This window comes from Nerophis lumbriciformis, linkage group LG06, assembly GCF_033978685.3.
Source record: "Nerophis lumbriciformis linkage group LG06, RoL_Nlum_v2.1, whole genome shotgun sequence".
Taxonomy (NCBI): domain Eukaryota; kingdom Metazoa; phylum Chordata; class Actinopteri; order Syngnathiformes; family Syngnathidae; genus Nerophis; species Nerophis lumbriciformis.
Genome location: NC_084553.2, coordinates 34987261 through 35131439, shown reverse-complemented (window position 1 = coordinate 35131439; position 144179 = coordinate 34987261). Strand labels below are relative to the sequence as shown.

The following is a 144179-nucleotide window of genomic DNA, read 5'->3' as shown; positions in this document are numbered from 1 at the left end:
GGACAAAGGACGCTCAGCCTGAAGCTTGTCCCTTTAGACCACCCACAAGCTCATCGATTGGCTTCCAAGGACTTCCTTCTTACAAACATGAAACGTTTTACAGCATGCATCAGCGGTCAGATGCCGAATAAGAGAGCGTTCTCCTCCACACGGCAACATGAATCATGAACAAGTAAAAGAAAACAATCAAAATAAGAGGAGTCTTGTGCTCCACTCAGAGGCAGTTTCAGTCTTTTGTTTCAACCAACATATAGTAGTTCGAATCACGGCACGACATAAAAGGTAAAGAATACAGTAAATCAGAGTGCAATCTTGAAAAATAAAAGTAAAGTTATTTATTTAATAATGTTAAGTTTGTTATTTCATGCAAGAAATAATTATTGAAAATTATTTTCCTATAAATATTATTCAAAAACACTTCCGATCATGCCCCATTAAAGCACATGAGCAAAAAAAAGCACTGCTTTTTACATTTTTACAATGAGTGCCCTTTTTTTCTGGCTTGAGCACCTGCCCCCCAACATGTCTTTGCATGTGCCGGAAGAATAAGATAGGTGTGTAGGCACCTACAGATAAAATAAAATAAATCAATACGGCTAGAATTGATACACTAAATCCATGCGTGTCCTCCGGTTTATTCTTTTTTCCGCTGCCTAAATCCTTTTGAAGAGCAATCTCCCGTGAGGCCCCAAGCAGGCTTCAGCACGTGTTAACCTTTTATCTGGAATGCTCCCACATGAGGTAAACTGTGTCTAACAGAGCAACACATCTCATTCCCCGAGTAGTTTGTAGTCTGCCAATCACACCGTCAACAAGCAGGCGGATTGAGATCCTTCAATCCCAAAGTCATGCGTTTTCCCCACAGTACCATAAAAATATCAGTGACACACACATGGAAAGGACTTTGACAGTTTTTTTTGGTTTTCTTTTTACGTGGAAATCAATTAAGTCGACCTTCAGAAATTAAAATCCTACAAAAGTCTTAAGGGTAGTGGAATAGTATACCCAGGACATTGTCTACTTTTTTGTCCTCAGATAGCTGGGAAAAGCAGGATAGGAGAATGATCGCTGTGAAAGTGTCCTCAAAAGATTAGACAAGTTAAATGGATAGAGAGAAATTGAATCTAGGGCAAGAGGCCAGACAAACTTGAACGGGTATTGAACAAATGTTCCATTTAAAGGGGCTGTTTGCAACATTTACACAGATGCCTAGAGGGCGCCAACTTTCCAATGTATTTTATACAATATATCCCCCCTCACGGCTTCTCAGAAATAATGATGTAATTAAGTACGCATGAAACATATTCACGCGCATTAAGTTTAGGTGTTGTTGGCTAATAAAAACAATTTGGATTGCTAGCATCAGCTGTCATTGAATGTATATTGTATCACAGGGGTCGGGAACCTTTTTGGCTGAGAGAGCCATGAAAGCCAAATATTAAAAATGTATTTCCATGAGAGCCATATAGTACTTTTTTAACACTGAATACAACTAAATGTGTGCATTTTTAAGTAAGACCAACATTTTTAGAGTATAATAAGTCACTTATTCTTTTTAATAACATTGTTATTCTGAAGTTAACCAATAATAAATAAAATACTTCTTACCATTAATGAACAGGTGCGGAAGAAAACGGATTGATGGATTAAAATGCATGAGAATGTTTTATATTCTGAACGTTATTTTTAACACTGATTACCAGCGGAATTATTCATTACTTATCGTGTTAAGCAATGTCAGCTAAGATGTATCTGAGAGTCAGATGCAGACATCAAAAGAGCCACATCTGGCTCTAGAGCCATAGGTTCCCTACCCCTGTTCTATCATAACAACAACATAACTGCAAATTGTTTGTTCCTTCTCTTGGACTACTTTTGTATGTGTTCTCGCGCTCCCTGCGAGTACGTTTTGACAAAACGTGTTTATTCGCCCGGTAAAATGTTTTATTACATAAACTTTGGAATTGTGAAAAATATAGACAATTGTGACAATTCTGTTTGTCACATCAGGGTCGCATGTTTATGCGGTGGTCGGTTGCCCAAACTGCAGATGGATGTCCGGAGGCAGTGTGCAGGTAAGAATGTGATTTATTTCAATAATAAAGGCAAACATGTGAAAACGGAAAACGTGCCGATGGCATGGGAAGCTACGGCAAAGCTTAACAAGGAGACTCAAAAACCAGGGAGCACGAAGCTAGTAGTTCAAAACTCACATGAAAATGAATCCCAACGTAAGTGTCGCTTATTGCGAATAAGACTGCCAGGTAGAGTATGGTGGGAGGCAGGAATAAATAGCTCTCTGATTAGTGACCGGGAGTAGGTGAGACTCCGGACCACTAATCAGAGGCAGGTGGAAAAAATCAGCACCCATGGCAACAAAGAAAACAAACAACATAACTAATCACCAGCTAAATAAATATCAAATGAAACAAAACATGACACTGTTAAACAATTAATGGTAACATGAGCTAGCTGGTGGTGTTCTTGTAATATATTTTATGCTTTGAAAAATTTTACTGTGAGGAAGTTGCAAACCATCAATCAATCAATCAAAGTTTACTTATACAGCCCTAAATCACGAGTGTCTCAAAGAGCTGCACAAGCCACAACAACATCAAAGGCTCAAATCCCACATCAGGGCAAGAAAAAACTCAACCCAATGGGATGACAAGGAGAAACCTTGGAGGGGACCGATGCAATAGACGTGAGAGTCCAGTCCATAGTGGGGCCAAGCAGGAGATCATCTTGAGTGAGCTCTGCCTACCCCTCCACGAAGGAGAGGGGGGCAGAGCAGAAAAGAAAGGGCAGATCAACTGGTCTAAAAGGGGGGTCTATTTAAAGGCTAGAGTATACAAATGAGTTTTAAGATGGGACTTAAATGCTTCTACTGAGCATTATCCAAACAGCACCATTAAGAACAAAACTAGATGTGCTAGTTTGACAAGAAGCTGGCGTTTCTTGCTTAAGTCGGTCGGGAGAAGAGTAAGAACATTCTTTAGAGAAGAAAAACATTCTGTGCAATTTCTGCTCATTTATGAGGCAATTTGTCCAGTTTGGATAAAAATGCTGCTATGGCCACATCCAAGCTGACCACTTTGGAATCTGTACATCTTGACCATAATGGCGAAATTCTGCAATTCAAAGGTTAGATGGATTTTGGCAGAGTGGGTAATCATTTACCATGGTTGTCATGCAGCAAGGGGGTCTCTGGCTCCAAAGTAAATTTAGCTTGAAGCTTTTTCCTCACAAAACTTCTGTCAATGAACGTTTATGTGAACGCCAAACCAGAACACTCAACTCTCATGGTGCCACTCCAATTGTTTATGTCATGTATTAGTTCCCAAAAGGGTTTTTTCCTTTATCTTCCCACTGAGTCTACTTTGAAGCACCTGTTTCCACTCACCAGCTGATTACCCCAGTGACCTGCTATCTTCCCGGCCAACTGTTGCTCACCGCTTTAGTGTGCTGCATTCAACTCAAGTGCGGTCAAATCTTTCCGTTGGGGCTTGTGACTGTGTCATGTTTTTTGTGTCAGCTTTTAATGAGGTCATCCGTGAACGCATAGACTGAGTTGCAAATTTACTGTAACCATGCCATGTTCTTATCATTGCAGTACGCCCTGTTGTAAAAGTATGCTGCGTCATGCAATGACCATGTAATGACTATGTATTAAATTCAATTAGATTGTTTATGTGTTCCTTATGAAGTGTCCAGAGCATGAATATAAATGTCCATCTAATTTCTTTAAGAGCTTTTCACAAGATGACTATGCAGTGCCTAGCAATATTATAGGCTCCCCTGTGGGCTTCTAAATGGTAAATCTAAGTGTTTTTCTACCTTCAAGGCACTCAAAGCATTTTTATACACTGCAACCAGATGCGTAAACACCAGCATTTTACAATGACGGCGGTGGAGGCGCCCATTGAAGGTATTTAACATGCTTATTCACTCACATTTATGCACCGGCTGTGTATAATTGGACAATAGCCCAAAACTAATGGCCATATTCATCATATGACCACATTTAGAATCTAATGTTAACATGAGTTGCTTGTAGAGTTAACTATACATGTTGTAACCAGACTGTGCCATAAGTAGTTTTACTGTATATGTGACACATTGTGTGGTCATTTTTGAAAATCAAATAATCAAAGTCATTTTATGAATGACAATAATATCAATGTATAATAAATGTCTGCCACAAAAAAAAAATGAAATCCTGGCATGGCTATTCAACATCTATGTTGACCAAGTGTATTTTTCTCTCTGACATCCACTTTTCCTTCTTTGCCCCTCCCCCCATACCAGTACTCTGCCTTATTCTGTTCTTGGTACGCACAGTGCAATCATTTCTGCAGCATCTCCATTACACACACCGTTGCTTCTGCGCACACACGCTGTTTTAAGACCCGTCACTCACACACAAAGCCTGTCTTTCAGAAGAAAAAATTAAGAAAAAAAACAATTTGAAAAAAAATAAAGACACTGCAAGAAAAAGGGGAGATAAGGAAAAAAATAATAATCCTCGCCTTCCTCCTCTGCTCTTTTACAAATGTCATTGTTTGAGTCAAAGAATGGTGAGCGGTTAAAAAAAAGCAGCTTGATTTTTAAGAGGCAGCAGTCATTGAATTGCACGTATGTGGTTGATGGTTCATTGATTTGTATGCACGACTGACACTTAACCGTTTTCCTGTTCTGTTGTTCCCTTTAAACAACAATCAATGGAAATGTTAGTGTGTTATACCACAATAATCCTGATTGATATCAAAATATGACTGTACAGTATGTACTGTATTTTTTAAATCCTTTCATTTTCTCCAAAATTGACAGTGACAGCCTTATAACCCCGTGCACATAATGTACGTATTAATTCTGGTTGTGCTTACTGACATTAAACCAATTTAATGTGGTACATTGTGTATTGATAAGTGTGACCAGTAGATGGCAGTCACACTTAAGAGATACGTGTGGACTGCAGGTTGACGCCTGTTAAATAAATGATGCTAGCAATGATGCTATTGACAATATAGAACATTGCACAAGGCGCTCAGTGCGACTTTGGTAAGCTACAAAGCCCCACGCTTGATGGAACGCAGAGCATTACAGCTACCATAGTCAGACGTACTATGCTTCAACGTACGGGTATTATTCTGGACCCCAAAATAGCACCTATTAGGAGATATTATCTGGCGTTGTGTTTTGCAATTGTATGCAAAACCAACTTTTCTTACCCGTTGGTCCCTGCTGTTGTGTATTTGGGATCTGCATGAGTCCCGAAAATGTGCCCGTGTCCGCCATTGTAGTCTGTGCCGTGATCAATAAGCTTCTTCTTTATCTCTATCCTCTTTTTGTGAGGCATTCATCTTGCACTTTTGACTAATACAAAGTAGTGTAAAGTTCAAACTCATTCTGTCAATAGACTCGCTATGGAAGCGCTAAAAACTACAACAAAAGATGACGGGGAGATGATGCTGTCGAAGTGGAGCCACGTAAATAAGACCCGCCCACAAAATGGCGCATCGTGAAGAGACGGTCAAAGAGCAGCTTGAAAACAATATGTAAAATATAATCAATGAACCACCATAACATGTTATGTATACCACAATTATAATATGACCCCTTTAATGTGCATTATAATCGGGTGCACCTTCTGTATAAAAACAGACTCGAATAGACCCGTTCATCGACAGTGTGTCATATAATGTGGTGCACCTTAGGGTCAGAAAATATATGGTATAAACTATATTCTTATAGAGGATTCGAACATTCTTGGGTAAGCATGCAAGTCCTGTCTTCCGGGGCTGAAAAGTTGGTGCCATTTTGAACATTTTTGCTCCTTTCCTGCAGGGCCATACTTTTATTTGAGCCAAGGTACTTCAGTGGTAATTTCCGTGACCACAGGAAAGTGGAGGGAAAGTAAACAGTGAGAAACACCAGAAAAGCTGAAAGTCAAATGGAACCGAGGCAAAGCAAAGTTATTTACGTGTGAGCAAACAGGAGCAGAGCAGCTCCCTAAATGAGAATGTGCTACATTGTCTTAAACGTTACTGTATGAGCTGCATGTTTCAATTTTATATTTACCTCCACGTATGTGATGAGGATGAACTCTTCTCTGTGAAACAACAAATAGTGGAGCTCTTGTACTTTGATTCTGACGCGCCAAACACTGCTTTTCATCGCTTTCTTGGCAATAAACCGAGCAGATTTCTCAGTAGCTCATGACAAGTGACACGATAAGAATCCTATCAATCTTAAACTGAATCCCGATGGATGATTTGCTCTGCTCGCTGTACAGAAGTCCTTATTTTCTCTTCGTTTTACCATGGATTTCCTCTAAAGTGGATTACACTAATTCCATCCATCCATTCATTTTCTATACAGCATTTACTGGTGCTGGAGTCAATCCCAGGGTGAGAGGCGGGGTATACCTCGGCGTCATCACCTTGCAATTTTAGGGCTGACACGCAGGGCCTGATCTACTAAAGGTTTCCAAAACACGTTCAAATTTGATAGCACATGCAAAGCTGATCTACTAAACGTCTGCGCAGAGTATTACGTCTCTTTAGTGAGCAGAATAAGGAGTGCACTCCATTTAGTGTGTCTGTTTTCATATACTGTACATGCAGAATACATGCTGATCATAAGAACACCCACAATACTGGGAGATGAAAATGCAAATATACTCATTCAGCACACACAATGTGATCTATCAAGAATAAAACTCAACTGTGGGCGCTATTTTGCGTCTTTATTTATCACATCTAAAAAGTATGTGCAAACTGACACAGTTACACACACGGATGTGAGAAAGAAGGCTATCACACTGCAGCGCCGTCCTACGTAGGCTTGTCAACATATATGGACTGTGAAAAATAAAAATATTACACACATTGTTTATTCAGCAATATCATTTCATAATTGTATAGCTGCTGGATGACTTAAATGTGAATTGCTTTTTTAATATTGCCTACTTTTCCCAATCATGAAAGATATGACGACGGATGGATTAAAAAAAAAAAAAAGCACTCTAAATATTAAGTAAACGTAAATAAAATTCCTCTTACAACAGAGTCAATGGGAGCTCCTCTATTTTGCCCATAAAATCCAATAAATAACCATTAAAAAATCGCCAACAACACTCCATTTACAAACCCCGTTTCCATATGAGTTGGGAAATTGTGTTAGATGTAAATTTGAACTGAATACAATGATTTGCAAATCCTTTTCAACCCATATTCAATTGAATACACTACAAAGACAACATATTTGATGTTCAAACTCATAAACTTTTTTTTTTTTTTACAAATAATAATTAACTTAGAATTTCATGGCTGCAACACGTGCCAAAATAGTTGGGAAAGGGCATGTTCACCACTGTCTTACATCACTTTTTCTTTTAACAAAACTCAATAAACGATTGGGAACTGAGGAAACTAATTGTTGAAGCTTTGAAAGTGGAATACTTTCCCATTCTTGTTTTATGTAGAGCTTCAGTCGTTCAACAGTCCGGGGTCTCCACTGTCGTATTTTACGCTTCATAATGCGCCACACATTTTCGATGGGAGACAGGTCTGGACTGCAGGCGGGCCAGGAAAGTACCCGCACTCTTTTTTCACGAAGCCACGCTGTTGGAACACGTGCTGAATGTGGCTTGGCATTGTCTTGCTGAAATAAGCAGGGGCGTCCATGAAAAAGACGGCGCTTAGATGGCAGCATATATTGTTCCAAAACCTGTATGTACCTTTCATCATTAATGGTACCTTCACAGATGTGTAAGTTACCCATGCCTTGGACACTAATGCACCCCCATACCATCACAGATGCTGTCTTTTGAACTTTGCGTCGATAACAGTCTGGATGGTTTGCTTCCCATTTGGTCCGGATGACACGATGTCGAATATTTCCAAAAACAATTTGAAATGTGGACTCGTCAGACCACAGAACACTTTTCCACTATGCATGAGTCCATCTTAGATGATCTCGGGCTCAGAGAAGCCGGCGGCGTTTCTGGATGTTGTTGATAAATGGCTTTCGCTTTGCATAGTAGAGCTTTAACTTGCACTTACAGATGTAGCAACAAACTGTATTTAGTGACAGTGGTTTTCCGAAGTGTTCCTGAGCCCATGTGGTGATATCCTTTAGAGATTGATGTCGGTTTTTGATACAGTGCCGTCTGAGGGATCGAAGGTCACGGTCATTCAATGTTGGTTTCCGGCCATGCCGCTTATGTGGAGTGATTTCTCCAGATTCTCTGAACCTTTTGATGATATTATGGACCGTAGATGTTGAAATCCCTAAATTTCTTGCAATTGCACTTTGAGAAAAGTTGTTCTTAAACTGTTTGAATATTTGCTCACGCAGTTGTGGACAAAGGGGTGTACCTCGCCCCATCCTTTCTTGTGAAAGACTGAGCATTTTTTGGGAAGCTGTTTTTATACCCAATCATGGCACCCACCTGTTCCCAATTAGCCTGCACACCTGTGGGATGTTCCAAATAAATGTTTGATGAGCATTCCTGTTAGAATAATTATGTATATATTATCATCATAACTTTATGCTTAAGGGCCATACTATAAAGTATTGTCAATTTGTGCAGAGCTAGCAATCCAAAAGATTGCTAGCCTCGTTATCAGTGTTGTGTGCAGACTCGGCCTGCTGGCAGCCAAGGCCGAATATTTGGTTCCAAGACCAGACAAAGCAGAGAAGAGACTGGGCGATATCACCAAGTGTCAACATATTTGCATTTTTGTATTATCATATATTGTGTCTTACTGGAGTTGTCGAGATTACCCCCTTCCCTCAGTCACCGTGATGTAATAGGGCCATTTCCTAATAAATGGAGGAGGCGCACGGGCTTTTCTTTAGAACGTAGTTTGGATCTGTAACTAGAGTACAGCCCAAAACACGTGTCTCCTCATGAGCTAAATTGAACTCTGTCTCTGATTCATTCCTTGCTTCTTGTCTGATTAGTAGATGTCAACAGTGTTTGCACCTGACATCTCCTTGGTCCTTCGAGCCGGATCCCAACACGTCTGACGATTCCAGCCTTTTGAGTAAAACCAGAAGACCATGGCACCCACATCTCCCATTGAGGAGCTGCTTTTTCTGCACCCTGGCTGGATCTGACGACTGACGGGGAACCGAGGACAAGAGGAAGGAACGCAGATTTCAGTAAGTACGTTTTGAATTACAAAGGAAAAATAGCGTGTGACTGAGGGTTACGACGCATAGAAGAAGAAAAAAAAGCGTGTAACTAAGGGTTACGACGCATACAAAAAGCGTGTGACTAAGGGTTACGACGCAAAAACAAACCCTGTAAATCCTAGGCTCTAACAGGTAAAAAGGCCTACAAATCAGAAGGACGTCGGAGTCCGCAAAGAATGAAACTTCCGTAAGATTCAACATTGAAAATAAACCAAATTAAGGACATCGGAGTCCACGTAAAAACCGACAATTCTAAAACAGAAGAGGCCATATAAGGAAGTCGGAGTCCACAAATACTGAAACCTCCGTAAAACAAGTGTGAAAGGTATGAACGTGAGAGTGTGTGGGAGTTATCGCCACTAGGCGATCACTCCATACTAAAGTTGTGAGAAGTAATAGTGGGTTTTTGTGGAGGCATCAGGCAAGACATCTCCACTGGGGGAAAAACCTCCAGTAGAAGTGACGTGTACCACAATAATAAATTGAACCACTATCTTACAACAAAGACAAAAGTAATCCTTATAAGTTCGGCTCTGTAGGGTACGACGGATTACTCCAAATTCTCAAAATGGAAAGAGGGACCCAAAGAAACGCAGATCTGATATGGTCTATTACAATCTATTATAACCAAAATAGGAGAAAACGGCAACGGCAGCGGTTACACCCTACTGCATATGTTGGCGTTGTGGCAGAGAAGGACATTTAGCACGAGACTGTCCTGAGAAAAAATAAAACAACGATCAAGGTTACTCAGCATTACTAGGTCAGGAGACATCCAAATCTCCAAAGACCACACCAAAAGACAAAGAAAATGATCAGAGTGAACATAAGACATACTAAGTTATGAGAACTTAAGTGAAAAAACAGCGAGTAAACCAGAAATAATAATTGAAATAAATTGCAAAGAAATCACATTTCTATGCAACACCGGCGCATGTAGAAGTACGTACATGTATAGAATAAAATAAAAAGCAACAATGAAAATGAAAATATAACAGTAAAATAAGAATATCACAAGAGAAACTAGGCATTAATGACCATGTTATGAAAAAGTATTGCACTGTTATTGTTTTGCATCCCCTGTCATCCTAGCTCCCCCAGAGAGGAGTTGTACAGTCTAATGGCGTGTGAGACAAAGGATTTTTTTTTTAGTCTAAATCATATCTAAAGTTTAAAATTCTAAAATTCAGGTTATGAAGGAGGAATGATTGTTAAGAGATAAATAAAGATGCATGACATTAAAAGGTTTTGGATTGCTGCTGACCCTGTTGTATTTTATAAGACTGATTTATTTTGGATTGTTGTGTTTGTATTGTGAAAAGAGAGAGAGGGAGAAAGAGAGAGAGAGAGCAGGTGAAGGAAGATTGAGGGTGAAGAGAATGGATTGAGAAAATATGGGAAAAGGATATTTATAACCTTACGTTACGTGAATGGTTTCTAGGAGAGGAGAACAGAAAATAGAAACATTGTATGAAGTGTAAGGAAGAGATGGATACAGGATGTTGTTTGTAAAGGAAAACGAAAGTGAAGAAAAGATGAGAAAGTGACAAATGAAGGTATTCACAAGTGGTAGGCTGTTGGTTGTGGTTCGCTGCAAGTTTGTGTATTTGTTTGTTTGGTAGTTTAAGTGAAATGGGAAGAAATCAATAGGAAGAATTAATGCAAAATGGAATAAACTAATGCGAACGAGAGATAATGGGGGATATTGAAATAAGATATGAAGAAAATGTAGATTGAAGATATACATGTATGTTTGGATATATAAATAGCGCTTTTATGTATACAAATATATATGTATATATATATATCTATAATTAAAATAATGGAACAAATAAAAACCTAGATTAATAACTATAATAAGAGTCGATATGTATAGCATGATAAAATGATATAAAATAAGTTACATGTTTAGAGGCTGAGGAAAAAAGAAAAGAAAAAGAAAAACGCTCTTCGAGTGTGTTCGCCTTATCTCTTAGAATGTGCACTCACGCACACACATAACCTTGTGTGTGTGTGTGTGTGTGTGTGTGTGTGTGTGTGTGTGTGTGTGTGTGTGTGTGTGTGTGTGTGTGTGTGTGTGTGCGTATGGCGCATCAGGAGTGCAAGTTTGAAAATAAATGTATTAACTGTAAGTTTTAAGTTGTTTAACTTTAAAGTGTAGTCTAACATTCTTAGGTTAGAATATTTTTTAGACATTTGCAGTACACCATACATCTGGGTGGTGAGCTACGATAAGATAATGACATAACATGAAATAAATAAAGAGGCATGGCAATCTCAACAGCTTTCAGTTAGCTATAGACTTTTGATAATATAATGCGAGTAACTATAACCATTACAACTGTTTGCTTTGAATATTGTTGAATAATAATTACAAATAAAACATATAAAGAATTGGAAGAATGTCTCTTCTGAGTTGTAAAATTACAGTTAATACACTTATAGACAGTTTTTAGTGGTTTTAAAATGTTACTTAAAATTACATGAAGTAATACGTATAATATTTGAATTAGGAATATTGATTTAGTGTTTATTAGGACAATAAATGCTGTAATTTTAAACATCATATGCAGGATTGGACACAATTCACAGTGATTGATATCAGTAATGCATTCTTCTCGATAACAATACATAAAGAAAGTCAATTTTGGTTTGCATTTACTTATAAAGGGAAAAGATACACCTATACAAGACTACCTCAAGGGTATGCGGAAAGTCAGACAATCTTTTCACAAGCAATGCATGCAAGCATGTCCAAATTCGACCCTCCAGGAGGAAGAAAAAGGTCTTGATATACATGGATGACATATTATTAGCATCACCGGATAAGGAAACCTATAGAAAAGATACATTAGCCTTATTAAATCATCTACACAGTGAAGGACACGAAGTAAGCAAAACAAAAGTCCAATTATGCAAAACAGAAGTAAAATATCTAGGACATTCTCTAAACAAAGATGGACGCACTATTGTGGGAAGCAGAAAAACAGCAGTGCTGCAAGCACCAAAACTACAAACAAAGAAGCAAATTGTCATTTCTAGGATTAACTAATTACTGTAGAAGTTGAATGCCAAATTACACAGAAATAGTAGCTCCTTTAAGTAAATTAATGTATGAAAAAGATCTAAAAATGTCAACAGCAATAGAGTGGAATTTAGAAGCTAAAGCAGCATTCAGTGAAATAAAAATAGAATAGGATATGTGCGGTTGTTACAGCAACTGAAGTTTTGAAAGCTATCAAATGAGCATCAAATGACTCAATGCAAGCGGCACAACTAGTAACACTAAAGCAAGTAAATTAATAAGATCAAAATGTTACAATACACACAGATAGTCAATATGCATTCTCAACAGTGCACACATTTGCACAACATTGGCAAAATAGAGGAATGATAACGTCAACGGGAAACCTTGTAACACATGGAGAACTATTAAAAGTAATATTAAAAGCGGTACAGTTAGCAGCTAAAATAGCAATGTGCAAATGTGTGGCACACACCAACGGAACGGACGCAATATCTGTCACACGTGGGTTATGCAGCTTGCTGCGGTTCGTTCTTTCAATGCAAAAAGACGGCTCTGGACGAAGGTGTAAAGGTAGGATGGGATTTATTAACATAAATCATCCAACTACCAAAAACACAAACAACATAAAAAGAAAGGCGTGCCTAAAACACGTCAAGCTAAGACTAAAACAGAAGCTATGGCATGGAACAAGAAACTTAATTGGTACAGGCGTGACACAAACAGTGCGACATAAATAATGAAGCCAGGCCCACTGACTGGCAGAGGTAACTTAAATAATGCCTCTGATTGGTGCTCGGGAAGCAGGTGAGCGGGCGAGCACTAATCAGAGACAGGTGAACAAAATAAGTCGCCATGGTGACAAAAACAAACAAGGAAGCCTAAACGGGAACTAAAGAAGTCCAAAACTAACAGAACATAACTAAACAAAACATGATCAGGACCACGGATCATGACAATATCACGTTTGCGGACAAAACAGCAAAACAAACAGCAGAAGAAGAAATACAAGGTTTTAAACTACAAACTAGTGAAATGAATAATGATATACTAAAAGATATGCAACAACAAAGTACTCCAAAAGAAAAAGATAAATGGAAAAATAAACCAAAAAAAAGAACAAAAACAAAAAACAGAGCCACGTTGAACAAAGACGACATCTATGTATGTCCAGACAATAAACGAATTTTACCAAAAAAATCTGTATAAGTGGGCAGCAGTATTGAGCCATGGTTGTACTCATGTCTCAACAGGAGGGATGGTGACCCTTATACAGAAGTACTATACTACCTACAGCTTTTATTCTTATTCAAAAAATAAATAAAAATAAAAATTTGTAGGTCATGCATGACCTGTGCGAGGCCAATTCCCCAAACCAAAACACCCGTTCCAGCATCTATGCATGGATTTTATTGAACAAAATAGGAGTGAAGGAAAACTGTATTGTCTGGTCATAGTAGATGCATTTTCAAAGTGGGTAGAAATATTTCCTAAAGGAAAAGCAGATGTGCTAACAGTAGTAAAAGCATTATGCAAAGATATAATACCAAGATAGGGTATAACTAAATCTATACATGACAATGGACCTCAATTTGTAAATCAATTAATCAAGAATAAGAAGCTATTTAACCAACAGGAAGCAATATGTGAAGATGGGTGAAAATATGTCAACACGGCTAGATATATCTTGTGGTGTACCCCAGGGATCAATACTGGGACCAAGATTGTTTAATATTTATATAAACCACATTTGTAAAGTTACAAAGGACTTAAAGTTAGTTTTATTTGCAGATGACACAGCTGCTTTCTGTTCAGGAGAGAACACACAGAAGATAATACAAATAACAGAATAAATGAACAAATTTAAAAAAATGGTTTGACTCTTTGAATCTCAGTAAAACTAAAATAATGCTATTTGGTAACAGTAGAAAAGAGCATCAAACACGAATACAAATAGACAGAGTAGATATTGAAAGGGTAAAAGAAACAAGATTTTGGAGAGTATAAATAGATGATCAAATGAACTGGAAATCTTATATACAAAACATACAACATAAGGTGGCAAAAAAAAAAAACATTTCAAAAATGAATAAAGCAAAATACGTCCTGGGCCAAAACTCACTTCATATTCTCTACTGCTCGCTCGTGTTAAACTTAAAAGGATTCCCACCACGGGAACAGACTGGCCAAATTACTGGTGGTACCTCACAGGACATCCAATACGGGGGAAGTGGACACTCTGGTCACTACATATATTATACTGTAGTATAGATTATATGTATTATTCTACTTATTTTGTGTCTGGTTTTGTATTTGTTTTGTATCATCCCGTGAGGTGTATATTATTTTTTGTTATATTTGGATGCATTTGTTTGGTTTGTAAGCTTGTGAATCTGGGCTATCCATTAAGTAAGACTACTTATTATGTTGAAGGGGGCAGGAAATATAAGATTCTCTTTATCCTGTTCCTTCTCAAGCATAGGTGTGTAAATATGTGTTCAGTTGCCAAAGTTTTGAATTGTCTATTGATAATGAATGAATGAATTACTGGCCCCGGGAGATAGTGAAGAAGCTAAATTCTTTAAAAGTCGAATAACTCTGAAACATTAAGGCCCAAATCTAGTGTTAACCATATCACTCCCTGATGGACAAAATAGACCACCCAATGCCACACTGTTCAACACGTCCAGATGGGGTTTCCAATTATGGGCATGGTCAAGTGGACTAGACCCATATTTCCTGGTGATTGTTTGCATAAATCAAACCATGCGCAACACCGAATAACCCAGAGTGTTCTAAACGCGCTGGAAGTCACAGTTGTAAGCGTACCATTTGATGATGTGGATAAATGTTCAAAGTAACAACTGGTGTGAAATAATTGGTTCCTCCTTTGGCTGTTGATTGGTTACTCATGGCAAAAAGGTTTAATTGAAGTAATCTGCGAAACAACTCCTGAATGGAATTGCACTACATGGGACAAAATCTAGCCTGTAACAAAAGAAACAAAGCAGAAACCAATATTTGATAAACATGTGACAAAAGCTAATTACACCTGCATTAACATACTAGGCTCTGGACAACAGTTAGGAAACTTATCGTCAGACAACTGCTTACACATAGTAAATGTATCAATATTTGTACAAAAATTGTTAACACGTCTGAACAGTTTGATATCCGAACATTGGAAAAGAACTACACGTGATGTAAACTGGCAAAGTGTTGGAGATCCAACTTATATCGATACAATAGGTGTCCCCAGAGGTGTACCTGACGAGTACAAAATTGGTAAATCAAGTTGCAGCTGGATTCGAATCATCCGTCTACTGGTGGTGTACGATTAACAAGAATGTTGACAGAATAAACTACGTCCACTACAACGTACAGAGATTAGGAAATTGGACAAAGGCCGGACTTGAAGTCGTCACTGATCAACTCGCCGCAACCTCCCTTAAGGCCTTTCAAAACCGTATGGCGCCAGACATGTTGTTAGCGGAAAAAGGAGATGTGTGCGCAATATTGGGTGAACAGTGTTGTACTTCATACCAAAATACACTGATGCAGAAGATAGCCTGACCAGAGCACTGGAAGGCCTTCGCACCCTCAACGGTAAAATGGAAGAGCACTCACCTATGTGGGATGGATGGTTGAATGTGTTCGGCAAATACAAGTCCTTGGTATCATCAATTCTAGTATCTATGGCTGTGTTTGCAGCAAAACTGACGTTGTGTGGATGTAGTTGTATTCCCTGTCTGGGTTCTCTGCTTAACCGTCTGAATACCACAGCGATTAGCCCAGCAGATGATAGAACTGTTCAGATGCACCTTCTGGCGGACGACAAGAAAGATGAATCTGATGACGAGGATACCTACCTGGACGGTGTTCCTGATCTGTTTCCAGACCCTGGTGACTATATATATATAAAAATATGATGATGTTGAACTCTGAGTGTAAACATAACTTGGCCCTAAAGAAATTAACAATTAACTGAAAATCGTAAGAAGAAGTTATTGGGGATAAGAAGATTCTGGGGAAGTTATGTGATAAACAGGAGGGAAATGTTAGAATAATTATGTATATATTATCATCATAACTTTATGCTTAAGGGCCATACTATAAAGTATTGTCAATTTGTGCAGAGCTAGCAATCCAAAAGATTGCTAGCCTCGTTATCAGTGTTGTGTGCAGACTCGGCCTGCTGGCAGCCAAGGCCGAATATTTGGTTCCAAGACCAGACAAAGCAGAGAAGAGACTGGGCGATATCACCAAGTGTCAACATATTTGCATTTTTGTATTATCATATATTGTGTCTTACTGGAGTTGTCGAGATTACCCCCTTCCCTCAGTCACCGTGATGTAATAGGGCCATTTCCTAATAAATGGAGGAGGCGCACGGGCTTTTCTTTAGAACGTAGTTTGGATCTGTAACTAGAGTACAGCCCAAAACACGTGTCTCCTCATGAGCTAAATTGAACTCTGTCTCTGATTCATTCCTTGCTTCTTGTCTGATTAGTAGATGTCAACAGTGTTTGCACCTGACAATTCCTCAACTTTATCAGTATTTATTGCCACCTTTCCCAACTTTTTTGTCATGTGTTGCTGGCATCAAATTCTAAAGTAAATGATTATTTGCAGAAAAAAAAAATGTTTATCAGTTTGAACATCAAATATGTTGTCTTTGTAGCATATTCAACTGAATATGGGTTGAAAATGATTTGCAAATCATTCCGTTTATATTTACATCTCACACAATTTCCCAACTCATATGGAAACGGGGTTTGTACACACCACAGTGAACCACTCAATAGCATTAACTTATAGTCCATTGTTTTCCAATAATAGAACAATGGGAAGGAAAAATGTGAGCATGGTCTAAACGTCAGACATTTATCCATGAAAATATGAAAAAGCTGCTGATGATGTGTTTGACGATGAAGCAGCTAAAAGGAGATACTGTAGAAGTCCACTCTCCAAGTAAATGCTGTACATTATTATTACATTACTTCATAAAACTAATGTAGTTGTTAGGAGTACATTCTTTTTTATTGTTTTTCATACAATATTTTCCTATTGAGAAGTTTTTTTTTTTTTAAATGCTGCAAGTTAAAATGGTGCTATTGAATTTGATTTTAATTAATTCCAATGAGCAACAATAATTTGCTATATGTTATGAATTAAGAGCTCTGTCAATGAACTCATGAATTGAGGTACTACTGTAGAGAATTTAATGTTTTTTTCACTTGTTTTAGAAACGTGCTAACCGTACAACCTTGGCAGATGTCTATGCTTTCCTGAAAGTTGTTTTAGTATAATAACTATTGCATTAATAGCACAACAAATTGATTGGTGGCCTAACACTTTTACACAGCACTGCAATAGCAGTAGTTTTATTGGAACTGTTAATGTCTTTGAAAGAAATGCAACGAAGATCACTGAAGGCTTGTAAGGGATGCTTTCATTCTTTTATAAACCTTAAATTGTGCATATTACTGTTTTTGTGCAATATGCAGTTTTATCAGAACTGTCTTCATTAAAGGCTTTTACTGGTGGAAAATATGTTGTTCAGTCTCCTCCAATTGTAACCTGAGCCAGCAATGGAGGTCTAAGACTTTTGCACAATATTCTGTTTTCTTTTTTGGATTGTGTGGGTAAGTCAGAGTACCCTGAACTCTTCTCACTATAAGGCAACATGACTAACCACTAGACCTATGCGCTGCTCTAGATTCTACTAACTGATAAACTTGCCTCCGGTTAGACATAAAATAGAAAGGGATTAAACTCTAATCCTGTGTAGAACAGTAAGAGCCAGTCGGAAAAGTGACGATTTTACGAGAGTGTCTGTAGGCATGTTTCACAATAGCCTTTTTATCAGCACTCCCTGTTGAACTCACCACATTATTTTACCTCCAAGACAACGAGTTAGGAGCTGGAACTCTTTACAGTCATTATGCCTTTTATGGCCCACTAAGCCACCTCACATATCCATGAGTGTCATTCTGCAAAAATGAATGTAATCTCTCGTGTGACGATAGTTTGCAGCACATTCATGAATACAGGGTGGAGAAGCACGACAGTTCACTTGTACAACATCAGAGCAACAAGACAAAAAGCGCACAGGGAACAGCCCATTAAACGTACTTATCTTTGATGGGAAGTTTTTTTGTTCTAGCTTGGAAATCTCGAGAACAGCTGCCCTATTTGTCTGTCTTTCGCACTCTTTTTTTCCTATGAGCAATACTCTTTCTGCTTTTTTTTTTTTAGCCATTCAAAGGGATGGATGATATAGTCAAGCTACAAGCTTATTTATTAATGGTATTTGTAATTGATGATTATACAGAAATGTTCATGAATAAAATGCATATGTTTTTAAAATACAAACAGGGGCCAAATGTGTCAAATAAAAAAGTAAAAATATATTTGAAAAAGAAAAATCTACCATCAAATACTAGTACTTCTGCGAGTAGGCCTACTCAACGATGCTTTACAGAACCATTAAAACGAACAATAGAAGCTAAAAAACACTAACTCAAATAAAATGAAAATAACAGCAAATAAAAATAATTTCAAACTTTTTTTAGAAATATCTAAAAACGTTATTGTATATAATTTTAAATATGACAGACGTTTATTTTTTTGCAAATTTGTATTTATCATCCCTGCCAAAAACCCAATCCCAGTGTATTTGTATTACTATAAAATGTTACTAAATTCTGTCATAATTATTGTTTTTTTATATTTTTTTCAGCTTTTGCAGGAGTCACTACAGCAAGTCAAATCCATAAATGGTTTTGGTATAGATTTTTTTTTTTTTTTTTTACAGTGGAAGTCGTTTGTAGCACAACCTTGGCTGGGAATCAAACTGATGTGCTGTGCCGTGAAAGGCTTAAATGTGTACAATTATACCACCAGGGATAATAAATACATAAATAGATAATCTGTCTTTAATATGTATATCAGAAACATCATATCCCACTACTTTAAAAAACTCACACTTCTCAGGCTGTTGTATTTTGTACTTATGCGCAATGATATGATTTGTATCCTGAGACAACATAACATGTATCATACAATTACCTTCAATTAATGATATGAATGTATATATTTATACATGATGAAGCTGAAAGTGCCCTTTTTGAAAGTATGCATTCTGATGAGCTGTGGTAGCGAACATTATCGACTGTGATTATTCTTAGGCCATTGATATTGATTAGTAACAAGCACACAAAACAAATAAAACTGACCCAGTAAGATTGATATGTAAACAACCTTCTTACCTTAAGCCTGTCTTTACATGTGTTCAGGTTCGTTCAATACGTCAAGCTGTCCTTTTGTTTCTTGGTGCAATATTGATTATGTAGTCGCATTTAATTGCACTCGTTTTAATTGTGCACTTATTCATTTAGTTCAAAAATAAACAACCCTTTGCCAACTGAACAGAGTGTTTTTCAAACACCAGTAACAACATTATCCAATACAATAATATATGATAATAAATAATAAAGTACCTTTACAAAGATAATAGTTTTAATTGGCACTGTCAAAAATGTATTCATCTATTGTTTATAGTTGTGATTGCAGTTTGCAGTGGTGCAGAAAATACAGCTGTCTATGTCAATATACCGTAACCCTTTATTATCTTGCTAAATGACATGTTTCTCTTAATGAAGTGCCAGCAGCACCCATGCAACCTCAGACCATGTGACTAGCACATGCTTGACCTCATCTTGGTTCTCACTTGTGTTGCCAGCAATGTAGACAGTAACGGCTGTGTGTTGACTAAGTTAGTGGATAGTGAATCCAAAAGTAAACGGAACGCATAAAAGCTGTAAAGTATATCCATGTTTCATTTCTGTAGTGTTGTCCATTTGTAAGATATACTCTAATAAAATCATTACTTTAGTGACTTTGGATGCACGCTGATCTAGGGATTTTCCCAGTAGCTTCAAAATCATCAGATTTGGGTCAGAATCTTCATTGGAACATCTAATAGACAGATACAAATATTATATATACACATATATACTTTTTTAACCCTCTTGGTCTTCAGGGTGCCCAAACCTCTCGAAGGCTCTGAGGGAGAGACCATTTTTGGTTGGTCTGGGAATGTGGTTACGATCTAGTGTTTCTGGATGTGGCAGGTGAACAGATAAAGTCAGGTATGAAGTCCTCTGTCGGGTACCCATGCCACACACCAGCATCTCTGAAGCCTACCCTTCAATCTTGACAAACTGTGAGGATTTCCTGTCAAATAGTCCAAAATCCAGGCGTTAATGTAGAGATCAACGCCAGTCTTTCCAAGCTTATTCTTGTGCAGCAAGGGCTGGATGATGTTAAAAGTTCATGTAAAATGTCAAAGGACACATCCTCACCTGGCTCATCTAGGTAGGAGTATGTTCAATGTAGGAGGTCGAGGATGGCAGCATCAACTCAACTCTGTTCCCAATATCCAAACTGCAAGACCGACAGTCAGTCATCTCAGGGGAGAGAAAATCAATTGTTCCTTTGTCTTCATGTGTGAACGCCACAAGTTTGTAGTTGTTGAGGTTGGCAGGTCGTCTAGTTTGGAGGAGCAGCACCGGACACTCAACCCGAAATTCCACTGAATGCGGACTGCCACTGCAATGTACACGTGCGCCACTGGCAGTACGGTTCAAATGTACAATCCTCTCCAACCGCAGCTTCATACTGAAGACAAGCGATGGGCAGGCCAGCCGCCCACAGCGCCTCAAAAATGGAGTCCCCCAAGGATCAGTACTGGCCCCATTGCTCTTCAACGATCTTCCCCCCACAACATCAAGGCAGTATGGATACGCGGATGACCTCGCCTTCTTACATTCAGACAGTACAGGAGACCCTAACCTCAGACATGTCACAAATAGTAGGGTACCTGAAAACGTGGAGACTTAAACTGAGTGTTGCGAAAACAACCTCCACAGCTTTCCATCTCAACACCAAGGAGGCCCCGACTCACAGTTAATGTCAACGGGTCACTCCTGGCGCACAACCCAACTCCCACATACCTCGGAGTGAAACTGGATAGGCAGTTTACGTACAAAAACACTTTGAATCGTTGCGTGCCAAAGTCTCCTCCAGGAATAACCTCCCACACCGACTAGCAGGCTCGCCTTAGGGTGCAAGCGCCTCCACCTTAAGAAACGGCGCCCTTGCCCTGGTGTACAGCGCGCAGGAATATGCCTCCCCTGCATGGTGCCACAGCGCACATGCCAAGAAACTCGACATCAGCATCAACGAAACCATGAGGATTGTCACCGGCTGCCTGAAACCCACCCCAAAGGAGTTCCTCCCGGTACTATCTGGCATCGCACCAGCCACCATACGCAGGGAAAATCACTCACACAGACTTGTGAGCAAGGCCTCGCAGGATCCAACCAATCTCCTGCACAAACTTGTAGCAGACTCCCAAGACCTTGGTCGACAATGCCTACCTTCCCGGCGCCCGTTCTCTTACCACACAGAAACTCTTGGTAGAACCTCATTCAACACACTTGAAGCATGGAGAACCAGCTGGCAGGAAACCACCCAAACCCCTCAACTTTCAGTCAACCCAAATACAAGCCTACCACCGGGCGCTGACCTTCCTCACAAGAACTGGTCAATACTAAACCGTACGCGGACAAATGTTGGCCGATTCAGCGGCAACCCCGCTGGGGTCTGCGCCCATCAGCAGCCTGCCCACGCGCAGCCGAGCAACAGACCATTTCGCATTCCAGCGCTAAATAAACGCAGAGCTTCTATTTCTGCCAGATTCCGCAACAAATCTGTTAATTTTCTCTAAAATCTGCTGGTGTCAGACAGGAAGTCATGCACAAACACAAAATAAAGTATTCGGTTTACTTTTTAAATAAAATTCAAGGCGGATTGTATTTTACAATTTGAAAGGTCCTAATGAGTGGCAACAGACATGAAGTCCCCTTGTAATAGGTTCCAGGCGGCAGATGGCGTCACCCTCTCACTGTGAAGCCGGTCCGCGGCCATTCCGCATTCAGTGGAAATCCGGGGTCACAGTCAGATGCACTCGCTCACTTGTGACTCACTTATTACAAGTGGATATACAATCACAAGTTGTGAGTTGCAACAGCAGACAGTGCTAAGCGAATCAGGCAAGCTGCACCGAAGCCACACCCGCCTAGCAGATATATCTGATACCTACACGCTTTTTTAACCCACAAGGAAGGAGATTAAAACGTTGATTAGGTTACAAGGCCATTTACAAAAGGCATTTTAAGAGAAGCAAGATTTCGTGAGACGAGGTCAGCCAATAATTTTTTTATCCAGACACACAACAACATTACAGCAAGCATAAATGTCAACATGCACATACTGTACACACACAAAAGTCTTGTTGGTGCGCTACAAAACGTTAACCACCAAAAACAAAAACAGGAAAATCATTTGTGGCATTGGTGAACACTCTGGGAGTTTTGGAGTGATGAATGAGTGTGTGGCTTCACGTAGCCACTGCTGGTGTTAGTACAAACTAAAAGGTTGAGGCTATCCTTCATCATTACTTTTTCACACACTCTTGGCATTCTCTCGATGAGCTTCAAGAGGTAGTCACCTGAAATGGTTTTCATTTCACAAGTGTGATTGAAGCTCATCGAGAGAATGCCAAGAGTGTGCAAAGCAGTAATCAGAGCAAAGGGTGGCTATTTTGAAGAAACTAGAATATAAAACTTGTTTTCAGTTATTTCCCTTTTTTTTGTTAAGTACATAACTCCACATGTGTTCATTCATAGTTTTGATGCCTTCAGTGACAATCTACAATGTAGATAGTCATGAAAATAAAGCAAATGCATTGAATGAGAAGGTGTGTCCAAACGTTAGGCCTGTACTGTATATTGATGCAGTTTTACATTTATTTTCGTTTCACCAAATAATTGTGTATCAATTGCAACTTAAAACAAAACAATTCATTTGGAATAAGAATGTTACGTACGGTGGGGGAAGGAGACGACACAACGGCAGGGATCAGTTCAATAGGTTTATTAAACCTGATAATGATGTATTGGGGTGTGTTTGCTACTCTAAGTGAATGGTCCAAGACGATGTGTAGAATTAATAATGTAAATGTTACCGGAGTTTGTTGTAAGTGTGTGTTGGATGAATCCTTTGTCAGACCAAAGGAGTAACGCGAGAAGGCAGTCTGTGGGCAAGCAAGCGGTCGGGGGCTGGAGAGAAGCAACGAGGTCCGTGTTAAAGCAGGGGTCAAGGATTGAGGGAGGCAGTCCGGAATCCAGAAGGAAGACGAGGCACACAACTCGATCACGGGAAACAGGGGAAGCACTGCGGGGAACACAAAGGACAAAAGACACGGGAACAGGGAAGTCAGAGAGAGAGCAAGTACGTAGGAGGGAAGCCAGAGACGGCATGCTTACTACGAGGAGTGAACTACGTTCCGGCGCTGGATCTTCGGTTCCGCATGTCTTCATGCTGTCTGTCCTCATTAGTTCCAGGTGCGCAGATTAGGGATTGCCTGCAGCTTTGCGGGCGCGTGACCGCGATGCGGCCAGAGCGAGCAGGGGCGTGTCCTGGCGCGCTTCTAGCGTAGGCGCCAGCCGAGCTTGCAGCAGAAGGCATGAGGAATTGCGCATGCGCCTTGACAAAGAAAGTCAAATGAATTTCCACTTTTATTAAATTAATGAAAATGTGTGCAATAGCTGGTCGGATTTCTTGATGAAGTGATTCGCTGCAGTCAGCTAAATTTTAGAACTGTCTGCATTACTTTATTTCCAATAAATAAATCGATTAACGACATCTACTAATCGATTATATAAGGGTCAATGTCAGAATTGCGATGCATCTAAAAATCGATTATTTCCCCCACTTCTAGTTGGCAGAGTGAAAAGATAGCTTTTTAAACAACATTATGCGGCTACAGAGTTAGTGAATTTGTTCCTATATTGCATGTGTTTTGGGGGTTGGCGTGTATTTTCGATGAAGGTTTGCGTTCTCTTACGTGTTGTGTTTAAAAAAATATAAATGTATTTGTTTGGCGGTTTGCGTGTGTTTTGGACGCGGCTGTGCGTTTCCCTCTGGCCACCGTACTTTTAGCATATTGCTGAAATAATATGTTCAGATAGTTTTAGAAAGGAGCATATATATTTGACCATGTTTGAAAGACCTAGAGCTCAGATAGTGTACCTAATGACGTGGCCACTGAGCGTATATTGCACAAAAAGGCATCTTAACGTCACATGACTCAAAAGAATCATATTCATATTACTCACTGCTCTAGTTTCCCGAACATGTGAACGCATCACACTGTTGCGTGGTGCAAGCTCGTCCGCGGAGGCGCGCGCACGTTCCAGCACCGTGGCCAGCGCTCCACGCCGCAGTGTCTGTGCGTGGATTCAACCGGTGGCTTTGTAGTGTGCAGCACGGCTACTTTAAAGAGCACACGTGAATGAAGCGCACACAGGACCGAGGTTTATTGCACATCCGGTACACGCTCATCGCTTTTGCGCTCACTTTTCTTTCTTCTTCCCATGTTGGGTTATTAAATGTGTGATCCTCCGTCGCGTGGGTAGGTGTGCCACCGGACGAGTGCTCGACTGGGCTGCGTGGAAAAGCGCGAGTCGCGGTGCCTCTAAGAGAGCCTCCGTGATTTAAGGATGCTGGTGGGAAATGCCTGGAGACAGAGATGACGAGATTTGTCAAAAGGCACTTGAACTCCTCACGGATCTTTGCTCCACGGGGGAAGTGAAAAGCGAAAACTGCCTGGATTTCATCTACTATTTCCGTGATTTGGCCAGGCCACGATATTCAGACTCAGGTGAGGAGAAAGCATTTTAAATGTTTAAAAAATTCACGTGATTTCTTTTAATCTACCTTAAACTTCAAATAGGCACAAATGAGCCCATTGTGCACTCAATTGTTACTATGGTGTTCTAATACATTACCATTGCAATCAAATGTTAATGCATTGTTCTCCTGCATGTTAAATACAACAGCAGCATGTATTATCATTATTGCATTGCATTGCATTGTATGTTTTTAAATGCAATGCAATTCTGACTTGTGCAGGGGTAGTCCAGTAGGATGACACAGGTGTGGATATAACTGACTCTGCACTACCTGCACTCTTACTGTGACATTATTCGCTAAAGCAGTGATGCCCAAGGGACAGATCTGGCCTACCAAATGATTTAGACTTAGACTTCCTTTTATTGTCATTCAAATTTGAACTTTACAGTAGAGATAAGAACGACATTCCGTTGCATTAGCTCATTGCAGTGCAGGATAAAAGAGCAATAAGGTGCAGATATAAATAAATAGATTATAAATATATTGCACTTTTTCATATGCATCCATGTTTATGGATGTATGTTATATTGTCTTTATATTCCAGCAAGTTATCCGTTTTTGGGGGAATTGAGGGAATTATTTTGATGCGTTCAAGAGTCTTATGCAGGCCTGAGGGAAGAAGCTGTTACAGAACCTGGAGTTTCTGCTACGGAGGCTGTGGAACCTCTTTCTAGAGTCCAGAAGTGAAAACAGTCCTTGTTGGGGGTGGGAGGAGTCTCTGCTGATTTTCTGAGCCCTGGTCAGGCAGCGGCTTTTTGCGATTTCCTGGATAGGAGGAAGAGGAGTCCATCCATCCATCCATTTTCTACCGCTTGTCCCTTTTGGGGTCGCGGGGGGTGCTGGAGCCTAACTCAGCTGCATTTGGGCGGAAGGCGGGGTACACCCTGGACAAGTCACCACCTCATCACAGGGCCAACACAGATAGACAGACAACATTCATACTTACATTCACACACTCGGGCCAATTTAGTGTTGCCAATCAACCTATCTCCATGTGCATGTTTTTAGCGGTGGGAGGAAGCCGGAGTACCCAGAGGGAACCCACGCAGCCACGGGGAGAACATGCAAACTCCACACAGAAAGATCCCTGAACCCAGAACTTTTCAGGACTTCCGTATTGTGAGGCACACGCACTAACCCCAGAGCCACCGTGCTGCCCGGAAGAGGAGTCCTGATGATCTTTTCCGCCGTCCTCACCACTCTCTGCAGAGACTTCCAGTCTGAGGCACTGCAGGCTGCAGTCCAGACAGAGATGCATGTTGGTCAGTAGGCTCTCTATAGTGCCTCTGTAGAATGTGGTGAGAATGGGGGGAGGGAGCTGTGCTCTTTTCATCCAACGCAAAAAGTGCATGCGCTGCTGAGCTCTTTTTACAAGAGCTCCGGTGTGTAGGGACCAGGTCATATTGTCAGTTATCTGCACCACCAGGAACTTGGTGCTGCTTACCATCTCCACTGTTTTGTCGTTGACGAAGAGTGGAGTGTGGCTGGACTGGTGCTTCCTAAAGTCGACGATGATCTCCTTGGTCTTGTCGACGTTCAGGACCAGGTTGTTGGTACTGCACCAGATGTTTCACCTCCTCCCTGTAGTCCATGTCGTTGTTTGTTTGGCCTGCCAATTTCATACATATTCATACTGACACTTTGAAGAGGAACTGCACTTTTTTAAAAATAATTCCCAGCAACGTTCCCTCTAAGGTGCATGCCTGTGCAATTGTGCACTGCTCACGCATCCTCTGCGCATGGCATATCTATGCCACGCACAAAATCATATTAAAACATAAGTGCATAACAATTTTCAATGTAACTGACGACATGCGGCCACAACAGAGAGAACATTTTTTGTCATCACTGTTCAATTATTGTAACGTCTGTCGAGGCTCTTTAGGAGGACATGAATTCCATCGACCACTTTATTGAGCAAAACTCTTTATTGTCAGCCATAAACACTAATGACCAAAACGTTGGTAAAAAAGTTTCTATCTCGCAAAACTGGTTATTTTCTGCCGTACAAACCAAACCAAAACCAACTCTGTCATCTGTCATATCAACAGCCACACAAAAAGTCAGACAACTCCAACATCACACATAAAGTGTAATTCCAGGTCGTTACACTATGATTTACCCATCAAATGTGTGCTTATTCTAGTGTCATTTATTAAGAATCTTAATTTATAAATATTAATCATGAAATGCTGTTATTATATTAAATAAATACTAATTTGAAATATATATCTTATAAACAGAAAGTTACAGGAATGGACCCATGATCGCATGCTTACATCTCTTTGTGCAACATGTGAATGTTTTAAAGGGAACTAAATGTGATATCTGAAAGGGGTACAAATTATTTCCAAAACAGGATCCACTCCCAGACAAACAATACAAGTACACAGCTCATGAAAAACAATATTTTGTGTTATTGTCATTGTAAGTGGGCCAAAACATTTATATTACAAAATAATCTCATGGAAATGATTGGTGTCATTTGATAATACTAATAAAACATTTAACTTGTTATTTAGTCAGGTCGGGACAGGTATGATGCTGGTGCGGCCACAGTGTGCACATCTGATGTTGCTCACGTGCTCCACTGAATGCTCAAGGAGTTTTTACGTTTGCTCACACACATGAAAAATTAGAGGCAACATTGATTCCCAGTCCTTATGAGAGACAAGCACACATATGTATTTTCTTTTTTGCATCCATTTTAATTGCAGACTTCATGAGAGCCAACAAATATATTAAAACATCACTTACTGTACACTGTCTGCTCTCACTGAAGAAAAAATCGGGGTGGAACAAAGCATCTTTTCTGGTCTTTTTCACCATTTCTAGATCTATGTTGGCTGTCAAAGTGTACCAACTTCTCAGTTTATTTCCACATCATTTTACTACCCAGGTGAGAGGCATGATTTATATAATCTAGAATAAACTTTCACAAGCTCCGAGACAAGAGCTCACCAGCTCATGATATCAATACAGCAGCATAAGGAAATTACCTCACTGTGACAATGTGCCAGCCAAAATAGATCCTTAACATTAGCGCTTTTAACAACATTATCAGTAATATTTGGTTAATATTCAGGTCATGAAATGTAAATGGAGTATTGTTGGTACTTTTTGGATGGTTATTTATTGGGTTTTATGGTCGGAATAGACGCAATACAATGGCTCCATTGTAAACACTGTTTTATTTACCTATACTTACGAGTTAGAATGCATTTTAAAATAAAAACACATATGTGGTCTTGTCTCTCATAAGGATTGGGAATTATAGGCAAATTCCAAAAAATGTGCAGTTCCCCTTTAAGCCCACACAATCATTGATCCATCCAGGGTCGCAGATCACATGCTGTGCATATGGCCTCACAATCCTTAGGGGCAAACCATTTTGCGTGAGTAGACATATGTAAAATGTCAGTTAATAAATGACAGGGTGCTTCATATTAAATTTTACCGCTGATCAATTCCAAGCCCCTTCCTGCTCCGCCATTGATAGAAATATTAACGTAAAATGTCCATTCCACATTGCTTCTGTCGTACGTGGTGGGCCGCATTAATTCACTTGTCTTGCAAGGGTAGAATCCCTGGAGGGAGTGGAGAAACATTTTTGAAATTTGAGTTATACATTTGTGAGATGTTGTTCTAAAAATAAATGTATTGTTTAATGTATTTTCCATAAATAATTTTAGTCCAAAACATGCCTCAAATTTAATTCAAGTTTGAATGAAGTAGTATAAAAATCCTTTCCCATAAGTGTGAAAAAATGTTATGGGCTGGCGGGGTGTTGCAGGGGCTCCAAATAATACCCCAACCTATAATGCCCCTTTAGTATTTAAAAGTAGAAGTTTTATGTTTCACACTTGAAATCATTGTGTTTGGCTAACAGCCCATTAGCACATTTTCATTTTGGTCCTTGAAGGCAAAACGTTTGGCCACCCCTGCTCTGAAGTGTCAGAGTGTGTATGAGTGTGTGTGTGTGTGTGTGCGTGTTTGTGTGCGATCCAAACGGGTTTAGCAGTGGACTTACTGAACTTGCTAAAATGTGTTGCGGGGGGAAAAAAAGGTGTATATTTTCTCAACTGCAGCTTGTACATTCAGTCACATGTGTGAAAATGTCACGTTTAATCATTGCGAGCACCCAGGCTCTCATCTGTGTGTGTGCGCATGTGTGTGTGTGTTTGTGTGTTTTTTTGTGTGTGTGTGCGTGTGTGTTTGTGTGTGTGTTGTAGAGAGCAAGTGCACATTTACTGTACAACAAGTCTATCTACTCATTAATCTTTTGTTTGAACCATTAGACTGATCAACCATTCTTCATCATGTATTGACTCATTAGTGACTATTTGCATTCCCTCACTTGCACATCCTCCTCCTCAGAAGCATTAGGTAGCCATGAGGTGGGATTAGAGATTTGGAAAGCATCTGACAGCTACAACGATGACACATTAAAATGACTAAGAAAGGAAGAGAAGCAATTATAAGTCTGATTTCAGGATTCATTTGTACATGATTACACACAGTATCCGTGTAAGGATGAGGATATAAATTGGAAGTAATTTTGGGGAAATAAGAACACACTTCAACCTACAGGTATGTGCTGGCTTCAGATTGGGAAAGTACCTTACATATTGCTTTGGTACTACAGTGGTTGACATATTAGCAACATTAATGGCATGGATGGCAAATAAGTGGACTTGATGGTTGATAAATTGTGATTTGAGCCAGAATGAAATGCATTACTTGGCTGCAACCAGCAGAGGCGCGGTTGATTCTCTGGCAAGTTGAGCTACGAGTATGTTCAATACAACACTGGCCCGTGGGATAGAAACAGGAGTTGAGAACATTGTTCTATCCCATGAAAGTATGTTTCAAAACATGACATACTTAGTCAAGGAAATTAAACTACATCTGTCTTGATATGTGTCACGACTTGGTCTTGGGAGTTTGCTTTTCCGGGATGCAGCGGAAAGTTGGCACGGGCGAGACGGGAACCAAGGTACATGATTTATTATCAAAAAAAAGGGATAAATGAAAGTGCGCACAGTGGCGGAGAATAAACTATGAAAAACAAAAAGACTATAAACATGGAACCAAAACTTACTGTGACAAAGGACATGAAGCAGGATCATAGAGGAATGGACAGAGCATAAATGTGTTGTGAGGTCGTCAGGCCGAACAACAGAAAATGAATTAACTCAAATACTATGGACATGATTAGTGAAAGCAGGTGCGTGACTCAAAACGTGAAACAGGTGCGTGACGTGACAGGTGAAAACTAATGGTTGCTATGGTGACCAGACAAGGGAGTGAAAAGGCAGAAACTAAACAAAACATGACTTAAAACAAAACATGATAATACAGACATGACAAAGCCCCTCCCTTAAGGACAGATACCAGATGTCCAAGAAAAAAAAAACTTAACAAAAGTCATGGGAGGGCGGGAGGGGGACATGGCGGTGGGTCGCCAGACCACGTGTCCCCGTATCCACCGGGGCAGAGTTAGGTGGCGACGGCGAGTGGAACGCCGCTGCAGCAGGCGAGGCGGGCGCCCAGGGAATGGCCACATTCGTGGCCGACTAGGAGGTGGGCGCACTTGGCGTGGCGGACGACCAGGTAGCGGCCATATCCGTGGCCGACGAGGAGACAGGCGCGTCGTCAACTTGGCAGGCGTGGCAGCTCGGCGTGGCAAGTCAGGCGGCGAAGCTCGGCGTGGCGTGTCCGGCGGCGAAGCTCAGCGTGGGTCTTGGTCTTGGTCTAGGCGTGGGTCTTGGTCTTGGCATGGCGGGTCTTGGTCTTGGCATGGCGGGTCTTGGTCTTGGTCTTGGTCTTGGCATGACGGGTCTTGGTCTTGGCATGACGGGTCTTGGTCTTGGTCTTGGCATGGCGGGTCTTGGTCTTGGTCTTGGCATGGCGGGTCTTGGTCTTGGCATGGCGGGTCTTGGTCTTGACATGGCGTGTCTTGGTCTTGGCATGGCGTGTCTTGGTCTTGGCATGGTGTGTCTTGGTCTTGTGGAGCTGGTACCGGAGCTTGGCGTCGTGGAGCTGGTACCGGAGCTTGGCGTCGTGGAGCTGGTACCGGAGCTTGGCGTCGTGGAGCTGGTACCGGAGCTTGACGTGGTGGAGCTGGTACCGGAGCTTGGCGTCGTGGGGCTTGTACCGGAGCTGGTACCGGAGCTTGGCGTCGTGGAGCTGGTACCGGAGCTTGGCGTCGTGGAGCTGGTACCGGAGCTTGGCGTCGTGGAGCTGGTACCGGAGCTTGGCGAGGAACTTGGCATGGTGGAGCTGGTGCGGCAACAGGTGCTAGCCTTGGTGCAGGTGGAGGTGGCCTAGCTGGGGGTTGCGGCTTGGCAGGTCGGAAGACTGGTGAGGGCGGTCGTGCTGGAGGCTGTGGCTTGACAGGTCGGTAGACTGGTGGTGGCGGCCGTGAGGGAGGCTGTGGCTTGGCATGGTGATGCCGAGCCACCCCACCAACACAGCTCCCGACCCCAGCCCCCCCCCTCAAGGGGCGGATACCAGACGCGCTCCCTGCGGTCTGGAACTCTCTGTAGGGGTGGGCGGGGGAGGGCAGAAATTTCCCCTTTATTTTGGCCAAATTGTTTTGTTTTTTTATCCCCCACCTGGGGTTGTGTGGGCGGAAAAAAGAAAAAAATTGTGACGGGGGCGGGACTTGAGTCTTGGGGGGCGGGGCATGAGTCTTGGGGGGCGGGGCATGCGTCTTGGGGGGCGGGGCATGAAATTGGGATGGCTGTGACTGACTAGACCTGATTTCTAAAAACATGTTTTGATAATGCTTTATCAAAGACATGGCAGAGTTTTTAGCTGGAGGCGGGTGATTTAAAGAAAAAGTATTGAAACAAAAATCCTGGTCTGTGATGTCATCATGGGGAAGCCGGGCAGACTGCTGCTTGCTTCCGCCCGGAGGGGGCGGGGCTTGTGGGAGCGGCGTGTCCTGCTGGCTCGCGGAAGTCTTTCCTGGCGTCCCTCGCCTTTGGCGGCGCTTCCGTGGCTGAGGTGACGTACCGATCGGCACCAACTTGCCTCCATTCCCCCACATCATCCCCCTGCGCTCCCTGGGGGAAAAGCGCAGCGTCTCTGCCTCCATGGCGCGCAGCACCTCCCAAGAAGCCTCATCCAAATTGTCCAAATCGGCCAACTTACGTGCGGAAAAGCGGGTCTGCTGACGACCTACTGTCATGACTTGGTCTTGGGAGTTTGCTTTTCCGGGATGCAGCGGAAAGTTGGCACGGGCGAGACGGGAACCAAGGTACATGATTTATTATCAAAAAAAAGGGATAAATGAAAGCGCGCACAGTGGCGGAGAATAAACTATGAAAAACAAAAAGACTATAAACATGGAACCAAAACTTACTGTGACAAGGGACATGAAGCAGGATCATAGAGGAATGGACAGAGCATAAATGTGTTGTGAGGTAGTCAGGCCGAACAACAGAAAATGAATTAACTTAAATACTATGGACATGATTAGTGAAAGCAGGTGCGTGACTCAAAATGTGAAACAGGTGCGTGACGTGACAGGTGAAAACTAATGGTTGCTATGGTGACCAGACAAGGGAGTGAAAAGGCAGAAACTAAACAAAACATGACTTAAAACAAAACATGATAATACAGACATGACAATTTGATGCTCTTGGTTTTCGTTTTACAGCCTGGGGACGTACCTGGAGCATAGGGACACAAAATAATGTGCCTGTATTTTGAACAGTGCTGGAATATGTTGGAATAAGCTGTGAAGTGACAAACATTGGGACTTGTTGGGAAAATGCAATAGTCTGCTTCCTGAGCTATGTTGATACAGCAGTGTGGAAATCAGATCCCTTTTTCTGGGATTTAATCCATTGAAGTCATTGAAAACAGCTTCATGCTTTAACGAGAAAGATGCTTTCGGAAGCCAAATATTTCATTTTGATTTACAAATCATTCTGCCAAAGAGCTGTTTTTGGAAAAAGACATACACTTAAAAAATAACAAACTTGAAAGGTGGCTGTATCTTTCACATGTATTTGGGGACACTTTGTTCAAGGCAGGGCAAGGCAAGTTTATTTACAGAGCACAATTTGTACACAAGGCAATTAAAAGTGTGTTACAGAAAATAAAAAGAAAGCAAAATAAAAATATAAAATCATAATTTAAACTAAAATCAGAAAACACAATCATCATAAAAACAATTATAATGAATTAAAACCAATCAAATACTGTAGATAAAATACTGTCAGTTGTGATATGCACGATTAAATAAAAGTATTTTCAACCTGAATGTGAACGTCGCCAACGTTGAGGCCTGTCTCACATCTTTAGGAAGACTAATCCAAATTTTTGGATCATAAAACTGAAACATAGTTTCACCATGTTAGGTCCTGATTCTAGGCACCAGCAAGAAATCACTTCCTGAAGTTCTCAGAACTCGAAATGGTTGATTTGGCTCTAACATTTCAGAGATGTACTTTGGTACAAGACCATGAAAAGATTTGTACACAGGAAGAGCTGTTTCAAAGTCTATTTTCTGAGCAACAGGAAGCCAGTGCAGTGACCTAAGCACTGGACTAATATGGTCGTACTTACTGGTTCTAGTCAGGACTCGAGCGGCAGCATTTTGGATGTATTGCAGCTGCTTTCCAGCTTGTTTAGAGAGCCCAGTGTGAAGCCCATTACAGTTGTCTAATCTGCTGGAGACAAAGGCATGGATTAGTCTTTCTAAGTCTGATGTATTCCTTTTTTCTTCTGATTTTGGCAATGTTTTTCAGGTAGTAAAAAGCTGCTGATGGATGAGCTCTTCAACTGTTTTGTCAGTAACAGGAGATAAATGTGCCAGCTCTCGTTAACTAGCTGGCTGCAGAGTAGCTCTTTGTTTCCCAGGAATTATTGCATTTTAATGCCTTGAACTTTATCATGAAAGAATATTGCAAACTCATTACACTTTGATGTAGAAATTAGTTCTATTGGAAGTGAAATTTGACGGTTTGTTAATCTGTTTAGTGTAGCAAACAAGACGCAAGAGTTGTTACTGCAGCTGGTGATGATTTCAGAAAAAAAATATTTTCCCTTGTTCTACGCGAAGTCTCATTGAACATTAGCTTTTCTTTGTCAATCTCACAATAAGTTTGGAGCTTTTATTTGCACTTTTTCGTTCGGCTGTGCAGCACTATTTTCTGTGTCCAGACTGAGTCTTATTTTTCTATGGTGCCTTTAACCTACTTTTGACATTCTAAACTTGACAGGAGGAATGATGTCATAACATTTACAACACTTGATGTATATGAGTTCAACAGATCTTCAATATTAGCATACGGAGTGTTTTGAAACCTAATCTTTTTCACAAACTGTATCCGTATGCTATCATTTATGAGTCTCTTAACAGCCACAGACCCAACTGCTGGTTTTGGTTTAACAGACAATCCATCCATACATCCATTTTCTACTGCTTGTCCCTCTCGGGTCGCAAGGGTTATTAGTCTATTCAGCCTATCCCAGGTGAATTTGGGCGGAAGGCGTTTTACACCCTGAACAAGTCGCACCTCATCGCAGGACCAACCCAGACAGATAGACAGACAACATTCCCACTCACATTCATAAACTACGACCAATTTAGTATTGCCAATCAGCCTATCCCCAGGTACATGTCTTCGGAGGTGGGAGGAAGCCAGAGTACCCGCAGGGAACCCATGCAGTCACGGAGAGAACATGCAAACTCCACACAGACAAGTCAAAAAGAAAATACCAAAATTATCTGATAAAGCAGCATCGATAACATTCAATCAAAGTTTATTTATACAGCCCTTAATCACAGATGTATTAAAGGGATGCACAAGCCACAACAACATCCTCTGCTCAGATCCCACTCGTTAAGATCTCCCGTTTGGGAACACTTTGGCTGCGCGAAACAACAATGGAAGACGGAGGTTTGCCGACATTGTTCAGCAGCTGCTTCTGACAACACGTCAAACAAGTGTTGCACCTTTCCTGCTTCCGGCTCCTAGACCGTAGTCGAGGAGCGCAGGGGAGACACTGCTCCAGGGCCGATGTATTCTCGGGGGCCACTTCACTCCACCCGGAAGTGGGTCTCCACAGCTCCGGACTCCAGGGTAAATGACGAGTCCGGCGATTAGTTGCAAATCGTGGCTTTATTGAGGTCTTACACACAGCCAATCCAACAAAACACTAGCCCATACATCCTCTTACTGCCAAGTTAGCCAGGCTGGGGGGGGGGGGATAAAAGTTAATCTGAGGCTGAGTTGACTTGAAACTGTTTAATGTTGCACTTTTTATATGTAGAAGAAAAGTTTTGTCATTTTATTTAATCTGAGCAACAACTTGAGGCAGTTTAATGTTGATTAACGTGGACCCTGACTTAAACAAGTTGAACAACTTATTGGGGTGTTACCATTTAGTGGTCAATTGTATGGAATATGTACTGTACTATGCAATCTACTAATAAAAGTCTCAATCAATCAATCAAAAAAAACACTTTATATGTAGAAAGGTTTTGTTAAGAAACCATTCTGAGGCTTATCTTATTTAGTTTTTATTTTATATATGTTGACCACATTAACCCTGGCAATGGACCCTGCGTGCATGTGTATGTTATGCCATTGTTTACAAATTTGGTAAATAAATAACCAAAAAATGTATATTTTGTTGTTTTCTTTCTGTACCGAAAATTAAACGAACCGTGACCTCTAAACCGAGGTACGTACCGAACCCACATTTTTGTGTACCGTTACACCCCTATGTTAGGGTGAAGGCCATTTCTCCTCAGCAAGCCCGGGTTGCCCCAGAAAGAAGGCCAATTATCAAAAAACATTAGTCCCTTTTCCCTACAAAAACTAGCAAGCCACTTGTTAAGCGAGAATAATCTGCTATACCTCTCATCATTGCCTCTCGCCGGCAGGGTGCCAGAAACAAGTACTTGATGCCGAGACATCTTTTGAGCGAGATTAAAAGTCAGAACTATGTTCCTCTTGGTAACCTCTGACTGTCTCATCCTAGTGTCTTTGGAGCCGACATGTTCAACTATGTTTGTGTAGCTCAAGGTGTGATTAGCCAGTCATATGTGTTTACTAGGCCTGTTGAGAGTCAGCTCTCTAAGACTAGCATCAATGTCAGGTGCTCTGGCCCGGGGAATACAATTAATAATGACCGGTTTACTAAACTGTATGTTCCAGGTGATGGAGTCCCCCATGACTAAGGTGTGGTGTCCGGTAGAGTGGTGTGTAGAACTACCTAAAGGGCTATATCTATTATATCAACCGGTTCACCCTGGCTCATAGGCCGCTTAAGGCTGCTACAAGCTGGGCTAGTCAGCTCGCTACAGCTAATGCTAGCAAACGTGTCCGCGGCGTCTAAAGTTACAAAATGACTCTGCTCTAACTGGCGGACACAGTCAACCTATCCATGAGAACGGTGCACAAAGAGCAGGGAGCCGTACACACTTTGTTTTTCTTTCACCGAGTCGAGTTCTTGCTGTTTTCGGAGCAGTAGCAGCAGCGTGAGGGAGCAGACACCTTAGTAATGATCAAATTAGGAGTGTGGCCTCTGCTGTGGGTGGGCTTGTTTACATGCTGAGTTAGTCAAAACTTTTCAAGGACAGCACTGAGTTCTTTAGCATTCCTGCTATTGCCTACATCTACAAACGTTTGTACATGCACATTTAAGTCCCATGTGATGATCAAACACTCAAAGTCAGTGCACACAACTAAAAAAATTCCATACAATCATCAATAAATTAATTTCAATTATGTGGTGGTTTGTAGATAGTGATATACAGTATGGATGATTGTTTTATCTCCATTTTGAATGACACAAATGATGTAAAAAAAACCTCCAATGACAATTTGTGGGTGCAGATATTTTCCCTTAATATGAAACAAAAACACCCCCACCTCTCTGGTTTTGTCGTGTCTCAAACACATAGTTAAAGTGAGGTGGGTTAGTTTCAATTACAACTGCATGTTCTGTGTTTATGTGGAACCATGTCTCAGTTAAAAATATAAAGTCAAGATTGTAGGAGGAAATACAATTTTCAATAAAAAATGATTTATTACTTAAACATCTAATATACTGCGTGTTTGAGATTAGCTAGAGTTGCCCATAAACATTGTGTTCTTCAAAATAATGTGGATTACATTTCTCTGACCAGATAATCTAACTGACTGTCTCTTTACAAATCTATGTGATTTGATAGTAGTTACTGTTTTAGAGGAGAGCTCTTTCGTCTGGTTGATGTGTATATTATAAGCACTGAGGCCCTTAGCAACATTGACAGCAACATTGACGCTGGGGCAGCTTTGGTTATTAAATAGGCTAAGGAAGACGGGCGCAAAATTATTTTGATGACAGAATCCTTGATTGCGCCATATCTGGAGTGAGGGGAATCATTGTAATCCCTGGTTTCACCAAGCTTTCACGATGGTCATGAAGTCTCCATAGGTGATGGTGGAGAGGAGAAAGACAGTGAAGCATCTCTGGAGGGTGTAGATGCAGCAGGTGGGATCCAGGTTTGTGGTGAATGCTGTGATGAAGGTGATGATGATGATAGAGGAGTTGCTGCATCAGAATCCTGTATTCGGGATACTGGAGGTGCTGCTGTGGTTGCTGTGGCTGAGTCCTTTGCTGGGTTCCTAGATGACAGCGGAGGATCTGGTCCAGGCCTAATCTGATGCCTCAGAGCGTGGAGGAGGTTTTCCTTCAGTCGTTTCACTCCACCTCTGTTCATGTGTGGGCCGTTTCCTTGAAACAGATCTTCTCTTTGCCAGAAGAGATTGAAGTTGTTAATAATATGCAGTCCTCTGGACTCACAGACTTTGGACAGCCATGTAGTTATTCAGCTGAAGCAGTCGGCTGAACTAAGTTTGTATTTTATCCTCCTGTCGATGTTTGTGAGGGGTCCACTGATAAGTGTTACTATTTCCACTTTATCAATACTCTCAAAAAGTTTATTGAAGTCTTGCTTCAGGATTTTAGACTGTTGGTTTCTTACGCCCACGGCATTCACATGCACAATCAGTTGTTTAATCCCTTGGTATTTAGTCAGGACCTCAAGTAGATGCTTCGTGGCGTCTGAGACGGTGGCACTTGGAAAGCTGCATGTGACCATTTACAGTACGTTACAGTACGTTGGCTTAGCTTCATGTTTATTGCAGGTGTCTTTATAGAGTCTTGGAAAAGACATGTTATCATTTAGCTGTACGTAACAGTTTTTCACCCTTTGATTTAGAGGTAACACTTACCTGTCAAGTCCTTTTTTTACTTTCCAGGGAAAAAATATTTGCTTTTAGCGCACACATTTTTTGTTGATATATCCAACAGCTTTCACTGGGAGCCATTGTTTGGGTTACTCCTTAAAAGACTACTGACACCCACTACTACCGACCACGCAGTCTGATAGTTTATATATCAATGATGAAATCTTAACATTGCAACACATGCCAATACGGCCGGGTTAACTTATAAAGTGCAATTTTAAATTTCCTGCGAAACTTCCGGTTGAAAACGTCTAGGTATGATGACGTATGCGCGTGACGTCGATGGTTGAAACGGAAGTATTGGGACGCCATTGTATCCAATACAAAAAGCTCAGTTTTCATCGCAAAATTCCACAGTATTCTGGACATCTGTGTTGGTGAATCTTTTGCAATTTGTTTAATGAACAATGGAGACTGCAAAGAAGAAAGCTGTAGATGCGATCGGTGTATTAGCGTCTGGCTACAGCAACACAACCAGGAGGACTTTGACTTGGATAGCAGACGCGCTATCCGACGCTAGCCGCCGACCGCATCGATGATCGGGTGAAGTCCTTCGTTGCTCCGTCGATCGCTGGAACGCAGGTGAGCTTCGGTGTTGATGAGCAGATGAGGGTTGGCGTAGGTGGAGAGCTAATGTTTTTATCATAGCTCTGTCGAGGTCCGTAGCTAAGTTAGATTCAATGGCGTCGTTAGCAACAGCATTGTTAAGCTTCGCCAGGCTGGAAAGCATTAACCGGGTAGTTGCAGGTCCATTTTTTAATAGTATTGTTGATTTTCTGTCTATCCTTCCAGTCAGGGGTTTATTTCTTTTGTTTCTATCTGCAGTTAAGCCCGATGCTATCACGTTAGCTCCGTAGCTAAAGTGCTTCACCGATGTATTGTCGTGGAGATAAAAGTCACTGTGAATGTCCATTCCGCGTTCTCGACTCTCATTTTCAACAGGATATAGTATCCGAGGTGGTTTAAAATATAAATCCGTGATCCACAATAGAAAAAGGAGAGAGTGTGGAATCCAATGAGCCCTTGTACCTAAGTTACGGTCAGAGCGAAAAAAGATGCGTCCTGCACTGCACTCTAATACTTCACTCTCAAGTTCCTCATCCACAAATCTTTCATCCTGGCTCAAATTAACGGGGTAATTGTCACTTTCTCGGTCCCAATCGCTCTCGCTGCTGGTGTAAAATATGGGGAAATGTGAAGAGACTTTCAACTTGTGACGTCACGCTACTTCCAGTACAGGCAAGGCTTTTTTTTATCAGCGACCAAAAGTTGCGAACTTTATCGTCGTTGTTCTATACTAAATCCTTTCAGCAAAAATATGGCAATATCGCGAAATGATCAAGTATGACACATAGAATGGATCTGCTATCCCCGTTTAAATAAAAAAAAATCATTTCAGTAGGCCTTTAAGCCATGTTGAGAAGGTTGTTGTCGCTGACTCGTCAGATTGTAAAAAGCATAAGAAATAAACAAATAAATTAGAAGGATAAAAATTATTCAGTTTTTCTTCACTTAAAACAAATTTAATACAATTATATCCAAGACTTGTAGAATGACTTAAAAGCAAATAAAACAGCAATAAAGCAGGGGCAAACAGAGACACGTCTGCACTCCTTGGAAGCAGGATGCAATGTTCTCCAAGCAGTAGATAAAAGTACATTGGCTAATTTAACAGGGGTGTAAAAATATCCTTGTCACCAAGAAAAACACTGTAGGTTTTTGTGGTTCTAATAAAATTGCTTCCATTCAGAATATTCAGCAGTATGCAAAACTCAGACAATCACATATTTGATTTTTTAGCATGATGACGATATACAACTAGAAAACCAGACTTCTGCCAAAGTCCAACAGGCGTCAAAGGTAAAAACAAGGCAGGTTGTTATTTGTGAGTGTGTTTTTATTGGATGAAGTTTTGAGAACAGACAGTACCATTATTAGTCTGGCAGGTTGCCATTTACTGTGACCATGGGCCTGATCTACCAGGATCAAGTGCTAAATAATGTGTGTAAACTATACAATTGCACATACTAATAATGGGTGTGTTGCGGGTGATCTACTAAGACTGCGTGTAAATTGATAACAAGTGCAAAAGTGGTGCGGATTGGCCTATAAATTAGATATTTGTGTGTACTGCCGGCTGTCACCGTGCATACATTTTATTGCACATCCATGGTATCGGGCTACAACCTGTGGTGTTTTGCTATGTTGTGGAACATGTAACACACAGCTACAATCTGCACCACCTTTTCGGGCAATATACTGTAGAAGCTCCAGTAAGTGCGATACACACTGGAACTCACTTTTTAGCCTGCCAAAATATGTCCTCTGGGAGAATGTTGGCACTACCTCACATGACTAAATACTTCTGCAAAATCCTGTATAAGCTCAACAAAACCCTACATTTTTTAACAGACTTGCACTTCCAAGACTCTTAACAATGGCTGTAGATGTCACCTCTATCTACGTAAGATGATACTGATGTGTTTTACTGTACAGTACACGTACATCTGTTTATATTTTGGCGCCTCACAAGGTAAAGGCTTGATGCTTAGATAAGCAAACAGGAGGTCAAGTCACAGGTGAAGTATTGAAGGGAAGAACTGGATCTACCACCAATCCCATGTTCAGTTGTGTTGTCTGCATAGCTGGAAACATGAGCATATATCACTCAGAGGCAATTTTCAGACAAATGGTAAAATCTCAAGAGGGAGACGTTCTCATAGATTGCCTTTTCAGCACTAGGTTGCCTCCTACACTGCTGCATCTTTGAAGGCCCCATGCTCTAAAATTGCTTCACTCTCTTTGTTGTTACACACTCTCTGAATCTTTACAGATGTAGATGTTTCCCCCTCCCTGAATCCGCTCTTTGGCAGCCAGCCCACATGGCGTCCTCACATGGCAGGTTCCTCCATATCTCCACATTGCTCTTCCAAATCACACATACTCTGGTTGGTATTCACAGGATCTCTGAGCACAGAGAGAAGACGCTTTGTCAGCCCTCTGACGGTGCCCACACACACTAAGTCAGTCTTGCTCTGGTTACAAAACTCAAATGATCTTATCTTGTGCTATATTTGCATGTTAAATTGTTATTTTTAATTAAATAGCCTTATATCCACATTTCCTCCTTAAGGTTTTCGGGGCGGTTTTTTTTGTCAGAGACATCGAAGGTCCCATGTCATATCACTTTGAATTGTTTTAAATAAGTATAAGAGGTCCCACAATAGCGTTTAGAATCATGTTCCCCAAGTTTAGAATTCAGACGATTTAAAAGTATTTTAATCAGCACTACAGAGAACACGCCGTTTAGTGTGTCTGAAGCTTTAATGCTAATGAGCTATGTTCACCATCGTCTATCAGAGTTTGTGACTCTAAAAAGTGCTAACGTAATGGATGCCTTACTGTATATCAGATAAAAAATTTGTAAAATAAAGGAGTGTGAGTATGTGAGCTAAAGTCATATTTTAAGTCATGTGGCAGGACTACTATGCAAAAGAGATGTTTAATCTCTATTGGACTTTCCTGGGGAAATAAAGGTTAAAACAAAAAACAAAAAGATAACTAGCAATGCCTGTTTTTTTTTCTCTCTCAAAGCCCTACCTCGTGAAGTGAAGGGCGTTTACTCATTTCATTCATTTTGCTAGGGCCGAACAGAGGCATAACTCAGCGTTTTTCCCAGGATATCTATTTTTTTTAAATTTCATTTCCAGGTGTCTTCATGTTGTTTATTTTTTTCTTTGTCTTCCTACAATAATGATAATGGATTTTAATTATAAAGCACTTTATGTTTCTAAACTCTCAAAGTGCTACATAGTGGAGAGGACACAGGCAATATATAATTAAAATGTGATTAAAAACTAACAGGAACAAATATTGTAAAGCAAAATCAGTAACAGGAGCCTATCTATTTCTATAATAGCACTGTGGTTAGGACTCTTCCTCGAATGTTGAAGAGTCCATAATTTAATTACCTGATTATATATGTATATCTAATGATTATATATGTATATAATATATATATATATATATATATATATATATATATATATATATATATATGTATATAGGATTAGTGATTTAGAAGTAGCTAAAACACTGCCGACTGCGGATGGACGTTAGCCGCTAGCCATGTCGTAAATCACCTCTTCCTAAGGGCGTTTCCGTGTTATAGTTTCACCTTTATTGTTGGTTTTTAAGCCAAAATGCATCCACTCTCCCTTTTCTGTCTACACACCTTGTCTGCTTGTTAGTACTCCGTACTCTGTATGTGATTCATTAGTACCGCAGTACTTTACTAGTATCGGTATACCGCACAATCCTAGTATATGTATATATGTGCGTGTATATATATATATATATATGTATGTATGTGTGTGTGTATAGATATATGTGTGTATTTGTATTTTTATATATATATATATATATATATATATATATATATATATATATATATATATGTATGTGTGGGAAAAAAAATCACAAGACTATTTCATCTCTACAGGCCTGTATCATGAGGGGGGGTACCCTCAATCATCATGATGATTGAGGGTACCCCCCTCATGAAACAGGCCTGTAGAGATGAAATAGTCTTGTGATTTTTTTTCCCACACATACATATATTGCGCTCTACTACGGTATCGAGCACTATTTTTTGGATAACCTTATTAAGACATATATATATATATATATATATATATATATGTATTTATATATGTGTATATATATTAGGGATTGTACGGTATACCGGTACTAGTATAGTATCGCGGTACTTATGAATCAAAAGCGGTACTATACTCTGTTTGAAAAGTAACGGTTCCCCATTTTTTTCTTTTTAATGCGCATGACAGCGCGTCGTGACATTGCTGGTTTAACGAAAAGAGGAGCATGTTCGGCAGTGCATAGTCACAGAGTACTTACAAGCGGACACAATGTATAGACAGAAAAGGGAGAATGGACGCATTTTGTCCTAAAAAACTAACGATAAAGGTGAAGTTATAACACTGAAAACCCCCTCAGGAAGAGGTGCTTTAAGACATGGCTAACTTCCATCCGCAGTCAGCAGTGTTTTAGCTACTTCTAAATCACTAATCCTCGCCTCCATGGCGACAAATAAAGTACGTTTCTTACAAGTATCATCCCTGCAGGATGAGGAATAGCTAAACATGCTTCACTACACACCGCAGCTCACCGGCATCACCGCTAACAAAAGATAGTGCTCCTGAATGTAAACAAATGCCATGGATGGATCTACACCTGACATCCACCGTAATGATACCGAGTACATTAGTGTATCTAGTTGATACTACTATGATTACACGGATATTTTTTATCGTCACAAAATCTTTTTTTTTAATTCATATTTTGTTTATAAACTTAAGAAATACGCCCCTGGACACATGAGGACCTTGAACATGACCAATGTATGATCCTGTAACTACTTGGTATTTGTGGTATCATCCAAACTAATGTAAAGTATCTAAATAACAGAAGAATACGTGATTAATACATTTTAACAAAAGTGTAGATAGAACGGAAAATAACCAGATATTAACAGTAAATTAACAAGTGGATTGATAATCCATTTTACAGCTTGTCCTTCATAATTTTGACAAAATAATAGAATGAGCAGCCAAATTAGGAGCCTTTGTTTGCTTACTTACTACTAGAAAACAAGTTGTCTTTTATGTTCACTATTTTATTGAAGGCCAAAATTGTTCTTCGATTGCAATAAGAAACATATGTTTATTATACCGTAAGATTTTTTGTAAAAAAAAGAAATAAAGCCAATAATGCAATTTTTTGTGGTCCCCTTTACTTAGAAAAGTATCGATAGACCTTTTAACAGTATGGTAAAATATTAGTATCGAGACAACTCTCATATATATATATATACAAATGTAGTTTTATGTATATATATTAGGGGTGTAACGGTACGTGTATTTGTATTGAACCGTTTCGGTACGGGGGTTTCGGTTCCGTTCGGTTCGAGGTGTACGGAACGAGTTTCCACACGGACATATTAAGTAACAATGCACACCGAGGCATAACACATGGCATGCTAGCAACGCCCGGACAACTAGGACAACATGTAAAAGCCAGAGCTGGAAGACCCTCCTGCCTTGTTAAGATCTCCCGTTTGGGAACACTTTGGCTGCGCAAAACAAAAATGGAGGACGGAGGTTTGCCGACATTGTTCAGCAGCTGCTTCTGACAACACGTCAAACATGCTAACCCATTTGAAGCGTCACCACCGCATTCAAGCAGCCTCTCCTCGGTGAGTCAGGCAGGTGTTATGAGAGTAGCATATGTGTGTGTGCAGCCCTTTAATATGTGACAGCATGTGAGGTGAGTGACGTATGTGAGTGTGTGGGCGAGAGAGGTGAGGGAGCGGTAGCGTGAGTGCGGGGAGTGGCTAGTGTTTTGTTGGATTGGCTGTGTGCAAGACCTCAATAAAGCCACGATTTTCAACTAATCGCCGGACTCGTCATTTACCCTGGAGTCCGGAGCAGTGGAGACCCACTGCCGGGTAGAGTGAAGGGTGTTGCCCCCGAGAATACATCGGCCCTGGAGCAGTGTCTCCCCTGCGCTCCTCGACTACAGTCTGGGAGCCGGAAGCAGGAAAGGTGCAACACAGGGCTAAAGCTATAACAAATATTTTTATAGCAGCAGATTTAAGACCATATTGCATTAAAAACTAGATTTTGACCCACTTCTATGGTGGAAGAACAATAAGCCCATATATCCTCTTACTGCCAAGTTAGCCAGGCTGGGGGGAGGGGGAGAAAAGTTAATCTGAGGCTGAGTTGACTTGAAACTGTTTAATGTTGCACTTTTTATATGTAGAAGAAGTTTTGTCATTTTATTTAATGTAAGCAACAACTTGAGGCAGTTTAATGTTGATTAACGTGGACTTAAACAAGTTGAAAAACTTATTCGGGTGTTACCATTTAGTGGTCAATTGTACGGAATATGTACTGTACTGTGCAATCTACTAATAAAAGTATCAATCAATCAATCAATCAAAAAAAGCACTTTATATGTAGAAAGATTTTGCTCAGAAACCATTCTGAGCCTTATCTTATTTAGTTTTTATTTTATATATGTTGACCACATTAACCCTGGCAATGGACCCAGTGTGTACATGTATGGTATGCCATTGTTTACAAATTTGGTAAATAAATAACCCAACAATTTATATTTTGTTGTTTTCTTACTGTACCGAAAATTAAACGAACCGTGACCTCTAAACCGAGGTACGTACCGAACTGAAATTTTAATTTACACCCCTAATATATATATATATATATATATATATATATATATATATATACATATATATATATATATATATATATATATATATATATATATATATATATATATATATATATATATATATATATATATATATATATATATAAAACGATAACATATATGTGTGTATATTCACATATGTTTATATGTGAATATACGTATGTATATGACATATACAAAACTCAAAAACAACTCTCATATATATACAAATGTAGTTATGTATATATATATATATATATATATATATATATATAAAACGATAACATGTATGTGTGTATATTCACATATATATGTTATGTGTATATATGTATATATATGTACATATACAAAACTCAAAACCAGTGAAGTTGGCACGTTGAACATAATAAAACAGTCACTCACTTGCTGTACAATGTCTGCTCTCATTGGGATGCCAACTGATGGGATGTTCATATCTTCCTGTTTAGATGAAGAATTACTGTGATCAATCCTCACGCAGACAAAAAAAAAGGTGAACGCAAACGTTTTTTTTAGTTATTTTTTTGTTATTTCCAGGTCTAAGTTGAATGTCAAAGGTGACCAACTTCTCGGTTTATGGCTTCAACCTTCTACTGTACAAGTGAAAGGCATAATTTATAATCTAGAATTAACTTTTGATAATTTTTTTTAATTATTTTATTTTTAATCTTGAAAACTTTATACACTTGTTTTGTATATATTTTGGTTTCCAAAATTGTATTATAAAGCGTTAATCTGCCCCCAAAGTTGCACATTATGGAGTCTATCTCCAACGTCCCTCTGACTTTATGCTGAATGTTTGCAATTTCTACAGCGCCAACTCCAGATTGCTTGGCGGTGATCTAGTGTCCATGTGGGTTTATGGTGTTAAGCCTTTGACAAAATCGAACTGACCTTTATCTGTGCATTCAAAACAGTTTCAAAAGTCATGAATGGAGTGTAGCTGTGAATGAGTGTGCCCACACAGTAAACAAAGTAAGGGTCGATGAAAAATGTCTTTGCAGGTAATAATTTAAAAAAAAAAAAGTATTTTTTTCAATTATGCTTATTCATGTGTCACACAATGTAAAGAAAGTATGTATTGACTGCATTGTAACCTTACTCACTATGATTAGGTGAACTATAGTTGTTATGATTTCCTTTTGAGCTGATCTTTGCTACATTGAAAAATCCATACAAATGTGCATTAAATTTAAAGTACACTAAATGTACTGCCTTTATTAACCGCTAGCATGCGAAAGAGTCAAGACACGACCCGAGTCTAAGTATGGCTCACTGGCCTCCCACAGAACGAGGCGAATTGAGCCAATAATAAGCATTGTCAGAATGATACAGCAGAGTAACACTATTAAAATGCTGCTCTGGAGCATATGTGACTATCATAATCACAATAAACTGAGGTGTTTGCAAGCTATTATTGAAGCGGCAAGTATGAATATAATAACAAAAGACATGTATGATATTCTGCGTTAACACAATAGCACACCGCTGCAAGAGAGAGACTAAGGTCAATTACCAATCAATCACAATACACCGCATCTGCTGGCTGATTTGCCGTTAATTAGAAGAAAAAGCCACCTTCACTGTTTTCCAAGCTTCTTCCCAACACTTGTTGCCGGGCAACAGTTAAGTCCTGCACATGCTGATTAAAATTGCAATACAATGCAACACAGAGTTGTAGTTGTACCGCAATTGGTTTGAAGTAAAACTCATCAATCATCAATTCTAAAGCATACCACATCAAGTATTGGTGGCATTTGTTTTACAACATTATAAATATGTGCTAATTTAAAAAGCACCTGACTGTATTTGACCCTCCAGTGGATGTAATGTATGCAACAGGGACAATGACACAGCCAGTGAGCATCTTGTAAACGCCATCATCTGCAGACTTCTTGAATTCAGACAGGACACTACGTTGTCTTTATGGGAAAGTATTCACACACAGCGGTTTGATATGCATAGAAAGGCCACAGCACTCATGTTTCCAGAGAGGAGATGTATCCATTTGCAACTCATAATCACACTGTTGTACGTAAAAAGAAAAAAAAATGTGACAGATTGGATTTTAGACTGTTATGCTGTTTGGCAGTTATCTATTTTCTTCAAAAATATCTCACAGTGTAAGAGAAGAAATAATTCAGAGAACCTCTGATGACTATTGGTTCACACCTCACCAACCCTCTGCTGTTGGAAACAAATCTACCTTGTTACTCAGTGTGATCTTCTCAAAAAAAAAAAAATTCAGTTGAGATGCTCTTGTCAGTCCAAAACTAGAACATGTCTGGTTTGGTTGCACAAAACTGTAGGTTGTTATGACATACAGGGATAGGTACTCTTCACATTTGAATCAATACGTACCAACTCCCGGGACCTGGGAATCGAAACCGGTACTTCACTGTACCAATGTTTAGTACTTCCATGTGTCTTCATATGTTAATAAATGTTTATGTGTTAAAATGTTTTTTAATTTATTTTATGTTATCATTTAACAGAGAGACGATCAAAGGCATAAGCGAAGGCATAAACAAACCAAGCGGCTGCTTAGGGCCCCACGGCCACTAGGGGGCCCCAAGATTACATGTTTATTTCCATGATTTTAATGCTAGTTCATGGATAACGGCACTATGGCCGGCCGGAGTCTTCAGTGCGGCCTGTAGGACATCACAAGGTTAATGGCCTGCGGTGTGTTTTTTTTCTGCATTCCTACTGTTGCAATTTTCTCTGGTATGATATTGGACATGTTTTACTGCTCTCATGTGGACATCGATGGAATCATTACTTAACGACCTGAAGTTCATTTTCCAATATTTAGAGCTCAGCATCAATATACTGTATGACCCATTAACACATTAAAGCCTTCTACAGAAAGCTAGGAGTAATCAACAACAATTTCAAATTAGAAATGGTCTCAGCTGATGAGGTGCTTAATAAATTGAGCGCACTCCACCTAAACAAGGCCACCGGCCTTGACAATATTCCTTCCAGATTCCTCAGGCATTCTGCCACCACCATTGCTCCTATCATCACACACATAATTAACCTCTCAATTAAACAAGGCCAAGTACCCAAGGATTTCAAGATAGCAAGAGTAACCCCCCTTTTTAAAAAAGGTAGCAAATTAGAACCTGGTAACTACCGACCTGTTTCTATTAGCAGTTCCATTTCGAAAGTAATGGAAAAAATAGTTTATGAACAGACCGATAGATACCTTGCTACTACAAACCCCATTTCCATATGAGTTGGGAAATTGTGTTAGATGTAAATATAAACGGAATACAATGATTTGCAAAACATTTTCAACCCATATTCAGTTGAATATGCTACAAAGACAACATATTGATGTTCAAACGGATAAACGTTTTTTTTTTTTGCAAATAATCATTAACTTTAGAATTTGATGCCAGCAACACGTGACAAAGAAGTTGGGAAAGGTGGCAATAAATATCAATCAATCAATCAATCTTTATTTATATAGCCCTAAATCACAAGTGTCTCAAAGGGCTGCACAAGCCACAACGACATCCTCGGTACAAAGCCCACATACCGATAATGATAAACTTGAGGAATGTTCATCAAACACTTATTTGGAACATCCCACAGGTGTGCATGCTAATTGGAAACAGGTGGGTGCCATGATTGGGTATAAAAACAGCTTCCCAAAAAATGCTCAGTCTTTCACAAGAAAGGATGGGGCGAGGTACACCCCTTTGTCGACAACTGCGTGAGCAAATAGTCAAACAGTTCAAGAACAACGTTTCTCAAAGTGCAATTGCAAGAAATTTAGGGATTTCAAAATCTACGGTCCATAATATCATCAAAAGGTTCAGAGAATCTGGAGAAATCACTCCACGTAAGCGGCATGGCCGGAAACCAACATTGAATGACCGTGACCTTCTATCCTTCAGACGGCACTGTATCAAAAACCGACATGAATCTCTAAAAGATATCACCACATGGGCTCAGGAACACTTCAGAAAACCACTGTCACTGAATACAGTTTGTCGCTACATCTGTAAGTGCAAGTTAAAGCTCTACTATGCAAAGCAAAAGCCATTTATCAACAACATCCAGAAACGCCGCCGGCTTCTCTGGGCCCGAGATCATCTAAGATGGACTCATGCAAAGTGGAAAAGTGTTTTGTGGTCTGACGAGTCCACATTTCAAATTGTTTTTGGAAATATTCGACATCGTGTCATCTGGACCAAAGGGGAAGCGAACCATCCAGACTGTTATCGACGCAAAGTTCAAAAGCCAGCATCTGTGATGGTATGGGGGTGCATTAGTGCCCAAGGCATGGGTAACTTACACATCTGTGAAGGCAACATTAATGCTGAAAGGTACATACAGGTTTTGGAACAACATATGCTGCCATCTAAACGCGGTGTTTTTCACAGACGCCCCTGCTTATTTCAGCAAGAAAATGCCAAGCCACATTCAGCACGTGTTACAACAGCGTGGCTTTGTAAAAAAAAGAGTGTGGGTACTTTCCTGGCCCGCCTGCAGTCCAGACCTGTCTCCCATCGAAAATGTGTGGCGCATTATGAAGCGTAAAATACGACAGCCGAGACCCCGGACTGTTGAACGACTGAAGCTCTACATAAAACAAGAATGGGAAAGAATTCTACTTTCAAAGCTTCAACAATTAGTTTCCTCAGTTCCCAATCGTTTATTGAGTGTTGTTAAAAGAAAAGGTGATGTAACACAGTGGTGAACATGCCCTTTCCCAACTACTTTGGCACGTGTTGCAGCCATGAAATTCTATAAGTTATTTTTTATTTGCTTAAAAAATATAAAGTTTATGAGTTTGAAAATCAAATATCTTGTCTTTGTAGTGCAGGGCTGTCAAACTCAAACACAGAGTGGGCCAAAATTTAAAACCTGAACAAAGCCGCGGGCCAAGGTTGAACAAATTAACCTTTTAATAGGGACCCAAACAAGATTTGCATTGAATATTGAACAAGCAAGACTTATATAACTTTATAGTGACATGCAAAATCGAGTTTCAAATAATAATAATTAAAAATATCAATGGCATATCAAATACAATTTAAATAAAAATTGAATGCCTCTTTTCTATTTGCAGCCTTCTGAGGTAAATATCAACATTAACTTTTTCCACGGGCTAATACATTAGAAAATAAAATTACAATGAATAAACCAACCATTCAGGACTTTAAACTGCTCAGTTTGCAACACACTGATCTAATCTGATGTGCCCAAGCTAGATACCTGCCATCTTTTCTTGGATGCTAGTTCATTAATGTCGGGGCTCAGGCTTTGAGTTGAGGCATCTTTAATTATCGAACGAAGGTGTTCATCAGTCATTATACCTCGTAGCCCACCCGGACCACAATCTCGTAGTCCACCCGGACCACAGTCTTGGGGGTGTGCACGTCTACTTTTCATACATTCCAACAACGTGCCGGCCCAGTCACAAAGTGTGTGCGACCTCTGTACATACACATGCAAATGCAAATGCATACTTGGCCAAAAGCGATACAGGTTACACTGACGGTGCCCATATAAATAACTTAAACACTGTCAGAAATATGCGCCACACTGTGAATCCACACTAAACAAAAATGACAAACACATTTCGGGAGAACATCCGCACAGTAACACAACATAAACACAATAAAACAAATCCCATGCAGCCCTAACTCTTCCGGGCAATATACACCCCCCCCCCCCCCCCCCCCCCCCCCCCTCCGTGCGTCGGTTGAGGTGGACGGGGTTCGGGGGGGCGGGGTTTGGTGGTAGCGGGGGTGTATATTGCAGCCCGGAAGAGTTCGGGCTGCATGGGATTCTGGGTATTTGTTTTGTTGTGTTTATGTTGTGTTACGGTGTGGATGTTCTCCCGAAATGTGTTTGTCATTCTTGTTTGTTGTGGATTCACATTGTGGCGCATATTTCTTTTTTTTTTTTTTTTTTTTTTTTTTTTTTTTTTTTTTTTTTAATATGTCCTGTCCAGCTTCTCAGGCAAATCATATAGTTGATGTAGATGCCCATGTCGGCTGTTCAGATTTACTTTACAAAAGAGAAGTGTAGGATACTTCTCTTGTTGCCTTATTTGTATTTGACTTTATTAAATGTATTTATATTATCATTTAGTGCAGCCGGGCCGGAGCAGGAGGGGATAGAAAGAGAAAAAAAAAAGAAGACAGAGGGGGAAATTGTGGGGACAAGAGGGGGATTAGACAGAGAGACAAAAACAACAACAGCAAACAACAACAACAACAACAATAGAGCAACATCAGCAAATATGACATGTACAAATATGATGGTAAAAGTAATAGCAAATAAGCAGTTAGCGAAAAATAAAAAATAATACAGAAATGACAATGAGCATTATTACACTACAAATGGATCAATACAAATACCAATAGAAATAGCGCTATTGATAATGAACAATACCAATAATTTACCTTTATTATCAACAATACAGTTGTTTAAATGCAACAATACATATACGTAATGATAACTTGAGATACGAAAGAATGCAGAAAAATGGAGGGGGAGAAAGAGAAGCAACCTATTAACCTTGTAGATTGTTATAGTCACAATAGGTTAAGCTTTGTCAGTGTGCCATGTGTTACACCCAGTTTACCCTAGGGCAACAACGTTAATATATGTTTGATGAAACGTAATTATGTGCATGAGTGTAAGTATGCATATGTACTTGTATATGTACAGAATGTGTATATGTGTTTGTACAATGAATGTATATGTACAGAATGTGTATATGTGTTTGTACAGTGAATGTATATATGTGGCGCATATTTCTAACAGTGTTAAAATTATTTATACGGGCACCGCCAGTATAACCTGTATCACTGTTGGCCAAGTATGCATTGCATTTACGTGTGTGCGTGCAGAAGCCGCACATATTATGTGACTGGGTCAGCACTCGCTGGACTGGGTGAAAAGCGGAGGTGACGATGTTTGGGAGGGGCACTGAAATTTGAGAGTCTCCAGGGAGGTTTGGCAAGTATGAAAATTAGCGAATTGTAAATAATCCAATGTATATACTCTGATGATTAACTTGTGTGATGACTGTATTATGATGATAGTATATATTTGTACCATGAATTGATTTACGTGGACCCCGACTTAAACAAGTTGAAAAACGTATTCGGGTGATACCATTTAGTGTTCAATTTTACGGAATATGTACTGAACTGTGCAATCTACTAATAAAACTTGTCCAGGTACACCCTGGACAAGTCGCCACCTCATCGCAGACCTAAAATAATATCTCTCTGCTCCATAGAGTGGTACATAAAATAACTAAGATTGCAAAAATTATACCAATTATTCATGTCACACACAAATCCTTGAAGCCTTCAAACTATTGTCAACAGTAAATTAGTTAAAGTAGATAATTGGTTCAAATGTAATAAATTATCCTTAAATATAAATAAAACAAACTTTATTATATTTCGTTCAAATAGAAGCTGTAAAAACTTTGATAAGATACTGATCAAAATAAATGGTAAAGCAATTGAGAGAGTTGAGAGCACTAAATTCCTTGGTGTTGTAGCGGTTGCTTTAAGGACATAATTCATCACACCTGTTTACTTGACGTTGTCGTCATTATTCACTGCCATTGTTCTATTGTGCACATAACAATTTTGTTCTTGTTTACCATTCATCCGACCCCATAAGCGACACGCGGTAGAAAATGGATAGATTGATGGATATGCAGTTAAGAGTGAGTAATTCGGTACGGCCCCTTTAAGTGACCGTCAAGAGTTTTACCCAAAGGTGGGGGTTTGTTGTGACCGCCATTTTGAGTCGCTTTATGTAAAAATATATTTCTGCTCTTGGTTTGAATGAACAGTGCACACGTTTGTGTGTCAATGATATTTCAAGTTGTCTTGCTTTTGCGTTACAAGCGCAACAGTGTATACATAGATGGATTTTTCGAAAGCCATATTGAATATTTAATGATTACATTATCTAAATATTTCGGTCTACCCTCAAAATCGAAGTACTTTCTTCCTCTTAACTTAGACTTAGACTCAGACTTAGACAAACTTAAATGATCCACAAGGGAAATTGTTCTGATTGTTAAGACTCTCCTAATTCTGTGTCAGACTCTATTTGAACCACAAATAAACTATTGCAATGTCGTATGGTGTAACATGTATCCCAGTTATCTTTAAAAAATGGAGATTCTTCAGAAGAAAGTCATACGTGTTATATCGTGGGCAAACTTTAATGCTCCCTCAAATCCTCTTTTTTATGGGTACAATCTTCTGAGGCTTACTGAGTGCAACAGATTCCACAGTGCTTGTATTATATATAACGTAGTGTACGGATGAAATTCTAGACTCTGCCAGCTCATTCCAGTGACCACTCCTTCTCATAGACAAAACACCAAAAGTAAATCTTTATTAAGAGGGAAAAATCGCCTTTTAAAGTGTACAGGCTTTAGTATAGCCTGTAGAGGCCAGATGATCTGGAATGAGATTGATAGCTTTATTAAAGAATCGTATTCTTTAAACATTTTTAAAAAGCAATTTTAAGCAAAATGTATTGCTACGTTATGCTTAGTATATTTAACACACCCCACATGGCTGAGGAATTCATATTAGTCGCATAATTTTGGTCTTGACCTTTCTCTGTATGATGAGATTATCACAGATCTTCAAGATGCAACTTTTTAATCAAACTTGAATAATAGCATATCAAGACTGATTTGATGGATTTAAATATTTGTTCTTTATAAATGTCAACCTGTTGGTAGGTTGGTGTGGAATTGTAAATGGGTATTTGGTGGGTAGATTTTGAAATGAATTGTTTTGTACTGTATTTTGTATATTATATGACGATTATATTTTAACTGTGGGTCCCTGTCCATAAAGTGTGCGCTTCTGGGGATTACCTCTTTGCAGAACGGACTCTGATATTAACAAAAGAAAATATAATGTAATACAAAATGATCTCTGTCTGTAAATAAATAAAAATAAAAATAAATAAATAAATTAGGATTTGATGTTTCAATAATAATTACATCTTGGAAGGTGGGCACCCTGCTTTATCAAGCCCACAATGTCTCCAGAGGGCTCAACTGTGTACTCAGCATCCCAGGTACACCGCCCTCTTTGCCATACGCTCCATGTCCCTTAGTGGACTCTACATGGAATGGGTGTCCTAATCCCTGATCGAGGTGAATACCTGTCCCCATACATGTGCCTTTATTTTGTTGCCTGGTTGTAGTTGGTCCGGCAAGTGCTGCTTTTTTCAACAGCATTTGACAGTCTTAAATGTCTGTTGGAGGGAGTGGTCCCTATAAGGTAGTTACTGCTACAAATCCCCTGCATTCCACTTCTACTGAAAGATGGTGGTCTTCCAGTCATTCTGGACTGCTTCAGCAGCCAGGTCAGAACATTTTTTTTTTCTTTCTCGTAAACCTCTTTAACCCCATTTACCCATGGCACTGTCAGCTCCGCAATGTAAACCAGCTTTGGAGACCACAGGACCTCTTGCCGGAGTCTTGTTGTTTCCACTAATTCTGGGGGAAACAAGCTTGCACACATCCAAAAGTAGTCCAAGTGAAGCAACTTAACAATTTGCAGTCATGTTGTTGTTTTGATAGAATATACATTCAATGACAGCAGATGCAACCTATGCAAATTGCTATTAGCTAACAACACCTAAAGCTATTGCGCGTGCATGTGTTAAGGTTAGTACGTAATAACGCCATTACGTACGAGAAGCAGTAAGAGGGGGGGATATCTTGTGTAAAATACATTGGAAAGTTGGCGCCCTCCAGGCATCTGTGTAAATGTTGCAAACAGCCCCTTTAAGTGTTCCTTGTGCAGGGATGAGGAGGGAGGTGTTGTATGGGTGGGGGAGTACAGATTATTACATATATAATAAAAATACAGATAAAGAATGCACCCTGTTGGGTCTGTTTGAACACTGCTCCCTTTGCTCTCACATTGTGAGTACACATGATTGTCACAGAAAAAAAACAAAAGTGACGCTCTTCTTCTTCTACAGATGTGTCGGTGAGTCTCCTGTCTCTGGTTGTGACAGCCTGCGGCTTGGCTCTATTTGGAGTCTCCCTCTTCGTCTCCTGGAAGCTTTGTTGGATACCATGGAGGGAGCGTGGTCTATCCCCCACAACCAAGGAGCCCCACGGTGGGCACCTCAACCCGGCGATGAGCCCTCTGCCCTCCCAGCCTGCACCAAGGCAGCCAGTCTACACTGCCGTGGACCCCCCAGCACACAACCGCCGTGAGTCGTCACACTGCTCCATCGCCAAGGAGCCTGCTCCTATGGAGTCAGTTGTTTCTGTGGAGGCTCCAGTTACGCCTGTATCGCCTCCCCCTGTGGTCCTGGCCCCACCTGAGGCAGCCATGAAGATCAGTTACACTTCTCCAGACATTCCACTCGACGCCCAGCAGGAGACAAGTCGGGAAAACGGGGTTCACACCAACCCACGCATTCAGAGACAGACGACAGAACCTTCCTCGTCTGGGAACTCCATGTCAGAAATCGGGTCAGTTATTTGTTCACCATTATCATGGGATGTTCTTCATATATTCTTAGGGGAACTGCAATTTTTTTGGGTGGGGGGGATTTTGCTTATCGTTCACATTAATTAGGGTAGACAAGAAGACAAACATTTTTTTTTAATTTTTGCATTCTAATATGTAAAAATGCAGCTAATGGGAGCAATCAATTCTACCTCTAAATCACTGTAAAAATGTACTCAAAAATCGTCAACAATACTTGATTTACGTCTCCTAACATGTTTATTAACCACACTGTAGTGACATTGGTATTGTAAGAGCAAACACTGAGGAAATCTAGTTCTAACGTAGTAAGACATCGGCGTGCTACGGTATTAGCCGTAAGAGCTAACTACGGAAGCTAGCTTCTACATTAGCACAAAACACGTTTGAATTTGTAATGCACAACACTGCGATAGAACACCAATCTGTACTGACTGAGAAACATGAACAATCATATTACAGTATCTGTAAAATATTAGTCCACATTTCATGTTTTGTTTGTACACAGCTCGCCAGACAGCGTATGGTGTCTGTCATGATACACGCATGATGTTCTGTCTGTATCATGAACAATATGAAGTGTGACTTACTCGATGAACAGTGTATGGTTGGTCTAGCTGGCAGGTGACATTTTTTGTTTGGTTTATTTGGGTAAGCACTCTATTTATGTCGAAATAGCATTGCTTCAAATTCCACATTTGTACATTTGAGTCACTTTCACCTCATTCTCTCAGCTTCCGTTTGCTCCAACGTCCCACTCTTCCTTCGTATATATATATATATATATATATACCAACACTCAGAACTGCAATAAACAGAGCAATTGAGAGGAGACACAAACACGACACAGAACTATCCAAAAGTAGTGAAACAAAAATGCATATTATCAACAACAGTATCAATATTAGTTACAATTTCAACATAGTGATTAAAAATCCCTCATTGACATTATCATTAGACTTTTATAAAAAATAAAAAATGAACAATAGTGTCACAGTGGCTTACGATTGCATTGCATCTCATAAGCTTGACAACACACTGTGTCCAATATTTTCACAAAGATAAAATAAGTCATATTTTTGGTTCATTTAATAGTTAAAACAAATTTACATTACTGCAATCAGTTAATAAAACATTGTCCTTTACAATTATAAAAGCTTTTTACAAAAATCTACTACCCTGCTTGCATGTCAGCAGACTGGGGTAGATCCTGCTGAAATCCTATGTATTGAATGAATAGAGAATCGTTTTGAATCGGGAAAAAATAGTTTTTGAATTGAGAATCGTATTGAATTGAAAAAAAAAATTGATTTTGGATCGAATCGTGACCCCAAGAATCGCTATTGAATCGAATCGTGGGACACCCAAAAATTCACAGCCATAATTGTGAACGATAGGCAAAATTCCCCAAAAAAGAAGTTCCTTTTAACCCTAGCGTTTAACGCCATGAGTTGGAATCATCTGAAATTTCTCATACAATTTAAAATGCCCCCTAAAACACATGTTGTAACTTTACGGTTTTTAGCTGTATCACAACAAAATTGGGTACTCACCTTTAGGGGACTGACAAACACTTGTGTGTGAAACTGGTTGAAAAAAACATGTCCCCCATCAAGCAAAATGTCTTTACATGGGACACGGCAGCACTTAACAACTTAAGGCCTGATTTACGAAGAGTTTGCTTGGACTGAAACACGTGCAAACTTTATAGCTTACACAAAGTTGATCTACTTTACTAACCTCATGCGCTGAGGATTGTGTCCCTTAAATGAGCAAATAGGGGAGAAAAAGACATTCACCGTGTATGTCTTCATGAACGTGCAGACTATATGTGGATTTCCAGAACGCCCACAATACTGGGAGGAGGAGATGCAAATATATTCAATGCAATGTGATTCATCAATCCAGAAACTGTTTTGCGGCCGCTGTTTTGCGTCTATACTTATCACGTTATTCATGTAAGTGCAAACTTCCACAGTTACGCACAAATGGTTTTCCGCACATTTTTGGTTAATTAGACTTTTTATTTAAAGCTATTATCTATTATATTTCCCCTGTATTTTTTTTTTAATGTCTTTGAATACACATTATTATTATTATTAAAACCCACTGTAGTGAACAGATAAATGGGCCGTTAAGAGATTTGCTGCAGAACTCCAGAAACAGAGTCATGATCATTCGCGACAGAAGACTGCGTGCACCACATCGCTGTGTGTGAGTCGAGGCAGCCAGCAGGAGTCAGATAGCTCACAAAGTTGCTCGACTGAGGAGATCACACAGTAATGCCACTTTTTAGTAAGGGCTTCATTATGTCTCCCATGCAGCAGTGTGACACAGAAGTGAAAATGAAGAACAACAAAAAGATAAATGGCCACTGTAGGGGCCAAAATTAGGGTATTTTAGGAGTAATGTTTGTGGGGGGAGTGTCTGCTGGGTTGAGGGTGTTACTGGTCACATGGGCAGGGGTGTGGTTGTATTTTTCACTCGATAGGAAGTATTTAAGAATGAGCATTCACTCGTGTCAAATTCAGGAAAAAGGTAATAGGAAACAGGAGAGACGTTCTATATTTTTGTTTGCGCTTTTAAATTTTTGCCATAACTCTTTATTTTGTATAATTCATGCCACACTTCAAATATACTCCAGCATAAATGCGTAACTTCAAACTCAGAACCCACGTACGCCTTGAAGTATAATTCTGGTTTTGACGTCCCCTCCGAAGGAGGAAGCAGCTGCGTAGTTGGATCAAAAGAGACGTCGAAGACGTTTTGCTGAACCAAAAGTTGCTTTATTACAAGCGAGCGTCATTTAAACAGGTCTGCAGTACCCGGAGGAATCTTAGTCAAAAAATGGAGGATTCCCGCTTTGGAGAAGCCTAACCATCAGTTTATATATTCCTTCTTTGTCTGTTTGGGTGTACACTAAGTCTAAACAGTACCACCTGACTATAAAAGGATTGATTGATTAATTGAGACTTTTATTAGTATGTTGCACAGTGAAGTACATATTCCGTACAATTGACCACTAAATGGTAACACCCGAATAAGTTTTTCAACTTGTTTAAGTCGGGGTCCACTTAAATTGATTCATGATACAGATATATACTATCAGATATATACTATCATCATAATACAGTCATCACACAAGATAATCATCAGGGTATATACATTGAATTATTTATATTATATACAATCCGGGTGTGGAGGGGGGACGGGACGGGGGGGGGGGGGGGGGGGGTTTGGTTGTTATCATCAGTCATCAACAATTGAGAACAGAGAAATGGATATTGAAACAGTGTACGGTACGTCTGACTTGGTAGGATATGTACAGCAAGTAGTGGACATAGAGAGAGAGGGATCAGAAGGCATAAGTAAGTATCTATAAGTATCTACATTTGATTGTTTACATTTGATTATTAACAATCCGGAGATGTTTGTGTGTAAGTTTCTGGAAAACAACTGCTTTAAGTCATAACTTAAAGGTTGCCGTTTGAACTAAACAGGTAGTCTCCTCTCAAGGATATGGCTATCACTTTTGCATTCCGAAGTCCCAATTAGGGCCTCGTTCCTACAAGAAGTGATCCAATTCATCTGCGAATATCAAACTAAGTGGCCTTATTTTATCATGTGCTCAAACTGAAATACCACTCAAACTTTATCCAAGATGACTATGAACATTCACCGTATGTAGAACATAATATGAGTTAATTAATGCACTTCAGCCTCTCAACAACCACCAGGAAATGTGACCGCAACAGCCACCAATAGTTTGTGTGCATTTGTTCCCTATTTCCTTACTATCGCAACCAAATTACTTTAGAAAAATTATTAATTATAGTTACTTGTTACTTCACCAAAAAGTAATCGTGTTACTTACAGAAATACTCTTTAATTACTCGGGAAATTAATTAATACGTTACTTTTTTTTCAAAACTTCATATATCTGGCATATGCAGTTGAGAGACATTTTTAAAAGATGGGGCCTGTTGCCTAGTGACGTGTGACATCATCGAGGGTTTCAACGGAGCTGGGTTTGTTTGTTTTAGCAGTTAGCAGCGATAGTTTGTCCGCTCTGACGCCAGCTCTGTTAAATCCCCACCGTCATTCTGTTGCTGCTCCGCCATGCAGCGAAATAGCACAGACTTTTTTGAGATCTATTGATTCCGCTCCTAGTCATGTAATAAAGTAAACAATTAAGTAAACACTGTGGAATTTCTTGAGCTTTGCCTTCCATCAATACCCACAGATGCACACAAATCCCACAAACCTGGCCCCTGTTTCCCCTGCCCTCGAATCAGCTGGCATTTGACACAGAACCCCGTATAAGCACATGCACTATATTGCCAAAAGTATTTGGCCACCCATCCAAATGATCAGAATCAGGTGTTCTAATCACTTGGCCCGGCCACAGGTGTATAAAATCAAGCACTTTGGCATGGAGACTGTTTCTACAAACATTTGTGAAAGAATGGGCCACTCTCAAGAGCTCTGTGATTTCCAGTGTCTTCCAACATGACCGTGCACCAGTGCACAAAGCAAGGTCCATAAAGACATGGATGACAGAGTCTGGGGTGGATGAACTTGACTGGCCTGCACAGAGTCCTGACCTGAACCCGATAAAACACCTGTGGGATGAATCAGAACGCAGACTGAGAGCCAGGCCTTCTCGGCCAACATCAGTGTGTGACCTCACCAATGCGCTTTTGGAAGAATGGTGGAAAATTCCTATGAACACACTCCACAACCTTGTGGACAGCCTTCACAGAAGAGTTGAAGCTGTAATAGTTGCAAAAGGTGGACCGACATATTATATATTGAACCCTATGGGTTAGGAATGGGATGGCACTTCAAGTTCATATGTGAGTCAAGGCAGGTGGCCAAATCCTTTTGGCAATATAGTGTAGCTGCCCGGCATATGCTTGTATATGATTCTTGAATTTTGGACTTCCAGAATCAGCATTTGGGTCAACTAGGTAAAATTTTGTCTGGAAACCTTTGACAAGTTGACCTCATGTCCGTCTGCACCCATTAGGACGTTTCAAAGTATAAAATACAATCCGCCTTGAAGACGGACTATTTTATTTTGAAAGTAAACCGGATAATTAATTTTGTGTTGGTGCATGACTTCCTGTCCCACACAAGCAGATTTTTGCTGAATTTCTCTGCCGTGTTGCAGCAACCGGCAAAAATAGAAGCTCTGCGTATATTTAGCGCAGGGATCCAGAACGGCAACGCCATGACGGTACCGTACTGCAGGCATGACTCATCCTGTGGAAATCCGTGGTTAGGCCAGGGTGATTAGAAAATAAATACTAACTAAATATACTGCAAAAGAAGGCACTTATAAAAACTGATGAAAAATACATTTACATACAATTATGCAAGGCTCCAAAAGACAAATTCTAATGAAATAATATGTTTCTTTAATAAACTGTCAATAAAATTTAAATGCAAGTAAAAATACAGCTTTACCACTTTGGTCATAATTTTTGCGCCGTGAAACTTCTCTATGACTTTAGCGCTAGACTTTTTCGGTTTGTTTGGGATTGTCATTACTGCTACGAGTGGTGGAAAAGTGTATTAAACCTAAATAGCACTGCGGCCGACCACAGCTGAGAAAGAGATACTTTTTGGTGGCCCTCTACGAGGCGCTTGTGGCCCTATGGTTAAGAAACACTTGTGTGTGTGACTTAGGACCACTTGTATTCATCGTTCTGTCCAACGGGAGGTACAGGTGAATATTGAGCAAAAACAAGGTCCCTTTCAGACTACCGGTAGTTTAAAACTAAAACACAATTGTATACAAGATGCTTAAGTAGGGGGTCCCCACGCCATCTCTCTATCAGTTTGGGCGTCCCCTGATTTATTGACATAAATATGAAATCTCCATATATAACATTTTAGACAACGTCATTGACATGTGATCCAGTATTTAGAAATAATTCACAGCGTAGTAGAACCTTAGTAGCCTGCAGAGCTAAAGCATCTGAAAAGACCACATTCGACACATAGCGTATAGGGGCCACACAGCATTTTCCCAACGATTGGAATAGATATACGTGTAAACAGAGACTTCACATACACCCCTAAACATGGAAGAAACTGGTTCATTTGGGTAATCCATTTCATTAAGGGCCATACTCTCCAATTTGTGCTGAAATGTTTTTTTATACGCTTGAAGTTAGTCACATTTTTCATATTTAGATTTTCCCATCCAGGTTCCAGACATGCTGACTCCGCGTAAGTGAGGCACAAGTGCGTAAAGCTGTGAATGAATGCGGTTCCATTACTAATGTGGCTGAGTTTGCCCTGGCGCCTTTTTTGTGGGCTCTGTGAAAATCATGGGACATGGAGTTCTACTAACACTTGAAATTTGTGTAAAAGATAACACTTTACCTTTGTAAAGGCCGTATCAATCCGGGCAGTGCTTAATTGCCATGTGTACGTGTGTCGTCAATGTGATATAGTGTGTATGCAAGCGCAACAGCCTCTACTTCGGTCTGGATGGAACTCCGTAGAATAGGTGACATTTTGTTTCACTTGTTATTATAACCACCCTGATGTATGTGATGTTAATCCTTCTGTTTAGTACAAATGTTTCTGAAGCCCTTAAGAGTCAGGGTGGACTTAAAAAATGTTTGCGTGTGTTTGCGAGTTGACAGTTCGATATTAACTGTCAAAAAAAATCAATTAAATCAATTGATAGACACTACATCATGTATGTATTTTCGATTAAATTGTCACATCGTTTAATGATGGAATAACAGTTGAGATGAAATTGCTTTATTATTGAATATTCCGATACCAGTAATTTGGTACCGGTACCAAAATGTATATCAATACTTTGATACTTTTCCAAATAAAAGGAACGACGAAAAATGTCAATGTTGGCTATTGGCTATTGCACTCAAATAACAATTTTTGAAGGTTAAAATATAAATTAAAGGGCATTAAACACATTGGGCTTTTCTTGTTGCACTCAAAGAACAATTTACCATCTTGCATACAGTATAGTCTGCCATAATCAAGGATTAGATTAGAATAGAATAAAAAGCTTTATTGACATTATATTAAATGCTTTATGGTTTGTGGTTGTCACTCCGGGTCTGTGCTTTAAGGAAAATACAATTATTAGTTACTAATAAAAACAAAACTATGGATAAATGTACACAGATAAGCCATGTAGCTGGTACAACACATTTGTTAAAAATAAAACACAAATTGTAGCAATTTGTTCCAAAATTCTGTCATTTTACTTGCATTAGCTGACGCTAGATAGACGGTCTTAACTCCGCTAATATTTGGCATCAAACCAAGCAGCTGTGTGCGTGTCTATGTATCTACATGTGCACAGAAGGGGAGCTGGTTAACTCATGAGAGTAGCGTACGGTATATGTGTTTGCGAGAATGACAACGTGTTGTCTGAGTGACGTCAGTGAGTGAGGGGGCGAGTAAAAAGAGAAAGGTTGCGCGTGCACTGCGTAGTAGAGTGATGAACGGGTCCGGCTGTGTCCTGCAAAACTAATAATGAAGCAACCAGATTGTCAGGGATCAGCGGCCTCGTCATTCTGACCCGAAAGCGGAGCTTAGCAAAGTGAAGGGTGTTGCCCCCGACAAAAACATTGACCCTAGAAAGAACGTCTGCCCTGTGCTCCTCTACTACTGTCTGCACCGTAGCCGAACAGCAGGACAGGTGTACTAACTACATTATTACCTGTCACTCTCTAGAATTCCTTGTGCCGATCTGAATGCTTATTATTTCAATGTTTAGCTAAGTTTGAAGCAAAGGTGGTAATACTAATCGCCACATTTGACGGGGCGTGTTTTTAAGCAACACTTCCAGCGCGCCGCCTCCCTGTTTAAAGCGTCACCTTTATAGTTAGTTTTGAAGCCCAAATATCTCCATATGGCACTTCACGCACCCTCTTAATCAACCAGTAGAAATGTCGTTGTAAGCCATTCTCCCTCTCCAAGATGTTATAGCTTGTATGCACTTTGTGTGAGCGTTTTGACACACTCAACATTATGCGCCTCTGCTCTGTAGTCAATCGTCGCACAACAGTATTTAGATGAAAGAACGGTACCGGTATTTTTCAAAGGCAGTATAGTACCAATTTCAATTAATTCAAGGCGGTACTTTATTTGTACCGGTATACCGTACAGCCCTAGTCCAAGGATGTCCAAACTCGGCCGATATGTGCGGTCCCTTTCCGCTGTGGTCGCTCTCAATGTGCATTTAGTTTTTTGATAATTCATTCAGAGGGGTAATATGGGCTTTTACCCTCATCTCAATGAATGTTTCCAGGTCATTAATATATATTTGATAGCTTTCTGAAGGTCTCATTGTATTATGTGTGGTGTGCACCGCATTCAAACTTCAAGTGCAATATAATATTTCACCTTTCCGGGAGCACTGGGCTCAGTGCAGCCTTCGAAGGGCGTAGGAGCAAAGTACTTAAGTTGATAAGAGAATACGTGCAAACCAGGCTTTGACAGGGAATGTCCACATCAAAGGGTTGCTCCACTCAAAGTGAACATTTTGGATGAAGGCGCGCAGTGACACACTTAAGTCGAGAGGCAGAGTTATGTGATGCTAGACTTAAGGAGTGGAAGCGTACTGACTGTGTCTTGTTTTTAGATCACCTGATATTAGTTATGTTTTTGTTTTTTTTGCAAATATATTTTATTGAATTTTACAGTTAAAATCACATTTGACAGTCATTCTTTGCTCACGCAAACCCTTCATACAGGCACACATCCACTCATACACACTCACATGCACACTTGAGGAGAGAGGTGCATTTGAACTTTAACAACTCAATGTTTACAGTATAGACATTATTAGAAAAAAATACCCAGATATTGTGTATATATATCCATCCATCCCGCTCTGGCTCAGGATCACCAGGCTATCCAGACCATAGCAAGATGGATGAATATTCCTCGGCATCAAGGATCTTCTGGGAGTGATCACAAGATCACCTCCCGAGGACCTCTCCACCGTTCACACTTAAAGGGGAACATCATCACCAGACCTATGTAAGCGTCAATATATACCTTGATGTTGCAGAAAAAAGACCATATATTTTTTTAACCGATTTCCGAACTCTAAATGGGTGAATTTTGGCGAATTAAACGCCTTTCTATTATTCGCTCTCGGGAAGCAATCCGCCATTTTCTCACTTTCGTCGGTGTGTTGTCGGAGGGTGTAACAACACGAACAGGGACGGATTCAAGTTGCACCAGTGACCCAAAGATGCGAAAGTGGCAAGAAATTGGACGAAATTTGTTCAAAATACGAGGCTGTGGGGAAAGCCGACGAAATGCTCAGTCGTTTGTTTTGCACACTTTACCGACGAAAGCTATGCTACGACAGAGATGGCAAGAATGTGTGGAAATCCTGCGACACTCAAAGCAGATGCTGACATCAACTCCAAAACTGAACAGATCAGCTTTCAGGAAAAGAGAGCGGATGAGGGTATGTCTACAGAATATATTAATTGATGAAAACTTTATTCATTACTCGCGGTTTTACGTAAATTATTATACATAAACTGTGTTTACCAATAATTTAGCTTAAAAACATTTATTGTTTTCAATCATTCGAGTACATCCGGGTAGTCTTGTGTAATGCAGTATCTTGTGTCAATTTAGGTATGGTTAACCTGAGTGCTGAAATCGTGGAAAAATATATGTTCTTAGCGTGCCTGAAATGGGCTGTCTGCACTCTCAAAGTGCATGTTGTTGCCAAATGTATTTCATATGCTATAAACCTAGTTCATAGTTGTTAGTTTCCTTTAATGCCAAACAAACACATACCAATCGTTGGTTAGAAGGCGATCGCCGAATTTGTCCTCGCTTTCTCCCGTGTCGCAGGCTGTCGTGTCGTTTTCGTCGTTTTCGCTTGCATACGGTTCAAACCGATATCGCTCAATAGCTTCAGTTTCTTCTTCAATTTCGTTTTCGCCACCTGCCTCCACACTACAACCATCTGTTTCAATACATGCGTAATCTGTTGAATCGCTTAAGCCGCTGAAATCCGAGTCTGAATCCGAGCTAATGTCGCTATACCTTGCTGTTCTTTCCGCCATGTTTGTTTGTATTGGCATCACTGTGTGACGTCACAGGAAAATGGACGGGTGTATATAACGATGGTTAAAATCAGGCACTTTGAAGCTTTTTTTAGGGATATTGCGTGATGGGTAAAATTTTGAAGAAAACTTTGAAAAATAAAATAAGACACTGGGAACTGATTTTTATTGGTTTTAACCATTCTGAAATTGTGATAATGTTCCCCTTTAAAAAAGAAGAAAGTCACAGGGCTTGATCAGATGCAAAAAAAATACAAAATAAACAGTCACAAAAAAAAGCAAGTAAACAATGACAAAACCATATAAAAAGTGACACAAAAAAGCAATAGTAGTGTGGGATCAATAAAAAAATAATAACAATAATAAAAAAGGAATACAACTACAAAAAAGATATGGCAATTTTTTTTAAATTTTTTTTTTTTATGTCTATAAGTTATGATTCAATATATGTCAGTAAAGGTTTCCAGGTTAGGTCCCATTTATTCATATTTGTAGAGTTTATAAATCTTATTTTTTCAAGAGTCATTACATTCACAAGTTCATTTAACCAGTTCCTGAAGTTGGGTGCGGATGGGGTTTTCCACTCTTTGAGAATTAGTCTTTTGGCCAAGACCGTCCCGAGAAGCAACACAGCTGTAATATATTTTGGAAGCTTTTGTGTTTCTGAAGACCACCCAAACAAGATTATATCCCTGTCAGGGACAACCTTTCTCTGATATACCCCCGAGTAAAAGAAGAAAATGCTGGACCAAAATGATTGAATAATTGGACTTTCCCAAAACGAATGAGACAGTGATCCTTCAGCAGATATGTATCAGGATAAAATTTGTGTAATAAGACTTTGGAGTAATAAAAACGATGAATCACTTTAAACTGCATGAGCCTATGTTTGCTGTTAATTGAGCAATTGTGAATTTGAGAAAGTGTCCATTCCCATTGCTGTTTGGGTATTGTTGTTCTTAGTTCCTGTTCCCATGCTCTTTTAACACCGTCTGCTAATGTCATGGGCATAATGAAGCAGCTGGCAAATTTGGTGATAAGCTTTTTACTTGTGGGTGATAAATTAGTAATTCTAAGAGAGAGTGTTTTTCATTTACCAGCTGAGACTTTGAAATGTTTTCTTGAATAAATGTTCTTACCTGCAAATAGCGAAACCAACTGGATTGGGACAAAATGAATTTGATTCGCAATTACTCAAATGACGCAAGACTGTCCTCGAAGTAAATGTCTTTTATGCATTTAATTCCATTTGAGTACCAGTTAAAAAATAATCTGTCTGTTATCGATGGAATAAATGCATGATTGGGACACATTGGTGAATACATAGTTACATTGGCAATATTCAATTGTTTTTTAATTTGAGAAATAATGTTGATAGAATTTCTTACTACTACACTATGGCTTGTTGATTTGATAGAAGTGACTGGTTTAGTAAAAAGTAGAGATAGCAATGATGTGTAAGGTTTAACTAATGACTGCAGTTCCAATTTAAACCACAAGGAAGCATAATTAAGTGATTCATTATTTGGGAACCCCATCTTCCAATAGGTCAATTCGTTCAGATTTGATGCCCAGTAATAATTTTTGAACATTGGAACACCCAGTCCCCCTTCCTTTGTAGATCTGAATAAGTGCTTTTTGGATATTCTGTGTTTTTTATACCCCCACACACAATCTAGTACTAAAAATTCAAGTTTTTGGAAGAAATCTGCAGGAAATAGAATTGGTCTCACGCCGCGATGCAATTCAAAACTATCCGATATTACATTATTGGTTATGACATATTATTTTGGTGCAAAATAAATTATTTTAACCCATTTAACCCAAATAATTTGAGAACATGAAATAGATAAGCCCACTCAATTGAATCAAAAGCTTTATGAGCATCCAGAGTACAACAAGTTCAATAATCTCCGTACATTGCCGAAAGAAGGTCTGTCCGGGATGAAATCGACCTGGTCCTGATGAATAATTTCTGTTATGTGGTTGCTTAACCTTGTTGCAAGTACCTTAGTTAGAATATTATGGTCTAGATTGAGCAGGGAGATAGGCCTAGAATTGGCTGGATCGAGTGGATTTTTTCCCTTTTTTGGTATTATACATATATGGGCTTCATATAAGGAGCTTGGAAGTTTGTTGTTTAAGGAAGTGTCATTTAACATTCCAAGTATTATAGGGGACTGTATTTCACTAAAAGCTTGATAAAACTCCGCACCAAATCCATCTGGACCAGGGCTTTTATTCACGGAGAAAGATCTCAGTGCTTTTACCAGTTCTTCAGTTGAAATAGTATTGTCTAAAGAGTTCTGATGATTTGGACTCAGTTGAGGTAGGTTTAATTGAGTAAAAAAATCATTTAATCTTTAGCCGATAAAGCTGAACTAGATTTATATAATTCTGAATAAAAGTCTTTAAAGACATTGTTGATATCCTGTAAATCTGTACATGTTTCACCTGTTTTTGAGCATATTTTGTGTATAGCAGCTTTGACTTGATCTCCTTTGAGATGTCTAGACAGAAGTTTTTGTGGTTTATCAGATATTTCAAAATGTTTTTGTTTATTTTTCAGTAAAAGTTTAGATACTTCCCTGTGAAGAAGAGAGTTGTATTCATTTTTCAGTTTCAGCATCTTATTGTAGTCAGACTGCAAAAGAGAATGTATATGAATATATTCCATTTCTTTAATGTTTTTTTCTAATTCTTTCTGCCTTTCTCTTGCTTCTCTTTGTTTTGAGCTTTCAAATGAAATTATATATCCTCTCACAGTAGCTTTAAGGGCTTCCCACAATGTGGAGTCTGAGACCTCTCCGTTATCATTTACCTCAATACAATCTTGGATAATCTTGTTCATATACTCTTTAAAATATTAATATACTAATAATTGTGGATTAAATCTCCATTTTTGTTTGATTTTAAGGAGATCCATTTGGATCTGCAGACTCACAGGGCTGTGATCTGAGATGATTCTACTGTGGTACTCAGGATTACTGACATTGGAGAGGGTAGAGGCTTCCACTAAAAAGTAATCGATTCTCATATAAGAATTGTGTACAGCGGAGTAAAATGAATACTCCCTTTTATTAGGATGTTTTGTTCTCCATACGCATACTTGCCAACCTTGAGACCTCCGATTTCGGGGGGTGGGGTGGGCGTGGTCGGGGTTGGGGGTGGGGCGGGGGTGTGGTTAGGGGCGTGGTTAAGAGGGGAGGAGTATATTTACAGCCAGAATTCACCAAGTCAAGTATTTCATATATATATATATATCTAAGAAATACTTGACTTTCAGTGAATTCTAGCTAAATATATATATATTTATTTTATTATATATTTTTATATATAAATAAAAGAAATACTTGAATTTCAGTGTTCATTTATTTACACATATATACGCACATAACACTCATCTACTCATTGTTGAGTTAAGGGTTGAATTGTCCATCCTTGTTCTATTCTCAGTCACTATTTTTCTAACCATGCTGAACACCCTCTCTGATGATGCATTGATGTGTGGCACACTTTCATCAAATGCATTAGAGACTGCAATCTTCCATCTCTCCCTAGCATGGCCCAAAACCGGTCAATCTTTTCTTCCTGAGGAAGATCTTCAGTGCCAAGCACTTGGTAGTCCACTACTTCTTCCCGGAGGCTATCCAGGTCCAATCGCAGCTGCGGCTTGGAATTTACAAGCTGTTATGAGAGTAGCGTATGTGTGTGTGTGGCCCTTTAACAGGTGAGCATGTGAGGTGAGTGATGTCAGTGAGTGTATGGGCGAGAGAAGAGAGTGAGCGGTATCGTCAGTGCGGGCGGGACTAGTTTGTTTTGTGTTGGATTGGCTGTGTGCAAGCAATCAATAAAGCAAGATTTGCAACTAATCGCCGGACTCAGGCAGGAAAGGTGCAACAAAGCGTATTTCTTCATCTTACTCGTCGTCGGCGTTGCCATGGCTGTATCTTCCTCGTTCTTCTGCTTCGTCTCCTTGTTGTGTGCGCAGTTGTGCACTGCACTCTCTAAAAGCCGTATATGTTATTGATGTTATAGATAGCAGTATTGTCCTGTTTAAGAGCGTCACAACATTGCTGTTTACGGCAGACGAACTGCGTTACGGTAGACAAAAAACGTGACTGCTGCTGTTGTGTGTTGTTACCGTGCTGGGAGGACGTTAATGAAACTGCCTAACAATAAACCCACATAAGAAACCAAGAACTCGTCCTCGATCATTCTACAGTTATAATGTGATTGGGCAGGGACACTGTTTATGTCAGAAAAATTGTATTTAAATTATCAAAAAACTTTCCGTTCTGAGTTCTCAATGAACAGACAAGAAGCGGTCTTTGTTGCACCAAGCCAAACGCTTGGAAGATTCCGCTGTGGACGATGGAATGAGACGGGAGGGGTCATCCATTGTCTTGCAAACCTGCCCAAGCTGAATCCAGGATGAAACTTTCCGTTCTGAGTTCTCAATGAACAGACAAGAAGCGGTCTTTGTTGCACCAAGCCAAACGCTTGGAAGATTCCGCTGTGGACGATGGAATGAGACGGGAGGGGTCATCCATTGTCTTCCAGGGCCTGCCCAGGCTGGATCCGGGACGAGCCCAGGCCTGAGGGATCTTCTTCTTTTGTCTTCAATGTGACCGACAACAATGACTGTTTGCATACTCCCCATTCCTGCTGAGACATGTGTTGTTGTGTAAACATTGAAATCTCTAAATAAAAGAGGAGACGGAAACCTTCTTCGTCAGAGCGTGGTGCAGGACTGTGCAGAGAGTACAGTGACCATGTCTTTCCTCAATTGAGTCCAAATTGAATTCTGTCTCTGTTTGATTCCTTGCCTTTTGTCTTGTGTAACAGATGTCCTGTATTTGAACCTGACAGTTTATATCGTGGGAAAGCGGACTCAGGTCTGAATTTCGGGAGATTTTCGGGAGAAAATTTGTCCCGGGAGTTTTTCGGGAGAGGCGCTGAATTTCGAGAGTCTCCCGGAAAATCCGGGAGGGTTGGCAAGTATGTCCATATGTCTATGATATTTCTTGATCTCATAATATTATTAATGGTTTTAGTTGAATTAGCAATTACATGAGATTTAGTTGACAATCTATCTAAAGTGGGATTCAAAAGGCAGTTAAAATCACCACCAATGTAGATATGAGAGGAGCTATCATCAGGAAGTAGACCAACGACTCCATGATAAAAGTTTGAGTCATCGGTGTTTGGTCAATAGATATTCAAAAAAAGTTACTGGGTAGGATGTAATATGACCATTTAATAAAATAAATCTTCCGTTAGGGTCAATTATTGTTGATGTAAGTATGAAAGGCACATTTTTATGAAATAAAATGGCTACACCTCGAGCTTGTGAAGTAAAGGGTGCATGATAAACCTGAGATATCCAGCTAGCTTTAAGTTTGTGTTGATTGTCTTTACAGAAATGTGTTTCTTGTAAGAATAAAACTTCTTCTTTTAATGAATTTAAGTGTGAAAAAACCTTCCCTGCTTTAATATTTTTGGCTAAGCCCCTGATGTTCCATGAAACTAGTGATATTTTTTTCTTACAAGTTGACATTAAAGTTTTTTAGGGTATTTTATCTTTGCATGAAAAAAAAAACTTAGTAATTGGTAAGTTGAAATATAATTGTGCATCTGTCTCCTCCACATTCATGCTCAGATTCACACACTCACACCCCATTGTTCCCCCCTCCCTCTGTCCCCATCGTGTGTAGTTCAATGTTTTGGAGTAAAATCTCCATTGTGATGTTGTCCATAAGGCGTCGTGTTGGTCGATTCCCCAGTCCAAAAGTCCCCCACCCCCATCTTCAGGCGCAGGGCGCATGCTAGTAGTTGCGTTCACTGCTCCAAGCAATAGCTCGGCAGCGAAGTGTTTTCTTTTTTTTCCCTGCGTCCTCCGGTGAAATAAACCCCAGTGAAAAAGTGTATTTCTGCTTTATGCTTATCATAAGCCTTGTGTGGTAGAGCCGTTACTGATGATTAGCCACTAAGATGTTTTATAATGAAGGTCTTAGTGTCTATAGGAGAGGTAAACACTTTTACCTGGTCGTTGTACTCCACATGCAGGCGAGCTGGAAAACGTAGCATAAACTTGATTTCCTTCTCCCGCAGCATGTTCATTACCTCTCGAAAAGCCCGTCTTTGCGCTGTCACCTCGGCAGTGTAGTCTGGAAACAGGAACACGCGCAGGCCGTTGTAGATCAGCTCCTGGCCGCGGCTCAGTCGAAGAAGTAACTCCTTGTCCTGGTAGAAGTGTCTTCTTGCGATGATGCTCCTGGGGCGCTTGCCGTCACCATAGCGAGCTAGCGGGACACGGTGCGTACCGTCCACCACCACTGGCTTGGAGAAGTTACTCGCTCCAAACAACTTTGGTATCAGGTCCGCAACGAAATCCGTAGGTCTTCCCTTTTCTTCTTGCTCTGATATCCCGACTATTTTTATGTTATTACGTCTTGAGCGCCCTTCCAATTTGTCTATTTTAGCTGACAATTACTCATTGCTCCTCTGCGTTTCAGTCAGTTTTTGTTCGAGTGCTTCAATGTGGCGCTCGTGGTCGGAACCTTGCTGCTCCATGTCCTCCAATCTGTTGGTCAATGCCGCCTGCTTGCTTGTAAGAGCCTCTAGCATTTCCTCAAGCATGTCAAAACGTTTGTTCATAGACTCGAGTATCTTATCCAGCAACTTCTCCAAAGTTGATGATGCCATCTCAGCGCTAGTCTCGAGTTCGTTTACGGCCACAGGTGACTCTGATTGCTTCCCTCTTCGGGTCTTGGGCATAATCGTTGTTATCTATGTTTTGACAGAGTATAACTCACCCAGAGTGATAGGCATGCATATAGTTGGCCAAGTGTTGTCAGTTTTAATTTAAAAAAAAAAAAGCAGCATTTGAATTAAATCTTGCAGTTTTCACCTGAGTTACTGCAGAGGTAAACTACTGCGTGTGCATCTTAGCCACACCCCTTCGCGAGTTATGTTATTTTTTATTTAGAAAGCAGGATGGAACGAAAACTACCAAATGGATTATCGAAAGTTTGTGGAAGGGTGGGGCATGGACAAAGGATCTGAAAAAAGGAAAGAGGAAACTTTTCCTTAAGTTTTTTTGTGAACATTTTTACACTCAGAGTTGTTACCTAATGAGAGTGTAACATTTGTAAACATTGTGATCCAGTCAGTCTAATGGTTGGAGGGGCTGTCGGCACAAATTGGCAGCCACGCTTCCTTCAGTCTACCCCAGGGCAGCTGAGGCTACAAATGTAGCTTACCACCACTTAGGTGTAAATGTGGAGTGACTGAATAATGGGTTCTCACTTCTCTGTAAGCGCTTTGAGTATCTAGTCGATAGAAAAGCGCTATATAAATCTAATCCATTATTATTATTATTAATTTTAATGATGTCCTTGATTCACAGACAAGGCTCCATACGCCGACACATGAACCTATCCAACCCCGACTTCAACATGGCCCAGTTTCAAAGGCAGGACTCCCTCACTGGAATGGGACTGGGCCTGGGGCGCCTCAAACCTGAGCTCTACAAACAGCGTTCTCTGGAGGGAGATGACGGCAGTCACAGAGGCAGAGGCTGTGGACGTCTCCACTTCATCCTCAGGTTTGACTGCGACCTGGAGCAGCTGATTGTTAAAATCCACAGAGCGGAGGATCTACCAGCCAAGGACTTCTCCGGAACCTCAGACCCTTATGTTAAGATCTACCTGCTGCCTGATCGGATGACCAAGCATCAGACCAAGGTGCATCGCAAGACTCTCAACCCTGTTTTTGATGAGGTCTTCTTGTTTCCCGTGGCCTACTCAGAGCTTCCCACACGTAAGCTGCACTTCAGCGTCTACGACTTCGACCGATTTTCGCGCCATGACATTATTGGCCAAGTGGTTGTGGACAACTTCCTGGATCTGGCAGATTTCCCACGGGAGACAAAACTCTGCCGGGAAATCAAATATGTCTCAACGGTGAGTAATTAAATCTATTCTTATGAAGTACCGCCAACATTTTCAATGCCATATCTAAAATATAAATACTGTGTGCGATGAGCAAATATACAATTACAGATAAAATATGAAGTACTAAGGTGAGAAGGTCATGGAAAAGCAGCCTCCTACTCATTGATTGCCACAGATACACAAATCAATTTGTGTAGCGGTTCTGCTGCAAGAGCAGAAATTTGGTGTTGGTTAAGCAGATGATGCAGAATCATCGTGTCAACGTTTGCAGCTGCTAGTTCAGCTTATAATGTCAATTGTTATGGTTTGTAAATAAACGTGAATTATCTGAATTTTTAGAGATGTTTTTCCTCTTTGAAGCTATGGCTTTTTTGCAATAAAGCGTCATCAAGAGGCATCTCGATTTTTCCAATATTTCCTATATGAAAGCTTTAACTTGTAATATAGACTCTTACACATACACAATAAGGTTTAAAAGACAAAACATTCATCCAAAATTCCACCTTGGCAGTTAATTGTCAGTATCGTATTATTCTAATATTTTTGCAATTGAATTTAAAGCAGCAAAAATGTTACCACCAACTCTTCTTTGTTCTGTTTTGATTGACACAATCATAGATGTAGACATTTAATAATAATGTTTACTTTTTGGATATCAGCGTATACACTGCGCTGCACCATTGTGAGAGCTGCTTTTAATGTTTTGTTTATGTCAATATAGCTATATCAAGGGTTAAATATCTCTCAGTATAATAGACAACCAAAATAGTTGCTTATTAAAGTAATAAAGACTTAATTTAGAGTTATTTTCGGACACAAGGGGGGCAGCACGGTGGAAGAGGGGTTAGTGCATCTGCCTCACAATACGAAGGTCCTGAGTAGTCCTGGGTTCAATCCCGGGATCGGGATCTTTCTGTGTGGAGTTTGCATGTTCTCCCCGTGACTGCGTGGGTTCCCTCCGGGTACTGCGGCTTCCTCCCACCTCCAAAGACATGCACCTGGGGATAGATTGATTGGCAACACTAAATTGGCCCTAGTGTGTGAATGTGAGTGTGAATGTTGTCTGTCTATCTGTGTTGGCCCTGCGATGAGGGGGCGACTTGTCCAGGGTGTACCCCGCCTTCCGCCCGATTGTAGCTGAGATAGGCTCCAGCGCACCCCGCGACCCCAAAGGGAATAAGTGCTAGAAAATGGATGGATGGATGGATGGACACTAGGGAAACATATAAGGGTTAGGGTTAGGATTAGGGTTACTAATAAGCAATAATTCTGAGGTTATTGAAGGAAGACTCTTAGTTAATGGCTTACTGGTTGTATAACAAGGCCATGTAGAATAAGGCATTATCAAGTACTTAATAATGACTAATTAAGAGCCAATATGTTACTAATTTGCATGTTAATAAGCAACTAATTAATGGTGAATATGTGTTCCCCATACTAAAGTGTTACCTAATAAACATATTGTTGAATTTATACTCCTCTGATACTGTCAATTAAAATTAGTTGTTATGTTGGTGCAACTTTTGCAATGGGTTTACATTGTGTGCAAAGGTGTACCTAATGTGGCAGATTACACTGCAAAAAATATTGAAAACAATTTCTATACAGCAGTCACTTTTCAATAGAAACAAAAAAATATATATACTCCTCCAGATAGGGCTGGGCGATATATCGATATACTCGATATATCGCGGGTTTGTCTCTGTGCGATATAGAAAATGACTATATCATGATATTCGAGTATACATTCTCACGCAGTTGCTTTTAGCTGCGGGCATTAAACTGCATTTGTTTCTCCCTCTTTCTTGTCTCCCCTTCTCACAGAGACATAAAACAAGTGCACCTTCTTACATATGTCACATACGTCACGCGTGCTACGTCACACGCTCCCGCGAAGCAGAGAGGTAGCGACATGGTCCATTAGCTGTGATGCTAACGGAGCGGTGCGAGTGGTAATACGAGAGAAAGAAGGTGCGAATCTGGTAACAAATGAAGGAAGAATTAATTCTCAAGAAAAACAGCACGGGGTCTGGCGGTTGTTTTGGCTTCAAGCGGGAATATGTTGAACTTTTATGCGGCAGAAGCGTTGCTACAAAAAGTAGCAGCACTGCTAATTTGTAGCTTCATTTGAAAAGTCACCCGCTAGAGAATGAAGACTGCTTCAAACTGTGCATGTCAACATCTCCGTTCGGTGCCACACCAACAAAATGCAGAAGCAACTATTTCCACGTCAACACTGTAGGACATATACTATTTGATATGCAGCTCATATTTATGTGACACTTATTGAAATATCTTGTGTGACATCATGCACAAAAGTGCACTTTATTTGTTTTAAACTATTGTAGTGGCGTTCCGTACAAAAAGTGCACTTTAATTTAGTGTTGTTTTGATATGTCATCTTAGTGACATCATGCACAAAAGTGCACTCATAGCTTGTTTTAAAATGTCTCTGACAATCTTGCACTTTCTGTTTTGAAATTACATGAATGTTTGTGCCACTGCTTAATAACTGTTTAATAAATACAGTTTTGGTAAATTGACTTAGTTGTAAATTCCCTCTCTGCATGAAAGTTTAAAATGAGCATATATTAATGAAGTATGAACAAGAATGTTTTAATGTAGACACATATAATAATCATACTGCTGTGATTATATGCATCAAGTGTTAATACAAGGCTATGGCAAAATATCGCGATATATATCGTGTATCGTGACATGGCCTAAAAATATCGAGATATTAATAAAAGGCCATATGGCCCAGCCCTACCTCCAGACAATTAAATCCAGCTGAATACTTGAAAAAAAAGTGCGGCTGCGTGAGGAGGTCATTAATAACTGCTTTACTAATCCGATTGTGCTCTGTCTCACTGGGGTAAAAAGGAGCAAAGCTGCCCTGTGTAATTGCACAGAAACTCATTCATTGAAATTACAACTTTAAGCAATGGTCACAATCACACTACACAGTGACAAAGGCCTGAAAAGGACATTTAACACATTTTGTAGCTACAAAGGGTAATGCTGCTATTCAGGACTGGCCAAACGTTTTAGGCTGCTTATCTGGGCCAGAACAATATCAGTAAATACAGCTGCTGCACTATTTCCATCAAGCACATTGTTTGGCTTCCGAATGTAATCAGTGAGGTAAAATTAAATGTTGGATGTGGTCATTTTCTTTATTATCGTTTTACATAATGGTGGCAATTAAGCGGTTCATTTTTTTTTTAAGCTGGACATGTGCTGTTTTTATGAGGGAGGTCTCTAATTTTTTCCACTTCAGTAACGATACCAATATTACAGCCTTGAGTATTGGCTAATCCGATGTATCGGTATAAATAATACATACGTCTATTACTTATTTTGTACTAAGGGTCTCTGCTTGTTTGAACAAGTCAAATTTAGGACTTTTTAAGGCTATAGGACCATTATCAATAATATGAGACCCATTTCACATCCATACTGGCAAAACTGTTTTCCTTCATTTGCAGTACAGTGAGAGAAATACATGCAAAACATAATGTGGGGGGGCACTTTCACACATTTTGTGCATTAAAGCTGTTAAAACCAATCTATTATATGCGAGATCCACTCGACGTCCATTGCACCGGTCACCCAGGGGGGGTCCCCACATCTGCGGTCCCCTCCAAGGTTTCTCTTTGTCATCCCATAGGGTCCAGTTTTTTCTTGCCCTGATGTGGGATCTGAGCCGAGGATGTCGTTGTGGCTTATGCAGCCCTTTGAGACACTCGTGATTAAGGGCTATATAAGTCAACTTTGATTGATTGATTGAACTTTGATAAACTGTATCATAAGCCGATAAGCTTCGTATTTTAGACGACAAATAGCTGATAATGCATCTCATTAATAACCAATTTTAATTTTACAATAAGCCATGGGCCAGTAAAAAAAAAAAAACAAGCCGTGTGTGACAGTTTGACCCCCCCCCAGTGTCACCGTTCGCCCTTAAACTTCCTCTCAAACCGTGCACATTTGTAAGGAAGCTCAACATGGACAAACTACAAACATTCAATCATGTTAGTCAGTGAAAAGCATGCGCTCAACAAACAAAATATAACCTCTCACTCACCATGGTTCTGAACTGGTAGCTAAACGAGTCAGGGTGGAGCTAAGGGCTTTATATAGGTGAACACACCTGCCTTGACTGATTAGGCCTAATTTGGGCCGAACCATGGTTCTCAAAAGCTGGGTGTTACAGAAGGACACTGGACATTTAAAAGTTATGTTATCCAAGCCTGAGTACACTGTATACAAAAATGACTGCTCTACAAATGCAAAAGTACTATGTGATGGTTATTTATGGTGTATTTTACAAAAGAACGGTATTCTTAATTCCCCCTGTCAAATTGGTCCCAGATAGTGGGAGGGGCTATGGACTATTTAAGTTGGAAAATGCCATTTTTCTGACAGTCTGCTGTCTGTCACTGCCAGAGGAGGTTCTCTGTCCTGAGCAGGAGCTCAGGTCTCCATGCATCAAACATCTACTGAGATTGTGGGTGCTTTGTTTCCTCTTGTTGTTGTTCACCTCTTGACACTTTGGGTTGTAGATAAATGTTTGCAAACTGTTATCAAGTGCGTGCCTTGCCATCCTTGGTTTGAAAGTCTGGTTTGCAGAGGTTACATTACCTTCACCCGAGGCGGGGTGTGACATATGGTGGCAGTGGTGGGATGGCAAACCGCAGAGTTTAAAACAAACCTGGCAGAGGGCGGACCAGAACTGGTTTGAGATCCCAAGTGTCTGATGTGGCAATGACAGAGGAGACGGATGAGATGGCTGGTCGAGGGGCCACGGCAATGAGGCTGGACCATGCGACTATGGCTGAGGAGCGTGAAGTTGGGTGGAACGCCGAGGAGTCTGAAGAAGACATCATAAGTTTTGAGAACTCTGGGACTAGGCGTAAGCAGCATAGGAAGGGGTCTGGGAAGGCTAGGTGGTCTGCTGAGCCACAGAGGCCTGAAAGAGTGCTAGGTAAACCTACCTGGTTAACATGTTCCAAGACTTTTTGATTGGACAGCAACGTAAGGAAGCTGTCCTGGTCCGTGAACTCCAGGAGTTAAAAACTGTCTGTACAAGGCCTAGCCTAGATCACTCACTCACTAACCAAAACGCTAACCGTACTCCTGATGATAGTCATTGTGAGCAGTCGCCCAAACTCAAACCCAAAACTCGCCCACATCCAACTCCTAGTCCTCAAGCGTCGCCGTCCAGAGATTCCTTCATCATCTCCGACAAGGCCCAAAGATTCTCCCTTTCCAGCAGAGTGAGGACATTGAAAACTTTCTTGTCCGCTTCAAGCGCATCGCTCGCGCCTGGGGCTGTCCTCAGTCTGACTGGGCCTGTCGACTTATTTCACTCTTGACCGGCAAAGCCCTGGATGCCTACTCTGCGATGGAGGAAGATGCTTCCAAAGTCTACGCTGACCTTAAAGAAGCCTTCCTTGCTAAGTTTGATATCTCTCCTGAGACTTATAGGCTCCAGTTCCGGTCAACCTACATTCCTATTGGTGGATCTTCCAAGGAGACTTACAACGGACTCAAAGGTCTCTACGGAAGAGGGATCAAGCCAGAGCAGCATGCCAAAGATGACATCCCAGAGCTTTTCATTCTGGAGTGTCTACTGAAATGATTCACATGCTGCCCAACGAGATGAAGACTTGGGTCAAGGAATACGAGCCAGAAGATGGACTTACTGCTGCTAACTTGCAGGCCATTACTTGAATGTTCGTAAAGGACTCCGAATGCCAAGGCAGCAGAACAACCGTGTAGAAGCCCAAGGTGCAACCGACCTGTCAGAGGCAGAGATGTGTGCAGAAAGGAGGTGGTTACAGCACCTCAGGAGACAAGAGAGTGTTCCCGAGACGGAGTCCAGTGAAGGATCTCATCTGCTACCACTGTCAACAGCCAGGCCATCGAGCCTCAGTCTGTCCCTTGAAAGGTCCCAAGCTGTCCAGCTTCTGTCATGTTCCCCATCCATCTGTCCCAGCTTCAGTCATGGCACCTGCTCTTGCACCCAATCCTGAACCTGAGGCCAAACCTGACACTGAGCCTATCATGATGCCAGGTTGTGTTAATGGCCGTCCAGTGCAAGCACTGTTGGACACAGGTCGCTCCATGACTAGGGATGATGTTTGATAAGAAATTATCGAGTTCGAGCCCATTATCGAATCCTCTTATCGAATCCAGACAGGTTGTTTTATATGGGAAAAAAAACACAATATTTGGTTTAACAAAAACTCACTTTTATTTTATAAGAAAAAAATAAAATAAAATAAATAAATAAATATTGACTGTAGGTATCCCCCTAAAAAAATAATAAAAAAAAAATAAATAATGACTGTTGTTACCCAAAGTATATTAAGTGGGATTTTTCAGAAAAACAAATATATACAGTAACACAAAAACAACCTGTCTCTGTGATTACTATAAATGTATAAATAATAATTTAGTGTTAAATAAAATTAGTCCCTAGGGCACAAAACTGAAAATAATACAGCTCTCCAAAAAGTGTACTTCTGCTGCTATTGGAACATCCTTCTGGGGTCCATCAGTGTGGTCTCCTCCAGGAATGACTGCACGTCCTTGTCCTGGAGGGAAAATGAGGGACAGACACAGCATATATTTAGGGGGGAAATTAGCTGAATGTGAAGACTAAGGTGTCTGTTATTAATTCTTTAGCATTAGTATGTGGAATTAAATGATGGAATGGATTAAGTAATGAAGTTAAACATTGTACTGATATGATCCACTTTATTAAGAGGTTGTTCAAATGAATAGTGCTTACAAAGTACAAAGAGTAATTATGAGAAATACTTCCAACCTTATTGAAAATAAGATATTCTTCATCTCAGTATATTACTAATGACTGAATTCAATCAATCAATCAATCAATGTTTATTTATATAGCCCTAAATCACAAGTGTCTCAAAGGGCTGCACAAGCCACAACGACATCCTCGGTACAGAGCCCACATAAGGGCAAGGAAAAACTCACCCCAGTGGGACGTCGATGTGAATGACTATGAGAAACCTTGGAGAGGACCGCATATGTGGGTAACCCCCCCCCCCCTCTAGGGAGACCGAATGCAATGGATGTCGAGTGGGTCTAACATAATATTGTGAGAGTACAGTCAATAGTGGATCCAGCATAACAGTAAGAGTCCAGTCCACAGTGGGGTCAGCAGGAAACCATCCCGAGCGGAGACGGGTCAGCAGCGCAGAGATGTTCCCAACCGATATACAGGCGAGCGGTCCACCCCGGGTCCCGACCCCGGACAGCCAGCACCCCATCCATGGCCACCGGACCTGTGTGTCTCCCCTTCCACAAGGGGTAGGGGGGAGCAGAGGAGAAAAGAAAAGAAACGGCAGATCAACTGGTCTAAATAAAAGAGGGGGCTATTCAAAGGCTAGAGTATACAAATGAGTTTTGAGATGGGACTTAAATGCTTCTACTGAGGTAGCATCTCTAACTGATACCGGGAGGGCATTCCAGAGTACTGGAGCCCGAATAGAAAACGCTCTACTGCCCGCAGACTTTTTTTGGGCTCTGGGAATCACTAATAAGCCAGAGTTCTTTGAACGCAGATTTCTTGCCGGGACATATGGTACAATACAATCGGCAAGATAGGATGGAGCTAGACCGTGTAGTATTTTATACGTAAGTAGTAAAACCTTAAAGTCGCATCTTAAGTGCACAGGAAGCCAGTGCAGGTGAGCCAGTATAGGCGTAACGTGATCAAACTTTCTTGTTCTCGTCAAAAGTCTAGCAGCCGCATTTTGTACCAACTGTAATCTTTTAATGCTAGACATAGGGAGACCCGAAAATAATACGTTACAGTAATCGAGACGAGACGTAACGAACGCATGAATAATGATCTCAGCGTCGCAAGTGGATAAAATGGAACACATTTTTGCGATATTACGGAGATGAAAGAAGGCCGTTTTAGTAACACTCTTAATGTGTGACTCAAACGAGAGAGTTGGGTCGAAGATAATACCCAGATTCTTTACTGAGTCGCTTTGTGTAATTGTTTGGTTGTCAAATGTTAAGGTGGTATTATCAAATAAATGTCGGTGTTTAGCAGGACCGATAATCAGCATTTCCGTTTTCTTAGTGTTGAGTTGCAAGAAGTTACACGCCTCCAGCTGACTACAATCCGGCGTGTTGGTCAGCTTTAGGGGCATGTAGAGTTGGGTGTCATCAGCATAACAATGAAAGCTAACACCGTATTTGCGTATGATGTCGCCTAGCGGCAGCATGTAAATACTAAAGAGTGCAGGGCCAAGAACCGAACCCTGGGGGACTCCGCACGGTACCTTAACATAGTCCGAGGTCACATTGTTATGGGAGACGCACTGCATCCTGTCAGTAAGATAAGAGTTAAACCACGACAAGGCTAAGTCTGACATACCAATACGTGTTTTGATACGCTCTAATAAAATGTTATGATCGACGGTATCGAAAGCAGCGCTAAGATCAAGAAGCAGCAACATAGATGACGCATCAGAATCCATCGTTAGCAGTAGATCATTAGTCATTTTTGCGAAGGCTGTCTCCGTAGAGTGATTTGCCCTGAAACCAGATTGAAAAGGTTCACAGAGATTGTTAGACACTAAGTGTTCATTTAGCTGCTGTGCGACAATTTTTTCGAGGATTTTCGAGATAAACGGAAGGTGGGACACTGGCCGGTGGTTTACCATGAGGTCAGGATCGAGGTTAGGTCTTTTGAGTAGAGGATGAATAACCGCTTTTTTGAATGCTAGTGGAACAGTGCCAGAGGAAAGTGATAAGTTTATAATATTTAGCACTGATGGACCTAATAATACAAAAAGCTCATTGATAAGTTTCCCAGGAAATGGGTCAAGTAAACATGTTGTTTGTTTTGTCCCCTTAACACATCTTAACAATTCCTCTAATGTTATTTCATCAAAGAGAGAGAAACTATTTTGGAGGGCGGTATCCGTCGTAGATACAGTCGTATCTGTGTTAATAGAACCCAGTTGTAGCTGCGGTGCATTGTCTTTAATCTCCTTTCTAATGAGTTCAATTTTCTTATTAAAGAAATTCATAAAATCATCTGCTGAGTGGGTGGAGCTACTGGGAGGAGTCCCTTGTTGGGTTAGCGATGCTACTGAACTAAACAAAAATTTAGGATCATTTTTGTTGAGGTGGATGAGATTTGAGTAATATTTAGCTTTAGCTAAGGTAAGCATGTGTTTATAAGTTATTAAACTATCACTCCATGCTTGATGGAAAACCTCAAGTTTAGTAGCACGCCATTTGCGTTCCAGCTTTCTACACGATAATTTATGGGCTCTAGTTTCTTCTGTAAACCATGGGGTGCGCCTTTTAGGGGCTCTTTTTAGCTTTAGCGGTGCTATACTATCAATGGTGTCGCGCAGGGCGTCGTTAAAGTTGTTAGTGAGGTTATCAATACAGCCGACATAATTTGGGAATGGTGCCATTACCGAAGGCCAGCAAGAGTCATCGTTGTGGCAGCATTAATGTTGCGGCTGCTATAGTAGTTATTATTATTAGTTTGTTGACAATGAGTCAGAACTTCAAATTTTATAAGGTAATGATCGGACATTACTCTAGTATACGGGAGTATCGTAACTTTGGAGGTGGTGACACCCCTGACAAGCACTAGATCTATCGTATTACCGTTGCGATGCGTAGGTTCATTTATTATTTGTGTAAGACCACAGCTATCAATTATAGTCTGGAGTGCCATGCACTGAGGGTCCGATGGGGTCTTCATATGGATATTAAAGTCCCCCATTATGATTATATTGTCGGCGTGCGTCACTAAATCAGCAACGAATTCTGAAAATTCACTGATGAAGTCCGAATAGGGTCTTGGGGGGCGGTAGATAACAGCCAGGTGGAGAGGCAGCGGTGTGACAAACCTCATAGTAAGCACCTCAAACGTGTTATATTTATTATTTAGGTTCGGGGTAAGGTTAAAGTTTTTGTTGTATATGAATGCGACTCCCCCACCCCTTTTGAGGGGACGGGCAATATGCGCTCCCGCATAGCCAGGAGGAGACGCCTCACCCAGCGCAAAGAAATCGTCTGGTTTGAGCCAGGTCTCGGCGAGACCAATGACGTCAAGATTATTGTCTCTAATGACCTCATTAACTAATAACGTTTTGGAAGATAATGATCAGAGGTGGGTAGAGTAGCCAGAAATTGTACTCAAGTAAGAGTACTGTTACTTTAGAGATTTATTACTCAAGTAAAAGTAATGAGTAGTCACCCAAATATTTACTTGAGTAAAAGTAAAAAGTATGTTGTGAAAAAACTACTCAAGTACTGAGTAACTGATGAGTAACATACACACATATATCATATATATATATATATATATATATATATATATATATATATATATATATATATATATATATATATACATATATACATATATACACATACATTGATATATACAGTATATCATTTATATTTATTTATTTTGCCGTTTTTGTTTACATGTTAAAGGTGTTTTACTGAATATACATGCATGTTTAACACATATAGATTCCTTTCTTTCATGTTGACAAGAATATAAGTTGGTGTATTACCTGATTCTGATGACTTGCATTGATTGTAATCCTGACAGCAGTGCTTAACGTCCACGTTTTCAAATGCAGGAGAAAAAAAGTTCCTCCTTTCTGTCTAATACCACATGAAAGCGGTTGGTTTTTGGTATCTTATTTGTCCAGCTTCCATATTCGTTTTCACACACTTTACAAGAAATACATTGGCGGCAAATTCCGTAGCTTGCTAGCTTGTTTGCGCTGGCTTTCGGAGACTCTTATTTTGAAAGCGCAGGCGCGATGGAGCGGCACTTTTATTGTGAAGACAGGAACTGTGCAGTCAGTCTTTAGGCTTGTGACGGGATGTACGTTTGAAATAAAAAAGTGTCTTTTTTCCTTCACACTTTTGATTGATTGATTGAAACTTGTATTAGTAGATTGCACAGTACAGTACATATTCTGTACAATTGACCACTAAATGGTAACACCCCAATAAGTTTTTCAACTTGTTTAAGTCAGGTCATGTGACCGCCTGGCTCTGTTTGATTGGTCCAACGTCACCAGTGACTGCATCTGATTGGTGGAACGGAGTGAAACATCACCAGTAACGCAGGCACTTTGAAGGTCTGTCTGACAGACCAAAACAAACAAAGCGTGCATTAACAGATCGATAAAAATTAGTAGCGAGTAGCGAGCTGAATGTAGATAAAAGTAGCGGAGTAAAAGTAGCGTTTCTTCTCTATAAATATACTCAAGTAAAAGTAAAAGTAAGTTGCATTAAAACTACTCTTAGAAGTACAATTTATCCCAAAAGTTACTCAAGTAGATGTAACGGAGTAAATGTAGCGCGTTACTACCCACCTCTGATAATGATCGTATGTTTAAGAAGCCCATATTATAGGTAGTGGGCTGTTTTGAGGAGTTTTTGTTGAAATTATCTGTAGTAGCAATATTAATAATGTTGCGTTTATTATGTGTAGTGCACTTTAAATAATTTCGACCATATCTAGGAATTGATATGACGGGAATTTTCCGATTGTTTGCTTGATGTTGTGATAAACTGAACGCATCATAACTTGCCACCTCAGTAGAGTGCATGTCTACTTCTGATAAAGCCATCACAGAAAAAACATTTCGTGAGTTGTGTATTGTTGTAAAATAATTGCTATGTGTGCAGGGATTATCCAGCCTGGCGCTGGCTAGTTCTATTTTAACTGACTTCTCACCCGGACTAGCGCATCTTTGAGGATTAGCCTTTCGCTTTGTTGTTAGCCCCGCTCGGCATCCCCGCTTCTGCTTCCGCTCACACCGCTTACGTGTCTTCCGTTGACGGTCCCCGCTGGCACTTAACTCCGCTGCTTCAGAGGCCGCTGGATGTAGCCAGCGAAGTATTCCCATGCTAGCGAGAAGTTCCAAAATACACGCATCTTTCAGCCAATAACGGCCCGATCTATCCACATCCAGAATCGTCTGTCGGTCGTATGTGATCACGAAGTGTCCACGCTGTGAGCCAGCCATGAATTAGACAGAATTGACGGGTATTTTTGCCAAATCGCTCTACACTTCCAAGAGTGTCTGCAAGCCGCTGCCATCAGGGCGCCGCCATCTTGTTTTTTTCAATTAATTAATTACATATTACAAAACTGTTGTATATACTAATTCACAGATGTTATTTTATTATAAAAAGGTCTGTAAATGATGTATATATTTGTAAACGCTCTGAAGTGGGAAAGGGGTAGGATTAAATAAGCTTGACTTCTTCCTACTCCTTTTCAGACATGATGTAAAGTGAAATGATATGAAACTGTGATGTGTTATGCTGTAAGTGTGTTCATGTACGGAATAAACTAAAGAAATAAAGAAAGCACTAGTTTATTAGACAGACCTGCAAACTCTGGAGTGGTGCAGGCTACGAGATACCGTTAACGTTATCAGACACATACAAAAAGGGTAACGTTTACGTTACCGTTAGCCACTGACTATGCTTAGGTAACATTAGTCTAGCTAACATTACTGCAGTCCTGGTTGACATAAGAGGTAACGTTATTTTAGCCTAAAGGCTAGTGAGTGAGCAGATAAGGAAATTAACCGGCAATAGTTAACGTTAATTACTCACCAGCACTATCACTGGAATTGGCGCTGCAAGTTGAAGCAGAGGAAGAGGGGCATGCTTCATCATCATTTCATCATGCTTGTTGTACTTCCCCCCCTTACATGAGAGCGAAGCCTGGCAATAATTGCAGATAGCCGTTTCCTTGTCGTATTTTTTTTGTAAAATGAAGCCATGCCTTGAGGCATTTATTCCTGTCCATTGTTGTTGCTGCTTCTGTATCTGCCGCCTAATGACTAAGCTACGTCATTTCCTGGGACGTGCCACAGGGCATTTCCTGTGGGACGGGATTCGTTCCCAGGGATTCTAATACAGAACCAACTCTTTTTCTTTACTATAGTGGCCTCGATAACGGGAACCGGTTCTCAAAAAGGGATTTGAGTCCATGGAATCGGTTCTTTTCTTATCGAACAACCGGGAGAACCGTTTCGAACATCATCCCTATCCATGACACTGCTGAACCATTCTTTTGTGTCACTTGGTAATCTTGACTATCAGCATGCCACAGCCATTCAATGTGTCCATGGTGATCTAAGAAGATATCCCGTGGCTTATTTGACCATCGTCATCGATGACCAGGCTTTCTTGCTCCGTGTGGGGGTTCTTGACCACATGCCCCATGACATGATCTTGGGCAGAGACTTGCCTATTCTGCATGATCTTGTTCATCAGGCACACAAGCAGAAAGCGAAGTCCAGTTCTATTCCAGCCATTCAAGAGACATATCTAGTACTCACTCGTGCACAGACAGCCAAGCTAGGGCTGGAGCCTCTTCCTGACATGGACCCTTCTCTATGCCAGGGTGGTCAGAAGAGCCCTCCGAAAAGCAAGTGCCAGCGCCGCCTGGAGAAGATCTAAGGTACTCCACTGTTGGGTGATGTGTCAAGCTTGAAACCTGATGGAGAGTGGCAGGTACCTGAAGACATCCGAAGCTACAGAGAGCTGACGTCTCACTGGCTCCCCTGCTGGCTAAGATGAAAGATGCTAACATCCCCTTGCAGCCAAACCAGGGTGAAAAATATGTCCTGGAGGATGGAGTGTGTAGCAGATCAGCCAGAGAATCGTTTGGTGGTCCCTACTTGCTGTAGGCCTCTTGCACTCCATCTTGCTCATTCCATACCCTGGACTGGTCATGTTGGACAAGACGAGACTCTCGCTCGAGTCAAAGCTCGCTTCTTTTGGCCTTTAATGGTCAAATATGTTATTGAGTACTGTCAAACCTGTCTGCAGTGCCAGAAGACTTCCCCGAGACGACCTGAGAAAGCCACACTACTCCCTCTTCCTCCCATTGATGTTCCTTTCCGGAGGATTGCAACGGATATCGTTGGACCCCTGGAGAAAAGCAGTGGAGAAAAGCAGTGGAGGCTATGAATACATCCTTGTCCTCTGTGACTACTCCACCAGGTTTCCTGAGGCCTTCCCACTAAGGAGTGTCAGGACTCCCAAAGTCATCTCTGCACTTGTACAGTTCTTCTCATGAGTACGAATTCCAGATGAAATAATCACAGATCAAGGAACCAACTTCACCTCAAAACTCATGAAGCAGCTTCACAAACAACTTGAAATTACTGGCATTTGCACCACCCCCTATCATCCACAAACCGACGGGCTGGTGGAACGCTTCAACCAAACCCTGAAGTCCATGCTGAGGAAGTTTGTAGATGACACAAGTCGAGACTGGGAGAAATGGCTTCCCTTCTTGCTCTTTGCCTATCAAGAGGTACCCTAAGCCCCTACTGGGTTTTTGCCTTTTGAGCTTCTTTATGGGTTCCCCGTTCAAGGTCCCTTGGACCTTTTGAAGAAATCATGGGAATCCAAACCACCTGCACCACAAGGGGTTCTTTCTTATGTGCTGCAGATACAAGACCGGCTAAAGCAATACAGAGCAAAGGCAAGGGAAAATCTTGGAAAGGCCCAGATGACCACAAAGCACGTCACAGGGTGCTACAACCAGGTTATGGGTTAATGCTCTTTCCTCCAACCTCAAGCCATAAACTGCTGGCCCAATGGCAAGGTCCTTACTCCGTGGTCAGACAAGCTGGTCCAGTCACCTATGAGATCTCACATCCGGATAAAGGAAAGGCATCCCAAGTGTACCACATCAAGCTTCTGAAGGTATGGAAGGAGAGGAAATCCTCTGTGGAAGGAAAGGATGTCCAAGCCAGTCAAGTACCTACTCAAAGCAAGGAGTTGCATGTGGAAAAGGTGACGCTGGCACGGGAAGTGGAAATGGATGATGATGTGGAGGAGACAGATCTGTCCATGCTCACTACACCACAGAAACCTGAGGTAAGTCACTTGTCTGCACAATCTGCCCTTAAACTCTTGCAAGTGTGTGAATAATGCCCAGTATTGTTCAGTGCCAAGCCAGGAAGAACTCCACTGATTGAACATGTCATTCACTTAAAAAAATCAATACCTATCCGTCAGCGCCCATACAGAATGCTGCCTGAGCGGATGGTGTAGCCCCTCAACCATGAAATCCAAACCATGCTGGATCTAGGAGTGATTGAACCCTCAAACAGTGAGTGGTGTAACCCCATTGTCCTCGTCCCTAAGAAAGACAACACAATACAACTATGTAATGACCTACGCAAAGTGAATGCAGTTTCTAAATTTTACGCTTATCCAATGCCACGCATTGATGAACTTCTTGAGAAGCTGGGCAAAGCTGTGTTCATCACCACCCTTGACCTGTGTAAGGGATACTGGCAAGTGCCTTTAGAGAAGGAGTCAAGGGAGTACACTGCCTTTCGTGGCCCAAAGGGTCTCTATCATTACACGATTATGCCGTTCGGACTCCACGGAGCCCCCGCAACATTTCAGCGGCTAATGGATCGCGCTCTGCAGGGGTGTGGCCAGTTCCTTGCAGCCTATCTCGATGATGTGGTGGTTTTCAGCACTTTCTGGGAAGACCACCTCTCTCACCTGCGTCAAGTCCTGGTCCGGATCCGGATCACTCTTAACACCCAGAAATGTGAGTGGGCCAAAACTGAGGTGTGCTACCTAGGTTACCATCTTGGCAACGGGCAGATACGTCCACAGGTGGACAAGGTGAAGGCTATCCAAGACAGTCCTAGACCCCGGACAAAGAAGCAGGTCCGGTCATTCTTGAGGCTTTCCGGGTGGTACAGAAGATTTGTGCCCCACTTCTCTACCATCACAGCTCCTCTTGTCGAGCTGACAACCAAAGTATCCTCTAATCCAGTCAAATGGACAAACATGTGAAACTGCCTTCACGAAGGTCAAAGCTATTCTATGCTCTTCCCCGGTCTTACAAAGTCCTGACTTCAACCAGCGATTCCTTGTTCAAGTTGATGCCTCCGGTGTGGGCCTTGGAGCCGTCCTAGCCCAAGGAAAGGAGGGAGAGGAAAAACCGCTTCTCTATCTGAGCCGTAAACTGCATCCCAGAGAAACTAGGTATTCTGCCATCGAAAAGGAATGTCTTGCCTTCAAGTGGGCGTTGGACAGCCTACGTTATTACCTTCGAGGACGGACCTTTGATCTGGAAACGGACCACCGGGCATTGAGCTGGATCAATTCCATGAGGGATAAGAACTCCCGTCTTACCAGATGGTACTTGGCGTTACAGCCATATTGCTTCAATATTACACATCGAGCTGGCAAAATTAACTTGCTAGCTGATTACCTGTCTCGTCTCCTGGAATTGCTGTCGCTGGAGAGGAAGGAGGTGATGTGACAGTTTGACCCCCCCATTGTCACCGTTTGCCCTTAAACTTCCTCTCAAACCGTGCAGATTTGTAAGGAAGCTCAACATGGACAAACTACAAATATTCAATCTTGTTAGTCAGTGAAAAACATGTGCTCAACAAACAAAATATAACCTCTCACTCAGCATGGCTCTGAACTGGTGGCTAAAAGAGTCAGAGTGGGGCTGAGGGCTTTATATAGGTGAACACACCTGCCTTGACTGATTAGGCCTAATTTGGGCAGAACCATGGTTCTCAAAAGCTGGGTGTTACAGAAGGACTCTGGACATTTAAAAGTTATGTTATCCAAGCCTGAATACACTGTATACAAAAATGACTGATCTACAAATGCAAAAGTACTATGTGAATACTTTTAGACATGTGATGGTTATTTATGGTGTATTTTACAAAAGAACGGTATTCTTAATTCCCCATGTTAAATTGGTCCCAGCTAGTGGGAGGGGCTATTGGCTATTTAAGTTGTAAAATGCCATTTTTTTTGACAGTCTGCTGTCTGTTACTGCCAGAGGAGGTTCTCTGTCCTGAGTAGGAGCTCAGGTCTCCATGCATCAAACATCTACTGAGAATTTGGGTGCTTTGTTTCCTCTTGTTGTTGTTCACCTCTTGACACTTTGGGTTGTAAATAAATGTTTGTAAACTGTTACCAACTGCGTGCCTTGCCATCCTTGGTTTGAAAGTCTGGTTTGCAAAGGTTACATTACCTTCACCCGAGGCGGGGTGTGACACCGTGGTCCCTAAATGGCCCATGGGCCGCATTTTGGATGCCCTGGTTTACACTGTTCCTTTAAAGGAAAGTGCAAGTGCAACACAAAGCTTTTAAAGAGTATGAATGATTATTGTATGTTTTGTAAGCTAAAGTCACGTGTTACTTGAAGTGTAGCATTTATAGTTCCAGCTTGTTGTGATGTTCACATCTCTACGGAAAAATGACGGCACACTGCTGTCATCTCATGCACTCGTCGTTGTCTGCTTATGTTTTCCACTGGGAGGTGAAATGTTCACAAACAGATGCAAAGGCCCTGAAGGGGCTGAAACCAGCAGGCAAGGCGGCTAATGGTGGTGCAGAATCACCTCTGCACAACATTGATACAGTGTGATTGTCTGCAGTGTTGTCTAGACCACATTTCATTTTACTATGACTAAATCTCATGCCAAACTCCGAACATTTTTGTCTGCCTTTAGGGCACTTGAAAAGTGTGCAGTGTAAGAAATCAGTACCCAAAATAAGCACACAACAATTCCAATCAGAACAAAAGTGTCCTTACAGGTAATTCCAACACAAATGCATGTATTGCATTTTTAGCACCTTCCCTAAACGTTTTGCTCCAAGCTCCAACATATACAAGTATTAACCAAAATGTAATTGATAATGACTTATCAAAACTACTAAGTACTCAAAAACTACATATACACAACACTTAAAAACTTTTGATCAGGTATTTTTTTTAACAGATAAAAAGATACACTGTTAAAAAATTTACTATTTTGCATTATTTACTGATAGTGTTTTTAGTCCTAGTATTTTATCCGTTGACTAAGCCTTTATTTTTTTTAAATATCGGTTTGTATTAGAGCACATCAAGATTTATTTAAATGAAAAGTCTGTGACAATCGATTAATTTTATTTGCCATTCCTGCTCTGTTCGATGGTTTTTGAACGCGTCATCTTTTTTTTTCCTTTGAGAAAAGACCAATCACTCTGAGAGACACTAAGAGAGTAGAGCCTGTGGGTTCAATGTGCACAATTGAATACCTTAGTTGCTCAGACAGTAATGTGTTCATCTACGTTTAGATTGGGGTATGTCGTTTTTAAATGGGAAAAGACGTTGGAGGCATTTTTCCACCAAAAGTTGAGGAATTTTAAGGTCCTGGAACCTTTAGTCCTGGAACCTCGATCCTGACCTCATGGTAAACTACCGGCCGGTGTCCCACCTTCCGTTTATTTCGAAAATCCTCTAAAAAATTGTTGCACAGCAACTAAATGAACACTTAGCGTCTAACAACCTCTGTGAACCCTTTCAATCCGGTTTCAAGGCAAATCACTCTACAGAAACAGCCCTCGCAAAAATGACTAATGATCTATTGCTAACGATGGATTCTGATGCGTCACATATGCGGTCCTCTCCAAGGTTTCTCATTGTCATCCCACAGGGTTGAGTTTTTCCTTGCCCTGATGGGGGTTCTGAACCGAGGATGTCGTTGTGGCTTGTGCAGCCCTTTGAGACACTTGTGATTTAAGGCTATATACATAAACATTGATTGATTAGTTCTTGGAACTATATATTCCTTTAAAATGTGTGGTTTGTGTTTCTACCACATTTCCCAGTTCAGGGTAAGTTATACAAATCAGACTGATGACGTATGGATGAGTGGTACAGTATAGTTCTGCACTGAAACCATGTAAATAAACAGACAATATTAGATCATATTTCTTCTACATTTGTATAAGTAAATTAAATACAAAGCAATAATATACAAAACAGTATGATTTAAAAACAAAATGAGTCATATTTTATCTAAAAAGTCAGCCGGGCTTTTATCCACAGCGCCCTTGAGTCAGAAAGTCGTTCCCTCTGTAAATGACGAGTTAATTAGGGTCAGGTGATACCTCATGGGCCATTCTAGATGTAAATAATACATCAATAATACATGTCAGTGTTTATCTCACATAACGGTAGGTCGTGAGTTCAAACCCCGGCCGAGTCATACCAAAGACTATAAAAATGGGACCCATTACTTCCCTGCTTGACACTTAGCATCAAGGGTTGGAATTGGGGGTTGAATCACCAAAAATGATTCCCGGGCGCGGCCACTGCTGCTGCTAACTGCTCCCCTCACCTCCCAGGGGGTGATCAAGGGTGATGGCCAATGCAGAGGATAATTTTACCGCACCTAGTGTGTGTGTGACAATCATTGGTACTTTATAAACATATCAGATTTAGCGTTAGCCTGTTAGCATTGGCGTTTTGTTCACTCGGGTTGAGACTAATCACTACACAAATGGTGTGTCACTGACTACTTTCACAGCATGTAACAAAGTAAATAGTGAGCAATTGATGTGATTTACCTTTGTTTTACTCGTCCTTAATTTGACATTTCCCTTCAAACTACAAGGTCGAAGTCCCTGTGAGCAGCTCGCCTCGCCGCTTGGAAGTCCGGCTACTGTATCTTCCTCTGTAAATAAGTTTAAAAGAGTCTGTCCACTTCTTCTAGCTTTGCATTTTGAAGTCAAGTTTGTAAAAAACAATAAACAGTATGAAACTGCAAACTAGATTAAAGACAGAGACTTGGATGTTTTCCCTCTAGGGCAGTGGTTCTCAACCTGGGTTCGATCGAACCCTAGGGGTTAGGTGAGTCGGCCTCAGGGTGTGAATAAAAACTTCTCCTTATCGGCGTGTTATCGATACCGCAAAACAATGTTCCCTCTAATTTTCCATATGCGTCATACGTGCACATGCCCTGTGGCCACAACAGCAGCACACCTGTCCCAAACCTCACTAAATAACAAGTTAAATGTTTTATTATTATAATCAAATGACAACAGTGAGGACAACCATGAGGTTATTTTCTAATATAAGTGTTTTGACCCACTTACAATGACAATAACAAAAAATGTTGTTTTTCATGAGCTGTGTACTAGTATTGTATGTCTGGGTGGAAAACGAAGAAAAGGAACAAACTTTGCTGTAAAAATGACATGAGAGTGGCACTTGCCAAGGTGAAGCCACGCATATCTGAACTGGTCTCTCAAAGGCAACAGCAGAAGTCACACTGATTTGCAGGTGTGTAATTTGTTGTGCGTTCATGCACTGTGTTAGTTATTTTCTTTGAACAAGGTGATGTTCATGAACGGTTCATTGTGTGCATCAGTAAAAAAAACATATAACTTTGTCTTGAATTTAAAAAAAAATAATAATATTTTTTTTTCACTAAAGAAGGGTTCGGTGAATGCGCATATGAAACTAGTGGGGTTTGGAACCTCCAACAAGGTTAAGAACCACTGCTCTAGGGGGCTAAGGAGGGCTTGACTGATTTGTGTGTGTGTGTGTGTGTGTGTGTGTGTGTGTGTGTGTGTGTGTGTGTGTGTGTGTGTGCATGGACACTTGGACTTCACACGTAAGTGTGAAAATACAAAAAAAAAAGAAATATTTGAGAATTCATGGAAACATAGTATTTGAGAAGAACCTTCCTAGAGGCAGTTTGGCTGAGTCCGCCCTGAGTGCTGCTTGAGTGATGTTTTTCCTCATCAAGCGTTTGAGCGGTGTTTAGTCTGCCTCCGGATGTGACGGCACAAGTTTGATTTTCAATCAATCAATCAATGTTTATTTATATAGCCCTAAATGACAAGTGTCTCAAAGGGCTGCACAAGCCACAACGACATCCTCGGTACAGAGCCCACATAAAGGCAAGGAAAAACTCACCCCAGTGGGACGCCGATGTGAATGACTGAGAAACCTTGGAGAGGACCGCATATGTGGGTAACCCCCCCCCCCCCCCCCTCTCCGAATGCAATGGATGTCGAGTGGGTCAGACATAATATTGTGAGAGTACAGTCCATAGTGGATCCAACATAATAGTAAGAGTCCAGTCCTTTTTTCTCATTTTACGTGAATCCGTACCAGGTAGTACCGGCGGAATTTGATCGGTGCCTTTAAGTGTCTAGAATTAAGTGCCCAAATTTCAAATTCTTTATAATTAGTTTTTACTGTTCAGTGCATCTTTGTTTAAATGTATTGCCTGATAATAATGTATTTTCACAAGTGTTTGTGCCTATCATAGACCTACTACAGTGTGTGCATCAGTGTGCGCACATTAAAGAAAAGGAGGCACAATTGGACTTCAATAAAAACAAGAACAGATGGATTTTCCGTGGCAGCTACATTTGTCTTCCTGAAATTGTTTCATTGTACTGCATGATGCCAATATCACAACAGGATCCTCGTAACTGCTGTTTGATTCGAAGGCAGAGAAAGCTGATGAAATTCAATGTATATGTTTTGTCAGTTACTCCGATTGAGGCTTTATTGATTTTGACAATATTGATTTGTGTGTGGAGTCCCAGCTGATTGTTTTTGGGTTTATAGGGCAGAGCCCCCAAATTAATCAGCGCAAGTGAGCTGTAATAAAATGACATAGGTCACAGCATGATTGGCAGATCGGTATGCTCTGTTGACATGTTGATGTGGTTTTCTTTGCATTCCTGGGAGCCTAACTCAAGCACACAGACACATACTGTGCACAGTTTGCCTTGTCGCAAAAGCCAACGATCTGTGCAAATACAATACTGTACGTCTCAGTGGGAGAATATGTTGCAGCCATTGGCAAATGTGCCTTTTACATTTGAATAAGTTAGAGTGTGCTGTAATCACTGCATCGTGGTTTTTAATGAAACTGTCCAGATTGTCACATTCATTGCCAGATTTAACTTGTTGCAAGAGCAGATTGTGTGATATACATAGATTAGGACTGCATAACAGTTTCATACAAGTATAGTAAGAAAGTAGCCAATATATTTTTAATTGTATATTATTAAAATAAAAATATAAGTACGGTCAAATTATATTTTTCAAAATGTGATTAATCACACTTTTGAATTTGGACTAGTCATGATTAATCACATGTTATACTTGCATTTATTAATTTAAAATACCTTAAAAAAGACACCGGTATTTGGACACAAATGCAATTTTATTGTTAGTCACCCAGGAATATTTTTTAAAATATCTCACTTGAATGCAACACATTCAAAATTAACTGTTTAATATGTGTATATACATGATTAATGCAATATTTTTTGTGATTAATTACTTGAGTTAACTTGTTATTTTTGACAGCCCTAAAATATATATTTAGAAAATTAAAGACAATTAAAGCAAAATGCTTTAGGGCAGTGTTTTTCAACCACTGTGCCGCGGCACACGTGAGATACAGTCTGGTGTGCTGTGGGAGATATCTAATTTCACTTATTTGGGTTAAAAATATGTTTTGCGAACCAGTAATTATAGTCTGCAAATTATGTGTTGTTGTTGGGTGTTGGTGCTGTCTAGAGCTCGGCAGAGTAACCGTGTAATACCCTTCCATATCAGTAGGTGGCAGCAGGTAGCTAATTGCTTTGTAGATGTCGTAAACAGCTGGAGGCAGTGTGCAGGTAAAAAGGTGTCTAATGCTTAAACTAAAAAGAAACAAAAGGTGAGTGCACCTAAGAAAAGGCATTGAAGCTTAGGGAAGGCTATGCAGAACGAAACTAAAACTGAACTGGCTACAAAGTAAACAAAATCAGAATGCTGGACGACAGCAAAGACTTACTGTGGAGCAAATACGACGTCCACAATGTACATCCGAACATGACATGACAATCAACAATGTCCCCACTAAGAAGGATAAAAACAACTGAAATATTATTGATTGCTAAAACAAAGTAGATGCAGGAAATATCGTTCAAAGGAAGACATGAAACTGCTACAGGAAAATACCAAAAAAAGAGAAAAAGCCACCAAAATAGGAGCGCAAGACAAGAACTAAAACACTACACACAGGAAAACAGCAAAAAAGTCTAAATAAGTCAGGGCGTGATGTGACAGGTCGTGACAGTACACCTACTTTGAGACAAGAGCTATAGTGATGCATGGTTGGTTATGGTTTAAAGTCATACCCAACAATTGCGACAACGACTTTTTACTGTCAACTGAGTTTAGTTTTTTAATGATTTATGCTGGTGATGTGCCTCCGGATTATTTCAACGCAAAAAATGTGCCTTGGCTCAAAAAAGGTTGAAAAACACTGCTTTAGGGAACAATGTACTGCACCGACTGTGAAATAGTACCACACAGTTTGTGGATGAGTTGAAAATGTTGATTTAAGATGATTTTGTGTTTTTTAAAATTGGTGTTTCTTTGCTGAAAGTGACACATGAAAGTGGAATTATAAGTTATTATTTATTTTAAATGCGGTTTTACATTATTTTTGGTATCCCTAAGTTTGTTAGAAATATGAACAGTTTAAAAAAACCTAAATAGGACTTCAATGAGTTAGTACTATTATATTCAGTGTCTTTGTATACGAGGAAACCAACAAGTGGCTCCAAATGACTCTCCTGCTAATTTTTTTCCCTCCGGTCACTCTTACACACGCATACACTTACACACACTCTAATGCATGCATGCATGCACGCACACACACACAAGGTTTAGAAAGATACAGCCAAGACAGAGACACACTGGGGAAAAGTCCCCCAAAAGTTGTGCAAGTTAGCAAATAACAGAAGATATTTTATATATTTTTTAGATATGTCAATTGATTTCAGGAAAACAAGGACAACAACATATTGTATTGTGTACTGCATTACAATTCTGCACTCAAAAGTTTTCATTTAAAGCCATTAATCAGAATACGGTCCTGCAAAATGTATGATCATTACTTCTGAAAAGGATTGTGGAGCACTGGTTCCTCTCTCTTCTTACTTCTATGTGTATTTTATCAAAGAAGATTTCTGCAGGTGCAGTGGCCATGTGATTAAGCACAGTTATGCCTTGGCTGGGAATCAAACCCCTTGCCACGCTTGACTGAGCTGCATCTCAGTATAGCTCCTTTTAAACACCCACCTGCACAGCATGCAACACAGACTATTCTTTTAAACTGAGCCACAAAAATGGACGGCATCATTTAACAACAGCAACAACAACAAAAATACTTATTTTAAAAAGTCCCACGCTGATTAAACTCAATTAGATTCTAGTGTATGAGATCTTCAGCAGACGTGTGTGTGTGCTGCTTCTCACCCCTTGCCTGGAGTTATTTTAGGAGCGATATGTGATAAGTGTGCTTCTGCCTTTCTGCACTCAAACATAAGTCTCCATCTGTGGAGAAGCAAGAGTGTGCTTTAATTAAAACACATTTCTAGACATCGCCCGGCATACTTTGCTCATGTCATAAAAAACAGTAATGCAATTTAATATGTAAGTGTTCTATCTTCCAGGATAACGTGGACCTGGGCGACCTGATGTTTTCTCTGTGTTACCTACCAACTGCAGGGAGGCTGACCATCACAATGATAAAAGCTCGCAACCTAAAGGCCATGGATATCACAGGGGCATCTGGTAATTAAAAGTACATTTCTGTTTACCGACTCCGCGGCTTCGATTAGTGTTTTCAATTTTCTCCTTCCTTTCCAACCCTTGTAGATCCATACGTCAAGGTTTCTCTCATGTGTGACGGTCGCAGATTGAAGAAGAGGAAGACCTCTACAAAGCGGAACACTTTGAATCCGGTCTATAACGAAGCCATTGTTTTTGATGTCCAACCAGAGACCATAGAGCAGATCAGCCTGTTGGTTGCAGTCATGGATTATGACCGGTTCGAAATCTCTGCCCTAACTCTGTCACACCCAACTGTTAATCACCTATCAGTCCCTCCAGGAGTTTGTGGGCTTTCAATTTCTGATTTCGCAGCTGCATTTTCAAAAACATGCGGCAAAAGTTGCAATGTTTTGAAGCTTATTTTTTTTCAATAACATTACATCCCATGGAGATTTTCTGAATTTGTAATTAGTGTTTCAAGTGTTTTAATACCACTGACCCCAAAAAGCACAGGTTTCCAACAAATGTGCCAACAATGCTATATTTGCATCTTTAACAGTTTTCAGTCCCCCAAGATCTTGCAGGCCTTTTTTGAAATGCCTGAAATTTCAGAAGTTCTTCTTAAAAATTGCATCCATTCATCCGCCCATCTTCTTCCGCTTATCCGAGGTCGGGTCGCTGGGGCAGCAGCCTAAGTAGGGAAGCCCAGACTTCCCTCTCCCCAGCCACTTCGTCCAGCTCTTCCCGGGGGATCCCGAGGCGTTCCCAAGCCAGACGGGAGACATAGTCTTCCCAACGTGTCCTGGGTCTGCCCCGTGGCCTCCTACCGGTCGGACATGCCCTAAACACCTCCCTAGGAAGGCATTCGGGTGGCATCCTGACCAGATGCCCGAACCACCTCATCTGGCTCCTCTTGATGTGGAGGAGCAGCGGCTTTACTTTGAGCTCCTCCCGGATGGCAGAGCTTCTCACCCTATCTCTAAGGGAGAGCCCCGCCACCCGGCGGAGGAAACTCATTTCGGCCGCTTGTACCCGTGATCTGGTCCTTTCGGTCATAACCCAAAGCTCATGACCATAGGTGAGGATGGGAACGTAGATCGACCGGTAAATTGAGAGCTTTGCCTTCCGGCTCAGCTCCTTCTTCACCACAACGGATCGATACAGCGTCCGCATTACTGATGACGGTGCTTAAAAATTGCAATGAAAAGTTTCTTTTAGGTGTTTGTTGCAACAAAATTGCAGGATAAAGACAAAGTTGCAATACATTTCTGTGATTTTCACTCCGATTGTAAAAAGGGAATTTTGCTAAGAAAAAAGTAATTAATAAACACATTTAGAGAAAAACACCTGACCAACATGGCACGCAAAAATGTTCGAAATATGGTTTATTCAGCCACATTAAAGTACACATATACTGCTGCAAGTAAAATACTAAAAGACTCTCAGCCTTCACATGAGGTAAAAAAAAACTTTCTGGTAAATACATTTATACTAGGGCAGCACGTGGCTCACAATAAGAAGGTCCTGGGTTCGATCCCCAGGCTCTTAGTTTTTCTGTGTGGAGGTTACATGTTCTCCCCGTGACTGTGTGGGTTCCCTCCGGGCACTCCGGCTACCTCACAACTCCTAAATTGGCCCTAGTTTGTGAATGTGAGTGTGAATGTTGTTTGTCTATCTGTGTTGTCCCTGCAATGAGGTGGCCACTTGTGCAGCTGGGAAAGGCTCCAGCACCCCACAACAAGCGGACAAGCGGTAGAAAATGGATCGTTGCATTTATACTAAAGATGAGTAAACTATACAAATAACATTAAAGGACATTTCTAAAGAATTCGCACTTTGTATTGTTGGGATTTTACTAATGTCACATCCGGCTCACGTCCTGCCCAATGAATACTGGTGGTGGTCAAACTAGCTCTGTTCTCAATGGGTACAGGTGCCATTTAGTGTTTTTTTCGTACAAATTGTTTAGACCGCAAAAAGGATAAATGTTTCTTCCGAGTTCCTCGGGAGGTTATCAAAAAGGGCGGAAGAGTGCAAGTTTTGTGGAAACAGCGATGAAAAAAATCATGCAGCTCACACTCCAGTGCAAGGGAGCAGAGTCGAAGAATGCATGAGTTTGCAGTGATCACTTCATTAAATGTTGGTTTGATATACATAACGGTTATTTTTTGCCATTTAAGTATTATCTTGATATTATTTGTATTTCTTAAGCACGTTTGCTACGAGTGTTTCACAAAGGACCAACTCAGCTAATCTAAAAAAAAGAAACCAAATGTGACCAAATATTACGTGTGGCGCTATCGTGAACAATGAGGCTCGCCCTTCAAAATGGATTCCGGCAATGCGCTTTCTGAAACAAATCTGAACCCCTCTATTGCTTGTATTCCGTCACGTGACTTCTTCCCGGAAGTGAAAAGCAGTGGTGGTTGACCGCGCACTGCTGGCTGTACAACAGCCATCTTGGCTTGAACTATCTGAGTACAAAATAGGCTTAAATTATCCTGCCAAAAGCAGATACGAGCAAAAAATTTAACTACGCATTGGAATGGATCCCTTTGCTTTATCAAAATAAGATTTATCGAGTGATATCAAGGATTATACGTCGGTTGCGTTCCCAGACATATCAAACTATTGTGCTCCAGACGCCATTGTACACGACAAAAAAGATGGAAACTTAGAATGGCATGGAGGTCTACAACTTCTTTGTGTGTTGCTGGGTCAAGGAAATTGGTTTCAAGACTCCCGGATAAATATGCATAATTTTTGCTCGTTTAAGGTTACATTTTATAATGTACCTCATGTTTGACATGACCTCTGACATGTTTGTTGCTGTTGTGCACTCTGTTTAAGAGCAGCGTGTTTTTCCCCATCTTTATCAAAATATAACTATGGATGTCAACACTGTGTATGTGCTGAAAGCTTCATTCATGATTGTTGTCTTTGGTAGAAACTTAACTCTTCTAGGTTTTTCTCACATTTGCTTTTATTTATTTAGACTCGCCGAGTTGGTGCTTTTCGAAACACAAACATGAAAAACAAATTATATCCTTCTTAATTGGGAAATAATGAACGGGGGGGGGGATATGGTATTGTATTATTTATTTATTTATTTTTCGTCATAAATAAATCATGTGTGCTTACGGACCGTATCCCTGCAGACTGTATTGATCTATATTGATATATAATGTAGGAACCAGAAATATTAATAACAGAAAGTGGGGGAGGGAAGTTTTTTGTGTTGGTGCACTAATTGTAAGTGTATCTTGTGTTTTTTATGTTGATTTAATAAAAAATAAAATATATATATTTTTTATTTATTTATTTATTTATTTTCTTGTGCGGCCCGGTACCAATCGATCCACGGACCGGTACCGGTGGTTGGGAACCACTGGTTTAAAGTATGTCAAACAAACCTTTAACGAAGTGAGCACTGCAAACTCATGCATTCTTCGACTCTGCTCCCTTGGACTGGAGTGTGAGCTGCTTTTCTCGTTGTTGTTTTGTAAAATCTGGCACTCTTCCGCCCTTTTTGATTACCTCTCGAGGAACTCTGAAGAAACGCAGAGTATCCTTTTTGCAATTTGAACGATTCGTACAGCCGAAAACACAAACAAACCATTTAGAAAGGCTAAATGGCGTCTAGTACCTATTGAGAACAGAACTAGCTTGACCACCACGCATATTCAATGGGCGGGGCGTGACCCGGACATGACGTCAGTAAAATAGAAGCAATAGACCAGTGAATGATTCAATATCTATCAATGTAAACTAGGAAGTGAAGCCGCGGGATGATGCAGGGAAACATTTGATTGGTTAGATAATTGCATTGTGTTTTGAGTGCTGCTTGGGCAAATTTGATTGGTGAAAATGTCGATGATTGGCCAAAGTGTGCTGGGAAATTGCGGGGATTGGATAAAGTTGCGAGGCCGCACATAATTTGCGTGGATTGGTTAAATGTGCGTAATTTGATGCAATCGTAACATTGCAAAAGCCTGGAGGGACTGTAATCTATGCATTGTTTTCCCACTGCAGGGCCGGTTGTAACTGTACATTTGTTTTCCTCTTCATGCACAGTGTCGGCCATAATGAGGTCATTGGCGTGTGTCGGGTCGGCAATGATGCAGACAACCTGGGTCGAGAGCATTGGAGTGAAATGCTTACGTATCCCCGAAAACCTGTCGCCCACTGGCATCCTCTTGTCGAGGTAAGGACTGTACTGTGTGACGATGCAACCAAGAAGACTAAATGTTACAATTCACGATTTTCAAACATTAGCATTGTTATTATTGCTATTTAAGTCTATACTCTTGGTGTGATTGGTGGGCACATTTTGTAGTCCAACCTGAAGGGAAGTGGGTTAAAGTATTTTGATTCAGAGGGGGACAGTTAGAAGTGGAAATAGATAAAAGATGCTGCTGGAGTCTCTGCCAGGCTTGGCTTTAATTCCACAGCCCATGTCTTTGAATTAATTATCTGCAAAATGTAGGAAGACTTTTGTCAGAAGTAAAAGAGGCCATTAAGAGAATGCATCACCTCATTAACTCCCTTAATGAGGTAGGGTACACTGCTGGTCAGATCCTATTGTCACTGTGAATGGTGGCAAGTGGCCCCAAATGAAGAAAATAGCAGACAGCTAAGAAGGAATGCACACTTTTTTCTTAACAAGGACTTGCAATGCCGTAGAATTTGCGTGATGCCATGCTACTTTTCACAAAGATCTTGGTTAAATTCTAAAATAGTACACTGTTCAATCGTGTTTTCTACTTCCCATTGGTCTTGAATTGTGATGCACAACACTGCGATAGGATAATAACCTGTACTGACTGAAAAACATGAACCATCATATTACAGTATCTGTAAAGTATTAGCCCACATTTCATGTTTTGTTTGTACACAGCTGGCCAGACAGCATATGTACTGTAGTTGCAATAACACGCATCACGTGATGCGTGTATCATGATAGATATCATAATGTGACTCACTCGATGGACATGGCTTGTCTCCAAATTCCAAATTTGCAGCTTTGTGTCACGCCGACCTCACTCTTTTGGCTTCCATCTGCGCCAACATTTCACCCTTTTCTTCGCGCTGGCTTCGAGAAGCAGCAGTTCATCCTCCGCTCATTCAGCTTCTAAAAGATAAGGTTGTGATCCATATTTGTTCAAAATAGAATAGCTGTCGCCATTGTTTGTTACCAAGTCTGTCATATCTAGAACAGACGTACGCTGCTACGGAAATAGAAATGAATGCGCGGAAGAAGTCAGTCTCGGCATTGATTAAAATGACTAAAACACGGTAAATATTGAACATATTACATATTGTTATGAACGTGTCTGTTACTACATTATATATATATATGCCTGCAGTGTGTATACAAAACATTGATGGAGGTTTTTGAAGTTGTTTTAGAGGGCTTCGAAGGCTACAATGGTGACTCCCATAAGCAGCTTATTCCAAGCGTTTTATATCATCTTTAAAATTCTAATAAAAAAAAAAAAGACGTGTTCTCGTCGCTTATAATGATTGTGAACGATAGGCAAAATTAAAAAAAAGTGCTGTTCCCCTATAACGTTACATTAGCATTGATACTCACCTTGGAGCATTGAGTCAATGTAGCCCACTCATTCAATTCCATTTTTATAAAGTATGGCTGTGGTACCCATCTTCGTACAGGGTAGACACTTTTGTATGGGAGATGAATTAATCAGCAATATAACACTGGAATTTACAAGCACTTACAACCTCATATGACTGACTCGGGTGCAAAAATATATCTATATTTTGGGAACGTAAGCTTTGATTCCCATGCATACACTTAATCAAATCCAACAGCCTGTTATGTTATATGTACCAAATAAACACATGGATTACCATCACATTAAAAATGGAAAATACACAAATTCTTATACAATGTGTTAAGACATTTATGCAGGTGAGTATAAGAATAAATATATGGTTTACGTTCAGTTTTTAGTACCACATATTGACATGCTGGTGGAACTGATTTACTGCATGATCCTCAAGAAAAAGTTGTGTGTACTCACTGGGCCCCATTCAGCAATAAGTTCTTAACTTTTCCTCTTATCTTTCTTCCTAAGTTATTTCCTAAGAGGAGGCCATTCAAATTCATGACATGTTCTTAAACGGCCAAATTTTCCCCACCTGCTGTTCTTAAGTTGCTGAATGCCAAGTGGTTAGCGCGTGCGTGTCTATCATAATTTGCATATAAACACGCCCTTATTTCCCCAATATGCATATGTAAACACCCTTAATTCCATCAGTTGCGTAGGTAAACGCTCTTAATTCCCCATATAAGGGCACAATTCCGGCGGAAAAGCCGAACATCAAACACACGGTGAAAACACAAACAGATTACTGACGAGAAATTCGTATTATCCCGCGGGGGAAATACATAATGTCAAAACGTAAGTTTAAGAAAGGGGGGACCGCTGAGGTAGCCTAAAGCTTTCAAATAAATATTCGTCACTTCGGGCAAATAGGTGTACATGGTCGTGAAATATGTGCTCCCTCCCCAGGGCACGATCTGCGCCATCTTGCAGTAGCCAGCAAAAGCATTGCCATTGTGTGAGTTGAGTTGCAACAGGGTGTGAGAGGCCTGTTGGTCTTTTAAAGAGTCACCAATCACTAAATCAACGCCTCGGTAATTGTTGATTGTGTGTGTGTGTGTGTGTGTGTGTGTGTGTGTGTGTGTGTGTGTGTGTGTGTGTGTGTGTGTGTGTGTGTGTGTGTGTGTGTGTGTGTGTGTGTGTGTGCGTGTGTGTGTGCATGCGCACATGCACGCACACGGTATTTGGAAATGTCTATACATTGCTCATTTTGCTATATGTCTGTCTGTCTTATCTATATCTATCTATCTATGTATCTATCAATATATATCGATATATATCTATCTATCTATGTATCTGTCTATCCATGTATGACATTAATTTAACATTAGACAATAAAAGTAAGGGAACTTGTCACACTTAAGAACAAATAGGCCACCCTAGAGTGCTCTGGAGCACTCGTAAATGTTGTTCTTACCTACAAACAAATCCCAGCTAAGGAAACATTGGTGGATACAAAAATCTCATTAAAAATTTCGTAAGTGGGCCTAAGAACAAAATGTGTTCTTAAGAACGGTTGCTGAATGGGGCCCACTGTTCCTACTGAAAATCAGTTTCTACTAACCATACTTGCCAACCCTCCCGGATTTTCCGGGAGACAGGGTGTACCCCGCCTTCCGCCCGATTGTAGCTGAGATAGGCTCCAGCGCCCCCCGCGACCCCAAAAGGGAATAAGCGGTAGAAAATGGATGGATGGACTCCCGAAATTCAGCGCCTCTCCCGAAAACCTCCCGGGACAAATTTTCTCCCGAAAATCTCCCGAAATTCAGGCGGACCTGAGTGACGTGTCGACAGTCTGTTTTTACGTCTGCTTTCCCACAATATAAACAGCGTGCCTGCCCAATCACGTTATAACTGTAGAATGATCGAGGGCGAGTTTTTGGTTTCTTATGTGGGTTTATTGTTAGGCAGTTTCATTAACGTCCTCCCAGCGCGGTAACAACACACAACAACAGCAGTCACATTTTCGTCTACCGTAAAGCAGTTCCTCTGCCGTAAACAGCAATGTTGTGACACTCTTAAACAGGACAATACTGTCATCTACTGTACATGCATATGTGACAATAACATCTACGGCTTTTAGAGAGTGCAGTGCACAACTGAGCACACAACAAGGAGACAAAGCAGAATGCATCATCAGCGAGGGTGTTCAGCATGGTTAGAAAAATAGTAGCAGAGAATAGAACAAGGATGGATAATTCAACCCTTAACTCAACAATGAGTAGATGAGTGTTATGTGTGTGTATATGTGTAAATAAATGAACACTGAAATTCAAGTATTTCTCTTATTTATATATATATATAATAAAATAAATATATACACAGTATATATAGCTAGAATTCACTGAAAGTCAAGTATTTCTTTTATATATATATATATATATATATATATATATATATATATATATATATATATATATATATATATATATATATATATATGAAATACTTGACTATGTATATAGTCATATATATATATACTATATATATATATATATATATATATATATATACATATATATATATATATATATATATATGAAATACTTGACTTGGTGAATTCTAGCTGTAAATATACTCCTCCCCTCTTAACCACGCCCCCAACCAACGTGGGCGCACACACACAAAAGTCTTGTTGGTTCTCCCCAAAACGTTAATAACCATGTTGCTATAATAAAAAAACAAAAACGGAAAATCCTTTTTGCTTTGTGTCGGTGAATACCCTGGGAGTTTCAGAGTGGTAAACGAGCAGTGGTTTTACCTTACAGTCGTAGCGTAAGCACAAATCAGCACTGTGATGCGATCCTTTATCGACTTGTGCCCTGGTAGTGCCTTCTCCCCAGCTGTAATGTAAGTCCGCTTCAGCATCTTTTCAAAAAAAGTCCGGTCTCATCACTCTTAAAAACTTTCATTTTCAAAAAACAAACAAAATTATGGCTAGTTGAGCAACAATCTTGTTCCCATGTTTAGTTTTTACTAATTTTTACTAATTGTTTTTTATCTAGTGTGCACTTTGTCTGTGTTATTATTATTATTGGCTTTTAACTCTCGCTTGCACTTTGTCTATATTATTACTATTATCATTATTTTCGACTCATTCTATTTTTTATTTTCCTATTTTGATGATGTTGGATCTGTGTTGTTGTTGGGGACAAGTGTTGTAAATTAGCTTTGGCTACAAACACTATGATGCATACATTGGATAACTGTTTCAGATGTCTATGTTTTTGTATCCGTCCCTATTTCAAATAAACTTCTATAATAATAATTTGTCGTACAAAGCCTCCCTTGCCGATGAAATCCTTGAAGTGCTTGACAAACTCTTCAGCAGCAGATTTGTCGGAGCTAGCAGCCTCGCCATGCTGCACAGCTCTATGAATACCAGTTTTCGTTTTAAACTGTTCGAACCACCCACGGCTCCTCTTATATTGTTCTTCCATGCTGGTCACCTCTGGACATCAGGTCGCCATATAAATGGCAAGCCTTCTTGCAAATAATAGTCTCAGAAATGCTATTACCCGCAATCTGCTTCTCATTTATCCAGACAAGAAACAGCTTTTTGACCTGGTCTTGCACTTTATCTCCGTCCTTGGGAAGATATTTAACCCTTTTGACAAAGTCAGCAACCATATCAATGTCTTTTTTTTATAATGGTTGCAATTTTGGACTTGTTTCTTCCATATTTGCGAGCCAAATCAGCAATCCGTGCGCCATTGGCGTACTGATCTCAAATGTGTAAACAGGGTGTGACATAGGAGTCACTAAAAGGGCCACGTCCGAGGAATGATGTCATTAAAATGACAGCGACCTAAGGCTTCCAGGGGCACACAAAGTGAATGAATGAAGCGTTCGTACGCCGAGAAATGGTTTGCACATAGAGGCATATTTGGTTCAATCTAAAGGTTTGTAAACCCAAAAGGTCGCAAATAGAGGTGTTTGTAAATCGAGGTTCCACTTTATTTGCATCTCATCCTCCCAGTATTCTGGGCGTTGTAATAATCATTTACGATGAATTGATTAACGTGACTTAAACAAGTTGAAAAACGTATTCCGGTGTTACCATTTAGTGGTCAATTGTACGGAATATGTACTGTACTGTGCAATCTACTAATACAAGTCTCAATCAATCAATCAAACAAGCACATATTCTGCGTATTCATGAAAACAGACATGGTAAATTGATTGTGTTTTCTATTTTGCTCAATTAATGGTGCGTTCCATTTACCTCGGAAGTTGGAAGTAGGTGCTGAGAATGACGTCACTGTTGAGTTGTGAGCATTCCAGTTATGAAGTAGGAAATCAAGATGGCGACATCTACAAACATGTTTTGCTTGCTTGCCGTGTCTAAATGTAAACAACTTATGAGAAAATATGCACTCCTTCTGCAACCTTCAAACATGGTGGATGAAGAGGAAGCACAGATGCTATTGCTAGCGATGTAGAACATATATGCCACATGAAAAAATGGTTATTCACACCAATGTTTCTTAACTATAGGACCAGGGCTCATTGTTGGGCCGCATGCGCCCCCAAGAGGGATATCTGTTTCTCAGCTCTGGTCCGTATTGGCCGCAGCGGTTTTGATTGATTTATTGAAACTTTTATTAGTAGATTGCACAGTGAAGTACATATTCCGTACAATTGACCACTAAATGGTAACACCCGAATAAGTTTTTCAACTTGTTTAAGGGTCCACTTAAATTGATTCATGATACAGATATATACTATTTTCATAATACAGTCATCACACAAGATAATCATCACAGTATATAAATTGAATTATTTACATTATTTACAATCCGGGGTGTGGGATATGGAGGGGGGGGGGTTAAGTTTGGTTGGTATCAACACTTCAGTCATCAACAATTGCATCATCAGAGAAATGGACATTGGAACAGTGTAGGTCTGACTTGGTACATATGTACAGCTAGTATTGGACACAGAGAGAGTGATCAGAAATTATTAGAAAAAGTGACTACATTTGATTGTTTACATTTGATTGTTTAAAATCCGAAGAGGTATGATGAGGAAGGGAGGGTGTTAGTTTAGGGTTGAAGTTGCCTGGAGGTGTTCTTTTAGTGCGGTTTTGAAGGAGGATAGAGATGCCCTTTCTTTTACACCTGTTGGGAGTGCATTCCATATTGATGTGGCATAGAAGGAGAATGAGTTAAGACCTTTGTTAGATCGGAATCTGGGTTTAACGTGGTTAGTGGAGCTCCCCCTGGTGTTGTGGTTATGGCGGTCATTTACGTTAAGGAAGTAGTTTGACATGTACTTTGGTATCAGGGAGGTGTAGTGGATTTTATAGACTAGGCTCAGTGCAAGTTGTTTTACTCAGTTGTATTGCACTTTCCCACCACTTGTGGCAGGGACAATATCAAATGACAATATCAAACAATGAAAAGAAGTCATTGAGAATATTCTTAAGCACAAAAAGTATTCATTTCATTTTTTGAGTTTAGTTAAGAAATATATTCATTATAAATGTAGTTTATTTTAGCACATGTAAATGTATTTTTGCTTATTTATCCGTCCCTTCTTATGCAGTACTGTATATTTGGTTAGTAGTTATTTTTCTAATCAGCCAGACCTAAAGTTTGTGTTAAATAAATAATATTTCTGATTACCGTATTTTTCGGACTATAAGTCACAGTTTTTTTGATAGTTTGGTCGTGGGTGCGACGTATACTCCGGAGCGACTTATGTGTGAAATTATTAACCCATTACAGTAAAATATCAAATAATATTATTTATCTCATTCGCGTAAGAGCATTAAAATGTAAAATGTAAAAATGTTCGCAATCGTCACACACACGTCAGCAATCGTCACTCACACGCCAACCAATAAGAATTCGGCGCGGGAGGGTCATGGCAGAAGTGCATTGTGGGTCATGGTATGCTAACTGCTATATGCTATACGCTACTGCCGCAGCTATTAAAATGGATCACATCAACATTGGCGGTAACTTATAAAAACTGAGAAGGGCTGAACTAAAATGCCACCGAAAAGGAAATCATATACTGCAGATTACAAGCTGGACGTAGTGAAATATGCAGCAGAGAACGGCAATCGAGCAGCAGAAAGAATGGACGCTAGTGGCGCATACCAGGAGCGACACCGAGGAGGGAGATTTCATCGGATTTAGCGATTGGGAGTGACAGATTGTTTGGTAAACGTATAGCATGTTCTATATTTTATAGTTATTTGAATGACTCTTGCCATGATGTGTTGCGTTAACATACCAGGCACGTTCTCAGTTGGTTATTTGTGTGTCATATGGCGTACACTTAGGGCAGCACGGTGGGAGAGGGGTTACTGCATCTGCCTCACAATACGAAGGTCCTGAGTAGTCCTGGGTTCAATCCCGAGCTCGGGATCTATCTGTGTGGAGTTTGCATGTTCTCCCCGTGACTGCGTGGGTTCCCTCCGGGTACTCCGGCTTCCTCCCACCTCCAAAAACATGCACCTGGGGATAGGTTGATTGGCAACACTAAATTGGCCCTAGTGTGTGAATGTGAGTGTGAATGTTGTCTGTCTCTCTGTGTTGGCCCTGCGATGAGGTGGAGACTTGTCCAGGGTGTACCTTCCGCCCGATTGTAGCTGAGATAGGCTTCAGCGCCCCCCGCGACCCCGAAGGGAATAAGCGGTAGAAAATGGATGGATGGATGGCGTACACTTATTCAGCCTGTTGTTCACTATTCTTTATTTATTTTAAATTGCCTTTCAAATGTCTATTCTTGGTGTTGGATTTTATCAAATAAATTTCCCCCAAAAATGCGACTGTGGAAGTCCCTTACTTCCGGGTTCTTCTGGACCCCAATCATGGACATGACAGCTCCTTTTCAGGGTTGAACACTGTTTTATTTTCAGTCTTTTTTGTGCTTTTCAACAAATGTCTTTTTGTTCGTCTGTCTTGCTCTCGCTCTCGCTCGTGCTCCACCTCCTCTCTTCTTCCCGACTGCTGCTTTTAACAGAGCGACAGGTGATCAGACAAACACACTCAGCTGTGTCATCCACTCACCTGTCGCTAATCTCGAAGCCGGTCCCGACACATCCCGCCTCGCTGCAGGTCCGCAGGCCACGCCCCTCACATACCTCCACCGCCAGACTCAGGCCGGGACGCCGTCCGGCCGCGCCCACTCCCCCCCCCGTCCCCCCAGTGAGGGAGCGGGAAAGGAAGTCGGCCACAGCCATCTATGCCCCCGGTCTGTGAATCACTCTGAAGTTGTAGGGTTGCAAAGCTAGATACCAACGGGTGATCCGCGCGTTGGCATCTTTCATGCGGTGGAGCCACTGGAGGGGTTTGTGGTCCGAGCAGAGGCTGAATGAGCGCCCCAGGAGGTAGTATCTGAGGGCCCCGACCGCCCACCTGATGGCGAGGCACTCCCTCTCCACTGTGCTGTACCTTGCCTCCCTTTCGGACAGCTTCCGGCTGATGTAGAGAATGGGTCGGTCGACGCCCTCCACCTGCTGGGACAAAACCGCTCCCAGTCCTCTGCCCGACGCGTCAGCCTGCAGACAAAACGGGAGAGAAAAATCAGGCATGTGCAGGACCGGCTCCTCGCAGAGGGCCTTCTTAACCCTCTCAAACGCCTGCTGGCACTGCTCCGTCCACTGGACCAGATCTGGAGCACCCTTTCGGGTGAGGTCAGTTATTGGGCTGGTAAGGTCCGCAAACCGGGGGATAAACCTCCGGTAGTAACCCGCCAGACCCAAAAACTGCCTCACCTCTTTTTTCGTCTTGGAGTTTGGGCAGGTCGCAATTGCCGCTGTTTTATCTACCTGCGGCCGCACCTGCCCTACTCCCAAGTGGTACCCCAGATACTGTACTTTCCTCCGGCCAACTGCACACTTCGCCGGGTTGGCGGTGACCCCTGCCTGTCTCAGGGACTCGAGCCCTGCCCCCACCCGCCGCATGTGTTCATCCCAGCCGCTACTCTGGATGATGACATCATCCAGGTAGGCCGCAGCGTGGGGTCGCAGCACCCGGTCCATGAGGCGCTGGAACGTGGCGGGCGCACCGAACAAGCCAAACGGAAGTGTCACAAATTGGTACATACCTTCCGGAGTGGAAAAGGCCGTTTTTTCCCTGGACTCTGGTGACAAGGGAATCTGCCAGTAGCCCTTGGTTAAATCCAGTGTCGTGAAGAAACGAGCAGCGCCCAGACGATGCAGGAGCTCGTCGACCCGAGGCATTGGGTACGCGTCAAAACGTGAAATTTCGTTCACCTTGCGGTAATCCACACAGAACCGCACAGACCCATCCTTCTTCCCTACCAGAACAATGGGGCTGCACCACGCACTGTGGGATTCTTCTATTACCCCCAACTCCAGCATGGATTTTAATTCCTCCCGAACTACTTTGCGTTTGTGTTCGGGGAGCCTGTAGGGCCGAGACCGCACCGTAACAACCGGGCTGGTCTCAATATGATGCTGGATGAGGTTCGTGCGCCCGGGCCGAGGGGAGAACACATCAGAGAAGCGCTGCTGCAGTTTAGCAACATCCGCTCTCTGCGCTAACGTGAGCTGATCGTCACAGAGGAGGGGAAAGGGCGGACTAGCGCGCGAACCCGGCCCGAACTCCCCCTCCTCCTTAACCACCGTTACCATGGAAACAGGCTCCGCCTCCTTCCATGCTTTCAGGAGGTTTATATGATAAATTTGGGTGGCTCCGCCCCGGTCCAAGCGCCGGACCTCGTAGTCCACATCACCCACTTGCCGTGTGACCTCGAAGGGTCCTTGCCAGCGCGCAAGTAATTTCGAGCTGGATGTGGGGAGTAATATAAGCACTTTTTCTCCCGGTGAAAATTTTCTAAGCTGAGTCCCCCTGTTATACGTGCGCTGCTGACGTTCCTGGGCACGGAGCAAATTCTCGCGTGACAAGTGCCCCACCGTGTGGAGTTTTGCTCGCATGTCCATGACGTATTGAATTTCGTTTTTGCTGGAGCTTGGCCCCTCCTCCCAGCTTTCCTTAATTACGTCCAACACTCTGCGCGGCTTCCTGCCGTATAGTAACTCAAAAGGCGCAAAGCCTGTGGAGGCCTGAGGTACCTCCCGCATCGCAAACAGTAGGGGATCCAGCCATTTATCCCAATTTGGTTTGTCCTTATGTGTAAACTTACGGATCATGGTTTTCAGCGTTTTATTCAATCTCTCCACCAGCCCATCTGTTTGTGGATGGTATACGCTGGTGCGGATCGCTTTAATACCCAATAATCCGTACAGTTCCTTTATCGTGCGTGACATAAAGGACGTGCCCTGGTCAGTCAGAATCTCTTTCGGGATTCCAACTCGGGAGATGACCTAAAACAGGGCCTGCGCTACACTCTTTGCAGAGATGGAGCGCAGGGGCACTGCTTCGAGATAGCGTGTTGCGTAATCCACTAGGACTAACACAAAGCGATAACCCCGTGTGCTCGGGTGGAATGGTCTGATGAGGTCCATACCCATTCTTTCGAAGGGGACCTCCATGAGCGGCGCAAAGGCGCCTTTGGGGTGGCCGCCGGGTTCACCAGCTGACAGTCCGGGCAGGCAGCGCACCAGCGGCGCACGTCTGCCCGGATGCCCGGCCAATAGAATCGGACCATGACCCGATTGAGTGTTTTATTATACCCCATGTGGCCAGCCATGGGATTGTAATGCGCTGCCTGGAAAACCATTTCCCTGCGGCGTTTTGGCACCAACAATTGGGTGGATTCCTCTCCAGTCTGAGTGTCACGGCTCACTCGGTATAATCTATCTCTAATAATCGAGAAGTGAGGGAACACCCGCGCTGCTCCCGGGCGCACCAGCTGACCGTCGATGTAATCCACCTGGTCCGAGCGGAAAATCCTCCATAGGGTGCCAGTGGGGGGCCGGGGAAGCCCCCACCGGTTCCCGCTCGGCAGTATCGGACAGACCCGCGTCACCACTGAGAACCGCGCGGATGCTCCCCTTTCCTACGGTCCGTGAACGCACCCCCACACATTGTGTCAGTAAATGGTTAAACCCCGGCCAATTTGTGCCCAAGATTACGGGGTGCGAGAGGTGCGTACTTACAGCTACCTCGACCCTATGCTTTTGGCCCTCATACCAAATTTCTACTGGCACCATAGGGTACTCGTGCACATCCCCATGAACACACCTGATTTTTAGCCGTGTTGCCTGTCTCAAAGCCCCGGGTCGAACCAGGTTCTGGTGGATCATGGTCTGCCCACAACCTGAATCCACCATCGCCTGGTATGTCCTCCCTTGTATCGTTACCTTCATACCGTACGTCTCACCCGGGCCGGGGGAGGGCACTGAAGGAGCGGCCACCCGGGTCATGCGCCCCACCTCCACCTGCGGAGGTCCGTGACGCGCGCGACCGGGCCGCCCACGCCTCCAGCACGCCTGCCCAAGCGTTTGAGGGGCCGTCTGCGCGGGAGATGTTCTGGAAGCAGCAGCCGGGACCTGCGGAGACAGAGTAGAGGGAGGGTCACGTGGGTTAAAGTGGGGAATGTGTCGTTCTCTCTCCTTCTCATGTCGCACGCTCGGTCCGTGCGCCGCTGGTGTCGGTTGCTCCTCGCGGTGGACAGCCAGGTGGTTCTCGGCGAGGTCGCTGCGAGGTCCCGGGGCCGGTGGTACCGGATCCAGTTCGCCGTCTGCGTAGGGATCGCCTCCACAAACTGTTCCAGTAAGATCTGGTCCAGCAGTCGGCCATCTCCCTCTCCCGGCTGCAGCCAGCGCGTCGCCGCCTCTTGGAGCCGCTGGCCAAAGGCGAATGGCCGGTCCTCCTTCCCCAGACGCATGGACCGGAACCGTCGTCGGTAATCTTCGGTGGTGCCTCCCGTCCGGTCCAGCACCGCCCTCCTCAGGTCCTCAAAGCGCACTCTGGAGGGCGCCGGCAGGCTGAGCGCCGCACGCTGCGCCTCCCCCGTCAGGAGCGGCAAGAGCCGCACCCCCCACTCTTCTTCCGGCCACGCGCATGCTCTCGCCGTGGCCGCAAAAATGTCCAAAAAGGCATGGGGATCCTCTTTTTTGCCCATGCGGGGGATGGTGACGGCCGTCGGCACTGGCAGCGCGCCGCCCCCCTGGTCCGCTAACGCCCGCAGGACCTGGCACTGTTGGCGGGTGGTCGCTGCCAGCTCAGAGAGCGCTCCCGCGAGAGCCATCAGGGTGTCGTCTTCCCTTGCCTCCGGTGGTCCAGCCGAGTTGGGCGCCAAATTGTGGAAGTCCCTTACTTCCGGGTTCTTCTGGACCCCAATCATAGACATGACAGCTCCTTTTCAGGGTTGAACACTGTTTTATTTTCAGTCTTTTTTGTGCTTTTCAGCAAAAGTCTTTTTGTTCGTCTGTCTCGCTCTCGCTCTCGCTCTCGCTCGTGCTCCACCTCCTCTCTTCTTCCCGACTGCTGCTTTTAACAGAGCGACAGGTGATCAGACAAACACACTCAGCTGTGTCATCCACTCACCTGTCGCTAATCTCGAAGCCGGTCCCGACACATCCCGCCTCGCTGCAGGTCCGCAGGCCACGCCCCTCACAGCGACGTATATATGTTTTTTTCCTTCTTTATTGTGCATTTTCGGCCAATGCAACGTATACTCCGGAGCGACTTATAGTCCGAAAAATTTGGTACCACATGGTTTTTAGATCATTTGAAAAGGTTGTAAACTGTAAGTAGGTCGGATATAATTACTGAATATGATTAAAATCAATAGTGAGATGAATAATTCAGAGTTAATATTTGAGTGAGCCTTAGGCTACTATGTAGTGGAAAAGAAGGGCCTCGAGGTCAAAAAGGTTCAGAACCCCTGGTTTACACACCGGTAACATAACCATTTATAAATGTCCACAATACATCATATGTGACCAAATTAGTGCGACAAAAACTAAACAGAAGTGCTAATAACGAATATTATAAAAGGTGCATGTTGTTTACATCCAGAGCAGCCATCTTTGAATCCAACTCGGGGTTGGGGAGAATGCTCTGTCTTTCCGAGTCAGAAATCCGACCTCGAGGGGTGTTCCAGTTGAAATTTCCACCAGAAACTCGGAAATTCTGACATCCTAGTACGAATGAAACGCACCATAAGAGGCGCAAAGCTTATCTACTAAGCATGTGCGTGTGATATCAAGCTTGCACATGTTCTAATACATGTAAACGGTTGGTAGACCAGGCCCTTTGTCCATTGAACGAAGCAGCAACTAATGCTAACAATCCAGTGCTAATTGTAACAACACTTAAAACTGACACCCTAGACCTGTGGTTCTCAAACTTTTTTTGTCATCCCCCACTTTGGACAAGGGGGAGTTTTCAAGCCCCACCTGCCCCCATCGCCCCAACAGAGCGCTAATGCCAAGCTTTAACATTTTCAAATTTATTGAACATCAAGTTGTATACATTCGAACTCAATAACATAAAATAACATTAAGTTCAATAATAAATAAAATAACTGTGCAGCTGTGGTATAACTTGCATCAAGTTCAATAATAAATAAATGTTGTGTTTACTGAGAGAGGTGATGGCTCAGACACCAGGGGGCAGTATATACAATAATTTATTATATATAATAAATATATATAATAATAAACATTTACAACTAAACCATAGAAATAGAGTGTGCGACTAAAATACAAGAGTGTGTGTGTAGTGTAAGACTATGTGTGTAGATATCTGAAGTGTGTTACCAAGTGTTGATGAGAAAAGGCAGACAAGTCCAAAGAGGGCAAGGCAAAAGGGGTCCAAGTTCAGCGAGGGGTCCGTGGGGCAGAGAGAGACGTCAGAGTCCAGGGGCGAGTGAGGAGTCGGGAAACGAAGAAGGCAGTCCAAAACACCGGGGAAACAACGGGAGATCTCGAGGAGGGAAGACTCGGGAAGGCACTGCGGAAGAGCAACAGACGTCAGAATCACGGAGGGAAAAACAACACAGTAAGAGCGCATAAGGCTTACGGTACACCATGAGAAAAACTAAGTTCCCGCGACGATCCTTGGGTCCACTGGTCCTTTATTGATCTCGCTCTGATCAGTCGCAGGTGTGCAGATTGCCAGCGAGTGATTGCAGCTGGTGGCTGCAGCAGGGCGGAGACGCGCGCGGCGCGTCCCTGGATGTGCGCACCCGTGGGCGTGTCCCGAGGTGCGCACAGACGGATGAGCGGCGTTGGCAGGAGCCTGAGCCGTAACAATAAAATAACTTCCATCAAGTTCAATAATAAATAAAACACAAGTGTTATAACTTGCATCAAGTTCAATAATAAATCAAAAAAAGTGTTATAACTTGCATCACGTTCAATAATAAATAAATAAAAAACTGTTATAACTTGCATCAAGTTCAATAATAAATCCAAAAAAGTGTTATAACTTGCATCACGTTCAGTAATAAATCAAAAAAGTGTTATAACTTGCATCAAGTTCAATAATAAATCAAATAAAAGTGTTATAACTTGCATCAAGTTCAATAATAAATCAAAAAAATTGTTATAACTTGCATCAAGTTCAATAATAAATAAAACAAAAGTGTTATAACTTGCATCAAGTTCAATAATAAATCAAATAACTTGCATCAAGTTCAATAATAAATACAATAAAAGTGCCACTTTGCAATCTTTGCAAAAAAAAAAGGAGGAGCTATGCATTTGGCAAGACAGGGCAAGTGACAGCACTTTCCCCCAGGAGAGCCACCTTGCTTCACTGTGAAACAGCACGGCTGTATGATCAGCTCCCATTTCCTCACACAGTGCAGAGAACAGTCGCGCTTTCAGTGGTCGTGTTTTGATAAAATTTACCGCGCTCACAACATCTGTTAAAACCTCATTGAGTTCGGGGCTGAGCTGCCTTGACGCGAGTGCTTCCCGGTGAATGACACAGTGCGTGCCCGTCACATTTTTGTTTCTCTGCAGGCGCTGGCTCTGGCTCGACGACCTTTGAGGTGTGAGACACAAATGTATATATTTGTGTAATTGTGATCCACACATTAGCCTGCTACCCATCCGCTCGAAAGTTTGTTCCGCTTAGCCCCGCCCCCATTAGTTACTGTTGCTATGTCTGTCAAACTTTCGCTCCTACCGAGAAATATAAAGCCTACAGTAAAAATAAGTACCGGTAATTTCCATTTATTTATATAGCGGATTTCACAGACAGAATCACAAAGTGATTTACAGTGTGTATAGAAAATGAAAGCATAGTAAAAAAAATAATCTAAAAATATAATAATTTAAAAAAAAATTTTAAGTGAAATTTCCTCCCGTTCCTCGCGCCCCACCTGTCATGTCTCTATTCCCCACCAGTGGGGCGCGCCCCACACTTTGAGAAACGCTGCCCTAGACAGACACGGTTTTGATTGATTGATTGATTGAAACTTTTATTAGTAGATTGCACAGTTCAGTACATATTCCGTACAATTGACCACTAAATGGTAACACCCGAATACGTTTCACAACTTGTTTAAGTCGGGGTCCACGTAAACCAATTCGTGGTACAAATATATACTATCAGCATAATACAGTCATCACACAAGTTAATCATTAGAGTATATACATTGAATTATTTACATTATTTACAATCAGGGAGGTGGTATGAGGAGGGTTTGCTTGATAACAGCACTTCAGTCATCAACAATTGCATCATCAGAGAAATGGGCATTGAAACAGTGTAGGTCTGACTTGGTAGGATATGTACAGCAAGCAGAGAACATAGTGAGTTCAGATAGCATAAGAACAAGTATATACATTAGAAATACATTTGATTATTTACATTTGGTTATTTACAATCCGGGGAGATGGGATGTGGAAGGGGGAGGGTGTTAGTCAAGGGTTGAAGTTGCCTGGAGGTGTTGTTTTAGTGCGGTTTTGAAGGAGGATTGAGATGCCCTTTCTTTTACACCCGTTGGGAGTGCATTCCATATTGATGTGGCATAGAAGGAGAATGAGTTAAGACCTTTGTTAGATCGGAATCTGGGTTTAACGTGGTTTGTGGAACTCCCCCTGGTGTTGTGGTTATGGCGGTCATTTACGTTAAGGAAGTAGTTTGACATGTACTTTGGTATCAGGGAGGTGTAGTGGATTTTATAGACTAGGCTCAGTGCAAGTTGTTTTACTCTGTCCTCCACCCTGAGCCAGCCCACTTTGGAGAAGTGGGTTGGAGTGAGGTGTGATCTAGGGTGGAGGTCTAAAAGTAACCTGACTGGCTTGTTCTGGGATGTTTGGAGTCTAGATTTGAGGGTATTGGAGGCGCTAGGGTACCAGGAGGTGCAAGCGTAATCAAAAAAGGGTTGAACGCGAGTTCCCGCTAGAATCTTCAAGGTGCTTTTGTTGACCAGAGAGGAGATTCTGTAGAGAAATCTCGTTCGTTGGTTGACCTTTCTGATTACCTTGGTTGCCATTTTATCACAGGAAAGATTAGCCTCTAGAATGGAACCTAGGTAGGTGACCTCATCTTTCCTGGTGATAACAATGTCACCCACTTTTATAGTGAAGTCACTGACTTTCTTGAGATTGATTTGGGACCCAAATAGGATGGATTCCGTTTTACCTAAGTGTATGGATAGTTTATTGTCAGCGAGCCAGGTGCAAATACTAAGGAGTTCAGCACTGAGAATTTTTTCCACCTGTGACTTGTCCTTGCCGGATACCAGCAGGGCCGAGTCATCCGCAAACAGGAACAATTCACAGTCGCATGCTGATGACACGTCATTTACGTATATTAGGAACAGTAAAGGCCCTAATATACTGCCTTGGGGGACTCCACAGCTTACTGTCGGGGGTGGACGATGCCGTTCAACTCTACCACCTGTTTCCTCCCCTCCAAGTAGGATTGCATCCAGCTCGATGAGGTTATATCAAATCCGATAGCTCTGAGCTTATCCAACAGTATAGCGTAGTTTACGGTGTCAAAGACCTTCTGAAGGTCCAGCATGACCATGCTGCTGTATTTGCCCGCGTCCACCTCATGTTTGATGTGGTCGGTCAGATAGAGAAGGCATGTGTCAGTGGAGTGGTTAGTTCTGAAGCCGGATTGGGATTTGTACATGAGTTTATTAGTAGCAAGGTATCTATCGACCTGTTCATAAACTATTTTTTCCATTACTTTCGAAATGGAACTGAGAATAGAAACAGGTCAGTAGTTACCAGGTTCTAATTTGCTACCTTTTTTAAAAAGGGGGGTTACTCTTGCTATCTTGAAATCCTTGGGTACTTGGCCTTGTTTAATTGAGAGGTTAATTATGTGTGTGATTATAGGAGCAATGGTGGTGGCAGAGTCCCTGAGGATTCTGGAGGGAATATTGTCAAGGCCGGTGGCCTTGTTTAGGTGGAGCGCGCTCAATTTATTAAGCACCTCGTCAGCTGAGACCATTTCTAATTTGAAATTGTTGTTGATTACTCCTAGCTTTCTGTAGAAGGCTTTAATGTGTTCTACACCAAAACGACCAGAGTGGTGGGACAGCTTGTTAACTAGAGTTGTGGCTATGCTGATGAAAAAGGTGTTGAGTCTGCTTGCTACCTCCATTTTATCTGTAATGAGGGAGTGACCCTCCTTGATGTTGATGTTGGTGAGTCTGGTTTTAAGTTTCTGGCTGCATCCAGGAAGCTGGTTGTTGAGAATTTTCCAGAGCTCACTTGGCTTATTTGTGTTTTCCTCTAATTTTTCGTTAATGTAATTTTTTTTTAAGGATTTAGTCAGGTTGTTTGCCTTTTTTCTTAATTTATTGCATTGCTTTTTGAATGTTGAAAGGAGTGATTTGAGGTTATTATTATTGGGTTGTTTATCTACTTCGATTTTACACTTGTGGTATTCGAAGTATTTTCTGTCTCTGTCTTTTATGGCAGCTAATAGGTCTGGATTCATCCATGGTTCGGAGCAGGCTTTGATTGGAGCCATATCATTTAGTATCGCTAGGAACGCTGTTTTGAAGCGATCCCAAGCATCTTCGACCAGGTTGCTCATGAGCACAGGGGACCAGTCCCACTCACCTGATTTAAGGTTGAAATTATCACTGGAGTATGTTTTAACGGATCTGGATTGAGCGGTTATGTGGCCATTGGCTTTAGGTTTAGTTATTTTGCGGGTGCAGAAGGTTAGATAGTGGTCGCTAAGACCACAGATCATGACCCCACTATTTTTTATGTTTTGCCGGTCTGATGTGAGAATGAGATCTATGGTTGATTGGATGGAATCACACAATTTAGTTTCAGAGAAACACAAGATTTTTACCTTATTGTTGTGGAACATTTCTCTGATTTGGTCGAGTTTAGTTCCAGAGAGGCTGCTCACATTAAGGTGGATGATTTGTAGCCCACTGGAACCAAAAAGAACAACAGAGTCTGCTGGGGAGAAGTATTATCCAGAAGATGGAGAGATGTTGGTTGTTATTGAAGTTGTATTGCAGTCCAATTCACTGTTTGTGTGGAGCGACTTGGGGGAGGGGGAGAGAGGCCCATTGTTCGTCAGCCAGGTGATGGGGGAGGGGCGGAGTTGACGAGGGGGGGCCCAGGTAGGGGTGGTGGGGGTGGACTTGGTTTTTGCGGGTTTCGGTGAGATTGAAAACAATGACCAGGGATGTACAAAGAATCCCCTGAATCCTGTGTAGGCCGCGGGGGGTCCAGGTGACGCGGTGAATACCCTCAGGGTTTGGGAAGAGGCTGGAAGTACCTCCGCACTGCCGACTTTAATGGTCGTCAAAAGCCATTTCGCCTTCTCGCCTTCCGCCGCCGCGCCGCTGTCCTCACCGGTGTCTGTTGACTTCCTCCGTCTCTGGGCCGCCGACCGCACCGATGATCGGGGTGAGGTCCTCTGTCCCGCAGCTAAGCTAGCTACATCGGCGTTGTTAGCAACAACATTGCTAGGCTTCGCCAGGCGAGACAACATTAACCGGGTGGTTACTGGTCCGGGATTAAGTTCTGTGTCTCCTGAGAGTAGAAGTAATAGTAAAATTATTGATCTTCATTCTATCCTTCCAGTCAGGGGCTTATTTCTTCTGTTCCGATCTGCTGTAAGGCAAGAGTGGATCACATTACCTTCGAAACCCAGGTGCTTAGCAGATGAATTACAGAGAAAGTAGAAATCACAGTAGTCGTCCTTTTTGAGTTCACCACTCTCATTTTTTAAAGGGTATTGTATCTGTGGTGGTTTAAAATACAAATCCGTGATCCACAGTAGAAAAAGGAGGAAGTGTGGTATCATCCGAGCAGTTGTTTGGATTCCCGAGCGGGAGCGAAAGAAAATGCGACTGCTCATCTCGGCGTCTGGAAAATAAAGACCCGGTTCACTTGCGTTGCTGATGTAGGTTCAACAAACTTTTAAAATCGACGGCAACTAACATTCTTGAAGAGTATAACTTACTGCACAAAAAATGTTTCCAACTATCCATGTTTCTCCCAGTAACGCTCTGTCGTCTTCTTCGTCACTCTTTGTTCTCCATCTTGATCCCGCCCCCTTTAAGAATCCTATCATTACGAGGTATCACTCTCCTTGACTCTGATTGGTTAATTGTGCAAATTGACACCTGACCTAACAAATGAACAAGAACCTATCACTGAGACGTTCAAGGTCTGCTTTAACATACGAAAAATGTGTATATTTACGACACATTAAAGCATTTCTTATTATGAAATTAAATTAGATGGACTGGGAAACAAGCAACAGAAGCAAAAAAATGAAAACATGCTAGATGAAAACCTGCAACATGCAACCAAGGTAAAAACTAACACCAAGTTTTGTTTTTCATGGCTCGTCATCTGCTCGTCTTTCAAGACCCGATCAAATGACTCCCTGCCTGCTTGCTTTGCTTTTGCGCCACTCACACCATTTTAAATCGCTATCAGATTTCCCATGTTAGATAGAGCACAGTGGGAAACTAATGAGAGAGAAAGTGGAAGACAAAACCTTGCCATGATTTGGCCTCAGGCTTCAAGAGATGGTTCTTCTTCTGACGGAAAGCTCTCTATGAGCAGTTCATGTGTTGGAACTGAGAGAAAAAAGGGCTAGAAGATGTGCAAACAACGCAGTGTATATTCCCCTGTAAAGCTTACAATAAAATGAACATGAAAAAGTATGAATAGGTGACACAGGTGAGGTGGAGGATGACATCATTAGGTTATCAAAGGTCCCAGGGGGGAAAAGGCAGATTTGTTTGGCAGGGACACGACTAACCAGAAGGGGGCAGTAAAGCTCTGTAAAAAAAACTAAACAGTAAAGTAAACAAAAGTGGGTGCAATCTATGATCGTTTTAAAGTATGTTCTTAGCTCATAAATACTATTCCAATTAACAAACATTGCTCAATATTTGAACCATTTTGTGTGTCGCTGTTGCTTGCGGATAATTATATTATAAATAATTCTATGACTCCCAAAGTCAAGACAACAAGTCCCTTTTTGTTTTTTTGTAGAGACAAAATACTTACTGTATATTGTCTTATTTTTGGATCTGTACTGTATTTGTTACGTTCGGCTGTATGTCTGGACGAAAGTGCACGAAAGTAGTCCTTTTTATTAGGGAAAACACAGGTAACACAAAAAGCAAAGATGCATAGAGCAAAACACGTGTGAAGTAGTGATGTGTGCGAATCGATACTGTAATATTGATACCGCCGATACAGGATCTTTAATGTTGATTCTCAAATCAAACTATGGATACTTTGAATACTTTAGTTATTTGAAATAATATAAAACGCAGTGTAAAGCAACAAATCAGTGAGATCTTGTCTAAATGAAACGTGATTGGTAAGTAACTAAAGCACAAGCGCATTCAATCATTCACTCTGTCATTTATTTAAGAAAATGACTGGCAATTAAAATTAGTCGCTTAGTTTTATAAAACCGCAAGTGTATGTATCCTTTTAATGTAGGCTATTTGGATACACCATACATATTCGACTACTAATAAGATAACACATTCAGTGCTGAATAGTGCCATTATTTGTTTCGCCCTGTGATTTTACAAACCCCGTTTCCATATGAGTTGGGAAATTGTGTTAGATGTAAATATAAACGGAATACAATGGTTTGCAAATAATTTTTAACCCATATTCAGTTGAATATGCTACAAAGACAACATATTTGATGTTCAAACGGATAAACATTTTTTTTTTTTGCAAATAATCATTAACTTTAGAATTTGATGCCAGCAACACGTGACAAAGAAGTTGGGAAAGGTGGCAATAAATACTGATAAAGTTGAGGAATGCTCATCAAACACTCATTCACAGAAGACGGCACAGTGATGACCATCAAGGAAGTAATCCCTGGAGCTCAGGATGTGGAGGAAGATGAGAATGAACAGGAGGAGGAGGAGGAAGAGGAGGATGACACAGTGTCAGTTCTTGTCGAGCCCTGCCCACGGTCCAGCGCCATGGCAACAGTGCGTCAGGGCAAACTCTTCCTGTACGGCGGGATGTTTGAGGTGGGCAACCGGCAGTTCACCCTTAACGACTTGTACTGTCTGGATCTTCACAAGATGGACCATTGGGATGTGTTGGTTGAGATGGACCCAAAGACCCAGGAATGGCTGGAGGAGTCTGCCTCAGAGGAGGACGATGATGATGATGAAGAAGAGGAGGTGGAAGGAGGAGCAGAGGGAGGGGAAGAGGAGTCTGATGAGGAAGATGACAATGAGCACCCTGCAGTGAAGGACGAGGAGACGTTGAGCGAGTACCAGGCCCGCACTGAGCAATACTGGATAGGACTTGCTCGCACCAACATGGGCCCTGATGCCAAGGATAAAAAAGTCGCCAAGGTCGCTTTAGCGATGGCTAAAGTCTTCTATGAAGACCACTTGGAGGACGCTTGAGTGTGCCTTGTAAAATATTTGTATGTTTTATACAAAAGAATGTAACTGTTGGATATTAATCACAATCAATTTGACCACAGATTTTTGGTACCTGTTGTCTATACATTATTATTTCTGTTAAAGGAACAAAAGCCTCAGCTCCACATTGCAATTGGAGTTTGGATTACTTTTTAGCGCTTTAGGTTGTGATCACAATCACAGGATTGCTTGCTGAAAGCCCGAATACTGTCTGGTGTGAATTACTGATGTGTTGAAAAAAATGCCAGCTAGCTAACAGGCGAAAATACCTCACAAGAATATAATACACAACAACTTTCCAGCCCAGAACCTGGTGTTTTTTCTCTCTCTCTTTTTCTATATGCACTGGTTCACCAACCAACTCCCAACTAGTACTGTACCAATGTTGTTGCTGTTTTTGGATTGTCTTCACGTCCTGTCTGTTCTCAACCAGATTCAAGCAGCCGTCTCTCCTCTTCTCTTTTTTCCCTTAGTCTGTCCCCTTTACAAATGTATACAGCGGGGTGGTATTCCAAATGAATACAATAAAATACAACACAATCCCAACATGAGATGTATTCTAGGCACGTGTTGCAGTAAATCTGTCATCATCATCTAGTTCCATCTTCTCGCTGAAGGTTGCATTTCTTTTTCATGTATATATTCATTTCACACCATATTCATTGCACTTCTACATTTTTTATATTTTTACATATTTGCACATTGTTTTTCTAGCATGCACACATCGCACTGTATGGAATGGCCTCAATCTCGTTACCTTGCGTAATGACAATAAAGCTGATTCTGATTCTGATTCTTTATTCTGATTCTGATTTGGAACATCCCACAGGTGTGCAGGCTAATTGGGAACAGGTGGGTGCCATGATTGGGTATAAAAACAGCTTCCCAAAAAATGCTCAGTCTTTCACACGAAAGGATGGGGCGAGGTACACTCCTTTGTCCACAACTGCGTGAGCAAATAGTCAAACAGTTTAAGAACAACGTTTCTCAAAGTGCAATTGGAAGAAATTTAGGGATTTCAAAATCTACGGTCCATAATATCATCAAAAGGTTCAGAGAATCTGGAGAAATCACTCCACGTAAGCGGCATGGCCGGAAACCAACATTGAATGACCGTGACCTTCGATCCCTCAGACGGCACTGTATCAAAAACCGACATCAATCTCTAAAGGATATCACCACATGGGCTCAGAAACACTTCAGAAAACCACTGTCACTAAATACAGTTCTGTAAGTGCAAGTTAAAGCTCTACTATGCAAAGCGAAAGCCATTTATCAACAACATCCAGAAACGCCGCCGGCTTCTCTGGGCCCAAGATCATCTAAGATGGTCTCATGCAAAGTGGAAAAGTGTTCTGTGGTCTGACGAGTCCACATTTCAAATTGTTTTTGGAAATATTTGACATCGTGCCTTCCGGACCAAAGGGGAAGCGAAGCATCCAGACTGTTATCGACGCAAAGTTCAAAAGCCAGCATCTGTGATGGTATGGGGGTGCATTAGTGCCCAAGGCATGAGTAACTTACACATCTGTGAAGGCACCATTAATGCTGAAAGGTACATATCGGTTTTGGAACAACATATGCTGCCATCTAAGCGCCGTCTTTTTCATGGACGCCCCTGCTTATTTAAGCAAGACAATGCCAAGCCACATTCAGCACGTGTTACAACAGCGTGGCTTCGTAAAAAAAGAGTGCGGGTACTTTCCTGGCCCGCCTGCAGTCCAGACCTGTCTCCCATTGAAAATGTGTGGCGCATTATGAAGCGTAAAATACGACAGCGGAGACCCCGGACTGTTGAACGACTGAAGCTCTACATAAAACAAGAATGGGAAAGAATTCCACTTTCAAAGCTTCAACAATTAGTTTCCTCAGTTCCCAATCGTTTATTGAGTGTTGTTAAAAGAAAAAGTGATGTAACACAGTGGTGAACATGCCCTTTCCCAACTACTTTGGCACGTGTTGCCGCTATGAAATTCTAAGTTAATTATTATTTGCAAAAAAAAAAAATAAAGTTTATTAGTTTGAACATCAAATATCTTGTCTTTGTAGTGCATTCAAATGAATATGGGTTGAAAAGGATTTGCAAATCATTGTATTCCATTTATATTTACATCTAACACAATTTCCCAACTCATATGGAAACGGGGTTTGTATATCGTTTGAAAACGATTCCCCAAGAGCAGCAACACTTGAAATACATAACTTTTTAAATTGTACCACACGCACTAGTATATTTGTACAAAGTATCGGATCGGTATCGCTGATACCAGCCTAAATTTTACTCAGTATCGGATTGGAAAGAAAAACAGTGGTGTCATACATCAATAGTATGAAGCTTAAAGTGGACAAGGCAAAATGATCTTCAAAACTCATCAGGATTGGCAACCAGGGATAGGTTAGGGACCCAGCGCTCAGACAAGCGGTGTAGGCAAACAGGATGTGCGAAAACAATTTTAAAAAGCACTAGACAGGAAATAATACAGAAACTCAGAAAACTAATAATGTCAAAAACTGCCATGCAAGATCATGATAATCTTTGAGAAAAGTGTGGATTAAAATTTGAACTGAAAATGCCTGGAGGTAGTTGAACACAATGTATCCCCCTGGGCTTCCTCCAGCTGTTCATGATATTCTATAATATGGTCAGCTTCAATGAAATGGTTACCTCTTTTATGAATAATACAGCATGTTGGAAAAATACAATCACATCAACAAAACTGAAGAAATAACATTTTGGGTCCATGTGGCGATCTCAAGTAATTATACAATCGTTGAAAGTGTCTAATTATGCCCACCAATACAACTATTGATGTATTGTTGTCTTATTGTGCTTCTTTACAGTACCAGTGTACCACAGGTAGTAGCCAAGGTGGATCCTGTAACTCTCTGAAGGCGCCTCCTTCTCCATAGAGGGTCTCACTTAAGGCCTGGGTTCAGCCTACCAGTGCTGACAAATACTACACACACAAACACACACCCGCACGCACGTACACGTGCACACACACACACACACACACACACACACACACACACACACACACACACACACACACACACACACACACACAATAAAGATGCAGCCATCCATTGTGTTGGAGGATGAAGAGACATAACTGGACCAGTTGCATGTTGAATGATCACATTGATGGATTTTTTTTTTCTATAATGTTTAAAGAGAAAAAAAAACGTATGCAGACATTTGACCTCTGTCTTCTTAGATTTACACTTTTTTTACATTGTCTCTTGTTACATGTCTTTAACTGAGGTGAGTGTGTAATTTGCACTATGTACTTAACAACCAGTCAAACTGCCTTTCTCTCTTTTCTTTTGGTCGTGAATCGGTGCATGAGGTCATTGCTTGTTGGGATATCTCCCCAATTGTCTGTGTGTTTGTTCTCTCTACTTTGGATGTATTGTTCTGTTTGTTGATGTGCAGTGAAAGTTGATTTATTCAGAAAGTGGTTGTCTGTGAAGAAAAAAAAAAAGGTAAATATTGTCAATAAGTATAATTCAATCAAAAAAGCCATTGTCGATCTGATTGTATCAACAGGTTGTTTTTTTTAAGCATGACAATTGTTTTTCTTTTTTTCTTTATGGCCACACTGAAAATAAAAAAGTATTTTTTAAGATTTTAAAAAGGTAGATCATATTAGAATAAACTCTCATCGCAAAAAAAAAATTCATTATGTTTAAAATATCTTGCATTAAGAAGAAGATTTTGACAACAAATTAGTCAATGTTTTGTCAGATCAAAACCATTTAATGTGATTATTTGATTTTTTTTTTTTATGAAAAAAGAGCTACAAAGACTTAAAGAACAGATTTGGGGTTTGATTTAATATTAATTTGATATTATGACATTATCTCAATAATGCTGTAAATGAAGATAATGTGCCTTCTGATTTTGTTCATTAAATATATGTCATTATTTATTATAACTTTATTTTCTATAGTTTTTTTTACTTAAAAAAAAAGAAGTATTTTTCCTTTGAATATTACCAATTCATTTTTTTTTATTGCATTTTTTTCTTCCATTTGGCCTGAATGGTAACTCTATTATTACCCCAATATCAACAATAGTCATGCGAATATTAAAATATCACAATAAAAAAAAGAATAAATAATGTGTCCATTAAACGGGTATAAATGTTTTTTCTGTATAATTACAATTGTGTTTCATCATGTACGGTACTTGAGTAAAAAAATGCTAATCTTGTACACAAACCTAACCTAAGGTATGTGTTTTTTTTATTTTATCACATCAAATAAATGGGACCAATAATACAGTCTTTGATAACATTTTCATGAAAGTAATTTAAACACTTATATTTTTGTTATCATAATGAACAGAGCATATGACTAGAAGTTAAAAAAAATTTTTTTTTAAAAAAGCACCCGAGCGTTCAGACCTCCGCCAGGCCTTACATCCCAATAGTAAAACAGTCCTGAATCCAGACGGTGATCCGCTTTACCCCCAAAATGTAATAATTGTTTCCCTACCCCATTTCTGACATTTCCAGGAAGTTTCATGAGTTTCTCCAGCGGACTGAAAGAAAACACAGTGAACTTGTGATCGTATCTGTCAGCCACTGTCTTTGTCTCCGTGGGTGGAGGCGGTTAATGTAAAGGGAAGGTAACATACTGTAGTAGAAATACTCCGGATCAGCACCAAAATCTGATCAGTTGTTCCCTGATAAAAATCCGCCCATAATGTTTTGAGTTATGTTGTTCACTATCAACTAACTGAGAGACAAACAAACCCCAACAACCTCTTGGCGTAGGTACAAACGGCAGTGGTATTGTAATATTTGCAATGCCAAGTTTCACACAGGCCAAAAGAATGCTTAGTAAAAACAACTTTTACAATCAAGGCAATTTGCCGCATGTATGGCTTTAGAGTAAATGTATACTAAATAAAAGGCAGCCAAGTGGATTTCTCAGTCAGGGAATAGCTGCTTGTAGAAGCAGACAGCAAAAAAAACAATAACACCATTTTATTTTAAAACAAACAAAATATAAACATTATTTTTGCAATGTTTCATCATGCAGTGAGTGAACCATATGTTGCAGTTTTAAAAATCAAAATAGCAGGCCTACTTTTAATTTGGTGAGTCCAGCCTTAAAAAAAACCTTTGGATGGTTCATGAATGATGTGTGTAATGGATCTGTTTCGCATGCAAACAGGAACTGATTGAACATTTGGGGTATCTGTATATGGAAAGTAACAGCAATTAATATATATTTTTTGCTCTTGTCCAAGGCGACTGATTGGAAATTAAAACATTGCCTTTTTTCTTTCAGTTTGCAGTCATGTGGCGTCATTATCTAATGTCTTTGTATTTACTTACAATGTTTGGAGATTGCAACATCTCTCCAGTGTGCCCATGTCGATGTTACTTTTAGGCTAGTGCTGTTCTGTTTGACCTGTTCTACAGTGAGTGGTTACAATAAAGTCTTGTAACTACAATCAAATGACTTCTATTCATTGGACTTTCTTACCTTACGGTTTTGAAAATTAAGAGGCAAGAGATAGTTTTATTTCAACAAAAATGTATCAAAAATATTGACACTATCCGTGTTATAAGGTCAAGAACACCAGACAGACACAGCTAATCTAACTAAAAACGACTATACTAAAAAATACTAATCTGATGTAGAAAAAGTATTAATACCAAGTTTTACTGCTCTATGGAACAGCATGTAAACGTGAACACATATTTGCACATACATGCAGTCTAACATGCAAGAGGGAGTTGACATGTGGTTGCTACAGCAACAGTCCAGTGCATTAACATTCACATATAGCATGAAAGGCTACCTATTATGCAAAAAAAAACTTTTGACTAACATTGATACCTGTTTTTGTGCATTTCGGATCTGCATAAATCCTGAAAATTTTTAATCAAACCATAGAGGCATGGAGGAGATATTTATAAAACAATCTTGCCTTTTTTCATACCTTCCTCTAAACGAGCAGTTGGGAATTTACTCTGTCTGGTGGTGTTTTCTGACCAGTGACCAGAGATTTTTGCTTTGCACACTTCCGCAATTGTAGTCCGGCGATGTAATCAATAAGCTCTTTTTTCTCTATTATCTTGTTGTGGGGCAGACTGGATCATACATGCACATGCATCCTCCGCTGTTACCATTTCTAATACAAAGTAGCGTATAGTTCTAACTTAAACTGTCAGTAGACTCCATATGGAAAACTACAACATGGCTAACGGGAAGAAAACACTGTCTAAGTGTCAGAATGACACTTGAAGATGGTCTGTAAAACATAATCTGTGCAACATTTTGACCAAAGAACCACCAGTGCATGTTATGTAGACCACAATGAAGTGTTTTAAATGTAAGAAAAATAAATCAAAGAACGATTCTTATAAGGTTTTCTTTTTTCCCATTTGAAGGAGTTAGGACAGGTCGGCAACCCAAAACGTTGAAAGAGCCATATTGGAGCAAAAATACAAAATATTGGACCAAAAATACAAAATAAACCCTTTCAGTCCAATTTCAGGGCAAATCACTCTACGGAGACAGCCCTCGCAAAAAGACTAATGATCTATTGCTAACTATGGATGCTGATGTGTCATCCATTTTGCTGCTTCTTGATTTTAGCGCTGCTTTCGATACCGTCGATCATAATATTTTATTAGAACGTATCAAAACGCGTAGTGGTATGTCAGACTTGGCCTTTTCTTGGTTTAACTCTTATTTTACTGACAGGATGCAGTGCGTTTCCCATAACAATATGACCTCAGAGTAAGTTTAGGTAGTGTGCGGAGTTCCACAGGGTGCGGTTCTTGGCCCTGCACTCTTCAGCATCTACATGCTGCCGCTACGCAAATACGGTGTTAGCGTTCACTCTTATGCTGATGGCACCCAACTCTACATGCCTCTAAAGCTGACCAACACGCAGGATTGTAGTCACCTGGAGGCGTGTCTTAATGAAATCAAACAATGGATGTCCACTAACTTTTTGCAACTCAACGCAAAGAAAGCCATATTGGACCAACAATACAAAAAACAAATCTGTCTGTAACCGCAAAAAATTAAAAGCCGTATATAAGTGTTATATTGAAGGCAACACATGATATAATAGTCTAGTATCAAAATGATTATGTGTTGCAGGCTGAAGCAAATCTTCGTTGACAGAAATGTTGAAATGTAATATTTATTCCACACATTTTTACAACATTGGAAAACATTAGTAAATCAGAGGCTACTCAGAAGGTGAGATAACTCCTGGAAATTACTGGCTTTTAATGGCCAACGGTGTATATGTGTGTGTCCAAGTTAAAGGAAACTGCAGGCTGTCTTCTTTTAATATAATTATTCCAATCTTTGGCAAGATAGATAATGTTTTCTGTGGTCTGGAACAACATGGGACGCAAACAACGATCTGAAATGTATCATGAGACATGAAAAACTAAAATATATACAAAGAGGATACAAGTAAAAAATATTAAATGATCTCACATATGCCTACAAATGAGGCATAATGATGCAATATGTACATACAGCTAGCCTAAATAGCATGTTAGCATTGATTAGCTTGCAGTAATGCACTGACCTCATTGTTAACAAAGATTAATAATAATAATAATAACTGGGATTTATATAGCGCTTTTCTAAGTACCCAAAGTCGCTTTACATGTCGAACCCATCAATCATTCACACCTGGTGGTGGAAAGCTACTTTCATAGCCACAGCTGCCCTGGGGTAAACTGACGGAAGCGTGGCTGCAATTTGCGCCAACGGCCCCTCCGACCACCACCTATCATTCAATTCACCAGTGTGAGTGGCACCGGGGGCAAAGGGTGAAGTGTCCCGCCCAAGGACACAACGGCAGCGATTTTTGGATGGTAAGAGGCGGGGAGCGAACCTGCAACCCTCAGGTTTCTGGCATGGTTGCTCTACCCACTACGCCATGCCAAGATTGTTTAACATTACACGCTTACAGTAATGATACCACGTGTCCCCGTTGCTAACTTAGTTTAGCATAATTTGTTAAACAGAATTTGGGCTTTCGTGTTGTTTGGCACTTTTCTTTCATCTTTTGGTCTCAACTTCTGTTACAGCAAGCAATAGTTTCGGCTTGTTAAAAATTGCCAACCGTACCACGGTTATTAGCGAAGTTGGGACTAGGCCGCGTTAGCTGCGGCCACTGGCAGCTAGCCTTTCGCTATGTAGCCGCGGCTAATGCGGCCTAGTCAACCAGAGTCGACACAGAAACGTTACGAGAAAGTACACTGGACACGTGCAGCTTGCTAATAGCTACATTATATGTAGCCGGGACTCACACGGCCTCGTCAACCAGAGTCATACTTGCCAACCTTGAGACCGCCGATTTCGGGAGGTGGGGGGATCAGGGGGCGTGGTTGGGGGCGTGGTTAAGAGAGGAGGAGTATATTGACAGCTAGAATTCACCAAGTCAAGCATTCCATACACACTGACACATATATATATATATATATATATATATATATATATATATATATATATATATATATATATATATATATATATATATATCTACATCCTGAAAATATGCAAACAAAACTGTGTTTAGATAATTGATACTTCAAACTTGCATAAATAAATCTTAATATAACATAACTTGGCTTCTGAGAGCTTCAAAATGTAATGAATAAAATGCTAAAGTTGTTGATAAACAACCAATTATTTTGATAATTAGATATGGTCATTTTAAATTAATTATTATGATCATTTAAAATTAATTATTTCAAACATGTTTATTTAAATGTATAATTCTATGGCTGGATGTAATAAGGAGTCAGAAAAAATACAAATAAAATACAATTAATTTTGATGTTTTTAGCAAAATATAGTAAAAATGTATTTAGTTTTTTTTTTTTATTAACAAATATATTTATTTGTAGGTAAGATAAACATAGTAATACAATTTATCTCTAGTCTGGATGATTTAGTTCTTGTCACCCTGTTGTACTCCCGTCATGAAAAAAGGCTGTCCTCACTCAGGTCTGCTAAAATCCGGGAGATTTTTGGGAGAATATTTGTCCCGGGAGGTTTTCGGGAGAGGCGCTGAATTTCGGGAGTCTCCCTGAAAATCCGGGAGGGTTGGCAAGTATGACCAGAGTCGACACAGAAACGTTACCAGAAAGTACACTGGACACGTGCAGCTCGCTGGTCACTATGTAACCGCGGCTAATGCGGCCTAGTCAACCAGAGTCGACACAGAAACGTTAAGAGAAAGTACACTGGACACATGCAGCTTGCTGGTAGCTACAGTATATGTAGCTAACGCGGCCTCGTCAACCTGAGTCGACACAGAAACGTTACGAGAAGGTACACTGGACACGTGCAGCTAGCTGGTCGCGACAACCACAGCATATGCCACTTGTTATAGTTAATTAGAGCTGCTTTACAGGCCCAGGAGAGACAACTGCTCTGCTTTATTTCCTCTACACATAGCTATGCGGCCCGCCAACAGGTAAAAACAACATGAAATTGTCGTGTCCGGTGTACTTGGTAGAATAGAATAGAATAGAAAGTACTTTATTGATCCCTGGGGGAAATTCAGCACCACAGTTCGCTCACAATAAACAATAAACACTTAGGTATTTTTTACATGTGAATAATATAAATACAGTCTATTATACACAGGGCCGGCCCGTGGCATAGGCCGTATAGGCAAATGCTAAGGGCGCCGTCCATCAGGGGGCGCCATGCCAGTGCCACAAATGTTGGAGAGAAAAAAAAAGAAAAAAAAAAGTTGTTACTATTATTTCTAAATACAAAAAATAATCTCACGTTAATTAAAATGCAAAGTAAAGCCTATTTAATAGAAATATTATTTGTTACAACATTACGCCCCCCCTCCTCCCCCCGCACGGTGCGCCCCCTCCCTTCCCGTATCATGACTCTTGGACTTCACCACATCAAAAAATCAACACAAGATGTCAAAACGGCCAAAACTGTCAGGTGCCCAGGGAAGAAAAAAGAGAAAAGAAGAGGAGGAGAAACGAGAAAAAGACAGAGGTAGCAGGTAGGTAACGTTAGCCTACATGAAATTATTTGTCTGTTACAGAATGTGATAGTAACCTGGCTTTTTAGCATTAAGCTACTGTTACATGATTCGGCAATTGCTAATCAATAAATAGCTAGTTCTGTTTTAACGTCGGGTTAATATTGTGGAGGGGGCTAAATTGTTATGGAAAAAAATAATGTAACGTTAGGTAATTACAGTACTCCCACCTTACATTCCTCAGGGACATTTGTATTAGATCTTTTAAGCAGGTGTTTTTTGTTTACATTATTGCCTTCTGGTTAGCTAATGTTTGCCCTGCAGGTAATAGTCACTTTTCCACCCCTTTATATATTAGGTATAGTTGTAAGTAAAAAAAAAAGGTCAAAGACAAAGCTATTCGGGTTCTTGTGAGTATATACACTTCACTGCCGATGTGGGGGGGCGCCACCTAAAATCTTGCCTAGGGCGCCAGATTGGTTAGGGCCGGGCCTGATTATACAGCATTATTCACATGTGAATAATATAAATACAGTCTATTATACTGCATTATTCACATGTGAATAATATAAATGCAGTCTATTATACATTCAAGTACAGTCAAAAAGTAACATATGCATTATACAGTCTGATTGCTGTCGGTATGAAGGACTTCCTGTGTCGTTCTGTGTTGCATTTTGGGAGTCTGAGCCTTCCACTGAGCGTGCTCATTCTCTCCGCCAGGTCCGAGTGTAGTGGGTGGGAGGTGTTGTCCATAATGGCTAGGAGCTTTGCTAGACTTCTCCTCTCTGACACCCCCGCCAGAGAGTCTAGCTCCACTCCCACCACGTTACTGGCCTTCCTTACCAGCTTGTCCAGCCTGTTTGCGTAAAAGACTCTGTCCCCAGTGTGCTTACCCTGTTAGTCAAGTTGTGCCTTTTTTCAGCTGTGCGTTATGGCTCCCACTCGCTAAAGTAGTGAGATGTTAACAGTACGTTTGATGGTTATATTGTTGCCTCGGCCTTCATTGCTCTGTTTTTTCCCCCAGGTCATTTTAATGGTAATGGTTCGTCGGTGCAAAGTTACCAGATCTCATTGAGAATTTTACAGGTGAGCATATTCCCCCTTTTGACCGTGACAAAAGTAATGTGCCCATTTGTTGGTTCATCAAAGTTTCCGTATAAGGCAGTGTGGGAACCATATCAATACAGCCCATTTTGGGTGGAATAAATTGTACTTGTGCCTTATACTAAAGCTTTGTTTGAATAATGATGGGCAAGATAATAATCTTTTAATTCTTGTCATTACTCTCAAGTAGGGATCTCACGGTATGATCATTTTTTATCACGGTTATCATTATTATCGCGGTAATTTTAAATGTGCTCAAGATTTTGAAAAAAAGTGCTTATACTGAATTTCTTTAACCAAGTTTTATTTTAAAAAAACAAACACATTCAAAATGTATATATGTAGCTCAAGTAAAAGTATGCATATGAAAGCAACACAAGCATTATAAACAAAGTAATATGCCAGAAACAAAATAATTCTATGAATAAATAAAAATAAACGTGAACATTTCACAAAATGGCACCCTTTGAACATAAGACGTAACTGCACTTTTTGTCCATATAGATACAAATAGTGTCTTTCACATGGGACAGCACGATTATGGCCAAAATAATAATTAAGATTATTTTTATCAATATCAAAATCACGATTATTAATCAGGATTATTAATTGTTTGGTAAAACAGTGTTAGGGTGTGAATGCGACGCCATCATATAATTTGTGATATCTAATAGAAATGCTCTAGATAAACGTTATCCATATATCCAAAGACAAATATGTGTGTTTTTGTTCATTAATAGTATCAGCGTGACAGCTTTTTTATTACATTACACCTGTATTTTTACATTTTGATAGAGGGAGGTATTTTTTAAGTTATGTACATACATTTACATGTACTAATGTGTGTACATGTACATGTTGTATCGGGACAGATTCATTAAGAGTTTGAGCAGAAATCTGCCATATAGGAATTAACTATACAAAATAAAACATTTACAAAATACTATGTCATATGAATGTTTTTTAAAGTTATACCTTTGTGACGTGAAATAAAACACAAGTAATGTCAAAAACATGATGTTTACTTTTTGATATCAATATAAAATACAAAGCAGTTTGGCTAATGAACATAAAGTCAAATAAACAAGCTTTGTTCGTTTCCAACCACCATGTACTTCAGTGCAACAGTTTGGCCAACAAAAATAAACACAAGTGATATCTCTCACATCTAATACACAATCTTTGTGCCTCACCGTCAACTCAGACTGCGTTCATTTCGATGAGATGACAAAACATTTTAGCGAGTATTGATGTTATTGGAACACTAACAAAGTTAGCAGTTAAATTAAAGGACGAGTGAGCTTCCTAGTCAATAAACTAAAGACTTTAAAAACAAGTTGTGGCAACGTTCCCGACACATTGCCTCCTGCATGGTAACTCTAAGTCCCAGCAGCTGATGGAAGGATGCTAGTTGCACGTTCAAAATGAAACCACAACTCCAACAGCATTGCGCTTTTAAACGCAGACCAAGAATCCACGGAAGTCGAAGCGATTGAAATGAAGTGAAACAAAGCGATCGGCTCCGTTTATTCGGAGAAAACATTTTAATTTTTGCCGTCATGTTTCCTTGACCCGAAAGGCTCTAAGCACACAGGCGCTGCTGCGCTTCAGTTTTCAGGAAGTAAGCAGTGCTGCCTGAAATGCATTAATAAAGGGCAGTTTTTCGGTAACTAAACATTTCAACGGTATTACTAACCGTCTGGAATTTTACCACGGTTTATCATTATACCATTTATCGTTACATCCCTACTCTCAGTAGAGGAAATATGGACAGTATACTCCGCTAAATTTCCTTAGGCTCTTCAAAGAACTTGTAAGTAATTTTTACTAGAACTCTAAGGGCATTAATGCTGATCAACAATATCAGGACAGATGACATCTGTATGTTTTAAATGCAAGAGGCTGATTCAGGGGGATCTCAAGTGTCTCTTTTCACATTTACAGTAATACACAATGTCAATAGTTCAACAACTTATTTCCAGTGTTGTCAAAGCAGTTGTAATAGGACATTCTCCCTCATTCGATCTTACAGAAGGCACCGACATAGTGAACAAGTTGAGAACCAGGCTCCTGCCCAGCCTGCCAATGTACTATCAGCCTGATATGGTTAATAATGCTGAATAGATAGCAGAAGTTGAAGGTGAACAAGCAGAAGAACTATAGTGAATGGGATGAACTAGAGGAAGAGTGTTTCACAGACAGAGTTGCCCTTTTTTAGCTCAATTAAGATCCAGGTCATCCTAGACATTTTCCAGCATAAACCATTTGGTTCAACAAACATCAAGCTTAATTGGAGATATTGTAGACACATTAAAACAAAAAACTATGTCGCTGTTTAGTCAGTTAGGGCACAACCGAAGTCCCCAGGTACAAGAGCTCTGGCAACATTTTTCAGATGCAGCTGTGCCGTTCAAAGGACTGTAGACTGATTATAACAAATTAGGTATTTTTATTTTATAAAGTCAGGAAACTTCATACAGCCGGTTGAGAGAGAGTTTTTCCTAGGCATTTCTTACATTCAACATTGGTATTCAGCCTCTGGCAATGTCCAACAAGTTTCTGTGACTGATAGCTTCCAGCGGATTCCACTCCAGCCCCTTCTAGTTAAGATTTTGAAACTTCCTGGCATTTTAAAGACAATGATGGAATGGGAAGAGAAAGAGAGACATGCTCTTCAGGATATATTTGATGAAAAGTTTTGCAAAAGACATGCACTCTTTTTGGAAGAAGTTTCAGTTCCGTTGTTTTCATACAACAATGACTGTGAAACTGTTAATCCTCTAGGATCAAAGACTGGGGTCTACCAGCTAAGCTTTGTCTATTTTGTCCTTAAGAGTTTACTACCAAATCTTCTGTCCAACATGCAGTCGCACTTCCTGTTGTCTGTATATAAATCGGACGATGCAAAGACATACAGGATTGATGTAGTGATGTGCCCTATTTTTAATGAGCTAAAGACTCTTGAGAGGGATGGCATCACAGTAAACACCCGTAACTATCAAGGCGTTGAGAAATTCTCGATAATCCAGTTTGAGGGAGATAATTTGGGCTTCAATTGTATTCTTGGCTACAATGAGAGTTTTTCTGGTAACCATGTGTGTAGGCTGTGCAGAAACCACAGAGATGTCCTGAGGGTTCAGACAGAGGAAGATTCAAAGCTGTTGCGTGATGTTGATAGTCATAAGGTACATTTGGAGACAAATAACCCCTCCATGACAGGCCTCAAAAGTGATAGTGTCCTTAACAACCTGTCTTTCTACCATGTGACAGACAATAAGGCTGTAGACATCATGCATGACATCTTGGAAGGGGTAGGGGCATATAACGTCAAGCTTGTACCAAATTCACTAATTGAACAAAAGCTTATATCACTAGATAAGCTAAACTACCGGATCACAAGCTTTGATTATGGCTTTTCGGATATAAGAAACACGTCCTCTGTAATAAGCAGGAGCAATCTGAAGAATCTCGACAGCCCTCTGCATCAGTCCGCAGCTCAGATGTGGTGCCCACTACGATTACTGCCTGTAATGACAGGTGACCTGATCCCTAATGACAACAAGGAATGGGGGCTTGTCATAGCCTTACTTATGTGCATGGAGATCATCGTTTTACTTTCAGCAACACGATACCTGAGTAAAATCATAGAACACCTTCTTGGCGCTCTATCCACACCTGCATTTGCATCTCAAACACCATTTAATGCTCTATTATCCAACATCTATTGAAAAACTCGGACCATTGATACATTTATTGGTCAATGCATTTTGAAGGCAAACATGGCTTCTTTAAATGCGTTAGTCTTATCACTTGCAACTTCCGCAACATTTGCAAAATAATCGCATATCGACATTAGATTATGCAGTGTTACACTTTTACGTGTGGGTCTTTGCTAAGCCACAATACAGAAATCGGTCCCGGGTACACTACATGTCTGGCCGGTTTGGAAGGGTATAAAGACTTCCAAAGTGATCTGATAGGGATCCCTCTTTTCACTGAGCTGTACTTTCCAGCCAGGGTCACAATAAACGGTACTTTGTATAGATCATGCATGATGGTGTTCATGTCTTATGATTAGGGCTGGGTATCGTTTAAAAATGTTCAATACCAGTACAAATACCGGTACCCTTAAAACGATACCGATACCAACTGAGTACTTCATTCGATATTAATCATGTGAAAAGAATGCAATGGGTTGCGTAATTGTCACCACTCCTCCCCATTCAAGATTTTTACACAAATACATTTTGAAAGTGCTCAAATATATATTAAATAACTGTACAAACTTATACAACAAAGTATTATTTCGGCTTTGTAATTAGCGAGCAAGCTAAGGTAGCGTTAGCTCACTTGCCTACGACATGCCCAAAACGAGTTACTTGACAATACATGTTTTAACACACAAAGGATGAGTACTGTTAACATAGTAAACCATTTATATATTACCTGAAGTTATCGACGGTTGAGGTGTCCTGTTGAGATGACGACGACGATGCTGGTGTTGTAGAAGCCGGCTTTTTAAACACAGTACAGTTCTCCACCCTTAAGTTTGCCCCGTGCTTGATAAGGTGTGTAATCATATTGCTAGTATTCCCCGTTTTCCCCAAAATAATCTTGCCGCATTGTATGCATTTATTTGTACCCAGCGCCACAGGCGTGTAGTATAATACCTTTGGCCGTTTTGCTGCCGGCATCTCGGAATGATGACCAGCCAATTCTGCACTGCTTCAACCCGCTTTACCGCCATACAAACTAGTGTTGTTGCGGTGATGGACCAATCACATGGCGGATTGAATCGAAGAACGCTAGCAGTGATTGGCTGCGAGCAAAACCATAGAAACAGTATTTTTTTCTTGATCTGGGTACAAAAAGAACCGATTGCAGGTATCGTTTGACAGACGCAGTTTCGATACTATTTAGTATCGGGTTGCTTCAGTACCGATATCCAGCCCTACTTATGATGAAGATGAAGAACTTCTGTTTTGGATCATAAAAAACATTTTGGTTTTGGAGCAAACCGAGAGTTCACAAATCAAGTTTGTTGTACAGAAGTGGGCAGGCCCGGCCCTAACCAATGTGGCGCCCTAGGCAAGATTTTAGGTGGCGCCCCCCCACATCGGCAGTGAAGTGTATATCCTCACAAGAAACCGAATAGCTTTGTCTTTGACCTTTTTTTTTAACTTACAACTATACCTAATATATAAAGGGGTGGAAAAGTGACTATTACCTGCAGGGCAAACATTAGCTAACCAGAAGGCAATAACAATGTAAACAAAAAACACCTGCTTAAAAGATCTAATACAAATGTCCCTAAGGAATGTAAGGTGGGAGTACTGTAATTACCTAACGTTACATTATTATTTTCCATAACAATTTAGCCCCCTCCACAATATTAACCCGACGTTAAAACAGAACTAGCTATTTATTGATTAGCAATTGCCGAATCATGTAACATTAGCTTAATGCTAAAAAGCCAGGTTACTATCACATTCTGTAACAGACAAATAATTTCATGTAGGCTAACGTTACCTACCTGCTACCTCTGTCTTTTCTCGTTTCTCCTCCTCTTCTTTTCTCTTTTTTCTTCCCTGGGCACCTGACAGTTTTGGCCGTTTTGACATGTTGTATTGATTTTTTGATGTGGTGACGTCCAAAAAGAGTCATGATACGGGAAGGGAGGGGGCGCACCGTGCGGGGGGAGGGGGGGGGCGTAATGTTGTAACAAATAATATTTCTATTAAATAGGCTTTACTTTGCATTTTAATTAACGTGGGATTATTTTTTGTATTTAGAAATAATAGTACCAACTTTTTTTTTTTTTTTTTTTTCTTCAACATTTGTGGCACTGGCGTGGCGCCCCCTGATGGACAGCGCCCTTAGCATTTGCCTATACGGCCTATACCACGGGCCGGCCCTGGAAGTGGGAACTCTTAGGGTTTGATAAGCATCTTTTTGCTGACAGTGTCATCCACACCAAAGACTTGACAGTGATAGATGTGAAAGAGCTACTTGATCATCACCTGCAGTAAAGTCATGCAGACAGCATGATGATGTTTGTTATGTGGGCTCCGTACCGAGGATGTCGTTGTGGCTTGTGCAGCCCTTTGAGACACTTGTGATTTAGGGCTATATAAATAAACATTGATTGATTGATTGAAACATTGATTGATGATAATAAATACATCTCATAAATTTCTCTTAATGTGAACAGTTAAGCAAGTGGAAGTTGATTATACCTCCAAAAGGCATATTGTTAAACATAAAATGGTCTTCAATATTCTAAGCAGTATCTTTTTTTCTTTTGTCTTGAATATTTTAAATAATCTTAGTGTCACACCTACCGCATTGCTGCGGTAGGTGTGACCCCAAGATGCAGGAAACAGGAGAGTGATGAGCAGGTATGAGTCTTTTAATATACTCACAAACATAGGAGAAGCAGTCATGCATGCAAACTGTCCTAACATAGTAAATAATCGAGCACTGAGGAACAGGCGAGGCAGGCATAAATAGCGGCCTGATTGGCAACTGCAACCAGGTGTGCCAGGCTGCCAATCAGGGACAGCTGAGGGAAACGAGCGCTCAGGGAGACATGCAAGAAATGCAAAAAAAAAAGGAGCACTGACAGGAAATAAACACCAAAAAAGAAAACACAAACTGAAGTGAAGTGACAGATGTCACACTTAGTATAATTTAGTGTTTTATAATTTTAGAGTGAAACAAGCAAAGTGGCACTTGCAAAAGAATGGGGTGCCCGATCTTTTGCATGCCACTGTATATATCGTCTTTGTTTTTCTTTTTTTAACTTTTAGCACGTTTTTCTTAACTGTTCATTATTTGTACCTGATATGTCTCGTCTATACTGCAAAACTTGTATTAAAGTTATCGACATTTCCCCTGGGATTATGAAAGTTCTGTCTTATTTTTACCCCAGGAAATATGGTTCACCAAAAGCTGCACGGCTCTAAAGGCTGGAAAAGCGATCAGCTTTGTCCGGGTTAGTTGGAACTGGGCGACGGACTCCCTGAGCTACACACACAGACCTGTGACCAACTCTGAGAAACATTTACAAAGTCCTCACCTCCCAATATGATCCCTTTGGTTACCCGTTGCCTTACGCCACCCGAGCAAAGTTTATTGTCCGACAGTTATGGGAAAAGCAAAGAGGCTGGGATGACACAAAACTTCCCTATGAACTTTTTCAAGCCTGGTCGAGTTGGGAAGCAGAACTTACTTGCCAACCCTACCGATTTTCCCGGGAGACTCCCGAATTTCAGTGCACCTCCCGAAAATCTCCCGGGGCAACCATTCTCCCGAATTTCTCCCAATCTCCACCCGGACAACAATATTGGGGGCGTGCCTTAAAGGCACTGCCCTTAGCATCCTCTCTCACTTGAAAATGAGACTATTATATATGTCTCCGTTATCCATAGGTTTATCTATAACCCATAAAGTAGGCAGGCACGAAGCTATTTCTCAACGTGTGTTTATTCCAGCCGGCACGTTAATACACTGACACACAACATCCGGATTCCCATCATGCATTGCTTCAAAACTACGGCAAGTAGTAATGTCCAAAAACATAACAGAGACGAAGCAGAAGAACGAAGAAGAGACATGGCGACGACGAGTAAGAAGAAGAAGTACGCTTGCAAGTTCCAAAATGATTGGAAAAAATAATTTCAATTCATCCAGGACAGCTCGAAGGGGAGAAGGCATGCTGCCTGCAAATGTTGTAGATCAGACTTCTCCATTGAACACGGTGGCCGTATATATATATATATATATATATATATATATATATATATATATATAAATATAAAAAATACTTGAAAATATATACACCCCCCGCAGACGATCTGACACGGGGTAAGTCCCTGAGAGCTCTCACTGAACCTAACAGATGGTCACAAAGCCCTCCCTTCCTTGAGAAAGACCCGGGCACCTGGCCTACTAAAGAGCCCTGGGAGGACTCAGCCGAGATCCGGAAAGCTACCTTCTGTGCCCTGACGGT

The 144179-nt window shown here is 40.9% G+C and overlaps 1 protein-coding gene and 1 pseudogene across 1 annotated transcript; both read left to right on the top strand.

Annotated features, from left to right (window-relative positions):
* Positions 1-24629: 24629 nt before the first annotated feature.
* On the top strand, positions 24630-128757 carry syt9a (synaptotagmin IXa). Its single transcript, XM_061964207.2, has 7 exons — positions 24630-25019; positions 55633-56134; positions 73650-74205; positions 98566-98686; positions 98771-98942; positions 102740-102869; positions 127894-128757. Exons 1-7 carry the CDS (start codon positions 24872-24874, stop codon positions 127960-127962), a joined length of 1698 nt encoding a protein of 565 aa, XP_061820191.1. The 5' UTR covers positions 24630-24871; the 3' UTR covers positions 127963-128757.
* LOC133608938 (kelch domain-containing protein 4 pseudogene) lies at positions 124429-125603 on the top strand (annotated as a pseudogene).
* Positions 128758-144179: the final 15422 nt, after the last annotated feature.

Coding starts and splice junctions, on each gene's coding strand:
- syt9a (XM_061964207.2), top strand. CDS start 24,872: ATGCCTGGAGACAGAGATGACGAGATTTGTCAAAAGGCACTTGAACTC. Junction 98,687..98,770: donor GGATATCACAGGGGCATCTG/GTAATTAAAAGT, acceptor CAACCCTTGTAG/ATCCATACGTCAAGGTTTCT. Junction 98,943..102,739: donor GCAGTCATGGATTATGACCG/GTTCGAAATCTC, acceptor CTTCATGCACAG/TGTCGGCCATAATGAGGTCA.